The following is a 144,179-nucleotide window of genomic DNA, read 5'->3' as shown; positions in this document are numbered from 1 at the left end:
GTATGATCCTCCCCTGGGTCTTGCACACCGCATCCCCTGCACTGCACCACATCAGGTGTGGGACAAACGTCTGATCTGTGTCCAATTCTTCCACATGCGTAACATACGTCAAATTGTTTCCTGTATAGAAAGCACCTCACTAGGGTTGACCCATATTTGATGAAATTGGGCACCTTGAATCCGTCGAAGAGCACAATAACCGAGCCCGTAGCTTTGATACGCTGTGCTGCCAACGCCGTCGGGTTGTATTCATGCACGATCTTTTTCGTGATAACACTCTGACTGTCGTTGAGGTTCACTCTAATAACCGCCTTGCACGTAGAGTGGGGGGCCGTTTCATAAGCGCTGACTTCATATTCCGCCTTGATGAGAGTAATAGACTTGAGTCGCACATACTTTTCGGCATGATCGAAGTCCGGTGTACTAACCACCACGATGTTCTGTGTGAAGTTGGGGCAGACGATGTCTCCCTTCGCTTGGTCTTCTGTAAGTCCGGCCGCCTCGACGATCGCTTCTCCAATAGCTGCAGTGCTGACCTTGTTCAGGTTGAGGCCTCCTCGAGGCCTGACGATGATTTTCCTGTGCTCCTCTGGCAGTTGCGGCATCCTTGACGCCTTCACAATCCGGCGCTTGAGCTTGTCGGCCCCGTCAGCACCTTTGTTGGCAATCTCCTTTCCTTGCAACTCTTGGGTCAAATGGGCAGCTCCACCAGCTCCCCAGGTCTTTCCCGCAGATCGCGATCTTCGGTTGGTGACCACCTGCGAACCCATTCCTTCCTCGCCGTCTTCCGTCTCCGAGGAGACGTCGTCGTCCATACGTGTATCAGCCATGCCGACTTGGCGGGCTCGCTAGGCCTACGTGGCGTTAGGCCTAGCGGAGCTCCCACGTTCGATGCACACAGGAAGGCGATAAAAGTCCGAAAAAAGCTGGCCCACCTTGTCCAAAGGTGTCCACCGATTCGCGTTAACTTCACGAATCCAATGATGTGCTTGAAACCGTGGTACTGCCAAAATTGCCTGCAGAATCATTCAAAAACGAGACGGAGCCGATGCGGGGCACATCCGCTCTCGTCTTCTTCTTCGCCGTCTCTCTGACACGTGATGCTTGTATTTTTTTTAAATTTTCGACCTGTGCATTTGTTTGCACCTTATGCTTAAATGCAAATATGAGTTCACATTACCACGTGGTATGCTACGTGGACGCAGCAATCAATTTCTTTCTCTTGCGGCGTTTGGCCGGTGGTGATGGTGATAAAATAGATATGCATGTTTAACTCACTGACACCTCTAACGAAGGTGTGATCCATCATAAAGCCCTAGCACGTGTCTGTTGGGTCACGTAGGCCGATTGGCTGAATCCATTCGTCGAGAAGCATTTTGTCCTGCAACTTTTATTTAAGCTTTCCCTCTTCCTACTACTTTGCGGCAGCCGCTCGCCGAGTCTACTCGGCGAAACACCGACGTCAACCCTCGAGTAAATAAATAATCTAGGTCAGCATGCTCTACATGAGTGACGGTATTGCGATGGCGCTGTAAGGATTACATTGCCTGCATGGCTGGCTTGGTTACGAAACCTTAATCAAAACCTTGTGAGGACACATATCAAGCATTGGTGTAAGAATCTGTCCACCATGTATTATTATAGCTTCCGGAATCGGTCCCGGTTTTAATTGTGCCGTCGGCAGAGCCAACACAATTTAATATTAATCCTTCTCTGGTATCGGCCCAATTGTGATAAATCCATCTACGTGGTCGACCCAGCTTAATATTAACCTATTTTGGGAGCCGGTCCACTTTGCTCGACAAGAAGCCGATCGATGGACGGACAGTAAACGAGAGTGGTGGTGGGTGTGTAGTTAAAGTTCTGTTTTAAAAACTGCGGATTCTGTTTATTGCAGGCTTCGCCTTTGTTGCATCCGCTTGTATTGACACCCGGGAACAACTCGGCGAGGACACGGCATACTCTTACAGAATGATTCGCATCGCCGCTCATGAAGTGGCGCACACGTAAGTCTAATGTCAGCTTCTTTATCATATCTCTGCGAGGGATCTCGAGTGGAAGCAACACTAATCCATAAGGCACAGACAATTTTACCAGTGAAATAAGTCACAGTTTCACCCGAGATACGAAGCATTGATTGCGATTTCAAATGGTTAGACACGCGTAGGAAGTAACGTTAGTCGTTTCATCAGCTGTCCCATAAGTGTCCATATAATTGCTATCCCGATCAAATGCTCACAGACACTCGACACAAGGCACATATGCCCTCTGTACTCCTTCATTCCAAGCGCCTTTTCAAAAGTGAGCCAGTATCATCTCGACCAGTTTGTTACTATTATAAACTTCATGCTATCTAGCACCTCACTATGAACTGATCGGGCAAGTGAAAATTTAAGGCGTGTGACGAATTCACCTACGCATGACACACCATGCAATAAATGCCCCAAATCTACAAGTTTTACCCGCCATTTCACTAGTTCCACGATACCACCTTCCCTGCCCTACGTATAAGGGAACACGAACGTTCTTCCTAAAGTGTGTCATTTAAGTGCCGTTTTAAAAGGTTTGCTCTATTTCTGCCTAGAGCCGACTGATTTCTGTTAATGTTGAGACTACGACATTGCACAACCTTGGATTTATGATTCGCTCAAGAACTGAAAATTTAACATTAAAGAATTTTACCTGAGAGTGAGGGCGAGAGAAAATAAGAAGAAGAGCAGCGAGGTCAACCAGACGAACACTAGATTTGCTACTCTACACTAGGGGTAAGAGAGAGGACGAATAACAAGAGGAAATGGAGCGAGAGAGCACAGTGTGTGCAACCTGCACTGTGTCCAGCGAAGCGCCATGACAGCAAAGAAATACATACAGCTACTACAAGGCATGACGCGTAGATGTTGGGCTACCGTCATTGAAACAGCACATATGGTAGGCGGAAAAATAAACGAGAGTCCTGCTTACGGAGTTTCTCTTGGTGCTTCACCATAGCTGATGATGCGCGCTGAAGTCACCTGGGATGACCTCGTGGGCAAGTGGTCATTAGCGGTATGCCGCAGTATGTCATTAGTCTTTAATCGGGGCCTGTTTAACTTCAGTGTCAAAAGAAGGCTGAAGGCAAACCATGTGGTTTACGTTACCTTTGTAAGCACTTGATTAAGAGCATCCAGCACTTGCGCTGCATATTACGCTGACTGGTAATGTAGCTTACTCAAGATTATGCGAACAGTATTCATGAGATGCAGAAGCATCAGAACCACTTGCTGGTCTTCTGGCAGTTCGTCGGGAGCCGGTGCTACGAGCCCTACCGCAGCACTCTGCATCACCTTAAGTGGTTGGGGGTTCGGCTGTAGCTTTGGCAGACCCCGCTAAGCTTCAGCATTCATACTCACCGATACGACCTTCTTCTTCGAGCTAGACTCGACTTCATCATTCCTAGGGGGAGAGGAGATGGTGACGTTGGATGTGGCGTACGTGCCTGAGAGCTCGTGGCGTTATCTCATTTCCAACGGCTTCGAGAGCGTCACAATTTAACGGTGGCCACGGCTTTTCGATGAGGCGAATGATCTCTCGCCATGTGTTTCGGGGCAGCAGTTTTTTTATATCTTGTGGCAACCCTTCGATGAAACGTAGCGAGATCCGAGGCGATTGGGAGATTGGAGAGCTGTGACCGCATAGCTGTCTGTCGCATAGGGTTCGGCACAGCGTGGTGCTCACGTGCCCTAGCTTCATGTACTTGGGGCATTGAATTGGCCTTGGGACAGATAGTCTCGCGGGATCTCTAAGGTAGCCCACTTGGGAAGGAGCTTGAATATTATCTTCACACAATGGGACGTGCTGAAGCGAGTTGCATCGGTGCTGACTACATCAGTGGCTGGCTTCACTGTAGAGGCAAAGCCGGACTACGGGATGAATACGTCGACGTGATAGATGACCCCGGAAGTGAAGCTGCTGCCCAGCGGAACACACGACCGAAGTTTGAAACCATTAAGCTTTGTAACTGTTCACAAAGTGCACAGCGCAGTCTCATGTGCTACGTCCACGGTCAGGACATTTATTATGGGGCTGACCATGAAGTTCACGATTTGATTCGGTACCACTTTTTCAAGGGCATCGAGACAGACTGCCTGCTGAGTGGTTTCAAGGTGTTAGTAGAGAGCTCCGACACAAAAATGTTGGTTCCAGTGCTCCATACGGTGCAAGGTCAGCTGCAGTAGCACTGTCAGATACTCTCGATCGGAGCAGTGTCGGCGGACTGTCGCTTACACAGTCGAAATACCTGAGGACAGGGACACCTGGGTGTTTCTTCGCATGGCCTTGCGCCTCCACACAAGTTCAAATTCAGTTATCGGATAAATACTCACTGCTGATTGAGTAAGCAAACACAGTTGTCGTCTTTGTCGCTGACCCTCTGAAAGCCCTTCCGCGTCCTAGACGCAGGTGCCGCTGAAGTCGACAGCGCTGGCAGAAGCGCGGGACGACATCTTACATCCTTACCACAAACCACGGCGGCTCTCCAGAAATGAACACAAAAATTCTGTCTGGTTGCCTATTTGACCCACTTAGGTGTTTTCATCAGAGAGAAATGCGCCCTTATAACACCTATGTGTCGTCAAATGAGGTGTCTAATTATTTACTCAAGATAAAGTGAAATCTTGTGTGGATTCACAAAAGTGATTTATTTATGTTTGATGACAGCTGCCACTGAGTTCAAACAGGTTGATTTCAGGAAGAAGCTCCACCGCTCATCACAATAAACAGAACAAATTTTCTTCAGCGTGAAGTGGCATTTAGCTATTTATATTGCGCAGAACCAGTCTCTGAAAGCCGGTTACTCTTTCAATTATTCCTAGCGTGTGACAGACAGTGGCAAACATTGGCTGGGCTGCCGTTTGGCTTCATGGTTTAGGGTCTTTCCAGTGTAATACTGTAGCCGAAGAGAAAGAATAAAATAGATAAGAGCGCACATACAGCCTTAAGTTTGCATATTCAACTTAAGAACGCCTGAGAAGACCAAAGATAGAATTTATCACCGGAATGCTAACTGCGGTACTTTGTTTGGTTGTGCCTCCTTTCAGAAGTTTGACTGAGGAGTTTAAAGCAGCATTTTCGTTTCAGATGGCATCAAACAAAATAACGATCCGACTTCCGGGTCCAGCTGTGGAGCTGCCAAAACTTCCCAACACGTCAAATTCAGCCGTACCCAGCTGGCCGTGCTCGAATGCCGTACTTGCTATTGCCACTTTGTGTAGTGCCGTTTTCAGAATCCACCATCCATAGGGATGTGCCGACCTATTGTGTAAGACAGATAGTTATGTACGCGTCAGTGGCCAATAACGTAGCTTTTTCACCGCCCCGTGCTCCTCGCGGAGCAAATATCACCTTTTGAACAATTTATATCACGTGTGAGAGATCACGCGTATATCTCATATTGCCTGACAAAAAGAAAAAAAAGTATACCAAAACATTAGCATTCTTAACCTGAATCTGCCGTCGCGCAAATGCTTTCGTTGGTAAATTTCAAACTAACAGTGCGCACGTGCTTGTTGCGTACGAAAATAGATTAGTGAAATTTTACACCGGGGGCAGTGATATTTTTAAAAGCCACATTGATAACAAAATTTGTGAATGTCCATTAACAGTGAACAGGCTCACTGGAACTGTATGAATACATTAAGAATTTAGTTTCAGCGATCAGGTAGGCTGATCTAAGGAACTGAATATGATCAATGTTTCTTTAGCTATGAATATAAAATGGGTTTTATTTTCTATCAGTGTCAACTCGTTTTTTTTCTATCTTACAGGCTGGGATGCCCTCACGATGGCACAAGTATTGAGGGCCACATTAAAGTATTTCGGCCAGACGCTGGCAATTGCCCATGGGATCAAGGATACATAATGAGCTACCTCGAAGAAAATGGCAACAGCATGAAGTTCTCTAGTTGCTGCAACTACCAGATGTCCCTTTTGTCATGGTATGTTATCTCTATGCATTGTTTCTCTGAAACAATTTTGATACAATTGACTCTGATTATTTTGAGTTGCAATCTTTCTAGGCTTCTTGGTGGTATGCATATGTACTCTTGACGCAACGTCTATTAAGAAGACGTAAATTTTATTATAGTAAACGAACTGCTCATCTCCTATAATAAAAGCTTCTCAACCATTTCTGTACGACACTGAGCTTGGTACTGTTCATACGTGTAGGATTGTAAAGGTTCTCGAAATGTTCAAATAGAGATATTTGTGCGCAGCGGTTACTGGGGGGTACGCCTAAATGTCTACGAGGCTGCGGATATTTCTGCACAGTTTATTATACATACCCAGATCACTTGGTAATGCCGAGAAAGCAGTAAAAAATTTGAAAAGCGCAATCGCCTTAACACGCAATGATGTTTGCAAGGAACATATCGATGAAGATTCTTATTGCGCTGTTGAACATACATTTCAGTGCCATAAGAGAGTCAAGTGAAATATTTCTGGAGCTTCCGGAAGTAAATTTCTAAGGCTACTTGTCACTTCTCGTCTACAATGGAGTACATATCTCCTCCCGGCCCTGTTCTAATAATAAACTAATGTAGGGAGAAATATAACGCACTATCCACTGACCCAAAGAGGACCTTATATGCTCTACACCGCAGGCGACGTTCGCGAAGAAATCGCGGCAGAAAGCGTTCGCGCGAGGCAAGCCGGTTACTGGACACCTCATCGAGAAGCACGCACATTCTCAGGCAAAGCGAATGAGGACGTCGAGGACTGGTTGAGACACTACGAGAGGGTGAGCAGCCACAATGAATGGAGCACGGCTGCGCAGCTCTCTAACGTTGTCTTTTTCTTTGAGGGAACTGCCTTCACGTGGTTCGACAATAATGAGGGATCGCTCACGACTTGGGGCAGCTTTGTCGAAGAGATAAAGAAATGCTTTGGCGATTCACTTTCGAAGAAGAAAAAGGCTGAGCAGACACTTTCACGACGAGCGCAGTGACCGGGAGAGACATGTACCACCTTTATTAAACAAATCCTGAAGCTTTGCGGAATTGTGAACGCAAACATGTCGGACGAGGACAAGGTCGGACACCTACTCAACGGAATTGCCGAAGATGCGTACAATTTTTTGATCTCTAAGGAAGACCTCACTACCCCGTCCGACTTAAGGCGTCACTGTCGTACGTTCGAGGCTCTGAAAACACGCCGCATTCTTCCGAAGTTTGGTCGGCGTGACAACGTGACCAATATAGCAAGTGCGGACGTATCTGCCTCTAACGACCTGGCTGCTTTGGTACGGCAAGTTATAAGAGATGAACTGGCTCATTTTCAACGCCCAGATGCCAACCGCGTGTGCCACCAATGCTCGGTTGATGAGCGCAACTTGGAGGTGCCGGCGGCATGGCCGCGACCTGCCTGCGGTGACCGCCCCGTTTCCGACAACGCCCATGCCCAGAGCACCGTGATCTAGCCGCAAGCAACGAGTTTTGAACGTCGACTTGACAGAGAGCCTCGACGTGGGTCGTCTCCCGTCTACAATGTGCCTTGACTCAACGTCAACGAAAATCGCAGTCCACCTGTGTGCTACAGCTGCGGGGCTCAGGGACACATCGCGAGGTATTGCCGCCGTCGCCCACAGCGTGCTCCGCGAGAATGCGCATATCCGCCGCGCATGCAAGAAGCTACATCCTGGCAACCATTTGTCCCTTTCCGCCAGCCGCATCGAGACTACACGTACATGCCAAGGAGTGACTGCCCCGTGTCCGACCGCACCCTGACTCCACCGCCGACTCGAACACGTCGATCGCCATCTCCACGTCGCCGCTCGCCTACGCCGCCTCCGCTGGGAAACTAGCTGGTGCGACCGATGGAGGTGAGGTCGCGGGACGGTCACTTTTTGAAATGCCTCCGTCTGTCGTCATGGTAAAGGACAAAGTGTGTGTTTGTGTCGATGGTGTTAATGCTGTGGCGTTAGTAGATACTGGTGCTTCTGTGTCTGTGATGTGTCTTGCGTTCAAGAATCGCCTCGGACCGTGATGTTTGCGATGGAAGTGCCACGTTGCGCGGAGTTGGCGGTGAACTGTTACGTCCTGTGGGGGTATGTTCCGTCGTGATAACCGTTGCTGGAAAGGCATTTCGAACCGAATTTATTGTACTAGCACGCGCCACGCATGACATAATTGTTGGTATTGACTTTTTACGGGAGTGTGGAGCAACATTAGACTGCAGGGCTGGTGAAATTTCCCTGAGCAGCGACACCAGACCACCCGCACTAGATGGCATTCCATCCGATCGTCAAGAAGTATTTTGCGTGTCCACTGATGTACTTTTGCCTGCAGAGACGGCAATGTTGATTCCTGTGACCTCGTCGCGCGTCCGTACTGGTTCTTGCTGTGGATTAATTGAAGCTGAATACGTCAACACTCTATAGAAGAATGTACTTGTCCCTCGGTCACTGATTGAGTCATAGAAGGTTGTGCTCATGTTTGGACGGTGAATGTGTCCTCCGAGTCAGTTGTTTTGCCTACCGGACTGAAGGTATCACGCTTTGAAGAAGATAGTGTTGCGATCATACATGCGGTTGCTATTTCTATGGACGCAAGCCCGCCACTCAGTGAGCACTCTTCGAAATTTAGGAGCATGATTAATAAATTGCTCCCCTCTTCCCACCAACAAGCGCTCCAAGAGTTCCTTGCCTGCTATGCGTCAGTGTTTCACTTTGCTCAAGAGCGTCTGCAGTCACCACCACACTCCCGCGTGCACCACCGCATCAATACTGGAACAGCGGCGCCAATACGACAGAAACCGTACCGCGTCTCTCTTGCCGAGCGCAAAGTGATCGCCGAGCAAGTGACAGAAATGCTACAGAAAGGCGTCATCCAGGAATCCAATAGTCCCTGGGCGGCTCCAGTCATGTTGGTCAAGAAGAAAGACCATTCGTGGCGATTATGCGTCGACTACAGACGCCTAAACGCAGTAACGTAAAAGGATGTTCACCCTCTGCCACGTATAGATGACGCCATTTACTGTTTACATTCGGCCTCGTACTTCTCCTCTGTCGATCTGCGCTCAGGCTACTGGCAAATACCAATGCACCCGCCAGACGAGGAGAAAACTGCCTTCGTAACGCCGGACGGACTCTTCAAGTTTAACGTAATGCCTTTCGGTTTGCGTAATGCTCCGGCGACATTCGAGCGATTCATGGTCACCATCCTGTGGGGACTTCGATGGGAAATCTGTATGTGTTACCTGGACGACGTTGTCATTTACGGCAAGACATTTCACGAGCACAACCAACGACTCGAAGTTGTGCTTGACTGCATACGGCGGGATGGACTGATACTAAACTCCAAAAAGTGCCACTTTGGCGAACGTCAAACGCTTGTTTTCGGTTTCCTCGTCGACATAGAAGGCATCCGCCCAGACCCTCAGAAGCTTGCGGCCGTTCGTGGCTTCAACCAGCCGAAGACGGTGAAAGACCACCGCAGCTTCCTGGGACTATATTCACACTTTCGCCGTTTGTTAAGGACTCTGCACGCCTAGCTGATTCGCTCACGTCACTCCTTCACAAGGGCTCACCATTTAGATGGACTACTGATTGTGAGTCTGCATTCCGTCAACTGAAATTTCTGATCACCTCAGCCCTAACTTTATGCCACTTTGACCCAGAGTCCCCAACTGAGCTTCACACCGATGCTAGTGGTCTGAGTGTTGGAGCTGTACTCGTACAGATACATAGCGGACGCCAACAAGTCATCGCCTACGCAAGCCGCACTATTACCAAGGCTGAGCGGAATTACACCGTAACAGAAATGAAATGCCTCGCGGTAGTCTTCGCCACTTCACGATAGTGACAGATCACCATTCTCTTTGCTGGTTGGTTGGACTATGCGATCCATCTAGCCGATTAGCTCGGTGGTCAAAGGCTTCAAGACTACGACTTTTCCATCACTTACAAGAGTGGTCGCTGTCACACCGATGCTGACTGTTTATCTCGCCTTCCGTCAGCAAGCACGTGACATACGGACGATGACTTAGATGAATACCTCCTTGCCATCTCCGCCGAGTTCCCTGATACCACCGCCTTCAAGCGTGAGCAACAGCATGACCCTTCTATTCGAGCTATTCTTGACGCTGCTCGGTCACCTGCACGCGGCTCACCTTTCATTATTTTTGAAGATTTATTGTATAAGAAGAATTATTCTGCTGAAGGTGCTCCACTTCTGCTCGTGGTTCCCCAGACGTTGAGGCCTATGATACTTCACGCCATGCACGATGACATCACGTCAGGCCACCTTGGCTTTGCTCGGAAACTTCACCGATTGCGCCAGCGTTTCTATTGGCCCAAACTCTGGAAGACGGTAAAGCAGTACGTTTCCAGCTGGGCCATTTGCCAACGCCATAAGCAGCCAACGACGCCTCCTGCGGGTGCCTTGCAGCCAGTTAAACCGCCGACCGTGCCATTTGAAATAGTTGGTGTCGACTTGCTAGGTCCCTTCTCCAAGTCTACTTCTGGTTGTGGATGGATTATTGTGTGTGTGGACTATTTGACCCGGTACACTGAGATGGCGGCGGTCGCTTCGGCTACATCAGCAGATGTTTCATCGTTCCTGCTGTACTCCGTCATTCTTCGCCATGGTGCTCCACGCGTTGTGATTAGTGATCGTGGACAGCAGTTTACGGCAGACGTTGTTGAAGAACTGCTACGTCATTGTGGATCTGATTACCGACATTCGACCCCTTACCATCCGCAAAGCAGCCATTCCTGTACATTTAGAAAGGCTCTAGGAAGGCGATGAAGACGGTGATCGAAGAAGCGCTCTTGCAGTTGTTGTTTAGCTGTTTCGGCCGTAACCTCTCTGTGTATGTGGTCCATAAATGCATGTTTGCTTTAGTTTTGCCTGCTCTTATCCGTGATCACATTTGTAGTGGAGCTGCGGGGGCATCCACTCGTTACAACAGAGCTCCGCAGTGGCCGACGCCTGGTTCCTTCCACAATGGCAGAAGACATGGCTCCCACCGCAACAGTGGCAACGTCAATGGTTGTCATTGCCCATCCGAGAGCACCAGACACGTTTTCTGAGACTGATTATGTCCACGTTGAAGTTTGGTTGGCGATGTACGACCACGCAAGTAACAACAACCGATGCGGTAATATGATCATGTTGGCGAACATCTTGTTTTTTCCTCAAGGGACAGCAAGGATGGGGCTACAAAATTACTGAAGGTGAAATCCAAAGTTGTGATACCTGCAATGAAAAGATACGTGCTCTGTTCGGCAAGTCTGTCGGTCGAAAGTTTAGGGCTAAGAAGGAGCTAGCTTCACATGCCAAAACGTTGACGGAATCCTACCTGTATTATATACAGGTCGTGCGCTCCTTTGGGCGCGAAGCGCATGATGACATACCCGAGTCTGACAATGTGGGACGCAACCTAAAAGAAATAGCAGGAATGCGTTCAATATGCTAATCTGCAAAGACTGTAACACAGTCGATTCAATGATTCAGGAGTGCAAACGTTTTGAAAATACCATAAGCTGACGTATAATGCATCAGTCGCTCGACTTCCCAACACGGTATTAAGATTGTCATGCGAAGATGTACCTGGAGCACAGCTGCTGCTAACCGTGGAACACGTGACGATAATTATTTGGCGTGAACTTGAGGCTATGTCTCCTGCTCACCCGTGCATGTGAGTTTAGCTCTACCATGATGCCACTTGTTCAAGCTATCGTTCGTCTGGAGCTTTCCAATGTCTGCCAATACTATGTGTGCGCCGTCGGTTTCTCCTGCCCGACCGACCACTTTCCAGTTTCGTATGCCCTAGGTCAGTGGCTCCGGCTAGGTTCTTCCAACTTGACCGACGGGACCATCTGCTTTAATTGCCATCGTATGCTCCGGTATTTTTTTTACTTGCAGGACTTATGAGGCAGAATGTTTGAGAAGGAATAATTCTGTGACAACTATTGAAAAGCAGTGGCTTAGAAAATATAAACTACCTGGCGAGTTTCTCAGTAAAAACAGACAGTGCCATATGACATACCCAGACCTTGTGAAAACTCACTACATGCCGGTACGTTTGTTTAAACTTTTGTGTGTTCCCATTAAACTAGTCATTCTGAATGTCAGTTTTTCAACGCCTGCCACCACTTTATTCCTACAGAAACTGAAAATACACAACTGCATTGCGCAGTGTTTCGTTCCTGGATATCAGTATGGAGGAGCTGATGGGAATTGGCCTATGTTACTTATAGACGGCAGCACATGCAGAAAAAGCCCCCGAATGGTAAACGTACAAAGAAATTATTTTTCTTCACAGAGTTAGAGAATATTGTAAACATTTTTTGGCAATACTTGCGGGATAACAGACGTTTTTTTTACTAGGTTCGCCACTTAAGAGGCGGCTCTGGCTGGGGGCTGATTTATATTTCTCTCCAACAGCACGCTCTAAATTCTTTACACAACCACATATTTAAATGTTATTTGTCGCTTTTTAGAGCGAAAACTATCTCAAGAACCGAAGTAAGCAAACTATCAATTTACGGCCTCTTTAGGTCTCGCAAGAATCGCCGAAAAGCGCTAAGGTTAGAAAAAATGAATGCGCTCCTTTTACAACTGAATACATCTAGGCCAAAAACTAATAACGCAGTTCCCTAAACTATATCGGTTATTCTATCTCAAGCGTACAAATGTGATACATGTAATTACAGATGACATGAATGAATAAATTCTTGGGTTTTACGTGCCAAAACCACGATTTGGTTATGATGCACGCCGTAGTTGGGGACTCAAGATTAATTTTCAACACCAGGGGATCGTTAACGTGTCCCCAAAGCACGGGACACGGGAGTTTTTGCATTTCGCCCCATTGAAATACGGCTGCCGCAGGCTGCATTTGATTCCGTGACCACGCGTGTTTAGCAGCGCAACACGATAGCCGCTACATCAGTGCGGCGGGTAGAGCTTACATGAAATTGTAACTATGGCTGCGAGGGTACTGCTAGGTCATACGTAGAAATGATTGGCATATCTATGCCCAGTGCAAAAAAAAAGGCTTAACCTTGCACTCGGCCACGGAACGTTTGAAACAGCGAAGCTGGGCGATCGTAGCCCAGCATTTTCCGGAAGTGCGCGCGAACTTTTCATCTTATTACTCATGATGATGATAATAATTTGTTTTCGCGCGTCTCGGACTTACGGCCGTCACTGCGCGTTGCTTGGCGCAGCTTGCAACACCGACTCCGCGTTCCAATGCCGACAGCGCGTTCCAGGAGACTCGCTTCGTGAATGCGTCTCTCTCTCGCTCTCATAGTGCGCAAAACGTCTTCAATCGACCATATACTTTGTTTCTGCCCCGCCTTCTCCAAAGAAAGGGCTTACACGTCATTCCGACGCCTAGGACTCCCTACGGGCTCAGCATCGCAGCTGATCTTTCCCGGTCGGCACCATGACTCCGCCTTCAGGCACCTTCTCACATTCCTGGAGAACACGGGGCTGTCGTGCAACTTGTGAATGCACCGCCTGGCTACCCCTGACAGTCATGGGCTGCGTAATCAATCGACCTTCACTCTCTTTTCTGTTTCTTTTCCTTCTCTTTTCTTTCTTATTTACATCCCCCGCCCCTTCCCCAAGGCGCTGAGTCGTGCTTCCTAAAGGCTGCAGAAAATAGCGCCTATTCCTCTTCACAACCACAATGTCTCTCTCTCATCTCGCAGAGCACGAGCCGCCGCCGCCGCCGCCGCCGCCTATATTTATGTCCACTGCAGGACGAAGGCCTCTCCCTGTGATCTCCAATTACCCCTGTCTTACGATAGCTGATTCCAACTTGCCCCTGCAAACTTCTTCCCCCGCGCCTGCTTCCCTTCTCTTGGTATCCATTCTGCAACTCTAATGGTCCACCGGTTACCCATCCTACGCATTACATGGCCTGCCCAGCTCTTCTTTTTTTTTTCTTTCTTAGTGTCAACTAGAATATCGGCTATCCCCGTTTGCTTTCTGATCCACACCACTTTCTTCCTGTCTTTTAACGTTAGGCCTAACATTTTTCGTTCCATCGCTCTGTGTGCAGTCCTTAATTTGTTCTAAATTTTTTTGTTAACCTCCAAGTTTCTGCGCCATATGTTAGCACCGGCAGAATGCAGTGATTGTGCACTTTTCTTTTCAACGACAGTGGTAATCTCCCAGTCAGGATTTGGCAATGCCTTCTGTAGGCACGCCAACACAGTTTTATTCTGTGAATTTTCTTCTCATAATCAGGGTCCCGTCTGAGTAATTGACCTAAATAAACATAAATGACCTAAGTAGGCGGGCATATAACAAATAGCAAAAGTTGTTAGCGCAGTTTCAAACCAATAAACAGTTACGTCTTGAACAAATTCTGATGAGCACGTCACTAGAGCAACTGGATGAGGAAGGCAATCCAGTCTTTAGATGCTCAGCAGAAACACGAGGTTCAGAATGTATTTGTGTACGTGGTGGTGCTGCTGCAAGGGTTGAACGACGCGCTGTGCTCGGTGCGATAGAGGGACAATGTTTGGTGGCTGATTAGACATCGAATAGGGAGAAGGGAATAGGGAATAGGGAGAAGGTGGCGATGTGGCAATGACAGGGTAGAAGCTATAACGAAGGTTAATTTGTTCAGGTGTGATACGTTGACTTCGTAAAAGTATTAGGAATGAATATATGCGGCATCATGACATTGAAATGCTTAAAGGCTTTGGCGAAAAAAGCTTAATCCTGTTTGAGATGGAGGATGCGCATTCGAGTTTCATTTTTACTAGCATTTTACAAGCTAACCGTTCTAGCATATAAAAAGCGAAGATGTCGTTTTAGAAATGCCAATTTTTTTACCTGATGAGGTGATATTAGTGACATGCGCGTTCAGTTTTACAGCGATAGCTGTTGTGGGCTCACTCCCTTGGTAGTTTTAATGCTCGCTGTTGTCTCTAGAATCCCAACGTGACTTGCGGGGATTCCAACGTCAGTTCCATGCGCACTGTCTACAAAAAGAAATATGTGCACACATATGATATTTCGGCACAGCACACCTATAGTGCCTGTAAAGGGGAAATTCCTACGCATATATTTTTTATAATGCAACTTATCGGAATTTTATCTTGATATGGGACAGTTTTTGGAACGATGCACGGTTTACCATCCAACAGAGTTCCAACTGCAGTTGTTTTATTCTTCTTCTATAATGAGCCCGTGTATGTGATGCACCTAAACCTTTACTTGGGTGTCACCTTATGCATGTGAACATCTGTCACTGTCGATAAAGTTAACCTGATTTAATTGTTCTTAGGCGCAGCGTTTACTGACGTATTAGAAGGCTTATGATCTATTTCATCCCGCTGATTTAAATTGTTCTTATATAAAATTTTCTCAAACTACGGAGCTCACGCTGCTTGCCGCGGTTTGTGAGTATTACGAGTTTGCTACAAAAAAAAAAACACCATAAGACCTAGTGTAGTGTCTGTGATATGGCAAACCAATTGGGCCCGCATTCACAGAACAGGTCTAATGCTAAAATATTCGCAAAAGTACATACCCGGCGATTGTGATGTCAAACATACTATTAGCGAAAGCATCCGGCCCATTGCAAAAAGCACTGAGGAAAAGAAAAAGACCTTTGTGAATTACGCGCTTGGTGCGAGGCGGATGCGACTTAAAAAATCGAACTCGTAAAACGGAAGTTCCTGAGTATATTGCATAAAAACATTCTAATACTAAACTATTGAGGAAAGCTATTGGTTGTTTGGAAAGTTATAGTACCCTTCTTGCAACTTATTACAGACAAAGAACTTTATTGACAAGGTCCTGAGAAGCCCTGCCCTCGGCCAGAGCTGCGGGCCGCTCCCCCGTGGGGACGGGTAGGCCGAGCCTAACCGCCGCATCGTTGGCTCGCTGGACAGCCCAAGTTCGCGGTGAAAGTTCTGAGCTCTGGATTCCAGAGCTCCACTCTTCTTCCTGATGCTATTGGGTCCCTGTAATGAGGGGCATCGCCAGAGCATATCTTCTAGATTGCTAACAGCCCCACAGTCGGGGCAAATAGAGCTAAAAGCTTCTGGAGTGATCGAATTAAAAAGGGCCAGGTTGGGATAGGACTTAGTCTGAAGCATGCGTAAAGGTGAACGCCAGAGCTCGAGCCAGTTTTCTATGAGGGCGAGGATAAGTCACGAAGCACTATCCCACCCAGGTGATAGTGCTTTGTGATTTCATTGAAAGTAGTGAGTGTCCCGAAACTGGAGAAATTCTGACTCTGAGCTAGCCCTTCTTCCCGCGCGTGTGGGTTAGTGCGCGCACTTGGATGTGGGCGATGTCATTGAGATTGGGCAATGAGTCAAGCTGGAATTCGAGGTGCGCCGGAAATCACGTGATAGTGTGCGGAGAGATTATCTTGTTCTTGAGAATCTTGTGAGCCTCCTCGGCGATGGACCCTGAAGCGAAAGTCATGACTGCCGATCTCGAATCAGTGAAGACTTGTGTTTTGCTGTTATCTAGGAGTGCCATAGCAATTGCGAACTGCTCCGCTCTGGATGGAGTGGAGTACTTCAGGGAAGCCGCATTCACTATCTGTCCGTTGTGATCAACGAGAGCAGTGGCGAAGTAAGACGACTGTCCATATTGGGCTGCGTCGACAAAACATGCCGAGTGGGGATCGTCTTTGATACCCTTGAGGAGGGCTCTTGCCTTGCGTCTGCGTACATTGTGTTGAGGATGAACATCACGGAGAAACGGTGTGACTCGCACGTTGTTCCTTTGATCTGCTGAGATTTGATATTTCCGTTCTTCCATGAGGATAGGGTTGATCCCAAGAACCACCGGGATCTTCTTTCCAGCCGGGGTACAGGATAGACTGGCCAGTTGGGCCCACTCCTGGGCCTCGATTATCTCGTCCAATGTGTTGTTCACACCTAGTTGCATAAGGAGGTCCGTGCTCGCCCGTAACGAAATGCCTAGTATTCTTTTGATACTCTTTCTGACGAGCGTGTTCAATTTTTTTCTTCTCCGAGTTATACCAATTGTGCATGGCTGCCACATAAACTATGTGACTCATGAGGAAGACGTTGAATAACCCTAGGAGGTTGTCTTCCTGAAGGCCTCCACGCCTATTCTAGATTCTGTTGATGAGCCTGATCATTTTCTCGGTCTTGTCTGTGAGATTGTTGAGCGTCGTATTGTCACTGCCATTGGATTCGATGAACGTGCCCAGGACCCGAATGGTGTCTACTCTGGGGATGGTACAGCCGATTTTAGTGTAGAGGTTGATGTCTATTTCAGGCAACGGTTTCCCGCCTCTAGGTTTGGAACCTCTCCCTACTGGCCTGTAGAGGAGGAGCTCAGACTTGCACGGGGAGCATCCAAGCCCCGCACTTTCCAGGTACATCTGTTTGATCTACAACCTCCTGTAAGCCTAATTCAACAACTCCATCGCTTCCTCCAGTGCACAAGATTGCGATGTCATCGGCGTAGAGCGTGTGATTGATCCCTTCTATGTTGGAGAGCCTTTCCGATAGTTTCCTCATGGCAATGTTAAAAAGCAGTGGTGAGACTATCGTTCCTTGTGGCATGCCTCTGGGGCCCAAACTGAAATTTTCCGACTTGAGGTCACCAATTTTGAGCGTGGCCTTGCGATCCCTGAGAAACGAGCTTATGTATCGGTGGAAGGCTTCTCCCAAATTGAGTTCTGACATGGATTTCAGAATTTGCGCATGGGAGACATTGTCAAACACCTTCTCCAGGTCTAGGCCTAAGATGCCTCTTATATCTCTTTTGGTGCTGTCAATGAATTGTCACTTCATGAGCTTCGTCACGTTGACAGGGCCGGATGAAAGCCGATCATGTTGTACGGAAACAATCACCGTTTCTCGATGTGCTTGGAGATGCGGTTGTGTATGACATGTTCCGCCACCTTCCCCACGCAGGACGTGAGTGCAATGCGTCTGAGGTTTGCGATATTCGGGGGTCTTCGAGGCTTTGGGATTAGGATGACCGAGGTCATATTGCAGGACTCCGGGACAATGCCTCGTTCCTATATTCAATTGGTCTTTTCTGTGAACCATTCTATGGAGCCCTCGTCCAGGTTTCTGAGGGCCCGGTTGGGGGTGCCACCCGGACCAGGGGCCATCCGGCCATTTAGGTTATGGAGGGCTTCCCTTAATTCGCATGACTTGAAGGGGTCATCTAGCTCGGGACAAGAAGAGCATTTGTAGGGCGGAAGGCCTTCGTCAGTTGAGCCGCCCAGTGGGAGGTACTTGCGAGCGAGTCTTGTCTCTGATTGTGATGCCTTGTGGAGAACCTTCGCTAGCACTTGTCTTTGGTTCGACTTGTTATTGGTGTCATCGAGCAGATGCTTGAGTAGGTTCCACTTAGCTCCAACTCTCGTCTGGCCATTCACCGAATTGCAGAACTCATCCCACTGTTGTCTGCTCAGGGTTTGGTAGTGATCTTCTATAGTTTCGTAGAGCTCCGCGATCTTTTTACAGCGTAAGCTGTTATGGGCTTATTCTAATAGCCGTTTCGGTTCACGTTGTTGTCCGCCGCCGCGTCACCGCTATCGCCCGAAATGCGAAAAAAAGTACCCGGTCTCCGCGGGATCGAACCCAGGCCCGCTGCGTCGGAGTCTGATACTTTACCACTGAACCACGCAAGTGCTTGCCATCAGCGTCAGAAAAAGGCCCTCTAAACGCGCCCTAGGCAGGCGCGCATGCGCAGACGACCCGACCATCCACCAGTAGGGTGGCACCATCTTGTTAAGGCCCCTGCAAAAGCTTCGTGCACATGCGCAGACTACGAGATGCGATTCAGACGAGGCGCGCAATAAACGTGATCCCGATGTGAGATGTGCGCCACGTATTCTCGGTACCTGTTCGGTACACGTTATGGCGTCTCCTCGCAAGGTACGAACCGCTGCTGAAGAAGCGAATCGTTAAGCTACGTGCGCGGCTACAACCAAGCGCCATCGGGCTCAGCAGACTGCTGTGCAGAGAGCATTACAAACCGCAGCTCGCAGTCGACGCCGGGCGGACAGTTCAGATCGCCCCCGATCAAAACGAGGCGAAGACACTTCACCGCGAAGACACTCTTGTGCGTGGTGCCGAAATTGCAACTCTTAAGCCGCTCCACCAGCTTACGCTGCAACTGTGCTGCGTGTGCCGCGCAGGCCTGTGACTTTTTTCGGAGCCTTCGGTTGAGTTTCTGCCCTTTCCATCTGTTTCACAGTGACGTTTTAGCTTATAGAAGATGAGCGAGGCGGCTATCCATCCTGTCCACCTCCAGTTCAATCCGTACTTAAGGTACGTCCACACTAGCAACAAAAACGCGCGCGACACGCCGCGCGCGGCGAACGATGCGGTCGCGCGCGGCAAGATTCACGAAAAGCGGCAGCAACGCGCGGCAAACGCTCGAATGGGTGCGAGACCCATTTTTTGCGGCAGCCGCAAAACGAGCACCAATCAGAAGCGAGCTGCGCAGTTGTGGCGCCACCTGTCGCACAAGCAAAGAATCAATGCATGGGCTCTGAGATCGAACAGTGACGCGCACGCCATAAAATCTCAGAGGCCATGTTCAGTCAAGGGGGCTGTTTTTGTTAAGCCTTCCCACACCGCCACCGAGACGTCGACGAAGAATTCGCCTCGCAATCGAGGCGTTTTGGGAAACCGTTCGCGGATATGCGTGTCTCTATGACAAATCGAACGTCGATTTAAGGACAAGGAGCTGCGTGCCAACCACTGGCACGTGCGGGAAAGCAGTGTGCGCGCCTGGCTCTCAGTGTCCCTGTATCGCCATATAGGGCGCACCCAAAACTTTCTCGTCTGCTTTCTGGCACGTCGACGTTGCACAAGTAAACAAGTAAGTATTATAGTGTTCACAGTCACCAGTAGCTCCGCGTCCGTATCCGACATGGCTGAGCGTGGCCGGCAGTGGCGCAATGAAACACAGACACTTCCAATGGAACACGAAACCGGCAGAATGGAGAGCGCGTTGTCACAAGAAGTATCGAATGGAACGAGACAACGCGGCACTCCACGCGCCGTTGCCGCGTGCCGCAAAACGCGAGTGTGGACTTGCCCGCGCGAGTCTGCCGCGCGGGCACTTGCCGCGTGCGGCGTGTCGCGCGCGTTTTTGTCGCTAGTGTGGACGTACCTTTACTTTGTCGCCGCCCTGTTCAGCCCACTGCTCTAGGCTAAGTGCCGAGTCCTGTGTTGTGCTCGCTCCTCCCTAATCTTGCGAAAGGAGTCCCAGTTTGTAACAGTGAACTCGTTGAGGACCCCGCTTCTCATGTTGACGCAGGTGGCCAGGATATTGTGATCGCTGCCTAGGTTCGCGTGGAGGTTGAAGCAAGAGGCCGACTGCATTCCGTATGAAAGAGACGTCAGACGTGGTATCCCTAGAGCAGGAGTTGCCGATCCTGGTAGGAAAAGCCGGATCTGTTTTAAGTGTGAGGATATTATTGACTGGGTGGCTTGCCGTAGGTCAACGCCCTTGTGGTTAGCTTGTGGGCAGTGCCATGCTTGATGCGGAGCATTGAAGTATCCCGCCACCAGGAATGGGAATGTCTTGGCCTTGATAGCGACCCTGCTGATGAATGCCGGGAATCCTTGCTTGAGGTTTCTGGGTGTATTGTATACGTTAAGTAGAAATACACTGGTCTTGAACTGTCCCTTGGGGATGATTTCGATGAGCGAGTGTTCAACATTATTGGATTGAAGATTGAAATTGTGGGCTATGAACGTACATTTGTTGGTGACTAACGTGCTGATGCCTCTTTTCCCATCACCATACTGCGTATGCGATTTATAGCCTGGTAGGGTGACCGTATCTGTGAGCGTTTTCTCTAATAAGATGACAAGCGTACCTTAGACGGGGCATGATCCTGGCAGCCGCCATTTTTGCCGCCGGGGTGTCGGGATCGGCTCCTCTATCTGTGCCAACTGCTGAGGGCCGGCTTGAGAGGGGTTGGCGACCCAGTTGATTGGTTGGATTGGTCGCGGTTGCGCCGTTCTCTCCTTCATTGTCTAACGATGAACGGAATTTGAAACCTTTGCTTGCATGTTCTGTCAGCCGTGGGATGAGGGCCTCCCCACAGGGTGGACTTCGGTGTACATTCGTGTTTATCGTCCAGGTTGCTCGCACCACATCCGCGGCAGATTGCATTCGCAGGGGTTGGACAAACGTCGGCTCTGTGACCGAGGCTTCCACATGCATAGCAAACGTCAGTTTGTCTGCGAAACAGTGAGGATTTACGAAACTGGAACCGCAATTTACGTAGTCCGGGACTTTGAGTCCATCAAACAGGATGACTACCATGCTTGTGTTCTTGATTCCTCTCACCCAGAGGGCACTTGGATTCTTTGGTTGAATGATGTGGCGTTTGAGCTCCTCCGGCTCGATGGTTGGGTCAATGTCGCGAATAACTCCCTTGCATGAGTTTTCGGCGGCAGCGAAATAGGCACTAACTTCGTAACTTGCTTGTCCAATAAGTATCGCTTTCACATCGGCGTAGGCCATGGCGTTGCGCTTTGATGGTGTGCTTGCCACCAATATGTTTTGCACAATGTTCGGAAATAAGATATCCTCCGCCGTATCCGCCTTGGTAAGCCTAGCGGAGATAGTGAGAGCCTGGGCAAATCTGAGGTGGCCCATCTTCCTGATGTCCAGTCCTCCACGGGGACGGATTATGACTCGAAAGTGCTCTCTCGGTAGTCGAGGCAGTCTCGAAGCAGTGGTGAGCTGTTTCTTAACACTCCCCGGAGCCGGGCCTTTGTTCTCGCCACGTGGGGTGTCGGGGGCTCGGCCACCCTACTCGATCGGGTCTTGCTGATGGATTTTCGCTTGTATAGTGCCATGGTCCAGCCAGCACTGTCACTGACTTCGTCAGGAGAGATATCCTCCTCCTCAACGGTGATTTGCATGGCCGTAGACATCGTGGCTTGAGCGTGCGGCGCCGCGCACAGCTCGCCCGCCGAGCCTCTGCCGGGGCGTTAGTACGCTCGGCTTAGCGCAGCTGTGGTATGGTGACACAAAAAAGTGCTCCACAGATTGGGAAAATGTCCACCCACCGTTGAAAACATGGTATCGACGTAATCCTTGCGACTATAGGTGGCGATAGTTGCGAACATCTTCAAGATTGAAGCAAATTTTCGACCGTAATCGTGTATAGAAGCAGGAGAAGCAGATATTGACACGCGATCTCGTTTCTTCTTCTTCCTCCAACTTATTATATACTTTTAAAACTTAAATACCGTTGGGGAGGAAAGCCTGCTACTTTTGTTGTAGAAAGGGATAAACAGGCTTTAAAGTACGATACTTCGGAGCTTTGCGGAAGAAAGAAACAACGCCCCTATTCAGAAAAATATCCAACGCTACAATTGTTCGTAAGAGAACATGTTAGCCAATCCTGACGCTGGGCATCTGATAAGCCAAGGGAGCCGGCCAACGGCAAATAGAACGTACGAAAGAAAAGCTTTCTGAATCCGGCCCCTGATTGATTACACGCGTTCATATTAGCCTCATCATGCTAACTTTTCATAAGTGTTGTTCCGCGTGGCGTCATCTGAAGTAGTACTAGGCTTAGCACTTGTGGCCAAGAGTCTCGAGAAGTTAGGACGCTTGTGGTACAACAAAGTAATGCAATTGTACTTCTCAGCTTGAAGAAGCAAACCGTACCTTGGTTGTGGTTGCAGCTTGTTGCATAGCGTCTTTAATTGCATTGTCAACGCGAAGCTTCCTCTGCAGCGGTCTGTATTATAACATTGACATACAACGCGTTCGTCACCGCCAAATTTTCAACCAACTTTGCTTATTTATTGTGCCGTTCATCGTGAGTTAGCAGTACTTACGCATATTTTGGCCATGTGTAATTTCCTCTAAGACGTGCTCGTGACTGAAGTTATTTTCATACACGATTTCCTTCCTTTTCCTCAGATATGCATAAATGGAGATTGCATCCCAGACGGGAGGACACAACGGCCCAAAAAACTGAAGGGATAATAAACTCAGGTATTTATAAAAGCTGATTCTTCCAATTGATAGGTTAACCTGTTCATATCAAACATATTCAAGGTGAGTTTACCGCCAGTATAAAGGCATTGAGGAAAGTGGAAGAAAGATGCCAAAAGAAATAATGAGAATACTTCTCACACTCGCACACACAAAGGTGACGCCATTCGCACTCGTAACTAACCGATTACGTGTAACATCCAAAAACAACACAGATGATGCAATATAGGATGTAGTTGCAGGCTCCCCAATAATTTTACTATCTGCTGGTCCTTACAGTGTTTGCGCCGAACTTGGAGGGCTGTCTCGAAAAAAAAATTGCGACATAATCCTACTCACGAAGACTGTTGATCGTAATACGTTAGTACTGAATCAATATATCGACACAACGTATTGCCACCATCCAAACGAGATATGTATGAGGCACGTAATGCAGCGGGACTCCTCTTTCTCGTTTCCCTAAGAATACTCGGGACCATCTAGAGCCATTGCCACGAAGTCTACGCATGGACGTTGAAATTCATAGCGCACCGGTGCGTGGGAAGGCTGAGAAGCGCGTCTACTAACTTATTTATTTCAGTAGTACCCTCCGAGCAAGGGGCATTATAGAGCGGAGTGGTCACGCCACTTTATAACGCAGGCAATGTTCGCTAATTACAGTAATATGTACCCTAATAATGTAATAAAAGGTACCCTTATAATAGCACGTAATACTCCAGAAAAGAAGAGGAAGAAGAAGAATAGACAGATGTACCCTAATAGATGTACCCTTATAGATGTACCCAGTAATAGATGTTCCATTATAAGATGTAGGCCGGTGGTCGTCTTACGTCAACCGGGCCATTGTTAAAGCGTGGGCGTGAAAGGCGTTCGTCGAAAAGCGGCACATGCCAAGTGCATTTATGGCGCAGCTTGCAAATGCGTCCGGGTTGCGGTGCTCGAAGAACCCTTGTGACGTGGGTTCCATTCCGCTCAGCTTCGGAGAAATTCAAGGGATCATGTTCGTCATTGTCGAAAGGGACATTCCCAGTGGCACGTACGCGGTTACATAAGTTGGCGTGAAAAACATTCACTGAACAGCGGCATACACCTACCGGCACATACCCAGCGGCCCAACTTGGCATCAAAGAGGTCCACTGAAGGCCAGCACAGACCGAGTGGTAACATAGGCAGTACTCCAAGTCGGCGTGAAAGAGTTTCTTTGAACATTGGTACCTACCCAGTCTCGCATCTCACGCCTGTCGGCGCGAAAGGTTCGTTGATGAACGGCCCGTACGTTCACATTTCCACATACTCAGTCACCCAAGTTAGTCCGAAGGCTGGTTTCGAACTCCGTTCCACCACAGCAGCCCGATGAGCTATTCATTCGCCCAATGACTACCCAGTGACCCAGGTGGGCGGTTTAACAGTTTGGTACATACATATAGAGATACAAACGTACTAACTTACGAACATACATAGCCCCCAGAAATTGCGTGAAGTCCCCAAAGAATGGTAGTGCCTTAAAAACACATGGATGGGCACTCCGCAGATGAGCGCCTTAGCGACTTCACCACTGTGGTGGTTCTGAACAAGTGAGCAGAAGACAGCGGGCGAATTTAATGTACCTGTTGATGCGAGATCAAGGCTGTTAGTAATAAAACTAGGTAGTGGTGCTCAAGAATGCGCGGACTGCAACGCAAATATGCCGCAACGAAGAGGGCATTCTAGGAGATTCACGGTTCGTATACACAAAAAGCTCTTACCCTCACATTGGTGATCCGGAAAAATTTCAGCCAATCCTAATGCTGGAACTCTTACACGCCGACATGGGACACGGTAGACGCGAGACTGGGTAGGTACCACTGTTGAAAGAAACTCCTTGACGGCGGCCTGGCTGAACATGTAGGCTGAGCACAGTGTTCGTACTTATATTACGGTGGCTAGATGGGTAGGTGTGCCGACCGAGCGTAGTTCACCATTTCTCCGCATCATGACGCAGAAGTGGCGCTGCGGACAATAGAACGGCTGAGCTGCGCGCAACGTCGGCTGCGCTGTGTAGACGAGCAGCGTGTTTGATAGTATCGCTGCCTCTGCTCTAGCTTTGAAGTACGCGTTATACAATGGCGTTTCGAGCAGAGTAAGCAAAGCCAGAATGCGGAATTTGTTACTGTCGTCTTCTCAGAAGACACGATATGCTGAAGTAAATTTTCTAGCTTGGCGATTGGTCACATATATTTATTGATACAAACGCGGCGCTCCAGCTCATTGCATTAAATACGTAGATGCATTTTTTCCATGCATAAAACAAAACTGCAGTGGTTTTATACGGTATATGGAAACGTGTTTACGTGATATTTAGTGAGTTATAATGTTTCAATTTCGAGAAATCCAGCTATTGTTTTTATTGCTGCCTCAGTTGCGGTATTTAAATTGTTACTAGACGAATTGTGTTGATGAGTGCATATGGTTCACTGTTTGATTGCAATAAAATAAAGCAATACGTCTTGGGCTAGATTCATGAATATATTTAAAATAGAAGAAATGATCTCATAACTTGACGCACCAACATAAATAGCCTAGCGCAAGCAAGGTCGCAACGTTGGTCCACCACATCATAACATTATTCACAGCACACGCTTCAGCTTCATGTGCTTCCTCCTCTTCCCGTTGCTTTCGCGCGCCATGTTCTTGCCCTTGACGAGAAAGGCGTGTAATTTAATAGAACTTCACAACATCGTTTGTGAGCTCTTTCTTGTGTCACTCACAGCCGATCAAATTCGGAAGATTCAGCTGCAGAAAGAATGTAAAGTTGGCGATACTGTTCCTTCGTAACTCATTTAAACTGAAGCACAGCTTGAAGGCGTTTTCGAGCGATGCTACCAGATTTTTTATTTTTAGTGCTTCAAAAGGGAGCAACAGCCCTGACCTACTCATTCTGTTGAATTCAGTAATATCCCTGAGCAATCGGAACACTTGGTTCTTTGCAGGAACTTCCTTGCTACATAGCCTGCTATATAGAATATAAGCCTAGAGTCACTTTTCTTTTCCCTGTAGCAGCGCAGCGGTGCTAGATGTCGCAGGCGCTGAGCACTTCATGTGCGGCTTGCGAATTCCCAATGTCGAGGAGCTCATAGACGGACGCTTTTCAGTGTACGGCTTGCTCATTAACGTCGCCGATACTGAGCAAGCTACTGAGCAGCCCGGGGCGAACATTTCCGCTGTCAGACAGCGGAATATTTTCGCTGTCTTTCTCACAAATTTAGAGCCCGACTTGCAGTTCGGAGTGAAGCAGTAAGTCTCCTTGGTGGTCTTCTTTGGTGGAGCAATGCCGCCGCTAATCTCGCTGGTCTTATTTCCGACCTGGAACATTCCACATCGCTTAGGAACTTGCAAACAGTACGAGAGACGCGGAGCTCTTCAATTTGAAACTGACACGAACAGACGACATACAACTATTAAAATACGGGCTTTATTTTTTTGCTCGCCGCCAGCCCCCTGTAGCAGACGACGCGCGCTGCGGAACCGTTCTACTGACCGCAGCGCCAATTTTGCGTCATGACGCGGAGAAGCGGTGAACTACGGTCCAGAGGCGCCGGTCGGCACACCTACCAATCTAGCCACCGTACCTATATCGCCACGGACGAGTCCCACTTTTGCACGCCATAGTTTTTAATACTTTAATTGCCGTGAACGAAGTGCGCGCGTTGTTAATTTTATCCCCTATGGCAGAATTTGGGCTATCGTGCATGCATTGTTGTGGCTTGCATGTGTTTTGGCGCATCGCGTTCAGAAAATATAATTGAGTACTTTTAAGCAGTGTACGAAAATTTCTTTTTAAAATCAAGATTTTTTACTCAATGTCTTTATTGAGCACAAGAAAGTCAGCATATATTTTGCAATGATCATGCTACGTGCAAACCCTCAGGGAAGTAAAAGAAAAGGATTTTTTTCCGTTTTCAAGGAAATATTTTGGCAGTTAGAAGGGCGACACAGACAAAGTATTCTATTAGGCAATTATAACTCGCTATTGCTGCGAAATACATGCAAACCGAAGGCACAATGGAATAGCTGCCACATTGTGTTTCTTGGACAACATTTTTGGATAAAGGTAGCGTGTATTTAGTCGACAGTGACCACTTTTTTCTTGCAGTGCTACCGACGAAATTGCACGCCTATGGATCTCTGGTATTTAATAAAGGGACATATCCCATGGTGTACCATATACAATTGTGCTGTTGTCGTAGTGCTGGATATTTTAGATACAACTTCAAATAACAATAAAGAGGAAACATTTGCCACAAATATCACTTGTATTTTTATTTTGAAGATCGCTGAAAGACGCGACATTTTGCATGTATGTGCATGCGTCTTGTTTTGTGCGCAAATGTTATAGAGTGCATTCGTATGAGCAACCACCAAATGTCTCTTTCCCTGGGCTTGAAGTAGTAACTCAGTGTACTGTTGGTCGCAAATGATGGTGCAGAAGAGGCTGAGCCACTGCGCTAGCCGTAGAATCAGTTAAGGCTGGACTCCACGTACGTTTCCAGACGTAGCTTTGGCCCTGCTGAATGACACCGAGATTAGTCAGGATGGGCTATTGGCCAGAGGGCGCTGCGGAGCGGCGCCGGTCAGCGCCAGCTGTGGCAAGTGTGCTCTACACCGGGAAGGTCGCCTTTCATCGGTGCCCTTGCGCAACACGCCTTTTATTCTGAGTTTTGGAATGTTTGAAAAAGCTAGCTAAGCGACATTCGACATTTTCATGCATTTATCGATCGATTCTAGATTACATGTAATAATTTTGTCTGTATAGGCGTTCGACAGCGGCATTTCGTCAATAAAAGCGAGTATTGCAAAATTATGGGGTTTTACGTGCCAAAACCACGGTATGATTAGGAGGCGCGCCGTAGTGGGGGACTGTGGAAATTTGGACCACCTGGGGTTCTTTAACGTGCACCTAAATCTAAGTACACGGGTGCTTTCGAATTTCGCCCCCATCTAAATGTGACCGTCGTGGCCGGGATACGATCCCGCGACCTCGTGCTCAGCAACCCAACACCATAGCCACGGCGGGTAAAGCGAGTATTGCAGCCGTATTTCTAGGTAACATAAGGTAGCCATCTACAATAGAAAATAAATACAGGATCAAGTAAACAACGCGGACTTGGCGCAGTAAAGTCTGTAACAATTTATGGTACATAAACACGAAGGAAAAAAGCACATCTGATGGCGAGCGCCATGAGATCTATGATTTGCAAGAGGTAAACCACGCACCCTCTTTGGCAGAAGAGCGTCACAAAGCAAATGACGCAAAGAACGCGCTTTTGAAACTTCCACAGGAAAACGGCCAACATGTACATCGCAATTATCAACTCAGCATAAACACGAGCAGATCAAAAGAAGGCTCAGTAAGAAAGCGAATGTAAATTTTGGGAAGGGTGTGTGTACAAATTGCGTGCTTTGTTCGCTCAAGAGCAGCTTTGCATCTTGAACGAGCATCTGAACCATCGGAGAACCAACTTGGGGCCAACTGGCTCCGACATCGTCGTTCTGCTGCCCACCACGGAAGTCGAAGCAGAGTTTGTGTGGGTTGCGGATTAGTGATGTAGACAGCCCGACATCCTCTAAGCTTAAGTGCTATATATGCCAGCTTAATGAAACTGCCAATCGTGCGTGACGTCGACCTCAAACAATCCCGTTATATGAATGCTCGAAATGGCACAGTATTCACTTTCCTTGAATTAATTTAGCAATTTGCACGGCCGACAACAGATAGAGTTCACTTATAGCAACTCTTCAAGCAACTGTTCAACCACAACCTCACCATCGAAACGAAGTTCATCTCTCTGCCGCTCCATTTTGACCGACGACACTACATTGGCGGTTGCGTGACTTCACACTGTAAGCCAAAATGAATAAATAGGTTAGGGGGTTCATCATGTAGGGACTTCGACTCACAAGCAGTCGCGGCGATCGGTGCGCTGCCCCGTCTTTGCCGGCGTGCTGCCGCCGCGCGCTCACAGTCCACCAAAAATACAACCATCCGTTAAAAAATTTGCGAAACAAACATTGCGTATCGGAACAGTCGCGTCTTCCCAATCGAATTTCGATGCTGCCGTCATTTTTTCATATTTTTGTTCAGTATTCCTTTAGAATAGGCTTCGAGAACTCTGGTCAGTGAAGCACTTCAGCAAAATAATAAATGTTCAAGTGACTCTGTGTGTGTGTGCTACCGTTCTTTTCCTCCTTGGGCCTGAGGACAGCGTGCGGCGCTAGGCGGGGAAACGCAGGGAGATGATAGAGAAAACGCGTGACAAGATGTGACGAAGACCTTCCGTTGCTCACATGAGAAACAGTAAAGGGCGTTCCACGCCAATTCAAAGTAGACAATAAGCCTGCCACATCTACTTTGCATTTAAGCGATTTCGCGCAGTGGGGAGCGATGAAATAGAGCTGTTTGTCCATAACCTTGTTAAGAGTATTTCTCCCAGAAGGCACTAACATTTTATCTGGCATTTATAAATAAAGTTCTGATGAAGGTTCGAGAGCTGTACTGCGGCATTTTGGCATTGACGTCGATTTCCACTTGAAAGGCCACCTTGAGGGAGACAAACTTTCTTGCGGCCAAATATTTCTTACGCTGATCCGGAAAAGATGGAGGACAAGTCACATGCAAAAATAGACGAGGTCACTGCGAACAGTGAAAGTATGAGCTTACTGATGAGCGTATTTCAAATCGATGCCAAGCTGTAACGGCAACGTAGACTACAAAACGTCTGGTACAATAGTTGTCACAGAAAAAGCTGCGAGGACAACTACGCTGTTAGACGTGAGCATCAGTATTATAATTGTTTCTTATAAAACACACATATACACCACACTAAATGGGAACTAGGAAGGGAACAGGCAGCCAACTGCCACCAACAAGGGCACAACGCCTCCCTATATTTTAAGAAGCAGGGAACAGAAAGGGGAGCTGATGATTGGGACACGGGAATTAAAGAGTGAAGAACAAGAAATAAAGATCAAGATGACAGGCCCTAAAAGTTAGCAATTAGAAAGTGGCAATTTTACAATACTAATAAAAAAAACTTGGAGGACGCTTAAGCTTCGCCTTTAAGAGTAGAACGCGATAGCGTTATCGGGACCCTTTCGCATAGCATCGTTCGCATACGGCAAGTAGGCTTCATTCACTGCAACACTGAACGTGGGAAAGACAGCTTACAAAGACCAAGCTAACACCGATTCCGTTAAAGTCGGTTTCACTTTTAAACTGAAATGCATTGCTGGAAAGACGTTTTTCTGGGGGCAATATAAGTGGTCTTATATTAAAATGTCAAGGCCCTAGCTCCTTTTTTATTATTTTATTAATTGTTTGCTATTGCCCCGACGCGGGCAGGTTTGGTAGAAATGTTTGAGTTTCCTCGTAGCAGAATTAGGTTTTCTCGTACATTCAAATTACAATCCGACGCCGATTAGTAAACAACCCGACGGCGACTGCGAAGCCGCATGGTAAAGTCGTACTTTACCATTTTTCTGATGGATTTCACTGTGAGAATTTAAATTTTATTGCGATAGCAATTATATGGACACTTCTACCGAATTTCTGCCGTCGCCGTCGCCGTCGCCGTGAGGTTCCCTATAGATAAAATCTTCGCCGCGCGCCGTATGCCCGAGCGGAAGCGTGCGGGGACGCGCGCTATCACGGAGAGCGAACGCACTCAATCACCCACGCGCAAGCAAGGAAGCGGGAAGCCAGCGCCGGAGGGAGCGCGGGGGGGGGGGGGGGGCGCCCTTCTACGCTGCCAACAACCGCGCTCGTCGCTCGTCTGCACCGTCTCTTATCTCCACACGGCTCTGACCTTTATGCGCCGTGCATTCGCCGCTCAGTTTCCGTTGAAGCGATAGACCGCACGTACCTTCGCCCGCTGAGGCGTATGGGCTCGCTGCCAGCGTTTTGACAGTCGTTGTCTGCAGTCATTCAGTGTGATCTCTTCATGTTTGTTTGGGCGCGCTCACACCACGCTTGTTCATTCAGTTAGTAATAGTCGGGCCACATTTTCCAACGCACGCTACACATGCAATTCTGCCCGGATCGGCAGTGCAGCACTACAGGTGTGCCCTTCGCACGCGCTGCCCACGGGAAGCGCTTCTCATCAACACCACCGTTTCACACGCGCCTCCTCGTGGTCATCGAGTCTCTCTTCATGTCGGTCTACTTACGCCGCAGCACACCTGCTTACTTAATCAGCTCATGTTTACTGCAATTCATATTGCTACCAAAGTCGCTCACCTTACTTCGTATGACATTGCTCTGTTGCTATCGCATTCATTGCTTCGCCCTTAGGGCGAAACTGTGACATTTTTTCTTCAACGAAACCTTTCCCCACGTGGAGGGCCTGCGCGGTCGGTGTGGTTGGGTGATTTTTTTCGCCACCCGCGATCACACGCCGGTTGCCGGCGCCGGGTTTTCCGCGACACTTGGCCTAAACGTTATCGTGTGAATAAAGAATACCTTGCGCTAGTATGCGAACAGACCAGAAAAAAAGACGCAGTTGCACTAACCGCTAACTAATGTAAGAACAACAAAAGCAATAAGAGCAATAAAAAAGAAAACAACAATAACACTAACGATTTAGTCCATGCAAAAAAAAAAAACAAATTGCAGAGCTTGCACTGGAGGCGCAATGCTAAAGAGACAGCGGAGCTGATGGGCACCTAGCTAGTCCTGGCTTTTGGGCTAAGCTAAGCACTACCACGTCATCCTCAGCATTTTTCGGATTTATTGATTACTGACTGATAATCAATTAGCTATTGATTGGCTATCGATTGGGTATATATGACTGGCTAAGCTTAAGTAGTCCGAACCGTGCTTAGTTAGACTTACCCAGGCTCAGCTTCTCTAGTTCACAGGGGTATGTGCCATTGCGCTTGGACCCTTTCTGGGCTACCGCCAAGATAGGTCCACATTTTTTGTTTACGCATCACGGACTTACGGCCGGCTCAAACAGCTCCGGTGTTAAAAAATATTCTACAAATATTTTACAATATTCTACTATTTCATTTTCTTGTAGGAAAGTAAGCAAGGCGCAATGAGCTTCGTCACTCGTCGAGAAGCGCAATCACTCATAAGCAATCATGGAGGTTTGTAGACCGTCGCCTAATTGGAGTTAATCTGTTAGCGAAAAGCGCCTGTGCAAGGACAGAAAAACACTCCAATTTAATGTGTTCTGGTATTAGGAAACATGATTTAAGTAAGGCACGATTGCTGTTCTGCAGCAGCAAATCTAAGTACACGCGAAAGCACCCGCGTACTTAGATTTGGGTGCACGTTAAAGAATCCCAGGTGGTCCCAATTTCTGGAGACCCCCCCCTACGGCGTGCCTCATAATCAGATCGTGGTTTTGGCACGTAAAACCCCATAATAAGATTTTTTTGCTTAGTTATTAGTTACTTGGAAGGTGCAGAGGCGAGTTTCCGCGCAAGCGTTGGTTGGAGTAAGTAAATGAAGCCAGGGAGCGTCAGTTGAATGGCACTCGCTATGTCACTAATTAAGGCATATTTGTGTCATAGGAAATACACCAAAAAGGCTGACTTGCACTCGGTGCGATTGCGACAAGGCAGTTTTCAACAATGAAAGAAAAGCAACATTTGGTGGTAAAAGATAGCCTATGACGCCAAGAAAACTTCGATCACGAGGTGTACAAATGAAGTAAAAGGAACACGGGTAGTAGTTTCGATGTGCCTGCTCGCACGGATAAGAACAGTTCCATCCTGCACAATATGCGAAGCAGGCTTGACCGTCAGTTTCCGTACGAGCAGTCAAGGTGAGCTCTATTAATCAAGAATTCTGACTTCTAACGAATTCTAAGAATTCTTCTAAGAATTCTTCTAATTCTTCTAAGAATTCTAACGGGGCCAACAAAATGTCCCCGTTATGAATTCAACTTGGGCAGTAAGAAATGGTTTCGATGGAAGTCGTTTCACTGCCTATCGATGCCTCGAAATGTGGGGAAGTGGTCATAATGCGAATGCGAAGAAGCTGAAGGAAAGACTGTCACATGAGAGAAGTAGAAAGTTACCTGCTACTTTGCCAGAAGCGACCACCTTTGAGGACCATTGCAAACCTGACGCTCTTATGGAGACGTCTCTTCAGTGGCAGAGCTAGGGTTCCAGATGTGGCAGATTGAGTATGCAAACGGCGTGAATGAGAAGCTGTGGCCCCTAAGTAAAAATCCACATTCTAAGGAAACCACCTTTCAAGGAAGTAGTACAGGGTTTGTCCGAAAATTAATGTCAGTGATTATATTGTGAAGTGACTATACGTCACAGCTTGCTAGGACCGGTTGGGATTGGTGGAGGGGGAAGTTAGCTTACGCACGCGCGGTCGCTCTATCGTCTGCCACAATCTGGAGAGTAAGGGCAGGCTTTTCCGTGAATCTCACTTTTATTTCCCGTGCAAGGCGTAATGCAGCGCTCGTTGGAACAAAGGATTGCCTTCAAGATTTGTGTGAAACTCAGGAAGTCCGTAGTGGAAATATTTCCTATGATAAAGATGGCCTTACGTGATAATTGTTTATCAGAACGTCGTCTACCAGTGGCGCTTGAAAACTCCTATGAAAGGACACCATTTCGGGACAGTTTACAAAGTCAAAGAGGCTTGCACCAAGACTGTAAAGGACATTCAGGAGGAGGTCTTACGTGACGCCTTCGATGCCTGGAAGTCTCGCTGGAAGTGATGTATCGACGCAGTAGGAGCCTATTTTGAAACCGTTTAATGTGTTGTACTCATCTGATCAATAACTTTTTTATTCGACTCGCTGACAGTACTTTTCGGACATACCCTGTATGTGGATCGAGTCAGTATACGAATGCTCTGGCCGACAATGCCAGCAGCGACAACAAGCTGGCGGTGTATAGAGACAGTCGTGTTGTCGTCTTAGCGAGTAACAGAAAGAAGGATTGAGTTGAATGCAGCAATGACAGAAGTTCCAGTGGTGCTACGATAGCATGCCTGTAGGCTACAATAGCAGAGAAAAAACGGTGCGTGGCAAAACCCGCTTGCAAGGTTTATTTTATGTTACGCTAATGTCGATTAAGAAAATCAAAGCAACATCAAGGAGTCAGGGCTGCTGAAATCTGGCTTTCCGATGGCTCGTGTTGTACTTTCATTGTGTACGGAGCGCTGTGTTCGTACTATAAGCAAATGTGCAATGTACAGACTCGCCCAGCTCGCTATGGTTCTTTCTATGACACGCGTAGTATATCGCAAATGTACCGCATACCAAGCTACAAGTGCAGACTCTACATAACATGAACAATAATAGTTCTCCTTCGCAGTGTCAAGGGTAGAACACAACGCGCAAGGCACTGCAAGCCCGTGAAGGCGCGTTTGGACACAGCGGAGACGCCTGTGAGAGAACATGTCATGAGCCTCGCGAATGAAAGGTTACTCAAGCGCAAACTAAAAATGGAAGATTCTAAAGGTGCCAAGCAAGGCGTAGAGGTAATCAAAGACACTGGAAAGGTGTGTTGGCATCATCTAAATGACTGAGGTAAATCAGTGATTCTAATTTTCTGATAACTACCTTTAGGTATATGCCACAAATGAAGAGGGTAGAACCGGATTTTACCAATAAGGTGTCTTCTGCTGCGCGAGTTCACCACACGCTTTGAAAGCTTTTCACCGAAACAGCTGTGGAATAAGTGATCAGATGATCTGCTTAATTGTTCGGCAAGCTTCCTCTATTTCGTGCCAGTCATATCTGATGATATAGCAAAATACATATCAGAACTACAAACATAATTGTCATACAGGAGGAGCTGACAGTAGAGCGCAAGTAGTGAAAATTGTAATTGATGAAGAGGCCCGCATATTAATATAAAAATATATCTATGTCGGAAAATGGCATATTTCAGAAGCAGCTAATTACTACTAGTGTGTGTGTGTGTGTGATTCACAAATGCTGCATTCATGAGGAGCTTAATATTTACCGCTGAATTTCAGTCCTATCTGTCTTCTCAAAGATTGCAGAAATTGTTATTAATAATCGTTTGGTACCCTTACTTAACAAAACTTCCCTAATAAACGGAGGAATATGGTTGCCAGAGACGGAAATGCGCGGAAATGGAACAAATTAGAATAAAAAGAAATTAAGAATGATATTAAAAAAATGTCAGTTTCGCCCTAAGGGCGAAGCAATGAATGCTATAGCAACACAGCAATGTCATACGAAGTAAGGTGAGCGGCTTTGGTAGCAATATGAATTGTAGTAAACATGAGCTGATTAAGTAAGCAGGTGTGCTGCGGCGTAAGTAGACCGACATGAAGAGAGACTCGATGACCACGAGAAGGCGCGTGTGAAACGGTGGTGTTGATGAGAAGCGCTTCCCGTGGGCAGCGCATGCGAAGGGACACACCTGTAGCGCTGCACTGCCGATCCGGGCAGCATTGCATGTGTAGCGTGCGTTGGAAAATGTGGCCCGACTATTACTAACTGAATGAACAAGCGTGGTGTGAGTGCGCACAAACAAACATGAATAGATCACACTGAATGACTGCAGACAACGACCGTCAAAACTCTGGCAGCAAGCCCATACACCGCAGCGGCGAAGGTACGTGCGGTCTATCGCTTCAACGGAAACTGAGCGGCGAATGCACGGCGCATAAAGGTCAGAGCCGTGTGGAGATAAGAGACGGTGCGAGCGAGCGACGAGCGCGGTTGTTGGCAGAGTGGAAGTGCGCCCCCCCCCGCCCCCCACCGCTCCCTCCGGCGCTGGCTTCCCGCTTCCTTGCTTGCGCGTGGGAGATTAAGTGCGTTCGCTCTCCGTGATAGTGCTCGTCCCCACACGCTTCCGCTCGGGCATACGGCACGCGGCGAAGGTTTTATCTATAGGGAACCTCACGGCGACGGCGACGGCGACGACGACGGCGATGACGACGGCGACGACGACGGCAGAAATCCGGTTGAAGTGTCCATATAATTGCTATCGCAATAAAATAAGTATATTACACTACAATTATTCTTATATTTTAGAGAAGCGTTTGACTCGATTAAACAAGAAATACGTATATTACGTAAAAATCCGCTCTGTGGAATAAATTGCATTGCCCTGGAGCTTATTGACTGTCATTTATCGTCTAGAGTAAAGCATGCAGAAACATAAAGGTAAAGAGCGGACACTCCCGTAAGGCCCTGCGGCCTAGCGCTCGGGGCACGGCCGCCAGCGCCCCGAGCGGCTGGTCTGACCACCAATTTTATCTTCCGAGATTTTGCACGCAAAGTTTAGCTCTGTTTTGTTTTCGGTTTCGATAGCAATGCTTTCGATTCTGGTGTACCTTTGGCTGTTAAAATTCTCAACCACGTCGTCTATAGTGGAGGGCAAGAGCTTTAATATTTCATTTTTAAGCATGCCGTACATACAGATGTAATAATCGCGGGGATCGCAACCTTTTCACCTAAGCAAGGCTGAATCAGCTCATGCAGAGTAGAAAAATAATGCGATCAGAGCTGATTTGATGGCAATTTTTTGCCGTTCTTGAGCCGCTTTTCTCAGTAGCGCACAATAAGAAGCAGTGGTCTCATAAAAAAAAGTTTATTTTTCTAGTTTACATTGGGAATTGCACAGAAAAAATACTGGATCACATGGCTGATAAAGACAAAGACACAGACCACAAAAAGAATGTTTATCCGTGACAAGGAACACGTCAAGTCTAACTCGCTCTTGCGTACCGGCCCAGGAGCATGCATTATGGATAACCAGTGAGGTAAACAGCCCTTCACAAAACGCTCGAGCCGCACCAAATAAAACGTTTGTGTGATGATACGGGTGACCCACAGATATCAAATTGTGTGCTTTAAACCAAACGTGTTGCTAGTGACTTTTGGAAAATAACGCATTCGAAGTAGTGCACATGCTCTTCCGCAAAAGACGGGTGCAAAAACAAACGGGTGGCTGCATGGTAAACGGACGCCACGGCTCATATTTTATGCTACCCGTGCAAAAAAACGCTCACCCAGCATAACAAATGTCTTGCTAATAATGCCCTTAACGCAAGAAACAGCAAAATTATTTCGGCATACAAAGGAAACACCCTACCGCAAAAGCGAGGCGATTAGTTGAAAAGCGCGTTGGGTTGGGCGTAACCAGCGGCACATGACCGGCGCAGCATCAACGTCTCTATGGAAACAAGACGTGTGGATGTAACCCTGTGGATGTATGATAAGCTGTCTACTTTTGAGGTGAAGTGGAAGCGGACATCGCTACGCCGTCTGGCGGGTGGTCAGACCCTTACTTGCTCGGCCGCTAAAGGGCAGGATTGTGCGCTCTTTACGTAAGTATGTTGCTCTATGAGTAAAGTGCAGTGTTGTAAATGTCGTCTCTTCTACATTTGAGACAATCCGCCCAGGGCTTCCACAGGATTCCATTTTAGGACCATTACTTTTCCTAGTTTATATTAATGATAATATTATTGTATCTAGCCCAGCTGAAGCATTTCTTTACGCCGATGATACATATCCTTCCCCGTCACGACTTATTTTCTTGTGCACTGTTATAAATGGACAGAAATTATTGTCTGAACAATAATCATGGGCAAATGCGAACGAGCTCCAAATAAATGCGCACAAAATACCATGCCCTGTATTGAAACCTGAAAACAATATCCTAACCTTTGATCCCGTTGTCACTTACCGAAATGAAAATTTTTTTTTAAAATCACATCATCTTACCCAACAGGCAACCAAGGTGGGATACGACAGCATAGCGGGGGGTGCGCATCGAGTTTCCGTTTGGTTTCACTTGGCAACACAACCCAATGAAAGTTAGAGTGAGAGAAGGTATTGAGAAGACAGGAAACGTTTGTACGGGGTTGTTGCGTCTATATTTAGAGATCGTACGTGATTCCCAGCGTCGGTACGCGCGGTATCTTGAAGACGATGGCTTTGTGGTCGGTGAAGTGTAGCGTCAATCGGTCTTGCTGCAGAGGGTCGAGTTTGAAATTTGCGAAGACGAGGTCTATGCACGTTCCCCTGATGGTGGTGGGTTGCTTGTGATCTTGGGAAATGCATCGCAAAGAGTATAATTCCTTCATGTGCTGCACCAGCCAATCGGTTGCCAGTATGTCTAAGTTGTTCATGGCGTTTCGCACATCGTTGCGACGGGCCAGAGAAGCCGAACGTAAACGTCAACGTCGACAGGAAACTTCTACGGAAGCAACACGGGCTAGACACGCCAAAGTGGAACGTGAGCGTTATCAAGCCGACTCCGAACTCCGGGCTCGGAAAGTCGAAGCGCAACGGCAGCGTCGAGTGGCAGCTCCCGATCCCGAAGCGACGAGGCAACGCGAGTCTGCGGCCAGAGCAGCAACACGTTCGAGGCCATTACAACACCCGGGCTTCGACGGTGCTGACGCGCGGTTCAAGCGCGACTTCCTCGATCGGAGCTTCGGGCACAGCTGCAACGTGTGCCCGTGTTGCTTCCGTATAAGTTTCCTGCCGACGTTGACGTTCCGCATCCCTGGCCCGAAGTTCGGGGTCCGCTTGCCGACGCTGACGTTTACGTTCCGCTTCCCGAGCCTTCCTCTGCTCCGCGTTGGTGGCGCTGCTGCTGCAACTAGCGCCGACGTTGACGTTGTTCATGGCGTTTCGCACATCGTTGCACAGAGAGAGAACGACGGAAGCACAGCGAACGAGTGCTTTATACTGCGCCGCGACACTTGCGCCGCCTACCGGCGTACCCTTAGAGAGAGAGAGAGTTATATGCAATCATTTTCTGCGCCGCACCTGTGGCGGAGAGGGGAAGAAGTGAGCGCACACCTGCGTAGGAGAGGAGAATGAGGGAGAGTTGCAGTATGGGTGCGGACGATGCAGAACGGACACTGCCCCGAGCAGAAGATGCTCTCGCATCTAAAAAACTGTTAGCCTCTCCACTAGGGTGGAGACGGAAGATCAGCGAAGCTGTACTATGGTGGGAATTATGTATTTCCAATTATGACTATTAAGATGTGATAGTGTAATTTGTTATTTGAACTATTAAGGAATGAGAAATATATACGATCCGGTCGTTTTCATTCATTAAGTGACCACAGGGACCATGACCTTATGGTCACTACGGTACACTGCCATAGGGTGTACGACAAAGGTTGGCACGTCCTTCATAAAGACGTCACCAACGCCGCGCGCTTTCGGTGCGAACGCGAGCAAAACGCCGCCGCCGTCGACGTTGTGCGCGTTGTTTGTGTGACCGCACACGACAGCTGTCAAAACGCTGGCTACGTGACGGAGAGAGAGAGAGATTGTGGTTGTGAAGAGACACGAACGGCTAAACGCCGTTGTCGACACTGTTAGGGTAGAGGCGAGCGACACACCATGGCCTAGAGAACGGAAGCACAGCGGCGTCGGCGCTGTGCTTCGACTGTGGAAGCACAGTCGGCGTCTCGTCAGGCGGCAGAGGCCGGAAGGGCTGCGCGCATGCGCCGCAGTGGGAGAGCGGGCACGCACAGTCTAGGGTGCCTCGATGCCCTCCTCGTTCACCGCTCCCCCTTCCACTGGGAAGTCGCGTTCGCTCTCCGCCGTGCGTTCGCTCCGCGTGAAAGCGCGCGTCCCTCGCCCTCGCGCGCTTTCACTCGCACATACAGCATACGGCCAGTGAGAGTTTTTAACACGAAAGTGTTTAATGCCGGGGTCCACCAAGACTTCACTGACGTATTTCCGTCACGGAAATACGTCACACGAACATACACGAACATAATACAAAGAAAGAAACCAGAAGAAAAAGTTCCACAAACATGCAAAATTTGGAAATCGAACCCACGACCTCTCGGTCCGCGACGATAGATCGCCGAGCGTTTAACCCATTGCGCCACAAACGCATTTGCAGAGAGCTACACAGACGCGCCTTATATATCTAACACTCCTCCGTGTACCCGCGCTCTTGCTCGGGGCGGTGCCGCCGCCTACGAGCAGAAAAGAGAAGTACTGCATTATGACACTAACGCGCACCGACAGTGAACGCTTCGGTGGTCTCAGCACTACGACGCCTCGATGCCAGCATTCGAAGGGACGCTGGCATCAAGAAGCACTACCAACGCGTTCTCGCAGAAGCACTACTAGGTGGCGTTCACCGTACTCAGCACAGCGGAGCGTTGCCTCCGCAATTAGCTCTGAAAATGTTTCTGAAGTTGATCGCGGAGGCTGCAATTACGACGCGCTGTACGCGCTGATTTGACTCGGTGACGATTCAGTTACGTGCTTTGTCTTGCGCGTTGTATTAGTGTGTCAGTTACGTGCTTCGTCTTTCGCGTTGTGCTAGCGTGTGCAGCGTAGTGCAGCTTCCATATGCACGACGGTTGCTCATGGTCATCGACGTTGGTAGTCGTGATGGAGGAGACGTGCCACCAGGCGTCAGCGTGGGTGCATCAACGCCTAAGGGCGCTTTAGCCACAAAACACCAATAGACATTATATATCAATGTGCAATAAACCTTACACTACTTCTGTGAAGACACGTTTCACTTTCGTGTTCTATACCGATTCCTATATAAGAGGGATCAACCACATTTTATTGCGATAGCAATTATATGGACACTCAAAAGCAGATTTCTGCCGTCGGCGTCGCCGTCGCCGTTGCCGTCGCCGTTGCCGTCACCGTCGCCGTCGCCGTCGCCGTGAGGTTCCGTATGACGTAAATGGAGATGAATCGTCGCCGCGCGCCGCCGAACGCTGTATGTGCGAGTGAAAGGGCGCGAGGGACGCGCTCTTTCACGGGGAGTGAACGCACGGCGGAGAACAAACGCGCGTTCTGCGCCGTGCTTCCTTAAGGGCTGCAGAAGTAGGCGTCTCTTTCCTCCTTTACAATCACCATATATGTAGAGCAAACGCGCCTTCTTCTCACGCACGAAAGGTACGTCGCGGGGGGGGGGGGGGAAGGGAGGCGACGTTTAGCTGCGGCACCAAGTGCCGATTTATATCAGAGGCTCCGGCAACAGTCACCAACGCCGCAGGCATTTTGAGCGAACGCGGGCAAAACGCCGACGGCGTCGACAACAGTTCTGCGCGTTGCCGGTTCTGCTGCATGTCCAAGTTTATACAGCTGATAAAGCTAATATCATTACTCCGTATAGCTCTCTCCAAATTTGCTATCGCAATTGATGCTTCGCCTTTCAGGTGAAACTGCGACAACTTTTTTTTTTCTATTGCGGGACGCGACAATCGACGAGTGAGCCCTTTACAGATTTGCTGTAAAAATAGAACGTGTGAGCTCTTTGTAATTTCTCCGTCGGGTCTCCAGTGAACTCGCTTTCACAGCGAGTTGCCGCGGTCATTTAGTGAAATGTGTTCATGTTCTTGCTTGTGCGCGCGTGACGCCATGCTTGTTAATTTAGTTAGTATGCATATGTTTACAAGTTTATACGGCCGACAACACTACTATGCTTACTTCGTATAGTTCTCCACTATATTGCTATCGCAAGCGATGCTTCGCCTTTCCGGCGGAACTTCGAGTTTCTTTTTTTTTTTTTTCATCGTCAGCTAGCGGACGCGCGTGCTCACTTTCTACAAACACAGTAAAACACCTTTATAACGAAGTGCTCGGAACCTCCAATATCCTCCGTCATACCGGCAACTCGGTTTACAAAGTCGCGCACCGTACCGGGGACAAAAGAGCAAGCTACACGCGTTCACCTCCGTTAATGTTGTGGCGATGACGGTGAAGTTCACGGGGCATGTGTGGAAGTTTCAGACGAGAGGCAATTTTACTGTTCTTTAGGATGCTTCACGGCGATCCTCAATTAGCGGTTACGTAGCCTATATTATTCAATGTGTTTTTCAGTCCTATTCCATGTCATATGATGCATATACTTATGTATACACAACTGACATAACATTCTTCATATCAGATGTAAACATTCACTCAATATAAACCCACTTGTAGACTTACTTGCGTGCCATTTAAAGATGGTTAGAAATAATTGGACACTCCATAAATATTAAGAAGTGTTCAATTTTTGTTTTTCTTGAGATCAATGCGCTCAACACTCAACATGGGTTCATGCCCCACCTGAGGCCAGTTGTTTTATTGCGATAGCAATTATATGGACACTTGAACCGGATTTCTGCCGTCGGCGTCGTCGTCGCCGTCGCCGTCGCCGTGAGGTTCCCTATAGATAAAATCTTCGCCGCGCGCCGTATGCCCGAGAGGAAGCGTGCGGAGACGCGCGCTATCACGGAGAGCGAACGCACTCAATCTCCCACGCGCAAGCAAGGAAGCAGGAAGCCAGCGCCGGAGGGAGCAAGGGGGGGGGGGGGGGGGGGGCGGCGCACTTCTCTGCCAACAACCGCGCTCGTCGCTCGCTCGCACCGTCTCTTATCTCCACACGGCTCTGACCTTTAAGTGCATTCGCCGCTCAGTTTCCGTTGAAGCGATAGACCGCACGTACCTTCGCCCGCTGCGGCGTATGCTTGCTGTCAGCGTTTTGACAGTCGTTGTCTGCTGTCATTCAGTGTGATCTCTTCGTGTTTGTGCGCGCTCACACCACGCTTGTTCATTCAGTTCGTAATAGTCGGGCCACATTTTCCAACGCACGCTACACACGCAATGCTGCCCGGATCGGCAGTGCAGCGCTACAGGTGTGTCTCTTCGCACGCGCTGCCCACGGGAAGCGCTTCTCATCAACACCACCGTTTCACACGCGCCTTCTCGTGGTCATCGAGTCTCTCTTCATGTCGGTCTACTTACGCCGCAGCACACCTGCTTACTTAATCAGCTCATGTTTACTACAATTCATATTGCTACCAAAGCCGCTCACCTTACTTCCTATGACATTGCTGTGTTGCTATCGCATTCATTGCTTCGCCCTTAGGGCGAAACTGTGACATTTTTTTTTCGTCCACTTTCACTTCAATTTTTTATCATTTCTTTAATTCAGTACAAGTAATTTCCCTTATGCTGTCCTTGGTGTCTTTGTTTGTTGGCTTCTTGTGATATGACAGAGCTTTATAAGTGTGTTTCCTGAACAACGCAGGATTTGCGCTCCTGCTTTGCGGGAACTAGAAATGCCACCAAGATCACATCTACTGGAAATTCGTAGAACATTAAGGCCGGTGTTCTGGAGAAGTAAAGTGTGTGCGGATGAATTACTGCTTTTGTAAACATGTCTTAAGAAGTGTTGTCAAGCGTTATATGCGGGCTATTTTTCAAACAGACCTGTCAGAAGTGCAACATGCTACATAAAAGACTGGATTTCATTAGGGGCAACTGAAATTTTTTGTTGCAATTGCTCCCAAGTTCGCAGCGTCGCAGGAACCTGGGTTGTTATTCTGCAAACTCGCAAAAGTCTGCTGTGATCTTTATTTATTTATTTAATTTAGTAGTAACAACTAGCAACATCTAGTGTCCCGAGAATACCACAAACAGCCAGAAAAATTGCTGCGGCTTAGCTCGGCTAACCCTTGTGTCACAGACTCCGTGAACGAGGCGCAGACGCCGGATCAAATTCCAAAGCCGACTTATCAGCTTCCGAAAATAATCCCACGAAAGCAAGGACAATTAAGAGTGGGCCCTGTGGTGCGCCAGTGAACGCCGGTTGCTGTCCAAAGACCGAGTCAGAGCCCAGAGTTGTCAAAACACAACAAAATATATTCTTCACACAAGGCAGTTATACACTCACGTGCACGCGTAGGCTACACACAATACAATACAAATCATATGGATATTAAAAAACACAAAAAAGTAATTAACGACAAGCACTAAGAGTCCAACACGTAAAGCACAAAATAAAAAACGAACACTTAGGGTCCAATCGTATTCACAAGTGTTGGTCTTGAAGTCGGACGATCGCGGCGTAACTCGGGGCAAATCTCGAAGAAAGAACTTCTTCCAGAAATGCAGACGGTGGATGAACCCGTCGACTAGCTTGCCGGGGAATCCCCTTGCCGGGGAATCACTTCACATTACATCACTTCACCGGTGCGGACTGAACTCCTGAACTCCGCACTTTGATTCTCGCACGGCGGTTATATAGCTTCCACAGGCGTTCTCGAACCTTCCTATCGGTGTCGTGATCTCGTAGCATGGCCAAAGCTTGGGAAGCTTCTCGTCTTTTCTCGTACCTTCGACCGCTGCCGTCGGAGCTTCGTCGAGCGGGTGATCACTCATGCTGTTTGCGCACGCTCACGCTGTAGTTATCTCTCTTGACTCGTCGGGTGAGAAGGTGTCTCGGCGCGCGCGTGTGCTCTCTCTCTCTCGCCGGTTAACGTCGATTCGTCGAGGCTCTTCTAGACGTCTAGGCGCCGTTGTTCGCGTTGCTGTTTGAGGCGTATGCGTTCTCCCCCTCTGTTGAAGTTGCCGCGGGGCCGGCGTGTTCTTTCGCTGGCTTGTGGGACACGTGGCGCGCGCTTGGATTACGGGCTCTTTTGTGACACCTTGATATACAAAGCGAAAGCTTGGTTTAGCCTTGGTAAGTCTTGGTTTCACTTGGTTATCCTTTGAGTTAGTTGTAATTATTATACTTAGGTATAACCTCATCGTTAAGCCAGGTATAAATTATAAGCTGAAGTGTCCAAGAGTATTGCGAGCCGAACGGCTCGCTTTTACTCAGTCTCCGATGCTAGCTTCGTGCGCTTGGTATTCTGGACCCTCTCCAGTGAAGCAGCTCACAGGGCGATATCTGCGGGATGGTCACACGCCGCTTGCCGACGACGTCCCGCGCAACACTCAGAGAAGACGGCCCGGCCTCGCTCTCATCCATGGCCAAGCTCACAGTGACTAGGCGAGCGTGGCGCTCCTCTTAGCCAGGCGCGCTGCGAGTCACGTGTTCAGGCGGCAACGTAGTTGTGGAGAGCGCATGCGCCAAGCCGGCGGCGGTGGCAGCGGAGCTCGGCGTGGCGAGTCACGTGTTACGTTGCCAAGGCTATGGCGCAGCTGCGGTCAAATGAAGGTAAAATTGCTGGCGACGGCGAAACTCGGCTCGACTAGGTTAGAAAATCGTTCGCTTTAAAATACAAACTTCAATGCGGAGAAAAAGTCAACGAGAGTTATCGCTTCAAAATATGGACCGATTCCAAACGCAGTGCAGTCTAACAGCGCGTCTCCCGCGAAGTGGTAGCTTTCTCGAGTAAAGAAACATGCACGTGACACATGCGCCAGACGTTTCATAAAGCTGCTTAGGCACGATAGAAGCATGGCTACAATCGGGATCCAATAGCAAGGAGTCAAGATGCGTTACCCACATGCCCATATTGCAACTGTAATAGTAAGAGCATTGGGCTGTTGGGTAAGAGGACCAGATGTACTATACCACTATCGGTCAGTATCCCGCTATCGGCGTTTTTACAGCGTTATAGATGGACTTAATCCACTTTGGGGGTATCTAAGAGAACACTCGAAGTTTGTTGAGAGTACTGCAGTGCGTCACGGTGTGCTCAAAGTCTGAATTTCTTAAGCGATACTAGGTATAGACAGGTCACTTAATGTTCAGTCGGCCATGACGGTCGGCCAGTCCGCCATGACGGAGTTTCTTATCCGACAAGATGCCACTTAGCACTTTGGCTAATAACTAGACATGAAAAACTTAGTTTGAATCACATCCACGCGCCTTTCTTCCTCAGGGCACGCGCAGCTCTTACGCCTCGACACTGGATATCCAGTGCGATGTGGACTAAACAGGCAGCGCAATACATCCACCTGCGAGAGCACTCCGATGAGCTGTCCGAGAATTAGAAATGCAGAAGAACATGAACAACTACACCACAAGTGGTGTAGTTTGCAGATTTATTATTGCAGATTAATTTGCAGATTTATTATTGTGATAGCAATTATATGGACACTCAAAGAGGATTTCTGCCGTCGGCGACACCGTCGCCGTCACCGTGAGGTTACGTGGCGATGAAATCGTCGCCGCGCGCCGGACGCTGTAAGTGCGAGTGAAAGGGCGCGAGGGACGCGCGCTGTCACGGGGAGCGAACGCACGGCGGAGAACAAACGCGCGTTGTGCGCCATGCTCCCCAACCTTCAATCCCCTTCATGGAATAAACGTTTACTACTACTACTACTCCCTGACCGGCTGCAGAATTAAGCGTCTCTTTCCTCCTTTACAATCACCATATATATATATATATATATATATATATATATATATATATATATATATATATATATATATATATATATATATATAGAGCAAACGCGACTTCTTCCGTCGCGCGAAAGGTCGTGGGGGGACGGGAGGGGAGGCGACTTTTAGCTGCCGCACCAAATGCGTATTTGTATAAAAAGTTGTCGTAGTTTCACCCGAAAGGCGAAGCATCAATTGCGATAGCAAATTTGTAGAGAGCTATACGGAATAAAGATAGTAGTTTTATCAGCTGTACAAACTTGGACATGCAGCAGCACCGGCAACACACAGAACTGTTGTCGACGCCGTCGGCGTTTTGCCCGCGTTCGTACAAAACGCGCGCGGCGTTGGTGACTGTTGCAGGAGCCTCTGGGGGTGGCTCGGAGGTTTTCGACGAGATCAGCACGGGACACTCGTCGAGCAGCGTCGAAAGTCTTTGCCACATTCTCGCCTCACAACGTTTTTATATAAATAGGCATTTTGTGCTGCAGCTAAACGTCGCCTCCCTCCCCCCCCCCCCCCCCCCCCCCCGGCCTTTCGCGTGTCTGAAGAAGTCGCGTTTGCTCTACATATATGGTGATTGTAAAGGAGGACAGAGACGCTTAATTCTGCAGCCTTTCAGGAAGCACGGCGCAGAACGCGCGTTTGGTCTCCTGATGATGATAAGTGGTTCTTGAGGGAAAGGGAAAGGTTGGCGCTATCTTCTGCAGCCCTTGAGGGAGCACGGCTCAGCGCCAATTTGGCGCTGAGCCGTGCTCCCTCAAGGGCTGCAGAAGATAGCGCCAACCTTTCCCTTTCCCTCAAGAACCACTTACTACTACTACAGCGCCAACTCCTCCGTGCGTTCACTCCCCGTGAAAGTCACTCCCCGTGAAAGCGCGCGTCCCTCGCGCCCTTTCACTCGCACATATAGCGTTCGGCGGCGCGCGGCGACGATTTCATCTCCATTGACGTCATACGGAACCTCACGGCGATGGCGACGGCGACGACGACGGCAGAAATCTGCTTTGGAGTGTGCATATAATTGCTATCGCAATAAAACGTTGCGAGGCAAGAAGGTGGTAAACACTTCCCACGCTGCTTGACGAGTTTCCCGTTCTGATCTCGTCGAAAACCTCCGAGCCGCCCTCAGAGGCTCCGGCAACAATCACTAACGCCGCGCGCGTTCGGTGTGAACGCGGGCAAAACGGCGACGGCGTCGACAACAGTTCTGCGCGTTGCTGGTGCTGCTGCAGGTCCAAGTTGATACAGCTGATAAAACTACTATCCCTACGCGGAATAGCTCTCTACTAATTTGCTATCGCAATTGACGCTTCGCCTTTCAGGCGAAAATGCAACATTTTTTTTATTGTCCAACCTTTACAAACGCCACAAACCTGCCTTTGCTCTGGTTTTCCTATTTACCATTTCCTTCAATCGCCAGCGTTGAGGATAAACTCGAGAGGCGCGCGAGCTGTCGCACGCCCTTTAGCTTCTTTGCCGAGATAAGCAAACCACAACGTGTTTTCTGGACGCGCGTGAGACCGCGCAGCCACGAGTGAAACGGACCTGTCAAGTGAGCGCAGTCTCCCCGCAGGTCAGGCACAAGGGAAAGACAAGACGAGCAGTCAAATGCAGATGCGCTCCAGCTGTCCTCAGCCGCCGCAAACATACCGAGATATTGTCTCGACAACAGTGCCCAACACTTCGCGGCGCTGGCGTCAATACAAGCCGGTCCAGGACACGATGCGGAGCGTTCGTGTGGAGTGCGCTGACGGCGGTGTAATGCTCACGGAATTTAGGCCTAACCAATGCGCATAGTTACGTTTGCAACGTTTGCAGTGCGTGCAATATCGGCGTAATTTTTTGTACAGTTAGATCAGAGTCCGTGTCGCCTTTAGTGACCATATTCTTAGCGATATGACATATAAATCTGGAGTAATTGCACATATTACGTGTTCCACCGTAAATATTAACTGTCGCGTTTCATTCCGTGAGCAGTGTACGTCGGATCTGACGTCGATATACCTATATCAAATTTACACCTTTAAAATTCACGAGATTACTATCGCACACTTTAAAACATAGTGCTAAGTAATTTCTGCCAAAATTTTTACAGGGTAGCTGTTGAGGGCTAGGTTCCAGGAGGTCGCGTCCGTGTAAACGCGAAGTAGGCAACAATCTTGTGGGCAGAATCCTGGTGATAGCGTAGAAAGGGTCCAAGTGCAATGGCACGTACCCCTGTGGACTTCGGGTGATGGATATATATTGGTTTATGTATAAAGTGCCTTAGCACAGCTGTCAAAACAGATGATGGATGGCCCATTATTAAAACCCTCGCCACAGCGGATGCCTCTTTCACAAGTGTCGCGACACTCGGCGTCTGCGCGTCCCACCAATCGTTGTGCCCTTTTGTCTCGTGACGTAGAGATCGCGCTCGCGCTGTATCAGCAGTTGCCCTTAGGACTCTCTATGAGACGAACGCGTGTCGTTCGCTCATAAGATCGGGAATTGGAGATCGCGAATTGGAGGAGCGCCAACGCGCGCAGAAGCGCCAATGGGCGTGAAAACGACGTGAAGCCGCTAGCGCCAGTATCGCTGGGCTCCCCTCTTCACAGGATGGAAGGGCTCTGGAATTTTTTTCTTATTATTTCAGTGTTTAGCTGAAAAATCCTTGCCTCACATAATGCTTTCGAATATAAACGCCGCAGAACCGGCACAAATGCAGTCCAGTATTAGGTTCCAATATTTATTCAGTGTTGTACATTATTTCTCAGTATTCTGAAACTGAAAATTCTTAGAATTTTTGCTGGACAGAAAAAAATGTCGCAGTTTCACCCGAAAGGCGAAGCATCAATTGCGATAGCAAATTAGTAGAGAGCTATACGGAGTAAAGATAGTAGTTTTATCATCTGTATAAACTTGTACATGCAGCAGCACCAGCAACGCGCAGAACTGTTGTCGACGCCCTCGGCGTTTTGCGCGCGTTCGCACCGAGCGCGCGGTGACTGTTGCCGGTGCCTCTGGCGGCGGCTCGGAGATTTTCGACAAGATCAGAAAGGGACACTCGTCGAGCAGCGTCGGAAGTCTTTACCACCTTCTCGCCTCGTAACGTTTTTATTGCGATAGCAATTATATGGACACTCAAAAGCAGATTTCTGCCGTCGGCGTCGCCGTCGCCGTGAGGTTCCGTATGACGTCAATGGAGATTAAATCGTCGCCGATGATAAGTGGTTCTTGAGGGAAAGGGAAAGGTTGGCGCTATCTTCTGATATGATAAGTGGTTCTTGAAGGAAAGGGAAAGGTTGGCGCTATCTTCTGCAGCCCTTGAGGGAGCACGGCTCAGCGCCAACGGGGAGGGGTAAGTGGGAGCGAAAGAAGGCTTCTGCGCCGAACGCTGTATGTGCGAGTGAAAGGGCGCGAGGGGCGCGCGCTTTCACGGGGAGTGAACGCACGGCGGAGAACAAACGCGCGTTCTGCGCCGTGCTCCCTTAAGGGCTGCAGAAGTAGGCGTCTCTTTCCTCCTTTACAATCACCATATATTTAGAGCAAACGCGCCTTCTTCGGATGCGCGAGAGGCCGTGGGGGAGGGGGGGAGGGGGAGGGAAGGGAGGCGACGTTTAGCTGCGGCACCAAGTGCCTATTTATATCAGAGGCTCCGGCAACAGTCACCAACGCCGCACGCATTTTGAGCGAACGCGGGCAAAACGCCGACGGCGTCGACAACAGTTCTGCGTGTTGCCGGTGCTGCTGCATGTCCAAGTTTATACAGTTGATAAAACTACTATCCTTACTCCGTATAGCTCTCTACTAATTTGCTATCGCAATTGATGCTTCGCCTTTCAGGTCAAACTGCGACAACTTTTTTATATAAATACGCATTTGGTTCCGCAGCTAAACCTCGCCTCCCCTCCCTCCCTCCCGTCCCCCCACGGCCTTTCGCACGACGGAAGAAGCCGCGTTTGCTCTCCGCGGTGCTTTCGCTCCCCGTGAAAACGCGCGTCCCTCGCGCGCTTTCAGTAGCACATACAGCTTACTGCGCGCGGCAACGATTTCATCCTCGTTGACTTTTATATGGAACCTCACGGCGGTGACGACGGCGACGCCGACGGCAGAAATCCACTCGGAGTGTCCATATAATTCCTGACGCAATAAAATAAGCAGCATATCCGCGGCAAGAAAAGCTAAACGAGTCAATAACTTATTCAAATGCAGCTACCACAGCTTTTTCTATAACCTTCACTTTCTTCTTGATGGGAATTTTTCGGAGTTCTGAATTATTTTAGCCTTCCAATTTCTAGTATGCCAGTGGATAACAGTAATGCCTTCTTGATAAGTTGCTGTGTCCTTCTATATGGAAAACTGGAGCCACAAAGTTTGTACTGGCTGGCAGGCTGCTATGTTATAAAGTCGACAATTTTGGCCACTTGGTATATACCGAAAAAGGTAACTTGCCGCTGGCTGGCGTCTTCCCTAGTAGACAACATGGGTCACTTAGTAAATGCCACTGCTTATGCACTCGAACAGGTTTCGGCGCTCGACATGTCCAACTGAGTATGTACAACTAGGTACTCTCCCATTGATGTCTGATCCCCCCGAATTCATACACAAGGGGTATGAATTGTTATACGTACGAGGGTTGCTCAATAAAGATTTATCGTGACCCACTTTATTTTGTGCATTAAAGCAATTTCACACAGCGCTAGGCGTGCATCTCTATAGGCAGAGAAATATATTCAGCTCATTCCTAATACCTGTTCTTTCACCGATCTGAAGACAATGGAGTACAGGTCAGTTGTTAAATTTCAGAATGTCAAAGGCATCACACCCCAAAAAAACTTTCGAAAATATTACCACGATGCACGGAACAGATGCCCCATTCTATGACGTCGTTAAGTACTGACATCGGAAGTTCAAATGTAGACGGAACAAGGTCGAAATTGCACCGACTCCTGGTCGACCTCTTCAGCAATTGATAGAGTTTTGCAAAATTGGAGACAGTCATTTCAGAAGATCACCGCATAACGAGTCAAAAACTAGCTGAAAAGTTCAAGAACAGTGTGGGGTCGACAAAAATATTATTCAGGAACATGTGCACATGCGGAAGTTGTCGGCGCGCTGTGTTCCTCGCTTTTCTGCTTTTAGCCAGGAGGACCGAGTGATCTGCACTCGTGAACACGTGTTTAAGTGTCATAAAAGGGAAGACAACTTTTTATTACCATAGCAATTATATGGACACTCCAGGCGCATTTCGGCCGTCGCCGTGATGTCCCGTATAAAGTCCAAGGGCGATAACATCATCACCGCGCGCCGTATGATGTATGTGCCAGTGACAGCCCGCGAGGGGAGCCGACGATCGCGGCTCAATCTGGTGCGCATGAGGGAGGAAAGCGGAGAGCAAACGCGCCGTTTTTCGTCGCGCGAAAGGCCGTAGGGGGATGGGAGGGAGGGGGCGTCGTTGCGCTCCAGCACTAACTGCGTATTTCACGACCGGGCGTAAGGGCAATTGACTTTTGCCCGCGCTGTGTTTTCGCCGGTCAGTTTGCGTTAAGTGATAGGCAGCACGAAGGTCACTGCGCTCGCTGCTGCTTCGCGCTTGATCACGCCAGCGCTTTGACAGCGAGTGTCCGCGGTCATCGAGTGTGATTTGTCCACGTTTGCTTGTGCACGCTGACACCATGCTTGTTCATTGAATTAGTAAGTGGATGTTTGCAAGTTTATACGGCCGATAAAACTGCTATCCTTATTCGTATAACTGTCTACTAATTTATTATCGCAATCGATGCTTCGACTTTGGGCCAAACTGCAACTTTTTTGTAACATTGATTACACTGTACGAAACATCGGTTACTTGCTATGAACTAGAAGCACAGTTACAGTATAAACACTGTCAGCTCTTGAACTCACCACCACCATAAAAAGGCACGCGTGCAATCTCCAGTTATAAAAGTGATGCTTACCTTTTTTTTTGAGATCAGGAAGAAGTGGCGATGATAGGCTTCCTGCCAAAAGGTGCCACTGCAACGGGGACCTAATATGCTAAGCTGCTGACAAAACTAAGGAAAGTCATCAAAATCAGCAGTCAAAAGGCGTCCTGCTCTGGCAAGACAATCCTCCTGCTTTCAACTTGCATATGGCGCAAATCGAAGCATGCTCCTCTAAATATGAAATTATTTGCCATCCTTCGTACTTCCTAGACCTTGCGCTTTCACATTTACACCTTTTTCCATATGTGAAGTTATCTTTGAAAGGCAATACATTTCTTGATGATCACGCGCTCATTGCCGAAGTCGAGTCATGGCTCCAAGGCCAGCCTGAGAAGTTCTACAGTAATGGTATCCGCAGATGCGTAATACAGTGGCAAAACTGCCTGGATCTCAGTGGTAGATACGCAGAGAAAGGAAAGTAAATATGCGAACATCCGTGCTCAGCAGCCCAGAGGAAGTGGGTCACGGAAAATATTGATTGAACGCCCCTCGTATTTTGACATGCGGCATTCATTTCTCTGCGTACGACTGTCATGAACATTCTTCTCTCGACAAGCATCATACATCGCCTCGGACCTCGTGACACAAAGAGATAATATATATATATATATATATATATATATATATATATATATTGCAATCAACACTGATCTGCTCCGGACCACCGTAAGTTGCATTTCGGTTCTCGAAAAGACAAGACGTGTGTCGAGTGCGGTCCAGAACAATACTTTGCAATGTGGTGAAGGCGGTTTCAACCATGAATTCGGGACCTCAATGAGGTGCGTTGTAATGCTACCGCATTTTTCTCGCATTTACCGATATATCACCTCGGAATTTTCTCCTGCATTTTACAACGGCTTTCATTTAAGCAAGCTGAAAATCACTTGCAGGACACAAAATTTCAAGCAATTATGCGGTGCAGCGGTAGTTCTTAAGCGCTTTTATATAGAGTGAAGTCTAGTTCTCTATTATCATAATGGTTGTCGTATAACGTAACACGTCCGCAAAGATTTAGAAAAGCCCTAATGTAATTCTAAAATTTTGTTTTGTTTCTTGCTGACGTGAGCTGCAGCAAGCATTAAATTGTGAAGAATTTGTGACATCTTTCGCACAAGACGCCCTAGTAAAATACAAAACAGACTACAAAGTTCTGGGGTAAAATGCTTCCGAATTCGCATTTTTATGATATTTGCGTGTAACATAAAGAGACACGAAAAATTTAGAGGCCGCTCGTCGAACGTAGCATTCAAACAAACCCTTGGCGGAGACCAATATCGTCGTGCAGTAAATGTCGTGTCCGAGGCGTTAGAAGACACTATATAGGGAACTTTTGACAGAAAAATATTAAGATCGTAAGTGAGTTGCCCAGATAAAAGAGCGCTCCAAGTTAAAGCTATTTAAAGCCGTCTTTTAGCCTATGTAGCTCGTTGGTTTATGAAGGCTATTTGTAGTGTGGAGGCTGGGACACTCATTTCTAAGCATTAGAGCCGATTGTACTGCCTCCTCAGCAAATAATGAATTTTCTTGCTTTTTTGAGCGCGGTGTATTTCACATCCGTGAGCGGAAGCTGTCATGCGGCGAACTGTGAGTACGATTACTGTATAACTCCATAAATAATTTGGAGCACAAAAAATTGCTCCTTTTATTATAGAACAGACGTGCAGAACACACAGTGGAATTTGCTTGCATTGAAAGAACCCAAAAGACGACAACTTGTGCTTCGTATAGTTTAGAATATCGCCTGCACTTAGAGGTTAATGAAACTATTCTTTTGCATAATTGTACATGGCGTGGTAAAGAACACTTATGCAAATCTTGGAAAAAAATCGCACGTGAAAGCAACCAAGACGAAATGTATATTTTCTTTTCGTGAGAATCCTAGCCACCAAAATAATGTAATAATAACTATCTGCTCTGGAAGTTCAAATTTCCCATAAATTGTACGTTTATCGAAATAAAGGCAAATTCAAATTCATAGCAGGGATTTATGCGTATTATCAATATATTGCATGTACGCAGAGACACAACACACTTTAAATGGTTTATTTAAGGAATTGATGCCGTCGATACGAGGACACAGTTCGGCAACGGCAACAGAAACTAGTACGGATGTCGTCTTCGAATAAAAGAACGGCACTTTTGCGCATGGTTTATGAAATATTTTAGGCTGTGTGCGATACCTCAAGGGTCTGCGCTGTTAGCCACCTGGCGGTGGGTTTGCGAATCGCGCACGGGAGAAGAGGCTGGCTTCAGAATAGATTGTAATCCACAAGAAGCACGTATAGCGAGAGAGGCAACACGGAGACAAAAAAAAAAAAAAGTTGCAGTGGCTTAGCTCGGCTATGCCAGTATATATGTAGCGTTAGCAAAAGTTCAGCTGATTAGTCTTAGCTTTCCTGGTTGTCTAGATTGTCAAGGATTAGCTTGATTGTCATGCTCACTGCTGTTCCAATGACACACACGCGGTATACGTATTATGTGGCACATGTATTCATTCCTCCTACGCTCAACCGCTAATTGCCAGGCAACTACTTCGGGATCCGATGAGTCAAGCTTCTCCGTTCTTCTGCGCTGTTGAGCAGCATTTGCGCTCTCCTTCTCCATGGCTATACCACACTGGCAAACGCCAGTCAGAAGCGCAGCGGCTCCAGCGCAGTGTCAGACGGCGACTGCACAGCGAGCGCGCGGCGGCGCCAGTGCGTCTACCACGGCTACGATGTCACTCCTCTGGGATGCGCAGACCGGCGGCGGTGAGTCGCGCGCGGCGGCGGCGGAGTGCGCGAGAGGTGCCGGCTCCGGTGGCTCCGGTGCTCAAGCCGTGTGACATTACTGATCCTTGCGCATGCGCAGCACGGCTCTTGATGTGCCGCGCGAAACGGGCTTGGCTAGGCCAGTGTAGCTAACGCTACAAAACCAGACGTGAAAAGCGCTTGTACCGTCTCGTTGACAGCACCGTGTTGCCTCTTTCGCCGTACACGCTCATTAGGGACAAGGATCTCGGCGGACCCGCCTGTGAACCTAACACGGCAGAGGTACGGGGCTTCGATATTGCACTCGTGCGCTTGAAAGAAACTTGGCCAGACACTTCCCCCCGAGGAAATATCATATCGTGCGTAGCATTTTTTTTAATCATTACTTCTGAACCTTATACTCTGCCCTTGAAAATAAGATGGTCGTATTTTGAGAGGTAAGCAACTCCGAAGAACAATACTACGCACACTATGATGATCTTCCCAGTAAACTCGTTTTATTGCGATAGCATTTATATGGACACTCCAAAGCAGATTTCTGCCGTCGTCGCCGTCGCCGTGAGGTTCCGTATGACGTCAACGGCAATGAAATCGTCGCCGCACTGCGGACGCTGTATGTGCGAGTGAAAGGGAGCGAGGGACTCGCGCTTTCACGGGGAGCAAACGCACGTCAGAGAGCAAACGCGCGTTCTGCGCCGTGCTCCCTGAAGGGCTACAGAATTAAGGGTCTCTTTCCTACTTTCCATATATATACAGCAAACGCGACTTTTTCCGTCTCGCGAAAGGTAAACGCCACAAAACGCCACGCACGTTCGGCGCGAACGCGGGCAAAACGCCGACGGCGTCGACAACAGCTCTGCGCGTTGCGGGTGTTGCTGCATGTCCAAGTTTATACAGCTGATAAAACTACTATACTTACTCCGTATAGCTCTCTACTAATTTGCTATCGCAACTGATGCTTCTTCTGTCGGGTGAAACTACGACAACTTTTTTTTTACTACTAACCTCGTGTTCGGCGAATAAAAGCAAAAAAAAAAAAAAAACGCTTAACCTTGCACTTGGGAGCGCCACGCTTGAAAAAGCGAAACTGGGCGATCGTAGCCCAGCATTTTTCGGATGTGCGCGCGACCTTTCCATCTTGTTGCTCATGATGATGATAATAATTTCTTTTCGTGCGTATCGGACTTACGGCCGTCACTGCGCGTTGCATAGCGCAGCTTTCAACAGCGACACCGCGTTCCAATGCTTACACAGCGTTTCAGGAGACCCACTCCGTGAATGCGTCTCTCTCTCGCTCTGAAAGCGCGCAAAACCTCCTCACCTCGCAGAGAACGAGCGTACGGATGCGCCAGCTCTGCACGAAGGCGACGACGCTAGAACGCAATCACATGGTTCGCATAAATGCACGCTCTGCAGGCGTGATTGTAAATAGTTCCTGTAAATACAACATTTCATTCATTGTAATTGGCGTTGCCCCTCGTTACGAGGCACGGAACAAATAAATGAGGACAAGTGGCTCTCCGCTATCAAGAGCCCCGATGCCGGGGCGCAACTATGGGCTGTCCAGAGGGCCCACGATGCGGCGGTCGGGCATGACCTGACTGTCCCAACGTCGGAGCGGCCCGCTGCGCGCTGAGTCGCGTACCTCAGGACGTTCATTAAAGTTTTACATCCATCCATCCATCCATCCATCCATTCATTGTAATAAATACCATGTTCAAAAAAAAGTGGCTGTATATCCTAGTGGTTACGATGCTCGCCTTGGGACCGGTGGTACGCGGGTTCGAAGCCTGCCTCGGCAAGAATATTTACTTTTAGGGGCGAAGCTCCTTATAGCGGCACCCGTTCGTCCCCGTCGTCGTCGTCGTAGTAGTAGTGTGTAACCAGTCGGAGAAAAATGAGAAAAAAATTCCGAAGTTGTGTCCGTAGCGCGGAATCGAAGCAGGGACCCCTCGCTTCCGAGCGCGCGGCGTTAGCCCACTACGCCACGAAGCGCACATGGACACACGCACCACGATGGCAATTATTTGCCGATTTACAGTCATGTCGTCAAAACCGCACATCAGGGCTCAGTGGTTGCGAAACGCAGCGAAAAGCTCATTTATTCAGAGGTGGCAAACACAATCATTGCAAACACAAACTTCACTAATTGTTCATGTGGAAGCCTCTGAAGCAGTTTCGAGCCTTGGCAAGACACAGGTGCACGTTACATTTTTCGCACATGATACGGGTTTGTCCTGTGGATCCCTCAAGCTTACAACGCTGTTCCCTGCTGTCGGTACGAAGAGGCCAGTGTCCCACCTGATCAAACCTGACGTCTTGTGCGTCAGGATATTTTCAGCATATCTTGCTTTTTTCGAAGTCACCAGAGGTGAGAGTGACGTCCTTCCTCGCTTTTGCACCTTTGGCCGGCTGTCAGCTCGTGCAAGTGCCTCAGTAATATGGAGGGTGAAATCCAGTAAGTCCAGTTGCTTGCCAGGAATCAGTCCTCGTGCAGCTGCATCACTTCTATACTCCGGCCATGCGTTCACAACTGAGGCATTGATAACGTGAAATATCTGGCTGAGGCTGCTCAAGCTCATCACCGCTGTCTGAAGATCCGTCGATTTCTCCCTCCACATCAGACAAGTTTCCATTATCAAGTTCACGGAAAATTGCATCCGTGCATTCTTCCAGATGCCTAGAACGCAAGTTCGGGCGGGAATAGAATAAATCTGTTGGTATACACGGTGTAGCGCACACCGACGCCGCAACGCTGGGCGTTTTGGTCGGCGCTCTCAGCCGGTGCCTTGGCGCCCGCTGTCAAAGAAGTGAAAAATAAGGAAGCGCAGCGCGTGCTCGAGGCGCAAGCTCGGCACGCGCAGTGTCGTTCCAGAAGCTTGCCACGCTAGTCGTCGCAGCCGCCGCTCGGCTCGCCGCCTTCGCCCTTCTGAGTAGGAACGACGGCACGGCTTGTACAGCCGTCGTACTACCCTCTTCCAGTGGCTGACCGGACGGTGCGCGAATCGCTGCCTGCGTTCCCACCGCCAGCTGCCCGCATCTCGTCCTGTGCCCGTCAGCCACCATCAGACAAGCCTTCCACCCTCGACTTGCCCCGATACCGTCTCGTCGACCACCCGATGCGCTACCGCACCGTCCCCGGCCTCCGGCTCTCTAGGGGTCTCTTTCGGGCGAGTACGCGCACAATGTCCTCGACACGACCATGATACCGGCTACGTCATCGTCCTCATGTCCCTCTTACAACAGTATAGGCGTGCCTGAAAAAAAACAGAAAAAAAAAACACCCAATGAAATCGGACGCAATGGCAAGCCGATGGCACGCCATATGCAACCACAAAGCCCTGCTGTCGTCAAAACCGCACACGGAAAAAACATCTTCTTACAAGTAATATCACCATGCAATGACGCTTATTCAAGTACATGCGTTCTCTGCAATCTGTTTAGACACTATAAAAAAACCGCAACGTAAACTACGCAGGGGTTATTCAATTATAAAAGAAAAAAAGTGCATGTACCTGACGGCGCGTCTGCCATGTATGTTGTTGTCATTTCTTCTTCCTCGTTTGACACGGCTCCGTAGAGTCGGGTGACTAACCATGGCAATGGCACTAGAACTTTCAATAGTACGATGCGGGAAAAATACAAACAGCTTCGGTTCTTTTTTCATGCAAAAAATTCTGATTCTAAGTCATGTCGTCATTTGACGACGCCAGGGCTGAAAGGGTTAACGAAAGGCCGCGTTTCTAGCGCGTTTCTAACGCGTTTGTGCTAGCGCGTTACGGCCCGTGTAAGAAGCTGGTGTAAGACGCTGTGGCCTCTCCGCCTTACCTTCAACGCGTTTCGAACGCGCTGCCCAAAGCGGTGGCAAGTCAAGTTCAAGTCGAGGAGCGTTTATGAATACGGGGGTATACTCTCTCGGCAGTCATGTGATGGCGTCGGCAAACGCGGTGCACGTTCCGGCATGTGTAAATGGCTGCGTAAGACGCTGTGGCCGCTCCCCCTTACTAGAGAGTACTGCACGTTTCTAACGCGTTTGTGCTAGCGTCCCCTTAAGCAGGAGATCCGATGATTCCCTCCGGAGCTTCGCCCACTCATCATCATTCACCCCGTGGATATGCTGTAATTTTTTTTTATTTCTTCGTAGTGTCTTGCTACGCACCACGAAGTACGGCTGGCTTCAACAGCTTCGCTGTTACGAAATGTTGCAGTTTAACCCGAAAGCGAAGCATCAATTGCGATAGCAAATTAGTGTACAGCTGTACGGAGTAAGGATAGTAGTTTTATAAGCTATATAAAATTGGCCATGCAGCAGCACCACCAACGCGCCGAACTATTGACAACGCCGTCGACGTTTTGCCCGCGTTCGCACCGAACGCGCGCGGCGTTGGTGACTGTTGCCGGTGCCTCTGGAGGCGACTCGGAGGCTATCGACGAGATCAGAACGGGACACACATCGAGCAGCATCGGAAGTCTTTACCACCTTCTCGCCTCGCAACGTTGTCATATAATTACGCATTTGGTGCCGCAGCTAAACGTCGCCTCCCCGCCCTCCCATCACCCCACGGCCTGATGATGATGATAAGTGGTTCTTGAGGGAAAGGGAAAGGTTGGCGCTATCTTCTGCAGCCCTTGAGGGAGCACGGCTCAGCGCCAACCCCACGGCCTCTCGCGCGACGGAAGAAGTCGCGTTTGCTCTCTATGTATGGTGATTGTAAAGGAGGAAAGACACGCTCAATTCTGCAGTCCTTCAGGGAGCACGGCGCTGAACACGCGTTTGCTCTCCGCCGTGCGTTCGCTCCCCGCGAAAGTCCACGTCCCTCGCGTGCTTTCACTCGCACATACAGCATACGGCGCGCGGCGACGATTTAATCTACGTAAATGTCATACGGAACATCACGGCGACGCCAACGGCAGAAATCCGCCTTGAGTGTCCATATAATTGCTATCGCAATAAAAGGCAGCAGATCCCACGCACTGTGGGGAATGGATGCTAGGCCAAGCAGTGGGCGGAGTTAACGAAACGACCATGATAGCACCAAGACGTAGGCGGCTGTTTCATGACATACATGACACGCATGTCATGATATTCAAGACATGACCTATCATTTATTTTCGTCATACACTCTTGTCATACTATGCCAAGTTTGGTACATACTAAGATAACGAAACGACCATGAGAGCACCAAGACGTAGGCGGCTGCTTCACGACTTATGTGACACGCATGTCATGACATTGGTGGCATGACGTATCATTCATTTTCGGCATACAGTCTTGTCATACCATGCCAATTTTGGTACATACCAAGTTAACGAAATGGCTGTGAGAGCACGAAGACGTAGGCTGCTAGATAGATAGATAGATAGATAGATAGATAGATACATAGATACTGTCAAAGTCACAGATGTTCGCCAAGAAATGCTTCGCATTTAATATGGTTGTAGAACTTTGTTCTGTCATAAGTTACCAACCGGCGCACTCGGCTGCGTTTCAATGCGTCCTCATCAGAAGCTTTGTTCTGTTCTTGCAGACGCGATTTTCTTGTTGCTTATCACTAGAATCTTGACGACGTTAAAGAACTCCTTGGTAAATTCAGTCCAAGGGTGCCGTGTGTTCAAGAAGCACACTTAAAAGCAACTCAGACAAACTTTCTAAGCCAACATGCCACTTTCCGCAAGGACCGAGACGGCGCTCTTGCCTCGTCATGTGGTGTAGCCATAATTGTCGATAAATGTGCTGCCTGACATCTACAGTGTACTAGAATAGGGGCAGTGTGCTCACTGCCGTATCCCTGCGCCGCGTCGCCGCGGCGCACTCAGCGTCGACTGCTCCGGCGCCCGCCAGAGGCGCTGCCGCCAGTTTCTCCTGAAAACTTCCCTCGCTTTGTATGGAGTACGTTCTGTTGGATCACGACGGTTGACCGTTCTCCCTCAAGGGCTGCAGAAGATAGCGCCAACCTTTCCTTTCTGAAAACTAACCACTTAATATCGACGTTGTCGGCTCTCTACTGCAAGTCCCGTCGGCGTTTTCAGCAGTATCCTCTGTGCTTGCTCTGTGCTTGACGCTTTACTCAATGTGCACTCTGAGTGAGTGAGAATGGCTAGCCGCCGTCGAAAATACTGCATTGCACCCAAGTACAGAACTGGCTACAGTCGTGTGAAAGATGCACCAAAGGCGTCTTTGCTCAGCGTTCCACGTGATGAAGAACGGCGAAAGGAATGGGAGAGGAACCTCAACCGTGCAGATAAGACACTGGAGGAATCTTGCGGGTCTGTGAGTTACACTTCGAACCGCGATTGATAATTAGGGACTTGCGCCCCTTATAGAATGCAAAGAGGTGTGCATTCCTCGTGACAATTGCCACTGCTATCAGAAAACGCTGTTCCCACGATTCTTCCGAATTTACCACAGTACCTGACGAAGATGACACCGAAGCCCAGGAACAAAAGGAAAAGGTGTGAAAGGGCCGAAGCACCCGCGGACAAAATCCGAAGCGCACTAGACAGTAGCTATTCGGAGTTTTCACAGGCTGCTGCCGGCGCTTCCGGGATCATTCTTTATTTCGTTGTAAATAAACATTGTTATTGCATAAATGTTACTTGGTATTTTCATCCTTTCGATTTCATGTCGCATTAACGTTACGAAAGATGTAATACCTAAATAACCAGCTAACCAGCTTAAATTGTGCAGCAGTGAAGCCCGTTTCACATGGTGCGATTTTGTCTGCGAGTTTGCACGTGCGAATTCGCAGCTGCGGAAAATAGGCCGCCGGACCCTTCGTGCGTGCGTTTTTTCGATGTTCGGCGTGCTGAACTTCTCTGCGAAAAACGCAGATGCGTTCGTAGCCACGTATCGGTGGAAACAGACGACCAATAGGAGGCGGCTCGCTCATACGTTATCAGCAGTCAGAATGCTTAACGAGTATGCGAAAAACGCAGCTGCCGTAGATCCATGTGAAACGGCATTGCGAATTTCGCATCTGCGGAAATCGCAGCTGCGAAAAACGCACTGCAAATTCGCACCATGTGAAACGGGCTTGATACCTAAATATTTAATTTCGTGAATAGATGGAGCAACGTGAAAATGTCTGAGGCGCTGCACGCCTTACCTGCGGGGAAAAAAACAAAACAAACAAACAAAAAAAAAACGAAGTGGTGGTTAAATTCGGCGTGGTGGTGTTGGGAACGCGGATGCACGGTGGTTGTGGGGAAACCACACTGACCATTTTATCGATCAGCTGCAGAAAGCACTCGAGTGCCTCTTGCTACCGTGACTGCAGCGGCCGTATCAAGCCTTTAACAGAACAGCATGAATAGCAAGGCTAGTTCATCCGTGCCTCCGGCTCAAAACATCGCCAACCCTCTGTAGATCAGCCGCAACAATAGTAATTTATCTCACTGCACATTGCGAAGGTGCACCAAAAGAACTTTCGTGCGCTGCACGTCGTGCATTTTACTTTTATACGGTGAAAACAGCAACACGCCATAGCTGTTTTACCGCGACGCGTAGGAAAGTTTCAGGTGACGCTGCGAACCGCGCCGCCTGTCGGCGGCGACACGAAGTGCGTCAAGCTCTGCTGCGTTGTGAACGCGCTACAACTCTTCTAGTACACTGTACTGACATCTATTCAGCCTCCAAACTTCCCTTTAGGCAAGACAGTTGCTGTATGAGCAGTGCTGCTTGGTAAGCTAGTCAGAATTAGTTCTATCTACATCCCGCCTTGCTATCATCATTCCAGAACACAATTTCAGAGCTTCATCGACGAGCTCCCTCAGCCATACTTAGTTGTTGGAGTTGCAAATGCACATACTACTACGACAGAAACGGCAGCAGCAACAGCAGCAACATCAACGACACTGCCGGCCGACGGCGGCGGAGCCCGCCTTCTCTATGGCGGTCGTAGATACGAAGGGAAGGATCCGAGTCACGGCATCAGCTAGGCTGCCGTCGGCCGAAGCAGCGGAGGAGATGGCCATAGCCCTCGCGGTACTCCACGGAGGTACGGAGGATAGCTTGATCATAAGCGACTCCAAATCAGCGATCCGGAACTACACCAAAGGTTGGGTGTCCGCGGATGTGGCGCGCATGCTCAACGCCAGAGCCGGAGACTTCGTGTCCGGCAGGATTACGATCAAGTCCCTCAAATGGTTCCCCGCGCACGTCGGGGAGCTTGGTACTAAAGAAGACAACAGCCGCAACAACAACAATACTAACGGCCGAAAACACACCGGCATCCCGCCCAACCACAACGAGCGTGCCCATCTCGTCGCGAGGCAACTTACCCGCCGCGACGCGATCACCCAGAGGGCAGCCGCCGTTGTTGTGCGGGACCCCACCGGAGGAATTATCAACACAACCCAAATCGCGGCGGTCGGTGCTGGGGGCCACGGGGACGCCGACTGTGATATCGAGGAGTTTCCGGCCTCGTACCGAGAGGTTCTTGCACACTATAGGCAAGAACGTATGACATATCCACAACCCCACGGGCGGCTGGACAGGTCCCAGGCAGTCGACCTGAGGCGGTTGCAGACGGGCACTTTTACCAACCCCTATCACCTGCACCGCCTGTGGCCCGCGCTGCACCCATCGCCCGGCTGCCCGTGGTGCGAGCACGAACGGGCTGATATGGCCCATATACTTTGGGAATGTCAACGCCCTGAAGAAGAAGGAACAAGAGGAAGGGGGAAGATAACAGCAGGACCTTCTGAAGCGGGGCGCCTCGCTGAGAGATGGCAAGCCGCCCTCCTCAGCGAGGCACCCGAGGACCAGGAGTGGGCCGTCCAGCGGGCCAGGGCCATTGCCGAGGATCTCGAAAGATTTTTCTCCGGCGATGGACCCCTGGCAGCCTAGCCCCTGGCACCAACAGCCTTAACCGCTGGACAAATAAAGTTTATTCCTATCCTATCCAAATGCACATAGGACCCTGTGGGTACACTCTCGTTGTGATACGAAAGTCGCATAATTGAAAACTGCCTCTTTTCCTCATGTGCATTTATACTTAATGAGAAAAAGCCAATGTACTACAGCATTGCACATAGCATACGCTCCCATAGACTTAAGCATAGCGTTGAATACACAGTTGCCGTACCTGGAGTGGTTCGTTCTTAAGAACCCCTTTTTGAGCGACCACTTCCCGCTGACGTTAAAGTTAAGCAACATGAATGCTCGCCACATTTTCATCGATGGAACTTCGACTCAACCAACTTGGAATTGTTCCAAGAGCTCACATATTTAGCCGGAGATGACATTGATGCTTTTAATGTAGACGACGTGGTAGCATATCTAACAGGTTTTATTATTGACGCTGCTACGAAATGTAATAAACAAACTAACGGACTGGCTAATAATCGTTGCATGCCTTGGTGAACGACTAATACCAGGAAATGCGCATAAATCAAAACAAAGTTTGGAGATTGCTTCGCAATTCTCCAACTGCCGAAAAACTTATTTAATTCAAACAGGTTAAGTCGCAAGGTATAAGAACACGTGGATGTGCAAAGGGAGGGCGTTGAAAGAGGTACATCTTTCGTATACACAATTACATGGACGGGGCGAAGGTATACAATAGGGTGAATAAATTAAAAGACAAGGAGTCAAACCTGCTACTCTTTGTGAGTATCGAAGGTGATGGCCCGGATGAACAGGCAGATTTTTGGGTGAACGCTTGGAATATATATACATGCAGTGCATCGCATTACACGCACTTTCCTGCAATTCAAAAAGAAGAACGCGCAGACCGACAGCCCTTTAAACGTAAATCGGGCGGGAAATGAGGCAGATTTTCTCTAGCTAAACTCAAGGCATCTCTCAATTGTAGCAACAAGTGCGCACCAGGTGGCGACCACATTATGTATGAAGTGGTCAAGTACCTTCATCCAGAAGCCCTGAAAGTACTCTTCTCTCTCTTCACTGCCATGTGGGCGGCTGGGCACATTCCGTCTTCTTGGAAAGAAGCAATTGTAATTACAATAGTTAAACAAGGCAATGACCCGGCTTTAGCTAGCCGCTATAGAACAACAGGAAGATGTCTGTGCAAGCTCTATGAAAAAATGGTGAACTGGCACCTAAACCACCTTTGAGAAAACAACACAGTACTAGATCATCTCCAATATGGCTTCATAGAAGGTAGGTCGACGATAGACCACCCTGTCCATATTGATGCAGACATTAGGGATGTCTTCATACACAATCAGTTCTTTCTTAATGCATTTCTTGATTCAGAAAAAGCATATGACACCACATGGCGCTTCGGCGTTCTGAGAGATCTCTTCGCCATGGGTGTCCGTGACAGCATTCTAAATGAAATTGAAAGCTACCTATCGAACCGTACCTTCCGTGTTAGAGTTTGCCAGGCTTTGTTCAGGTCTTTCACCCAAGAAACTGGTATCCCGCAAGAGGGCGTCCTTAGCTGCACCCTCTTCAATGTGAAAATAAATTATCTGCACACGGCTCTCCCACGTATTACGTTCTACGCTGTGTACCACGGTGACGTGCAGATTGTTTTTTTAATCTTGCAATCTTGATTTTTGCGAACGACGTGTCCAGCTTGGCCTAAGTGACGTGGATAAATGGGCTAATGAAAATGGTTTTAGCTTGAACCCATAGAAAAAAACGTGCGTACTTTTCACACATAAAAGATGAATTATCCCCAACCCTAATACCCTAATATTGACCCTAATATTGAGCTTAATAAGACCCTAAATTGGGCTTTCTGAAAGTAGACTATCTGTGAGTAGATAACAGAAATTTCTTCAAATTACCTTAACACTCAAAACTCTCGCTCTTTCACATCTCGCGGGGGTGCGGGGGCAAACCTCACCATTTAACGACGCCTAGAATGTCATTTGAGCGGTGGGAGGTACAAATGACCGGCGATACCCTGGTGGGACAAGAATCTCTTGTCCAGCAAGTACGTCAAGCAGCCATGGCCAGTGGAATCCTGGAATGAGGACACCACCCACTCGTCCTCATGATCAACAACCTCGATGGTCTAAATAAATGTTCTCTCTCTCACTCCTATTAAATACTCGAAGTCTGAATGCCTGAAGACAATGAATGAACATTTTGAAGCGTCTCTCACATGCAACATGGGGTGGTGACGGGAAGTGCCTCACGAACCCGCACAAGAGCCTTATAAGATGACGATTGGACTACGGCGCCGTACTTTCTAACTCGGCTACACCCAGTGCACTGAATATTGTAGATCCGGTTCACGATTTAGATATACGACTAGCGACCGGTGCATTCAGAACAAGCCCGATACAGAGCATTTACGTAAAATAAAATGAGTGGTCACTTCATTTAAACAGGTGATATTCGAGCAATACATGCTTCCTGAAAGTCAGTTCTAACTGTGAGCACCCGTGCTATTGTACCATAAACAATCCGATATCTTGTACACTATTTCGCGATCGACCCTCAGTAAGAGAGTCCTTTTCACTTCATGTGAGGAGGGTGTTTCACTTCTGGAACATCGCCTAATGCATCAAGCGAACATGGTACAGCCGTGGCAGTTGCAGCTGGTTGAATGTTACACACCGTTTATCAAGGTAACAAAGTATGCCCCTGGAGCACACATTCGAGTGCACTTTCTAAAATGTCAGTCCAAGTACTAATGCCCGAGGAGTACACTTACGCATCGAGGTCACGTGCCGGTGTGTTATGCAGCACTGGGGCCATCTTTCTCTGAAACAGATGTTCTGCACACTTAAACGGATGATACATATTTACAGCTGAGGCATATGAAGTAATGTCGGCGGCAAACTATACAAAGAAAACAAGTTAGAAAAATATAAACCCCTCTCCTATCCGCAACAGGCGTGCATGCGAAGCTTGCCCAACCCTAGGGGAGGCGTTGGTTAGTTTTTTGAGCGTTTGAGACGTTCCCGGGCCAGCTGCCACTGCTGTTCCGTCAACGCTGCCTGCTCTCCGGCAGAACGAACCAAACTCGGCCTCCCCATCTGGCTGCCGGGCCTGAACTGGCTGGAAACGGCAGGCGCGAGGCGAGCGAGCACGCGATCACACCCTTTCCCTGCTCCGGAGGGAGGGGACGCCTGTAGTTGGCTGGGAGTATGGCGTGATCGCGCGCGCCAGTGGCGGGCGCCGCTTCTACTGCTTCATGGATATAAAACCCAGCTTTAAAGGGCGCGTATGATGAACCGACAGTGGCTTGTGAGCTCGTAAGCACTGTGACTTGCGATTCAATAATAAAATTAAAAAAAAAACAGACAGTGACTCATTCGTTTAGCGTGGTAGTCTCGCAACCCGTAGGTCGGTGGTTCGATTCCGCAGCATGACGAGCAATTTTATTTTCACGTGGCTTGAGTTTTTTTGTACGCCAACATCAACACCGACAGCAACAATTTCTCTCGGCAGAAATTCCGAATTATTGCTTTTCAAGGCGTGTTTCCACCTTTAGCGTGCACCACGGTGCCCCAGCTCACCGATTCAAGGCAAACGTGCGAGCCGCTTTCGGTATTTCCACGCAGAAGTTGCGCGGAACGCCGCTTGAGTGCGCCGCCCCGGCTGACGTGGTTTCGGACTGTCTCTGCGAGCGGTCGCGTACTCGTCGGCGCAATTCCCGACGTCGCCGCAGTGCGTGAATCGCACAAAACGCACCCGGGCACCGCAAATTGAAAAGTGGTACGATGTCGGCCGGGGCAGCAAAGCTCCTTAGACTTAAATACAAGCTTCGCTTGAAAAGGCATTCACTGACTCTTAAGCACGGTTAGATTTATGATGTCGCTCCGTAAATGTAAAACCCGACGTGATTGCTTAGTGGCTATGGTGTTGGGCTGCTATAAGCACGAAATCGCGGGATCAAATCCCGGCCACGGCGGCGGCATTTCGATAGGGCGAAAAGCGAACACGCCAGTGTACTTAAATTTATGTTCACGTTAAAGAAGCCCAGTTGGTCCAAATTATTCCGGAGTCCCCCACCACGGCGTGCCTCATAATCCGATCGTGGTATTGGCACGTATGACCCCATAATTTAAATAAGTTTTTAAATGTAAAATACTGCACTAAATTACTTTTGTGTACTCATTTGTACGACATACACATCCAACCAGCATGTAACAATATGCTGGGGGCCAGGGAACAGAGTGATTGAGGGCAATATACTAGCAGACGAAATCGCCGCTTCCAAAGCAACAGGAGCTTCCACTTCTATAGCTATACCTGCAATAGACTTAAAGACATTCATTCGTTGAAAAAATAATAGGCTATTGGAGAAGCTAGTGGGATGCTCAAACTTCAAGAAACTATAAAGTTCAATAAACTTCAGTAAGCAATGTTCTTGAGTCTAGTGCACACTGACGCAAGGTAAATTATGACTGTTAGTCTCATTGCTGTTTTTTTTTTCAGTGCCAAAATACAGAGCTGTTGTTTATCCTGAGGTCTTCGAAGGGCGGGATGAAAACACGAAAGTTCTTAGAATAAACGATGAGATAACTTTAAACCTGCAGCCGGGCTCCATCCTCCATGAAGACTTCTTCCTGAGAACGTACCGCGAGGGATTTCCAGAGCATCGATACGTAAGTAAATGTTGCACTGTCAATGTCGAGGAGAGCATAGACTACAGCATATCCCATGATCACAAAGGCAGCATGTTCTTGCCAGAAAACAGAAATTCGAGAGGTCGAGAGTAGTCAATGTATATGGCAATGTATAGAAGGAACAAATCGTAATACTAGACCAGAAATTCATATTATTGGCACTTACTTATACGCGAACACTTAAAACAGAGGCCCTCCAATCTAGCAGACTGTCTCAAACGCTTCGCCTTTGAAGCACAAAGTAGCCGTATGGTACAGAAGAGAACCTATACTAGATATCTAAACTTAGCACATAAATGCATGTTCCACTTCATCGCGAGCGCACTTATTGCTGTAGCGTTGGATACTGAATTTCTTGAGAAATATTTCGCGAAGACGGTAAGCCTTGGTATGAAATTAGGTAATTTTAGATGTCGGAGAGCGCTTGTGATCACTATTGGTGATATCGAATGAAGATGTAACATCTCGAATAACTTAGTAACTTGAAAGTGTAGTTAACGTAAACCATTTCTGAAAAAAAAAATCTATTCACGAGGAAGTCAGTATTTGGCAGCCTAAGGGAAATTCCATCGAGAGTCATGGAGAGTAAAAATAATGAGTTTGTTGCAGGCTAATTAAAAAATGCTAAAGATGACATCAGTTTTTTAATAACAAGCAGATTTCAATTTCATTTTGAAAGCGTGACCTTTATTTATTGCGATAGCAACTATATGCACACTCCTAATACACTTCTGCCGTCGCCGTCAGTGTCAGCGTCAATGTGAGGTTCCGTATAAAGTCGAAGGACGATAACATCGTTGGCGCGGGCACTATGCTGCATGTTCGAGTGAAAGTGTGCGAGGTTGAGCCCACAATCGCGGCTCGATCTTGGACACGCAAGAGAGGAAAGTGGGAGGAAGAGCGCCGTCTTCCGTCGCCGCGTGGCTCCGGGGGGAGGGTAGGGACGGGGGGAGTCTCTTTCTACTCCACACAACGTGGGAAAGCCAGCTTACAAAGACCAAGCTTACACCTATCCCCTTCAAGTCGGCTTCACTTTTAAACCCAAATGCATTGCTGGGACGACGCTTTTACAGGGGCTATATAAGCCGTCTTATATCAAAATGTGATGGCCCTAGGACATTTTTTATTTTTTATTAATTGTTTGCTGTTGCCCCGAGGCGCGCGCGTGTCCAAAACGCATTACGCAGGCTATGTCGCAGTTTGACCTGCCGGGCGAGCGCCATCTGGATGGTGTTTTTGCAAGTAATCTACGCGGGCGCGCCGCTGTTGTGCGGGAGAAATCCTGGAAAAGGGGTTTGTGTTTGCGTTTTCTCGTAACAGAATTATGTTTTCTCGTACATTCAAATTACAGTCCGACGCCATCATGTCTGTAGGTTGTGGTTAAGGTGTACTTTACTATTTTAACAGCGAAGCTGTTTAAGCCATCCGTAACTCGGTTAGTCTTCCGCGAAAGACTGTGCCGAGCTATGACGTCACCTCACGTTGCCTAGTAACCACCGGGGCAGCTGCGCGCTCGCTTCGCCCGACACAGACACGGCTGCGCCGAGCTCCCGCCAGCTGCGCGCTACTGCGAATGCGAAGTGACGTCATCCCGGCGCAGGTTCGTTCGCCGCCCGTACACTGTGCAGAGCTCTCTGCCCACTCCCCCTACAACTTTGCCACAAGCTGCGCACTAGTACGCATGCGCCGCGAGTCAGACGCGACGTCACGAGCAACTGTCCATGCGCTCCTTCGTTCCGTATCAAAGCCGGTGCCCGGCGGCGGCGCGCCAGACGTTGACATGCGGAGACCAAGGACGGTTCGCACTGCCGAGGGAGAAGCCGCTTACCAAGAATCGCGGCGCGCTGCTAAGCGAGACTGCCAGCGTTGACGCCGATTGGACCCAGCACGGTTAGCCGAATAAGCTGCTGCAAAACGACGACGGCGAGCCGGAGACCCCGAGTACGTCCAACGAGAGAATGCTAGAGAACGGTAGAGAAAGCGTCGGCTCCGAGAAGATCCCGACGTGAGAAAAGCCGAGAACGAAGGATACCGATCATCTCCACTGTGTCTTTAGCCTTGCGCCACTAGTGCAAACTACTCCGAACATTTTAGGGGTGAAGCACCTTAGGGCCGAGCCTTGTCCCCCCCCCCCCCCCCCCCTCGTCGTCGTCATCGTCCGTAGCTATGTTTTGCATGGAGTCCACTAGGGGCACTGCGGTGCACAAGGGCATTCGTTCCCGACGTGCGCTCTCTTTCTTTCTTCAGCCATGGATGATAACGGTGGCTTCTGATAACGGCGCGCCCGCTATGGATGCAAAGGCGAGAGTGGCGGCTCAATTGCAAGCGGATTCGAGGGCTCGGAAAGCTGGCGCAGCACGGCGAGGCAGACAACAAGTGGACCCGGAGTCTAGGGCACGGAAAGCTGCAGCAAAACGGCAACGCCGGCAAGCGGACCCGGAGTTGAGGGCTCTCGAAGCTCGCGCTTCAACCGAGCATCGGCGCCACCAACCTCAAGTAGAGAACGCTGCCGGCGTTTTGCCGCCGCATCCCGCGCTCTCGCCGCCTCTGGGTCCGCTTGCCGGCATCGCCGTGCTGCTGCACTGATAACAAGGCAGTCTTAATGAAGGGAAAACGAAGTCCGCACCTGAATACCCAATACGAGAAGTAAAACAACATTGTATATACTGTACACATATGTTGTCACTCATTTGCATGTTCGAGTGGGCAATGTACAGGGGATTCCCGGTTACCCGAATGATCCCCCGGTGCTTCGCCGACTCATCATCATTCACTTCGTGGATATGCGGTGTTTTTTTCTGATGGATTTTACTTTGAGAATTCAATTAACAACTCTGCTCTTCCTCTTCAATCTAGTGATGGCCAAACTGGTCTAAGCATTGTTGGACATTGAAGGGGTTGAACACACCATTTATGCCGATGATGTTACTCTATGGAGTGCTGGAGGCAGCGACGGAGAGTTGGAGGCTCGAATGCAGGAGGCTATTAGGACCACATAACTCTGCCTCTCTCCGGCGGGCCTCAAATGCTCGTCGAGGAAATCGGAATTGCTCTTTTACCGTCCTTTCAAGCCAGGACGGAAACCCAAGGGCTGGGAGCAAGATATTCGACATCATATCGAGCTCTTTGACATGAATGGTAACCGCATTCCTGAACTATGGCCGATCAGGGTCCTAGGACTGACTATCGAGGGTAACGGATACAATGGATTGATGATGCAAAAGAAAACTGGCAAAGTGGAGAATGCTCTACGAATGTTTCGACGCATTGTCAATAGAAATAAAGGTATGAGCGAGGAATGTGCCATTAGGCTAATACACGCTTTCGTCCTATGTCATATTACTTATGTTGCGGCTATGCTCGATTGAAAAAAAAAAGAAAACAGAAGAGAAACGACTCGATACCACAATCCATCGAATCTTCAAGGTAGCCCTGGGGCTACCGTTGAATGCATCCATGGAGCTTTTTTCGAAACTAGGAGTTCACAATACTCTAGCTGAAATTACTGAGGCTCAGCGCACAGCTCAGGTCGTCCGGTTGTCAGGCACTAGAGCTGACAGGAACATCCTGGTCACTATGGGCATGTTTACTGAACGTGAAAAGGAGAACGTCAGACATCTTAGCAAAGAAATCATGGACGCGATTGTGGCTCGTCCTTTTCCCAGGAACGTCCACCCGGTCTTTAACCAAGGGAGAAGGCTCGCCCGCGCGAAGGCTCTCCTTGCCGAGGCTGCTATGGATCCCACAGAAGCTGCCTTCGTAGACGCCGCCCAGGTGGCCAATCGCAAAGCTTTTTCGGTAGCCGTAATAGACGCCCACGAAAGAGTCTTCAACGCACTCTCTGTTTACACCAAGAATCCAGAGGTGGCCGAACAAATGGCCATTGCATTCGCTCTGCTGGATCCAGAGCGCTTGGTAATCTATAGCGATTCTAGGGCAGCTACTCGCGCCTTTGCTAGGGGAGTAGTGGATGCGAAGGTTTCAAAGTTACTGGAAGGTAGGTGCATTAGTCTCCACTGTATAGTCTGGTTCCCAGCCCATATGGGTGATTTCGTGGGAGGACAGCGGAACCTTAACAAATCCGCTCATAGGCCCGCGCGAGGACTAGCCAGCCGCGCTCCCCTCCTAAGACCTTCAAGGACCAACTTCAGATATATAGTGAGCTCATCAAGCACTTTTATTTAGGACGTAGAGAATTCTGCCTTCCAAACAAGGAACTTAACAGGGCGCAGTCAGTGACTCTCCGCTTGCTACACACGAACTCGTACCCCAATCCTTGGCGTATGAGCCGAATCGACGCCGACTACGACGGAACTCTGGGCTGTCCAGAAGGCCCGCGAAGCGGTGGAGAGCCTAGGGCTCCCCGTCTCGACGTGAGAGGTGCCCTCTACACCTTGACGAACAGTCTGGTGTCCTTTAGGACCCTTTTTGGAAATATAGTTTCACCACCACCACCACTAACCACTGTGCGCCACGGGGAGGGCTTGTGTAGTCGGGGTGGCTAGCGATTATATGGACACTCTAAAGCGGATTTCTGCGCTCGCCGTCAGGTTCCGTATGACGTCAACGGCGATGAAATCGTCGCCGCGCTCCGGACGCTGTATGTACGAGTGAAAGGGCGCGAGGGACACGCGCTTTTACGGGGAGCGAACGCACGTCGGAGAGCAAACGCCCGTTCTGCGCCGTGCCACCTGAAGGGCTGCAGAATTAAGCGTCACTTTCTTCCTTTACAATCACCATATATAGAGAGCAAACGCGACTTCTTCCGTCGCGCGAAAGGGCGTGCGGGTACGGGAGGGAGGGAGGGAGGGGAGGCGACGTTTAGCTGCGGCACCAAATGCGTATTTATATAAAAAGTTGTCGCAGATTCACCTGAAAGGCGAAGCATCAATTGCGATAGCAAATTTGTAGAGAGCTACACGGAGTAATGATATTAGCTTTATCAGCTGTATAAACTTGGACATGCAGCAGCACCGGCAGCACGCAGAACTGTTGTCGACGCCGTCGGCGTTTTGCTCGCGTTCGCACAAAATGCGTGCGGCGTTGGTGAGTGTTGCCGGAGCCTCTGATATAAATAGGCACTTGGTGCCACAGCTAAACGTCGCCTCCCTTCCCTCCCCCTCCCCCCCACGGCCTTTCGTGCGTCAGAAGAAGGCGCGTTTGCTCTACATATATGGCGATTGTAAAGGAGGAAAGAGAAGCCTACTTCTGCAGCCCTTAAGGGAGCACGGCACAGAACGCGCGTTTATTCTCCGCCGTGCGTTCACTCCCCGTGAAAGCGCGCGTCCCTCGCGCCCTTTCACTCGCACATACAGCGTTCGGCGGCGCGCGGCGGCGATTTCATCTCCATTGACGTCATACGGAACCTCACGGCGACAGCGACGGCGACGCCGACGGCAGAAATCTGCTTTGGAGTGTCCATATAATTGCTATCGCAATAAAACGTTGCGAGGCGAGAAGGTGGGTAAGACTTCCGACGCTGCTAGACGAGTTTGCCGCTCTGATCTCGTCGAAAACCTCCGAGCCGCCCCCAGAGGCACCGGCAACAGTAACCAACGCCGCGCGCGTTCGGTGCGAACGCGGGCAAAACGTCGACGGCGTCGACAACAGTTCTGCGCGTTGCCGGTGCTGCTGCATGTCCAAGTTTATACAGCTGATAATACTACTATCTTTACTCCGTATAGCTCTCTACTAATTTGTTATCGCAATTGATGCTTCGCCTTTCGGGGGAAACAGCGACATTTTTTTTTTGTCAGCCGCAGACGCCAGCGCCGACACCGCCGCCGATGCCGGGTTTTCCGCGACGCGGGGCCCTTAAGGCTGTCGCGTTAAAATGTGATGGGACCGCGGCCCGAAAACGCGTTCGCGTTCCACTCTTAAGGGGAAGTTTAAGCGTTCTTCAATTCTTGCTTCGTGGGTTTTGGCGTTGGCTTATCAGAGCTATTTCAGTAATTGCTGTGTTCACCGCCTTGTATTTTTTAAAATTTATTTATCACAATACCCACAGCGCCCGTAGGCATTACAGCAGGGGGGGGGGGGAGAAGGAACCAAAAAACCAATAAGTAAAGCAGGCAAAAAAAAACGTGTACCCGGAACACTTTCATACTCGCACATACACACAAAAACACTATCTTACTTCAGTGGGCGTATACAGTTTGAAAATACATCGTTTGAGAGAATCATTGCGACATCGGATGGTAACGTATTCCATTGGATTATGGTTCTGGGAAAAAATGACATTTTAAACGCTTCAGTTTTGCAGGCTATTTATTTAACCTCATTTTCATGGTCCAGCCCTTGAGAAACGTAATCAGGCTTGGCCAAATATTTCCCGGGGTCTATACCTGTTCGAGAGTGGAATATGTTGTGAAAGAGTTTCATTCTGAGACATTTCCTGCGTTGCTGCAGTGGTTCCCAACCGAGGATTTCTTTTGCTCTTGAAACACTAAAAATTCTGGGGTAATTTGAACAAACAAAACGAACAGCTATGCTTTGAATTCTTTCCGAACGGTTCACGTCACGTGCCGACCAAAATTGAATTTGTATCGTCTTCGTGGTAAGTCCTGCGTGAAATTTCATTGGTCTGTGTTTTTTATCAAGCTTCATCATAACAAGCAAGGCAGAAAACAATAACAAAATAGCTGCTGCTACGAATTAAAGCTCAGTGATGATATGTTCTGCTGGTATATATCCTGTCTAGAAGACATCTATATTGATCGTATGTTTTATAACTGTGGTAACCATAAACTTTTCTCTTTTTTCAGTTCGACGTTGAGATACTACAACAAGACTTGTATTATGACAGCAGTGAACTAGCGGCAGTCATACTTTCCGAAGAAGACGGGACGTTGAAAGTGGTATGATTGTGGGCCACATTGTGCAGCGCTGGCTGCAAATGTTTCAGCTGTATCATGTTAATATTGTTTGTTATTCGCAGACACTATCAACTAAATGTTCCTAGGGTGACTGCGGTCCGAGTCTATATGTAACAGGAGTAAAGGTAGCCCAGAAGAGAGGCCCTTTTACCAACTTGTGCGCAGAAATAGAGACTGTAACAGTCAGAACGCAATATAACGCATCTCAAAACGCTTCATGCTCATCAGCAGCACCAGGTTGGTGCAGTACTGCCCTGAATTTTGATTGGTCCATGGACCATGAAGCGGCGCGTGAAATCTGCAGCTAAGTGCAACGGTTTCGGATCGTTATATTCAGGCGTGTTAGGAGTCTATACCGTATTCTGATTTTGCCTGTGTACACGTGACGGTAGAGGCTGCGGAGGGGAATAGAAACAGGTTGCTTCGCGGCGAGAAATATGCCGTTGCATGTCATTCTGAGCTCGACAGTGAATGTTAAGCGTAGATCGTTGTGCATAATCGCTTAGCGTTGGAAATTATTACCATGGCCTCCGAGATCGCGTGCGCTGGCATGCTTCGCCCTTCCCGTCATCCCATTCGCCGCGCATCCCGGCAAGAAGTGTACTCCAACGCGCGCGCCTAGCTGTACTCAGGTGGCGGCTGCGCATGGCGCGGCGGAGAGTATGGCCGCGCGGGCCTTAACTAGAAGCGTTGAAGCGAGAGGCAGCACGAAGGCGAATTCGCTAGCTGCTGCTGCCGCTCTTCCAATGCCAGCGTTTTCACAGCGAATGTCCGCAGTCATCGAGTGATATGTGTCTATGTTTGCCTGTTCGAGCTTGCTGAATTGTTTAGCTTCTTAATTTAGTAAGGGAATGTTTACTTGTTTATGCGGCCGATAAAACTAGTAAGCTTACTTCACTTCGTATAGCTGTCTAATAATTTGCTATCTCAATCTAAGCTTCGCCTTTCAGGGGAAACTGTGGCATTTTATATCTAACCGCATCCAAACCGCAGCAGCAGTACCGGAACGCCGGAAAGCCTCCTCCTCGCATGAAAATCCCTCTGTTTCGAGCGCCGCGGTGCCGAAAAGGAGCAGGGCACGTCCAATTCTGAACTTGCGCTCTATCCGCGCGAATGGTTTGGCCGGAGCAAAACCAGCCTGCGCGCGCAATTTCGAAGGCTGGGATCAAATCCCCGGCGTGGTCACGCATTTCAATGGGGGCGAAAAGCAAAAAGGCCCGTGTGCCGTGCATCGGATGCACGTTAACGAACCCAGATGGCAAAAAGTGCCTCACTACTGCGTGCTTCAGAATTATATCGCGTGGTTTTGGTACGTAAAACCCCAGAATTAAAGAAGATATCGGAGGCCAGGATCCGTACATAGCCTCCGCCATCTCCGCCATTACTAGACAGCATTGAACTGCAATTTATATATATATATATATATATATATATATATATTATATTATATCATCATCATCATCATCATCATCATCAGCCTATATTTTATGTCCACTGCAGGACGAAGGCCTCTCCCTGCGATCTCCAATTACCCCTGTCTTGCGCTAGCGTATTCCAACTTGCGCCTGCAAATTTCCTAACTTCATCATCCCATCTGGTTTTCTGCCGACCTCGACTGCGCTTCCCTTCTCTTGGTATCCATTCTGTAACCCTAATGGTCCACCGGTTATCCATCCTACGCATTACATGGCCTGCCCAGCTCCATTTCTTCCGCTTAATGTCAACTAGAATATCGGCTATCCCCGTTTGTTCTCTGATCCACACCGCTCTCTTCCTGTCTCTTAACGTTAGTCCTAAGATTTTTCGTTCCATCGCTCTTTGTGCGGTCCTTAACTTGTTCTCGAGCTTCTTTGTTAACCTCCAAGTTTCTGCCCCATATGTTAGCACCGGTAGAATGCAATGATTGTACACTTTTCTTTTCAACGACAGTGGTAAGCTCCCAGTCAGGATTTGGTAATGCCTGCCGTATGCACTCCAACCCAATTTTATTCTTCTGTAAATTTCTTTCTCGTGATCAGGGTCCCCTGTGAGTAATTGACCTAGATAAACGTACTCCTTTACAGATTCTAGAGGCTGACTGGCTATCCTGAATTCTTTTTCTCTTGCCAGGCTATTGAACATTATCTTTGTCTTCTGCATATTCATCTTCAACCCAATTCTTACACTTTCTCGATTAAGGTCCTCAATCATTTGTTGTAATTCGTCTCCATTGTTGCTGAATAGGACAATGTCATCTGCAAACCGAAGGTTGCTGAGATATTCGCCGTTGATCCTCACTCCTAAGCCTTCCCAGTCTTAGGAGTGAGGATCAACGGCGAAGTGAGGATCAACTCCGACAATTATATTATATAAGGGCGTTTATTTACAAAACAGCTAGGGCTACGCAAACAGCCTTGGCTCAAGAGTGTCGGTCGCTGTCTCGCGCTCTCCGGGCTGCTGGACTTCGTCGTTCACTCTCAGTGGTTCCGGACTCTCTTCCCCACTACATTGGCCCCGGCGGTGAGGAGGAGCCATCCTGGCGACTCAAGGCTATGCAAGCACAAGAGAGTCGTAGTAGGGCTTTAAGCGGCACACGTGGACTGTTTCACGACCGCGGCCGCGTCTGTCGGTGGGAGGTGTCACAGGCTCGACGACGTAGTTCACTGGTGACGTGCATTGAACAATCCTTTAGGGACCGTGACATTTGTCTAAAAATTTGTGGGAGAGACCAGGTGCCGGGCATGGAATGGGAAGCCATACGAACGAGCCAACATGGATGGTGGGGGCAGATTTAGCCGGGTCAAGGCGCTCTTTTTGAAGACCTCGTGTCACGGATGTAAATGAGCGTGTGAGTTGGCGGCACTCTTCGGCACATTGAGCGAGTTATGAGGCTGAGTGGTACTCGGATGCATCCGGGCGGTTAGGAAGTATAGTATCCAGTGTGGAAGATGGCTCACGCCCGTATAGTAGAAAGAAAGGGGAAAATCTAGTGGTGGCTTGCGTGGCTGTGTTGTAGGTATGTGTTACGAAAGGAAGGACCAAGTCGCATTTAGAATGGTCGGAGGATATGTATATGGAGAGCATATCACCGAGTGTTCGGTTAAAGCACTCCGTCAAGCCATTAGTCTGCGGATGATAACTTGTTGTGGTGCGATGAATAGTATTGCACTCACTGAGAAGCTCTTGGACGATTTGCGAAAGAAACACAGGCCCTCGGTCGCTAAGCAGCTCGCGTGGCGCGCCGTGGTGAAGAACGAAGCTGCGCAAGATGAAGAAGGCAATATCACGAGCTTAAGCTGTTGGAAGAGCGGCGGTTTCGGCATATCGAGTGAGATGGTCGACAGCCACAATAATCCACCGATTTCCCGCACGGGGGGGAAGGAAGGGGCCCGTACAGGTCTATGCCGATTCTATCAAACGGGCGAGCGGGACACGGCAAAGGTTGTAATGGGCCAGACATGTGAGAAGTGGTTTTCCGGCGTTGACACTCAGTGCAGGAACGAATGTACTTGCGGACGTACGTGTACATTCCACGCCAGTAGAATCGCTGTTTAAGTCTGTCATGCGTTTTCAAAACGCCAGCGTGCGCGTTTTGTGGTTCGGCGTCGGTAGTGGGGGCACAGATCGGAGCGCAAATTGGCGAGGTATAACAAGCAGTCACTTTCGACTATCGGGCTGATAGTTGCAGCGGTACAACATGCGTCCCGTAGTGCACAATGCGGTAGTTAGCGACGAAGGGCACGAGAGAGTTGTAGGGCTGGAGTCGGCGAAGGCACAGAGAGAACGTCAATCAGCGAGGCTATCCAGGGATCCTTGCGCTATTCTGAAGGCATGCCATTGATATTCATGTTAGAGAAGGAAGTGTCGGAAGGGGAAACAGGCGCGACGTCAGAAGGCACGGGCGAGCGGGAAAGTGCGTCGGCGTGCTTGCGTCCTGAGTGGTAAATGACGTGAATATAGAATTCTTGTAAACGTAGCGCCCAGCGTCCAAGTCGACCCAAAGGATCCTTCAATGAAGCCAGCCAAGAGAGCGAATGGTGATCGGTGACGACATCAAACGAATGGCCGTAGAAGTAAGGGCGAAATTTCTGCAACGCCCAAAAAATTGCCCAACATTCCTTCTCGCTAACCGAGTACCTCCACTGTGCCTTGGCAAGGGCACGACTAGCATAGGCAACTACGTACTCAGAGAAGCCTGGCTTGCGTTGGGCAAGGACAGCGCCAAGGCCTATCCCACTAGCATCCGTGTGTACCTTGGTCGGAGCAGTAGGGTCGAAGTGACGTAGAATGGGCGGTGAAGTCAAGAGCCGACGTAACGTTACGAAAGCCTCATCACACGCCGGTGGCCAACCAGACAGGTAGCTATCGCCGGTGAGCAGCTTTGTCAGTGGTGTGAAGTTCTTCACAAAGCGGCGAAAGTATGAGCACAGACCAAGGAAGCTGCGAAGCGCTTTCAAAGTGGTAGGTAGGCTTCGGGAATTCAGCAACAGCACGGAGTTTCTGCGGATTGGGAAGGACGCCGTCCTTCGAGACTACGTGGTCCAGGATGGTGAGTTTGCGAGCTCCGAATCGGCACTTCTTGATGTTACGCTGAAGGCCTGCGCACGTCAAACAGCTCAGTACCTCGTAAAGACGACGGAGGTGACTGTCGAAGTCAGGGGAGAAAACGACGACGTCATCCAGGTAGTACAGGCAGGGTTCCATTTCAACCCACGCAAGACACTGTCCATCATCCTTTAGAATGTGGCTGGGGCATTACATAGGCTGAAGGGCATAACATTGAATTCGTACAGCCCATCGGGAGTTAGGAAGGTAGTTTTCGGACAATCGGATGGTGGCATAGGGACCTGCCAATAAGCGGTCCTTAAGTCTAGGGATGAAGATAATTCGGTTCCTTGCAAGCATTCCAGGGCATCGTCGATGCGTGGCAGGGGATACACATCATTGCGTGTAACTTTGTTCAATCGGAGGTAATCGACGCAGAAGCGGATTGAGCCGTCTTTTTTCTTGACAAGAACAACAGGCGACGATCAGGGACGGCATAACGGCTGAATGATGCCGTGCTGAAGCATGTCGTCGACTTGTTCGGCGATCAGCTGACGCTCAGCAGGGGATACGCGGTAAGGACGCTGTCACAGAGGCGCTTGTGAGTCGGTGTCAATCGGATGGAGAACAGTATCCGTGCGGTCTAATGACGTCTTCTGGCAATCTACCGAGCCACAAAACTGGTGGAGGAGTGCAAGAAGTTTCTCGCGGTGGGTCTCTGCAAATTCGTCGTCGATGGCGGAACCGAACATACTTAAAGGTGGGTGATCAGGCGTACCAGCAGGAAGTGTCAGGGCCCTAAGGTGGCAGTTGTCCACGTCGTCAAGGCAGAAGATGGAGGATACGCTGAATGCCTGAATTGTGCTGATACACTCACTCGCCACGGAGTAAGGTTGAGGGAACCGGCAACGGATTCACAACAAATAAGGATGTAGCGCCGTTGGGCATGGCGAGAGCGGCAAAGGGCAACACGTGATTCCTGCGGTGTTGAACGGTCTCGGAGGGTGTAAAGAGAACTGTGGACTCACGAACAACTGCATAGGACACGGGGACAAGGGCTGTATTACTGGGTGGTATGTTCGTATCATCGGCGACAAAAAACTTTTCCATTGTAGGTGCCGACGACGCGGAACACAACGAAGAGAACGCGACCGCGGCACGAGCACAGTCAATAACAGCATGAAGGCGAGAAAGAAAATCCCAACCGAGGATGACATGATGCGAAAAGGCTGGTAGCACAAGACACTCAATGGAATAAACAACAGCTTGAATTATGACGCGGGCTGTGCAGGCGGTTGACGGCTGAATATGGTGTGCGCTGGCGGTACGGAGGGATAATCCCGTATACGTCGTGGTAACCTTGCGAAGCAAGTGGAAAAGTTTCATATCAATCACTGAAGCGGCCGCACCAGTGTCCACAAGCGCAAGGTACGAAAGCCATCCACAATAACGTAGATGAGTTTTGCTGGAGAAATGGGACGGACTTCAATTTTTCGACGACGACGCAGTTCATGCCACGGGAACTGCGACGTTTAGTTTTCCGCGTCAGAAGGGCAGGGTCGACGGCGCATAGGTGGCAGAGAGCGACGTCGGGGGGATGGAGATCGGCGGGTAGCTGAGGGCATGCGCTCGGGCGAAGAGGATTGTGGTAGCCGCGCTGTGCCGACAAAGCTCACAGGATCGTACTCGGACGGTCGCATGACATCTATTGGAACAGGAGGGCGACAGCGACAGAAGTGTGCCACATGTCCTGCATAACCACAAGAATAACATATACGGCGGTTGTACGCAGTGCGCCATGGATTCTTGGCGACTGGTCGGCTGAACGGAACTGGTGGGGGCCGAACGGGTGCCGACGTGGAAGAATAGGTTGGTTGACGAGGCGACCTGGCCGCGACGACTTGCGCGTACGACAAGGGCGCAGGCTCCGGAGGTAGCGGACGAGCGAAAGGCAAAGTGTCAGTGACCTCTTCCTGTATAACTTGGCGTATGACTGGGGCCAGATGTTGTGCTTGGGCCGGCTCGGGCGTGCACGATAAAATGGAGAGCTGTCGCGCGACCTCTTCACGTACGAACTGCGTGATCTGAATCAACAGTGCTTTCTGGTCGCCCAGACTCAACGCCGCGATCCAGTCATTCTGTTCCACAGGGCTATTTCTTGGAGGATTCGCTTGGTCTTATCCTACTCGTTCATTGACGGGTTTATAGGCTTACACAAGTTGACGACGTCTTCAATATAACTGGTGAAGTTCTCACCGGGTTGTTGAGCACGTTCACGAAGTCGCTGTTCGGCGCTGAGTTTGTGAACCGCGAGGTGGCCGAAGATTTCGGAAAACGTTGCCTTGAACGACGCCCAGTTATTAAGCTCCGCTTCGTGATTTCGCAACCAGAGACTAGCGATGCCGGTCAAGTAAAATATTACATTGGTCAGCCTAGTTGTATCGTCCCATTTGTTGACTGAGCTCACCCTCTGGTAAATTGCCAACCAGTCCTCGACGTCCTGATCGTCAGTCCCGCTGAATAATGGGGGGCGACGCTGAGGCAGCACGACGGGACAGACGGTGGCTTGAGTCTGGGAGGGGCCTTGCGTGGTGGTTTCTTCAGGCATCGGTGACGCTGGAGGTAAGATACGGCTTCGTAGTAGATATGTGTCTGCGCGTGTGAGTCAGGCAAAGAGGCACAATCCCTGGAATGCTGTCACTGCCTACTTAGAAGAAGCAGTCAAGCTATTCGACGGCTTCTTCTAAGTATGCAGTAAAAAGCATTGGAGAGATAGTGCCTCTTTGCCTTTCAGGGCTATTAGACTCGCAAGGCTTAGGAGTTAGAATCAACGGCGAATATCTCAGCAACCTTCAGTTTGCAGATGATATTGTCCATTTCAGCAACAATGGGTATGAATTGCAACAAATTAGTGAGGACCGTAACCAAAAAATTGTAAGAGTAGGGTTGAAGATTTATATGCAGAATACGAAGGAACGTTCAACATCCTGGCAAAGGAACAAGAATTCAAGATTCAAGAAATTAAGAAAGGCATTACTAAATCCTGACTGGGCCTTTACCACTGTTGTTGAAAAGAAAAGTGTACCATCACTGTATTTTACTGGTGCTAACATATAAGGCAGAAACGTGGGCGTTAACAAAGAAGCTCGAGAAAAAGTTAAGCACTGCGCGAAGAGCGATGAAACGAAAAATATTAGACGTAACGTTAAGAGACAGGACGAGAGTGGTGTGGATCAGAGAGCTAAAAAAGATAGCCGATATTCTAGTCGACATTCAGACCAAGAAATGGAGCTGGCCAGGCTATGTAGTGCATGGGGTTGATAACCGGTGGACCATTAATGTTACAGAATTGGTGCCAAAGAAAGGGAAACGCACTGCAGGAGGACAAAAAATTAGACGCAAGTTGGAATGAGCTAGCGCAAGACAGGGGTAATTGTAGCTCGCAGGCAGAGCCCTTCATCCTGCAGTGGACATATTGACGCGAGATAGGTTAGCACCTGCAGCTGCCGGCCACTGCAACGAGAACGACGAAGTGCGCACTGGAACGCGCGCTCTCCGAGTGTTAGCCTAAATTAAAAAAAAACACCGTTTTGCCAAAACCTTGATTGCTAACTTCGTGTCATTTTCTGGTGGAGGTGCTGACTAAATGATACGATCGCCCGAGACGCAGCGTACTCCTGACTCGTCGCCAGTGTGTAAGCTCATCTCTGTACACATCCGTACCAGCCGTCGTCTTCAGGGGCTCCAGCCACACCACGGTCTGCTACCTGATCCTACCAGGACGATGCATCAACCGTCTACTGCTGGGCTTGCCACGCCAACGCAGATCCTTTTGCATCAGCCGCAAACACCCAATGTATTCCATGGAGATGCTTTTGAAGACGTCGAAGACTGGCTTGACCACTTTGAAAGGGTAGCCGAATTCAATGGTTGGTCCCAAGAGCGCAAGCTGCGTAATGTGTACTTCGCTCTCGGGGATTCCGCAAAGACGTGGTTCGAAAACCACGAGGCGACACTGACATCGTGGGATGAATTTCATCGGTAGTTAGTTGCCGCCCACACCAGCGCCGACAGAAAGGAGAAAGCGGAGTTGGCGATGCAGGCAAGAATTCAAGTTCCTAATGAGAGCGTCACGACGTATATTGAAGATATGGCTCGGCTCTTCAGACGTGCAGACGCTTCAATGCCCGAAGACAAAAAAGTTCGACACCTAATGCGAGGCGTACAGCAGGAAATGTTTGCTGGCCTTATCCGCAACCCACCAACTACGCTTTCGGCCTTTCTCGCTGAAGCCACTACATTGGAAAGGGCACTACAACAGCGCGCCAGGCAGTCTCTAGCCGGCCATATCTACAGGGCGTGTTCCTACGGACGCGTGGGTCTCCGTGGGTTCTCCCCGAATGCGCCGCGTCCACGTCCTGGTGAGCGTCCGGTGGAGATCGAGAGCTTCCTGGCGAATCGTCCCGATTTCTTCGAACCGCCAAGGCACGAGCCTCTCTCGTCGTCACCGGCTCCGTCACGATACCGGTCACCAAGTCCTGCCTTCCGTCGAGACACCCTAGGCGCCGTTCGCCCAGCCCTGCGAACCGGGAAAACTGAGTTCAGCGACCTCCGGAGGTGAGGCCACTGGCGCCGAGCGTACCGAATATCTTCCATTACGATGCAAGCGATGAAAGCGACAGCAGACCGACGTTCAAATGCACTCAGGTGATCCAAGGCACGTCGTAACATTGGATATACCAGTCAGCATAGATGGCGAAGTCACAGCTTTAGTCGACACTGGCGCGGACACCTCAGTTATGAGCCGAGAACTTGCCGCTAAACTGGAAAAAGTTTACACGCAGTGGACTGGGTCGCAGGTCCGTACTGCCGGAGGACACCTCTTCAATACCGCGGGCAGGTGCCAGCCTATCTCGCGTCATAGACTGATGATACATAACGACAAGAAAGGAAACCGAGGGGCCCGATTTTTATTATTCAATTCATTGTTTGCTGGCTTCTTATGATTTGACTACGTATATAAGCATTTGTTATACCTTTGTCGAGAATACAACGCTGCTTCTGGAACGCTAGGCAAGGACTGAATTACTCGCAGAGCACTAACCGTCCTCTCCTTCGTCCCAACGCGTGAGCTTGCAGGTAGGGGATGAGAACGTTTCTGGTGCTGTCGGGCCTATCAATGCTGTCGTAAGTGCCTGTGAAGAATATAACATTAGATCAGCTGCGTGAGCCCCAACAAAGGCTTGTTAAAATTAAAATAAATTAAATTATAGGGTTTTACGTGCCAAAACCACGATTTCATTATGAGGCATGCCGTAGTGTGGGACTCCGGTAAATTTGGACCACCTGGGGTTCTTTAACGTGCACCTAAATCTAAGTACACGGGTGTTTTCGCATTTAGCCTCCATCGAAATGCGGCCGCCACGGCCGGGATTTGAGCCCGCGGCCTCCTGCTTAGCAGCCGAACACCATAGCCACTAAGCAACCACGGCGGGTAACAAAGGCTTGTTTCAACCGCTCCACGGACTCGACGCTGTCACGACCATTGGTGCTAAATGTAAAGATATTATCTCTGCATGCCCAAAGGTGTGGACAGGAGTGCTGTACCTAGCGAGCGCGCCGGCAATAGTAGATTGGGAGGAATACATGCGCGCTGCCTTGTAAGTGGCGTTGGAAGAATGGCGATTTTGTGTTGTTAAAATCATATAGGAGGCAGACATAGACGCGAGAAACAATATGATAGCTGGTCGGCATAAGAGGAGCTGTGAATTGGCCCAGATTTGGTCGACTTGGGAGGGCCGACTTGAGAGGACAGACTAGCTCTGCTGCTATGGGAAAGGAGGTGCCATAGAAGCAATAGGAAGGCGTGAAACCGAGGTTTGCAGTGATGGTAGCGCGCAGCACCAGAAGTGAAGAACTAAATGAGAATCCGTTGGTCGTGGCCGGCATCACGAAGCGCAGTTTTGAGCAGGTGACGGAAATGCTCGACAACGCCGTTTGCTTGTGGGTTGTACGCCATAGCTCTGAAGTGGGATGTGTGGAACAGTCTAGTCAACTGCTGGAACAGGGCCGCCCTGAACTTCCAGCCTCGGTTGGTGACAGTCTCAGATGAGGTCCCAAAACGGGTAACCTCTGGGGTGACAAGGGTAGTGGCAACAGTCTTTGCTGCTATGTCTGGTACTGGCATGGCTTTTGACTATCACTTAAACAGTCGAGAATTGTTTTTAATATCGCAATATCTTCGAAGAAGGTATGGCTTCAACTATGTCAACGGGAATCACTTTGAAACCTGAGTCCAGGAGAGGACATTCATTCACAAACACATTCATGCCGTGCCACACGAAACGTTCCACCACGAGCTGCTGCGATGCGTGAATCACGGCTTTAGACAGAAGAGAAGATGAATCTGGTAAAAAAAAAAACGAGATGACGTAGTGGCAATGGAACATAAAGATGGTTGCGTCCGGAAACGCCATCAACCTCGCAGACAATATAGACACCATGGTAAGGAAAGTGGACGTCTTGGAGGCGTAGAGATGAATATGAAGTGTAGAAAGTTGGCCATGTCGGTTATCTAGGTACAGCGCGAAGTAGACAGGATGAACAGATGTAGACAAACACACCGCTGTGTTAGTTTACATAGCTTTCGTGGTACGTAGCTTTCGACGAGGTAAGGGAGTTTGTCAAGGGCTTGTGGTTTGTAAATACCATGAATGGCCATTTCTCCAAGAAGTAACGGAAATATTTGACCACAAGGTTCACCGCAAGTAGCTCGGGCAAAAGCACTGTACCGCTGCATCTTTGGCGTACGCTTCTTAAAGAAACGAAATGTAGAGGTTACCAGTGGCTATCAATCAACTGCAGAACCTAAAGCATTAACCCTGACTCTCGCAAGGATATCATGCTTGGGGCGGACCAAGAGGACAGCAGTGGAGAGACGTTCCTTAATGGCCATTAGGGTAGCATCGGCTTTGTCAATACAGACAAAAGAGGGTGCGTTGGTATGTGTGGAGCAGAGAAAGTTTTATGGAGGGCTGTACGGCATCGGCACAAGCTGGGCGGAAGCTGCGGTAATAGTTTACCAAATAGAGAAAAAAGGCGCATCTGACGTAACGATAGTGCGCGAGAAAAGTCAGCGATTGCTTCCCTTTTTCAGGGAAGAGGTCGAATTCCAGTGCTATCTACAAGGTGGTTTAATATCACCAGAGAAGTAATGCCAAATTCCCACTTCTGAGCGTTTAAAATGAACCCATGTTCGATGAAACGCTCGAATACGAGGCGTAAATGATGGAGGAGGTCAGTTTTAGACGGGCCACCAACAATGACGTGATCCACGTAAGCAGAAACAAAACGAAGCGCTGTAAGCTGTGAACAGCATTACGTAGTCGAAAAGGCATACAGGTAAACTGAAATAGTCGAAAGGACGTTAGAATAAATACGATTGTTTGGTTTTACATGCCAAAACCACTGTATGATTCTGAGGCATGCCGTAGGGGGGCGGGGGGGGGGCTCCGGATTAATTTTGGCCACGTGGGTTTCTTTAACGTGCACCCAATGCACGATACACGGTGTTTTTGCACCTTGCCCATTATTGAAAGGTTGTAATATTAGCGGTCTCTGGATGTCCTCCGGAGCGACGAGAATCTGGTGGCAGGGGTTTGTAGATTGTATTTTGAAAATACAGCCATAATTATGAAGAAGGCAATGGTATAAAATCACATGAATAACATTAAAAACATTCCAAAGGACAAAAAGAGACGCGATCTACAAAGAATGGTTTCGCAAGCTCAAACTCCAAGTATAAAGAATCACCCGGATGGCACGATTCTAAATACAGCACCTTGCAATAAACAACACAAGCATCAAGCAAAACTGACTGCGGTATCGAAAAGAAAAAAAAAACACGTTAAAGCGCCTTCTGTGTCGACGTAATAACAGGTTGCATAAACACATAAACACATACTTGAAGTATTGTCCACACATTTCTTTCCAATAAACAAATTAAAACATTCACCTCACGGAATTGCTTGAAACTGTCCTATTCGCCAGCTTGCAAATTCTCTTATACAGTTTATTCGTTCAACAAGAAATATAAATAGACCGAAATATTTTTGGAGGTGCGTATCGAAGCTGTTACTGCTGAACAACAGCTTTGTCGGAATGCGAAAGCGCAGCTTAAAGGTCGTACTTTGGAGTGGCAGATAGTTGAGATACTGCGGTCGAAGTTTAGCCTTTGTCGTGCAACATAGCTGTATCTTTATACATTTTGATCTGCTAACGTATAAAATCGATATAGTTCACGCTCTCATTATGCAATTTGATTTGACTATATTATTAAACAGTTGGTGTTCACATTGCCTGCGAAATCATCTGCGCATTATCCTTGTGCGCGATATTCTCGCTTCGCATATCAGTGCGCTGCAAATCAATTCCGATACGCGTAGCAATGCGTGAAGAGCCGTGCAGTTACTAAGCGGTGGGGATACCACTATGTCAATATAGTTGGGCGTGTAATGCCTACGACACGGTGCCGCATAACAATTGGCATTTCTTTTGTCGGCTCACTTTTGTATTGCCTGAAGTTATCCCACGTGGTAATCGTTGTTAATCACAAAATAAATATGCACATTGTCCTAAAGGGTGCCTCAACAGTCGGTGGAAATTTCCTTTACGCATAGGGGATATAAAACGTCGTCTGGGGAGAGTGGTATCATAAGGAATTAAGGAAAATGTTTTGTAATAGCTGAGACAGAAGGAAATGAAATCCCGCATGCTAGGACCTTTTCTTTGCCGATGGTTTTGTTCGCTTTGCGGTGACCTGCATTTTTAAGCCGAATTCCTCTCCTGTGAACCGAACGCCCACGTCACTCTGTCATTGACATGGCCTAAGTTACCTCAGCCTTCATCTCACCTTATTTATCTATATGCTTTTCTTACTGCGCAACGCATTTCTAGAGGCAGTTCTAGCGGAATCTGCGTATCGCAAGAATTTCCGTGTGCTTTGCGCGGCTGCTTACTAATTGTGCGCTGAAGGCCCATTGCGTGTGACGTGACACTACCATTGCGCATATCACTTGCATGCAGCCCCGGTGGCTTCTTGGAGGAGAAGAACGTGTGGGACGTTTCTTTGAATTTTAAGTTGTTTTCATAATGCACATCAATACGATACTTCTCAGAAACAACCGGCACCGCGTGAGCTACGAGCCGCAATTTCCGGTTTTCATAGCCCACAGATCTGGAGGGAAGCCATTAGGGGAAGCTTTGTGGACATGAGAACTTCTCAGAGCCTCAGTATGACGTCGACCAGAAAAACATTTACACTGTACAATACAGCCGTCACTTAAGCTGACTTGACGTGAAGGGAAGGATGGCTGATTTAGTCCACCGGGACGAGCATCACCTAGCTCAGTAACGCCGAATCACGCCGCAGACAAGATCACCACAGAGAAGCTGCTAGGAACCAACATAAGCAGTCCGTAGCCTAGTGTGATTGAAATTTAACCCTGCACCCACTTTCAAATATGCTAACTATTATTAACGCGACAGCTTTCAGGGCCCCATGTCGAAGAAAATGCGGTGTCGGCGTCGGCGTCCCGTGAGCGAAAACTGCCGTATATATTCTACGCGGCACTAAGGGATAAGAGGGACCGGGAGAATACTGCCTTTAGAACACCAGATTGACTGTTCGACTTCAAGGTCATGCCGTTTGGTCTTTGCTCGGCACCAGCGACTTTGCCACGCGTCATGGATACAGTACTGTCAGGCTTGAAGTGGCAGACTTGCCTCGTCTATTTGGACGACGTCGTTGTGTTTGCCTCAAGCTTCGAGGAACACCTGTGGCGCCTTGAAACAGTTTTTCAAGCATTCAAGACCTCCGGACTCACATTGAAGCCAGAAAAGTGCCACTTAGCATGCGAGGAGCTCTTGTTTTTGGGCCACGTCATCAACAAGTCTGCAATGTGCCCTGACCGACAGAAAACGGCAGCCATCACTGACTTTCCTCCGCCCACCGAAAAGAAGGCAGTGCGTAGATTTCTTGGACTGTGCGCCTATTACAGGCGCTTCGTCAAGAACTTTTCACGGATCGCCAAGCCATTGACGTACCTGACGAAGGCCGACGTCGAGTTCAAGTGGGAGACGCCGCAAGTAGAAGCATTTGAAGAACTGAAGCGACGCCTGCAGTCGCCGATAATACTTGCGCATTTCGACGAAAACGCCGATACCGAAGTCCACACCAACGCAAGCAGCGTAGGACTCGGTGCCGTGCTTGTGCAGAGGACTGACGGACTTCAAAGGGTTGTAAGTTACGCTAGCCGGTCGCTATCGAAGGCGGAAGCAAATTATTCCACAATAGAAAAGGAGTGCCTCGCCATCATCTGGGCTACATCAAAGTTTCACCCCTACCTCCCTGGCAGGCCCTTGAAAGTTGTGAGCGACTACCATGCCTTGTGTCGGCTAGCTAACTTGAAGGATCCTTCAGGTCGCCTCGCGCGATGGAGTCTGAGACTTCAAGCATTTGACATCACCATCATTTATAAGTCCGGGCGAAAGCACTCTGACGCCGACTGCTTGTCTCGCGCCCCCGTCGAACCGAACGAATTCACCGAACAAGAGCGAGCCGACACGAAACTAAGGAGTCTTGTAGACTACCTGGAAGGGAAGACTGTCCTTGTGCCGAAGGGGTTCAGGCGAGGATTGGCACCGTTTTTCTTGCAAAATGACATTCTCCTAAAGAAGAACTTATCGCCTCTCCGAGCCAACTACTTCCTCGTGGTACCCTCAGCTTTGCGTCCAGAAGTTCTGCAAACTCTCCATGACGACCCAATGGGTGGACACCTCGGTTTTTCCCGCACGCTCGTGAGGATACAAGAAAAATACTACTGGCGTCGCCTCTCTGCCGACGTCGCCCAATACGTAAGGACATGCCGAGACTGCCAGCGACGCAAAAAAACCGCCGACAAGGCCAGCCGGACTTCTACAGCCGATCGAGCCACCTCGCTGACCGTTCCAGCAGTACGGGATGGACTTACTGGGGCCTTTTCCGACGAAGATGTGTGGGAAGAAATGGATCGTCGTAGCTACGGACTACCTCACCCGCAACGCCGAAACAAAAGCCTTGCCCAAACGCAGTGCCGCCGAGGTAGCCCAATTCTTCGTTGAGAACATCCTCATGTGTCATGGTGCTCCCGATGTCCTCATGACCGACAGAGGTACGGCCTATACGGCAGAATTAACTCAAGACATCCTGCGATACAGCTAGACAAGCCATCTCCGGACCACCGCCTACCACCCGCAGCAGAATGGCTTCACCGAGCGCCTAAATAAGACCCTCGCCGACCTGCTGGAAATGTACGTCGACGTCAAACACAATATGTGGGATGCCATCCTTCTGCACGTGACCTTCGCATACAACACGGCCGTGCAAGAAACGACGCACATGGCGCCGTTCAACCTGGTCTATATACGGAAGGAACCAGGAAACGACGCTTGATGCCATGCTACCGGACGTCACCGACGAAGAAAATCTCGATGTTGCCACCTATTTGCAGCGTGCCGAAGAAGGTCGACAGCTCGCACGCCTGCACATCAAGAACCAGCAGAGGACCGACAGCCGACACTACAATCTTCGACGACGCTACGTCGAGTACAAGCTTGGCGGCCGTGTTTGGGTCTGGACTCCGATACGCAGACGAGGACTTACGAGAAACTGTTAAGTCGCTATTTAGGACCATATAAGATCATCCGAAGTATTGGCGCACTGCACTATGAGGCCCTACCAGACGGCATTTCGCAAGCACTGCGGCACCGGGCACGACCTGAAGTTATCAATGTTGTGCCTCTTAACCCTTTCTACGTCCGCTGACGAACTTAGGTAATTTGTTGCTTTGTATTTTTTTCTCTCTGTACGCGTGGTTTTATTTTCGCTTTCGTCTTTGTAGCATCGGGACGATGCTTTTTAAGGGGAGGGTATTGACACGTATACATGTTTATCTTTCACCGGTGATCGCTTTTCACTAGCTAACAAATGTTAAATGTTGTCGCTAGACACAGGACGCGCCTGTATGTATCGGAAGTTTCTCCAGCGTTATCGATGCTTCTATCCGCTGTCTCTTGTCACTGACGCTCCTGTAGTCTGATTGTATGAGTGATGCGAATTGTCTGGAACTTGCTGCAAGACATGCGGGTACCAGGGATTAATCTGGAACCTTCGACGACTCATGTATAAAAGCCGACCCGTTTCGCCGCTGATCAGATTTCGAGATCGTCGACTGTGTTGGCCGCTATCGTTGTGTTTCGAGTGCAACTTGCTTTTGTGGGCACAGGTTCGCCCAATAAAGTCCGTTTCGTCATTCACAGTGTTGCGACTGTTTTCTTCAGCATCACCACTACGTCACAATATTCTTCGCAAAATCAAGCCCAACAGATCCTTCGCTCGTGATAACTAGGTTTGCAAGAGTTAAACCTTTCTTTTATTTTTTCATTTGACAGCAGTGTCCGCGTTGTTGATTTGATATATTGATTCATTGAGCGAGATGGTTTAACGTCACGAAGTGACATTAGGACTATGAAGGCTGCTATTGGATAGAGCTTCCGGCTAATGTCGACCGCATGGGGTTTTTTATCGTGCCTCTCTTTCTAAGTACACGAGCATGTTTGCATGCCTCCCCTATCGCAATGCGGCCACTGTAGACGGAAGTCGAGTTCGCGACCTCGTGCTTAGAAGCCGAAAGGCATTCCCACTTAGTCATCGTGAAGCATTTCTATTTGCAGCTTTAGCAGAGTGTTTAGAAATGGCGAGCTCTTGCTCCGCGTCTGATATAAGGTTACTACTTGAAAGACAAATATAAATTTTACTGTTAGCCTGAGAGGTTAGCATGGCTGACGGCTTGGCATGCTAATTCAGGGGTTTCAGAGACAGTTTGTAATGAAGGATGACAGAGAGTGACATAGATCTGAAGCCTACATTGCATAGTTTTAAATATGTACAATGTGTGATTAGGGCATGTACCGTGCAGTAAAATTTTAGAAGCGCCAGTAAGACAATACAAATGCATCACAACGGGCCGTAGCATTTACGTCGCTTAAGCTGCATGTCGTGGGACATGTTTGTATGTTCCCACTGCGGCCCATGGTGTTTGTAGGCGTCTAGAAGTATACAGATAGCATGATCTATAATTCTGTAGCGAACCATTGTCAAATAGTGATTTTGGCCCCACCTGCGATTTTCTTATAAGACATATTGTCTTGATAGACAAGATCTCGCTTTCCTAGATTGCATGCTTTAAAATATGGCTTGAGCTTATCATCATCTATTGACAATTTGCTTCCCCAAGGACCTATTTTGCCTTATCGGAAGTGTGTGTAAGAATTTGATTCTCATAATGAGCTTATAGTGTGGCTTAGAGTGGATTTGAATAACGCAGAGAAACACTTGATGGTGTAAGCAGCACAAGGATAACGGTTCAGACAGCACAAAAAAGTAAATTTTGTATGTAGGAAGGCGTCGTTGGACCTAAATTGAAAATCAGGCCGATTGAAGGGAGCGAGCGCTCTGAGAATGGCCGCCAAGCCCACGTCGTTGACACCATCGAAGATGCTGATTCTGACAACGTTTACGGTGTGTATGTTCGACCGTATAAATTCTTTATTCACAGTGCTATTGTATTAGCAGAGACCATTTAGAAGAAGTTATTGCCTATGAGGAAATATGTTGCATTGCCGTAAAACCTATGAAAGCGTTTAAAAGCGGGACCTAAGGTGCCGAATACTGATTCGAAACCTCAGTACTCATCATCTCGGTTCATCCGCACTCTTCATGTTTGAACAAAATAAAACTGAAAATTGCCATATTTTTATTAATAGTAGGGTTTCAAGTTCTTTCCAAGTGGGAGTGACCTGCTCAAAAGCTTCGATTTACACGATAATTTGTTTAGTACTCCACTGTTATGCCTTAGTGTGGGTTTCATCTCAAGAAAGAATATAATATAGCCTCCTGAGGCCTGAAAATAGCTCAGGGACATAATGGTTTCAGGTCGGTTTTATTAAGGATTGCTATGTTGCGAACGAGAGTAAAGAAATTATAAAAAAAGCACAAGTAAATGCAGATGGGGGTACCACCGTGTACGTGGAGAAAATAACCATCTTATGTTTCTTATCCTAAAAACCGCTCTTCTTAGTTTAAACATATATGGGAAGGTCTATGATTATATGACAGGTTTCCATGTTAATAATACATATGTCAATTCATGTTATGTCAAACGCAGTTCCCTGGTGCTTTTCGCTGTCTCTGACGACGCAACGGTCTAGATCAAATTAGTTTCAAGTTTTGCGTAAGCCGGGCAGCAAGAATGTGCTTACATAAGTTCCACTCTGTCCTGAATGCACAAAACGTTTTACCTGGGATGAGTAGTTTACGTAATCGCTTTGGGGTAATATTAAAAATAATTGAAGGAACTGTGCATCGTAATGCACATTTGCATTGTGCATTGCAATGTACGCGAGAATATGGACGAACGTCATGACTGACAGTGCCACAACACTGTACTCACTCTGATTTACCTGATCTCTATGGCACAGTGCTATCATGTTCGGTTAGCGGACCGATCTCCAAAAGGGATGCTGGCCTCATCCGAACTGAAAAGTGACATTATGAACAATTGTTAAAGAAGCTGAAATAGGGATGCGGTATGAAGATGGCCGGTCTGGGAAACGTATAATTTAATTGCAGGGCAACTATCCGTAAAAATGTTCCTCGACAGCTCTTAGTTGGTAACAAGGTCATGAAAGATGCTAGTTAGTTGGCGGTAGTACTGAAATATGTGTGAGATCGAGTCTCACACGAAAGGATAAAACAAATTATAAGGGTAAAATGAATATGATAAAGCGCAACTATGAGCGTCTCATTCTAAGAGAAACGATTTCAGGTATTCTGAGAAAGGGAAAAAACACAAGGACTAAAATACAGGAAGGCGCACATCCTGGAATCTATGTGAAGCAAAGTTTTCGGGAAACGGTTAATCAAATGCTAGAGACATGTCCATTTCATTCCAGATTATTTTGCACAAAGAAAACTGACTCACGCGCATGTTCAATCGTGCAGCCGTGCCATGCAATGTGACAGACGCGGCAATCATGTCAAAGAGCTAGGCCGGTATTTTGTAGCGATGCCTTATGACTTATTCTATACTAGCCTTATCATCCACCGATCACGGCCGGCTGATCCCGTTGATGACGCGAGCGAACCGTCGCTCTGACCACTGACAAAGCGCGATAAGCGCTTTGTCAGTGGTCAGAGCAGGTATCGCTACAAAATACCGGCCCTAGTTCAAATACCGGCCCAAAATACCGGCCCTAGTTCAAAGGCATCGCGACAAAATACCGGCCCTAGTTGGCGTTGGCAGCCGCAGAAGAACACGCGCAGTTATGGCCTATCGGTTACAACATCGGACTAGTGTGCTGGGGCATCGAGGTTTATTTCCAGCATGGGGAACGCATTTAAATTTGCTCAAGTCTGGAACATTCGGCTAGACAGCAGCTGTAAGCAGTAGCCATGGTCAGGAAAGTCCGGGAGGGTTCCCATGGAAAGATTCACATTAAAACCCATCCAATAGCGCCAACGAGACAAGTGAAGTTAATATGTGTTAGGTAGAGGTATTCATGTCTAACGTTCATATCTGCGCACAGTAACTTAAACTGGTTGCATCTAGTAATAGCAGCAACGCGATGACGCAAAGACGTTACTTAGAAATGACCGATGCGCATACATCTAAAATTATGTCCTCTCTGAATTCATTTGTGCGGTTTTACGCGTCCAAACAACGATTTGACTATGAGGCACGCCCTAGTGGGGGAGTCCGGATGAATTTTGGCCAACAGGCGATCTTTAACGTGCCTTCAAGGCACAGGGCACGGCATTTCGCCCCCATCAAAATTCGGCCGACACAGCCGGATTTTGATCCCGCGACCTTGTGCTTAGCAGTACAACAGCATAGCCGCTAAGCCACCACGGCAGGTTGTTTCATTTCCGGATTTAAGCTTCACCATCTTAGTATTTTTTGAAGTAACTGCACCGAATACCATATTCTGCACCTCTGCGATATATTGTTTAGTGTGCGCGAGCACTTTATTTGACTGGCAAATTCTCGTCTTGACAATATGCACGCTGCGGGGTATATTTGCACTTGGCATGATGCTTTAGTGCAATCAATCGCAGAATGCCCTAACATGGCGGAAATTATGTTGAAGAGTAAGCACAAATGATGACATTGCAATTTAAGCACAAATATGCCGTACTTTGGCGTACAATTTAAAAAAAATTACTATGCATATGGCTTGAGATTACAGGGAAACTCAGAAAGGACATCCGTATCACTGAGCGTTCTTCGCAAGCGCGCACGGGCTTCGATCCAAGTAAGTTAGGAACTTAAAAGCGAAGAGTTCCTTCTACGACTTGGATAATGATGGTTTTCCAGCTGCCTACAACGTGGAAGTTGTTTACCCTGAATTATTCATGGTCTGCGATTCAAGGTTTGCCAGTGGGTTTACTGAAGTATCACACTTGATCAAGTATGTAATGGTCAGCCTCCAAGTTGTAAGTGCCGCTTTCTTATAAGTTATTCTTTCGAATGTTACAGCATCTTTTCATCACTCTCACTTTTTCTTTACAGGTTAACATACGCTACCGCACCGTTTCTCATCCAAAGGTTCACCTTCTCTTGCGTGGCATAGAAGTGAGCAATGTAAGTATATCTCGATCATGAACCACATTCTGGCGGCTTCGGGATTCTAAAGAAAGAGACAGACGGAAGTTATAAGGGAAAGACATGGATGTTGAGCAGGAAGAACCCGGAAAGCTACCATGCACGGGGGAACGTGTTCTAGTCCAAAATATTCTAAAGAAAGTAAATTTTAAATGCATTAGAAGATTCATAAAAAAATATGCGGATTGAGTGCTCACCTCGGAATTTATGTGAAGCGAAGCTTTCATGAACCGGTTAATGAAATGCTACAGAAATGCTGATTTCAGTGTTGTGCTTTTGGCGCCACGAAAACTGGCGCACGCGCATGTGCACTCGTGCTACACGACGTGACCCATGTGGTGATCATCTGATTCATTAATTTATTAATTTGTCACAATACATGGGATGGAATACGAAGGCAGAAGCCATTCAAGGATGGCTTGAGGGAGTCCTTCGCCCCCGTTCTGCCAAAGGCAGCAGCAGAGGTACAATCATTTTGTTAATATTGTCGTGCACTTTGACAATGCCATCTTATTAAACGCAACATTGACATACACTTTAACGAAACCATCAAATTAAACACATCACTAGTTACTCGAAGTTAGCTACTAGTAGTTACTACTAGTAAGTTTAGTATCTCGAAGAGCTACTTGGCGTTGGCACGATAGAAGTATAGTTGTCTAATTGTTAGAGCGTCAGCATTCTGCGCTTTGGGACAGATGTTCGATTCCACAATGGGGCACAAATTTTTTAAGGTATGAGCGATTCGGCAGAATAACAGAGCCCAGCAGCCACGGCCAAGAAATTCCGGGACGATTTGAATAGAAAAGTACCGCTGCACAAATGCGCAGCGCAGAGTTGATATAGGAGAGTGGTAGCCGCCTATTTGTTGTTGATATCCTATAGAACGAAGGAAAGTGTTTTCTTAACAAAATATGAATACTCTCTCAATTTACACAATTCTCGTAGCTATAAGATACTTTATTTTGGCTCTTCTGTCTAGACACATGGTAATGCGGACGGTAGACACAAGGCACATATGGTTACAAGGGAAATAGTTCCACATTCTCGATGCAGTGGAGACGATAAAGTGTAGTGTATCGATGTATAACATCCCAAGATATAGGGCACGAGGACTTACCATGTCCTCCACCTACCGCCAGCGCCCGAGAGACGTGCAAAGTTAGATTGGGTGCAGAGCATCGGTTTCGGAGCCGCGGGGCGCCATGTTTTTCCTCGCATGGACGCTCAATTATGGACGGTTGTAGAGTTTAATTTTACCTTAATTTGTAGAGCTTACCAAATTTGCCTGTGCATTGCCTGCACGACTACTCCGCGAAAATGAACAGACGACCTTGGATTTCCGCCAACTAAGCGGTTGTTAACCCCAGGTGGCTTGCTTTTATGGCAAGTATTTAATTGTGCGAAATCACAGGACTAGAGCCCAAAAAGAGACAAGTGATGCGGGAAAAGAGTGGCCAAACTGACACCTGCAGCAAGTTGCTCGCGCCTTATTGCAAGATATTACGTGAACCTGTTTAACTGACGTCAACACGAAAGATAATCTTTGCGACTATATTCAAGAGCTCATTGATATAGCTTTTCGCTGCTCACACGAGCGCTGCACTTCTTTTACCCCGTTGATCCACACAAATCTTCGTATTTTTTTGTCTACTGACACATACTCCTTAATGTCCCCATAACTCTGTTTTAAGTCTAAATGACTAAAGAGAGACGTTAAAGAACTGAAGAATTATAGACGCATTAGCTTGCTTTCAGTATTGTATAAAATATTCACCAAGATAATTTCCAATAGAATCAGGGCCAACACTTCAGCCAACTAAGAGAACAGGCTGGCTTCAGGAAGGGATATTCTACGATAGATCATATCCATGTCATAAATCAGGTAATCGAGAAATCAGCGGAGTACAATCAAACTCTCTACATGGCTTTCATAGATTATGAAAAGGCATTTGATTCAGTAGAGATACCAGCAGTCATAGAGGCATTGCGTAATCAAGGAGTACAGGAGGCATACATGAATGTCTTAGCAAATATCTACAAGGATTCCACAGCTACCTTGGTTCTCCACAAGAAAAGTAGAAAGTTACCTATCAAGAAAGGGGTCAGGCAAGGAGACACAATCTCTCCAATGCTGTTCACTGCATGCTTAGAAGAAGTATTCAAGCTCTTAGACTGGGAAGGCTTAGGAGTGAGGATAAACGGCGAATATCTCAGCAACCTTCGGTTTGCAGATGACATTGTCCTATTCAGCAACAATGGGGACGAATTACAACAAATGATTGAGGACCTTAATCGAGAAAGTGTAAGAATTGGGTTGAAGATGAATATGCAGAAGACAAAGTTAATGTTCAATAGCCTGGCAAGAGAACAACAATTCAGGATCGCCAGTCAGCCTCTAGAGTCTGTAAAGAAGTACGTTCATCTAGGTCAATTACGCACAGGGGGCCCTGATCATGAGAAAGAAATTTACAGAAGAATAAAATTGGGTTGGAGTGCATATGGCAGGCTTTACCAAATCCTGACTGGGAGCTTACCACTGTCGTTATAAAAGAAAAGCCTACAATCATTGCATTCTACCTGTGCTAACATATGGGGCAGAAACTTGGAGGTTAACAAAAAAATTTAGAACAAATTAAGGACTGCACACAGAGCGATGGAACGAAAAATGTTAGGCCTAACGTTAAGAGACAGGAAGAAAGTGGTGTGGATCAGAGAACAAACGGGGATAGCCGATATTCTAGTTGACATTAAGCGGAAGAAATGGAGCTGGGCAGGCCATGTAATGCGTAGGATGGATAACCGGTGGACCATTAGAGTTACAGAATGGATTCCAAGAGAAGGGAAGCGCAGTCGAGGTCGGCAGAAAACCAGATAGGATGATGAAGTTAGGAAATTTGCAGGCGCAAGCTGGAATACGCTAGCGCAAGGCAGGGGTAATTGGAGATCGCAGGGAGAGGCCTTAGTCCTGCAGTGGACACAAAATATAGGCTGATGATGATTGTGATGAATGAAAGAAAACGACGCCGAAGACGACGAAGTGTGCACGCGTTCTTTCGCGAGTGGACCACGCATTGGAGTGATCCCGCCAAATCAGCGATGGCCCAGTGGTATTTCGAAGATGCGTCGTACCACGATTGGGCCACGTATGGCGAGCGCGTGGCGAAATGCTTCGTGGCGAGAGACGCGCCTAGTCAACGGGAGACGCAAGACAGCAGGCCGACGCGTCGGACGCCGACGATCAAGGCTCCAGGGAACGCGGCCGTCCCTGGTGCTGCCGCTCGACCGTTGCCCTTGGCCAAGGCGTTCGCCAGCACGAGTAATGCAGCTCGGAGCGTGGCGTGGCCTGCTGTGCTACTACTTGCCACGAGCATTGCGGATCGCGGGCAAGGCGTCTCCTTGGCCAGCTGTTCGGCGGAGCATCGTTCGTGGCCTGGCTAATGGCCACATTTGCGCCGAGCACTGCGGCTCGAGCGCAAGCTGTCCGCTGGGCAGGCTGACCGTTCCTGCAGCGTGCATTGCGGCTCGGATGCAGGCTGGCTGCTGAGCGGTCGTCTCCAGTTCGTCAAGAGCCATCTTCTCCTCACCGTCCTACAGCGACGCGTGTCCGACGTCGTGACGTCATCGCCCCTCACTCCCGCAACCTGTCCACATACTGTGAGCTGTTACATCTTTCGAACTGTTTGGACTCCCACCAGCTTTAGTTCTTTTAGCGTGTTATGTGTGTCATGTGCGTAACGTTCGGTCTGGGTGTACTTTGCCTTTTCTGATAAATGTAGTTTGCATTTTCCAGCCCGAGTCAGACTGGCTTTTCCTGCGTCCTTTTTCCTCATCGCGCGGCACGACAGACGAGTGTGACGAACGTCCCTTTCGTAATTTTTCTTTTACAATGATGATGATGACTAACTGTTGGACAAGCTGGTCTTGCCGGTTGACTGAGAAACTAACTGCGAATAATTAGAAAACGACGCATGAAACAGACAAGGAAAATCAGTCCTAGCAACAGTTTATTCCTGTCAAAACGCTACGAATTGGTACGCTCACTCGAGCGCATGCGTCGCGCCGCTTCTTCAAGCGAAAGTGCGAAGCTGCATCCGCTACAGCTATCGCGCGTTTCAGATGCGATACCTTAGAAAATCAAGCTTGACATTGTGCAAAACAGCAAATACCTCGCATATGCAGATATTGGAATGCTTGGTAATGAAGCAGGCTTCCAAACCGTGTTACTTGCAGATCTGCCTAAAAATCTTCGCTCGCGAAACTGCGCCCCGCATCCACACCCCATGACATGGACTATCAAATTCCCAAACTTGTCTTTTTATGTTGCTTTTAGAGCATGCTTTCTAAGTCGGTAGTTTACACGCCAAGTTATCAAGCCAATGTAAACATTCTAACCCGTCATGGGAATAAAATATGAGCCCCATGCGCACATTTAACGATGGGGAATTCATGCCTGGTTTAGCAACCTCGTTTGCTGCCATTGCTAATGCGAGGACAAAGCTTGGACAACTTGTTATGATACCGCAGCAATATGACGCCTCTTCGCGACCTTCTTGAGGTGTGACATCTTCTTTATAAGCCGCAACCAAAGGTCTCACCATCCGTCACATTCTGCAGGAGAGATTCTGCCAGGGAAAATATAAACGGCCTAGGGAAGCTCACTGCCTAACGATCGCCAACCGCAATGTCAAAACTAAAGTGCACTTGATGCGCGCGCGATTTCCGTAGCGGGGATTTATCCTTAATTATTCTCAAAATCTTTGGTGAAGCCTGCATAGCGTGGAGGCACGTTAACCTGTGATATTTAGCGTCTCATTCATTTCTTACCAAAAGACAGCAGACGGCGGCGGCGGGATATCGTGCGTTGTGGACGTTTCTCAGCACTGAGTGACAGAGAATGACAGTCCTTGTACAGTACTGTTACTATGAAGTGAAAGTCAAGAAGGGAAATGAATTGTAGGAAAGTGTAACGGTTATTGCATATTGGTTGTAAGGTTTGCAGCATACCCGCTGAGCTTGGGCTCAACAGAAAAGGCGAGAATATGGAACGCGCCTCGAGAAGCCAACGTTCTGGGTTCGCCTGACTCGGGCGGCATGACCTATGGGTGGTGGTGCTGAATAGCATCTATTGGGCTATATATACAGAGGGGTGCTCGGGGAGAGGCCGCTAGTGGGTCTCAGCCCTTAATATACTGGGCGGAGTTCCTCCTTCAAGGACACCGTTGGTCTTGACCGCTGCGCCGGTGTTGGGCCGATAGTTCCTGGCAGCCGAGCAGGACCACCTCGTAGTCCTCTCGGGTGGGGGAAGGTGTAATAGGGTGGAGGGAATAATTTTGCCTGCGTGCCCAAACCATGTGGAAGGTGTCGGCCACCTCCCCACAGGATGAGCAATAGCCGTCAAAAGAAGGATCAAAGTGCTTGAGAACCACCGGGCACAGCAGGGTCTTTGTAAAGAGCCTAAGCAGAGTTCGCTCGACAGCTTTACTCAGTACCGGATAGCGCCGGTGTTCGGCTCGATAGTGCTCAATAATCTCTTTACAAGAAAGAATACGGCTGTGATCTGGGTCAAGATCTTCCCAAGTGATGCCTGGTGCCCGGTAAGTGAGTGCGCGGGCTGCCTCATGGGCGGCTTGGTTACCTGACATTCCTTGGTCGCTGGGGACCCATATGATTGCACGATGAGTTGGATCGCAGTCGCGGGTACTGCGACGAAGAATTTTATCGGCGAGTGGAGTGATCCATCTGAACTGAAAGTTACGACAGGCTTCGTGGGAGTTTGTGAGGGTTAATTTAGAGTCACGATGGGAGGCTGCATGGGCGATCGCCACCTACTCCGCATGCATTGAACTGGGTGCTCTGAACGAGAGGCCATCCACTTATCTTTTATCGTGTATGATTGCAGCCGTGTACCACCTCCCTATGGAGTGGTTAGAACCTGCAATATCGACGTAGAAGTGTTTCTTAGAGACATAGCGGCAGTGAAGGGCCTCCACCCGTGCCTGGCGCCGGCCATTATGGTCCTCCTTGTTCATCTTAGTTGGGAGGGGTAGAACGTAGAGGGCACCTCTCCAGAGTTCGGGCACTCGAACCCTTTCCATCGTGTGGTGGTCATGTTTCATATGTAACTGGTCCAAGAGGCGACGACCGGACACGGTCTGGGCGAGATGCGTGTATTGGTTAACGAGATGCGCCTCGTGAAGTTCCCGATAAGTGTTCACCACCCCCAATGCGAGAAGTCGCGCGTTGGAAGTGGAGATCGGGAGGTCGAGGGCTCTCTTGAGCATGTTGCGGCACCTCCAAGCAATCTTCGTCATGTTTCCATAAGCGGAGGTAGGGAGTCGAGTACAGTACTCTACAAGTTACGAAGGCATGTGTGAGCCGCACCGCCTCCTTACTTCGCTACCCTCCTCGCTTGTTGGAAACGCGGCGAACCATCCGGCCCACCTGTTCGATGGTGACTAATGAAGAGACCTAGTATTCGAATCTCCTCCACTTCTCGGATGGGGCCGCTGGCGAGGCAAAGCTGAACTGGGATATTGCATTTCGGGAAAGTCGAATATGCACAAATTGAGACTTGGACGGGGAGCATTGGAGGCCGCAGTACGTGGCATAGTGGTCTACTATACTTGCCGCTGCTTGCAGGCATTCCTCCATCTCTCCTATGTTTACCGTAGTGGCCCAGATGGTGGTGTCATCGACGTACAGCGCATGCTGAACACCATCGATATCTGCCAGCTGTGCCGGGAGGTGTGTCATTGAAATTTTAAAGAGAAGCGGGGACAACACAGCGCCTTGTGATGTATCAGTACGAACCGTACTCGGTCTCTTGTATGCGTATAAAGGCCAAGCGGTCCGTTAAGAAATGTTTGGTGTAGTCGAATGTAGGAGCGCCGCAGTTGGTCTCGCTAAGATGCTTTAGTATGACGTCGTGCTTAACATCATCAAAGGCACCTTTGAGATCGAGTGCCCGGACTATCTTGTCGTTGTGTGGGTGTTCTGTGGGTTCGAGAATCTCGCCATGAAGCTGCAAAAGGATGTCTTGTGCCGAATTATGTGTTCGGAAGCCGAACATGGTGTCTCCGAAGATGTTCTTGTTGTCGAGATATTCAGAGAGGTGGTCACGGACCATCGTTTCCAAGAGTTTCCCTACACTTGAAGTAAGGCAGATGGGCTGGATGGGTCTATGTTTACTGGTTCCCCCTCTTTCTGGATAAAGATTACCAATGATGTCTTCTAATCGGGTAGCAACAAAGTGTCCCCGGTCCAAATGGCGTTGATGTATTCGAGTGGAGTTTCGCACGCCCGATCTGTAAGGTTTGCCAATAATTTGACTGTTATCTTATAGCTCCCGGGCGGCGTCACGGGAGGTATAAGCGCGCAAAGGACGCCCGCTTTCAGGGAGAGCGAACGCACGGCGGAGAGCAAACGCTGCGTCATCCGTCTCGCGAAAGCCGGTGGTAGGATGGGAGGGAGAGAGAGGGGGGGGTATCTTGCGACAGGGTGCAAGGGGAACTGGCGGCCCAATGGCGCACGCGAAAGGAGGAAGGCGGGAAGGCAGCGCCGGAGGGAGGGGGTGCGGCTCCTACTCTGCCAGCAACTGCGTGCTTGTACTTTACGCGGCTGCAGGTGGCTGTGGGCTGTCGCGTGCACCGTATCTTGAAAGCGATCTTCACACGGCTCCTATCTTTGTATGCGCTGTGCTTTCGCCGCTCAGTTTCCATTGAACCGATGGACCGCACGAACCTTCGCAGCTGCTGCTACCGTGCTTGCTCACGACAGCGTTTTGACAGCGGTTGTCTGCGGTCATCGAGTGTGGTCTATTCTTGTTTGCTTGTGCGCGCAGACACTATGCTTGCTAATTCAGTTAGCAAGTGAATGTGTCCAAGTTTATACAGCCGATAAAACTACTATCCTTACTGCATATAGTGCTGTACTAATTTGTTATCGCAATTGATGCTTCACCTCTCGGGCGAAACTGCCACTTCCGTTTAAGTACTCTGCTGGTGTCGCTTCCTCTTTGGCGTTGGTACGGCTCCCGTAGTTCAAGGGTATACCTTTATGGTCGCTACCAAGGCTACCTTCCCGTCTTAATCCATCGTAATTTCGTCCTGTTGTTCGTAAACCGTTTCTGAAACTAAGTTGTGGTCGATAAATAACGGCCTATGGCCAGTACTGTGTTGTTTGCTATTGGAGGCAACGTGACCGAATGGTCCTCTCTCATAAGTGGAGGCGCCGCGTATGCTTACACCAATGCAATCATTTTTGGTAGTACTGGCAAGGGTCTGCGCTGCGCTGCTCCATCTCTCTCTGCGGACGGCACCGACACAACACTAAGCGACGAGCTCAAAAAAGTTATCGCTTTAAATCAGCGCAGCATGAAATCTATGAGCAGGAAACTTGGCGTAGTAAAAAAAAAACACCCTGCATGCAGTGAAAGATGAGCAGGACAATGTCATCAGCAATTTGAAAGATATAGTAAAGGCAGCAGATGACATCTGTAGTGAACTGTAGAGTAGCCAGAACAGCCACATACATTTGATTAGAAGTAGTGACGAACAAAATACAGGAGTTCCATGTGTAACTACTGGCGACGATATACTGGTGACGACGGCGTTGCAAGAGATGTCCCGGAGAAAAGCAATAAATGTGACTAAATAATAAATAAGCATACGTTGATTAGCTTACTTTCAGTATTGTACAAATATTCACCGTGGTAATTTCCGATAGAATCAGGGAAACACGACCTAATTCACCCAGAGAACATGCTGGATTGAGAAATGACTATTATTGAATGAATAATATCGATGTCATGGATCAGATAAGAAATATGTAGAGCACGACCAGACTCTCCATATGGCTTCCATGATGTATAGGGGGAAATTCCTGGTGCAATAAAATAAAATGTGCTTTGGGGGTAGTGTAGTCGAGACCGTACATTCGACGCAGTGCATGTAAAATTCAATTTACAATTCAAAGTCAATTCGGGAATTTGTCTCACTGAACGTGATCAGATCAGCAACAAACTTAGGAAGGCCTGATTCGATTAGTAGTGAAACTGTTTGCCTAATAATGGACGTAACGGGTGCTGGTGAAGCAGTGATTAACGCTACCTACTTTTTCTCCCACTGTTCGTCTGATGGGCAGAGTACACACACCGATTTTACCGATTTGCTTTGCACAATATCAGCTGTCTCCAGGACCGAATACAAGTCATGTTCATTGAAAATGACCAACCTGCACTCAGCTTACTGACCACTTCAGATGGTGTGGAGTATAGAACGAATTCTTTTCAGTCTTAAGTTAAGCAAGTCGACTTGTACTCATGTTATCTCAGTCGTTGACCCTCCATGAAAGCAAAGGTACATCAAGTGCCTTTTCCTACCACATAATGATTGCTAGCGTAATAATAATTTTCTAGCTAAATATTAATTAACCTAGGGTCGGAAGAAAAGCCGTCTTATCATTTCACCACCAGGATGCATGACTTCCAGAAAGGGCTTGCACAAGCGTTTGGATTTAAAGTGGATGGAAGCATCAGCCAGTCGGCAGTCGAGATAAGCGAGAGAGACAGAGTATTGGTGGGAAAAATCAGGAAAGAGGTTGATACGGCCGAATCCGTTACAGGCATAGGTAGCGGTACAAGGTAGATATAAAATCTGAGGAAGAGAAACACGATTAAGAAGATGTATACAAAAATGCTAGAATTAAATGCTTTTATAGCATACCTGACTACTTCACACCGATGAAAACTCCATGAAAGGTTCTCAGTGGGATATTTAACCTGGCGTAGCCAACCTACTACCCACATCAAGATACACTAGCTCTTGATCAGCTTTATTTGTGGCCACGGAGGGTAGGCTCTTAACGAAAACACTATAAATTGTTGTTGTAATGAAATAATTAGTATAAAATAAATAACTTCTTTTCTGAGCCATCCACAACTGAAATATTGCTTTAGCATACCTTGAATCAGCGCGGAAGACGACGAAAACACAAAAAAGCTCGCAGGACGAGGGGGGTCCTGTGTTAGGGATCATCCTGCGTCCTTGCATTCATGATGGAGTCATTTTCACGCTAATATAACGTATGCATCCATTCGAACTAACCTAACATTCTACATGAAAAACTCTACTGAAAAAGATACATATAGAATCACTTCATATTACAGATGGAAAATGTTTTTTTTTACAGCGAAGCTGCTTTTTATACATAACATCTTGTTTCCTATCGGATTATAGGATATATGAGTTATTGGGCACATTTTTTTATTTCTATAGCAATTTTATTGAACACTCCAGACACATTTTTGCCTGCTGTCTAACGTCGTCGTCGCCGTCGCCTTGAGGTTCTACGGTATAAAGTCTTATGATAAAATCGTTGCCGCGCGCCGTATGCTGTACGTGCGAATGAAGCTTGCGAGGGTGAACTGGCGATCGTGGCTCAATCTCGCGCACGCAAGGAAGGGAAGAGGGAAGGAAGCTTGCCGTCTTCCGTTGCGCGCAACGCTCCGCGGGGGAGGGTTGGGTGGGTGGGATGTACTACACTACCAGGGCCGCGCGCGCCCGTCTGGTCCACAAGGCTCTTGGGGGAGGGGAGGGAGGGGGGGGGGGCGTGCTTACCTGGTCCGCGGTATCTTGAAAGCCATGTGCGTCGGGGACAGTGTTAGCCGGGCTCTTCGCGGCTTAGTTCGCGTTGATGCGAAACGCAACACGAAGGCCAATTCACTCGCAGCCGCGTTTACTCACTCCAGCGTTTTGACAGTGGATTTCCGCGGTCATCGACTTAGATGTGTTCATGTTTGCTTGTGCGTGTGTGACACCGTGCGTGTTCATTTATTTAGTATACTTATGTTTAAAGTTTACTCGGCCGATGAAACTATTATCACTACTTCGTATAGCCATTCACTAATTTGCCATCGCTAGCGATGCTTCGCTTTCTGGCGAAACTGCAACTTTGTTGCTCAATCGGGTTACTGCAGTTCCCTCAGCATGCCAGAAACGGTACTATTGGTTCTGCGCTGACTGGATCACGCATAGGTCAGAATTTTGAGCTATAAAACTCATCGTATAAAATGATACACCGACTCCCAGTGGCAGTAAGTGTCTGTTTTTGGCCTGTCCCGAATGAATCAGTTGCGGAACTCTTGGCATTATGACGTTCACAGCAATTTTTTCCACAGTGAGGCCGTAAAGGAACAACCGTTAATAGCCCCAAGCGCAGTGGCATCCAGAGATTGCAAATGCCTCCGTGCTGTACCTGTGCCATCAACACTGGCTGCCAGGTTCGTCGTTATATCTGGTGAAGATAGCCTATTTACACTTCACCAGACTTCGGTATATCCAGGGGGATATTACTGGGTGAAGTCCCAGCGTAGATAAAATTCTCGAATGTTGCTATGAAGGCATGATTTGCGATCTTTTTTGCTGTTGGCTGCCACTGTGTGCCTTCGTTTGCAACAAACTATTTTATAGCAAGCTTTATTTACAATACAACCAGACTACATGAAATGAAGTGTGTATCACATAATTGTCTTTCAGTATACGCAGGAGCATTTGTACTATGAATACCTGCGTGAAGGTGGTATAGATGCCCTGAAATCTCTTTATAACATCGTTGAATACGTCAAGAAGCGAGCTGAAGCGTACGAATCATTCGATTTAATCTACTTTCAAACAGGGTAAGTGCAAAGGTTACCGTCGTAATATAATTATAATATTTTGACCGCGAAATAAAGGTCACACGACGTGTTCGGGAAAATAAAAGTTCCTCAAGCTTTTCCTAAAACATTACACAAAGCACCAAGAACAGTAGAATTCACCAATTTTGTTATAACGGGGAATAATATAGCTTCGTGGATTTAGGCATTGGATGTGATATCAACCTTCTAAGTAGCTATGGCTTAATGGAAGCCCTGAAATGGCATTTCAGAATTTTATAAAGCAGGGCCAAAATCGCCACCATGTAACGGAAAATTTGCGCATTGGGAGAAATAGTTAACATCACGCTTGGTGCAAACTTGAGCGGTTGCAAATGTCCCAGTGACTGGAATAACTCGAAGCGGGTATCTATTAGACTACTGTAAGGAAGTAGATATCTCTGGAATGTGCCCAAGCACGTCCAACGGTAATGGCACGCGTGATCGTTTAGCCGCAGTTTTGGCACCCGGCGGGGGTCCCTCGCATGTTCGTGATAGACATCAACGGAGCCGTGCTAGCTACGTGTACGTTGAACGGATATCAGAGCCTAATTCCCAATAGTTGCTCTATTAAATATTACGTTCGCAGGAGAGACTCTGCGACAGATTATACATCGTACATTGCTTAATACGGGCAGAACGCACGCGCTGCAAGTTCAATACATCGCGTGCACGCGTGCACGCGTGCGCGGGTTTAAGTTCAGTGCACTCCTTTCTTTTCGGGGTTGTCTGTTGGGAACTATTGAGATACTTGAACTGGCTGATATTTATTGCGATACCAATTTTAGGGACACTCAGGCGCATTGACGCAGTCCGCAGCTCCGCCGTCTCCACCGTCCTGATGTTCCGGTATTCACTGTGCAAGCACGACTCTCGCGTGGAGAGTCAATAGGTTTTTGGGGACGTGAGAGACGCGCAGGGCGTTTGCCTGCAAAAACAACGAAGAAAGACACACCTTCTTCTTTCTGGGGTCTTACGTGCCCAAACCGGTCCTGATTATGAGGCACACCGTAGTGGAGGGCTCTTGATTAATTTTGACCAAAGACACCCCTTCAGCCTCCGTTAAATTGGCTCTATACAGCCGGGCCAGAGCAGCATTCGGAGCTCCACTGCTGGCATGAGTGTTGTGGCCAAAAAGTCTCGCGTTCCTGCTGTGCGGCATATGCCACACTGAGTTTCGTGTAGTGGTCTGAGGGGAATAGACAATAAACAGCAAGCTACGAACTCTGACGTTTTCCCTTGCGTCTCATCGCGCACATCACTGAGGAGCGTCACGTGCAACGCTGGTGGTGGGGCTCGTATTCGCGCCAGCATCTTGATATGCCTAGTGCCGTTAAGAGCTGCCAGGACACTGTTTCTTCTGTGCCCCAGAAGTTCTCTCAAATGATGATGTGTCGCCACCAACTTGTCGCCTCTACGTAATCCCAGAACAACTTTTGAAGAGCTTCAGCGCGACGCTATGTACTGGGTGTTTTTTAGACGATACACATTTTTTTTACCTAAATCTTTAAGCGCCGCGAACATAGCGTTTAGGCAGACAAGTGCCTAGGCGAGGCGGGCATATATACTTTGCCGCTAATAACATGAGCGTCAGAAGACTAATAAACAAAAATTAAATAATGAAGTTTTGATTAGTGCTTTATTGTCACAACGTGACAATGTGCCGTAAATGACGGCTTTAGTGCCTTTTTTAGGCAAATAAAACAGCATTTATTCATGTATAAACACACGGTACGTAGTGATAAAGCAGGCTGAACAACTAAAGCGTCGTCTTGAAGCCAACGCTTAGGCCCTAACGAAGACAATTCCCTTGTCAAAACGCTGGCTATACGCTGATGCTTCTGTTTACCCATAGTCGTTGACTTCAGGTGTCCAGTAGTTATATGCTAACTCCATGTCTTTCCTGGATTTACACTTTTCTAGGTACGACATGGTTGCAGTACAGGGAACAAGAAGAGAGGAGAGTCTTTCAGGCAAGTACAGCGCTGCTTTAGAAGTTTAACCTTTCGCTCTGGTGCGCACTTCGTAATAATGCCTTTACAAGAATTGATGACATCCCCGAAGCAAATTTATGCTCCCTAAAGGTTATTAAACTTAGCTCTTGGTATCAGAATTATTATACTGACAAATTGCTTTATGATTTTGGGATTGCATGTTCCACGTGTTTCTAGAGTAGGAAGTCGGAATTTCCGCACGTGTAGTATAACATACTAATGGTGCTGTGCCTTTTAGTTATGTGAAGGTGTTACTTGCTGCATAGACATGGAAATAATGCAAATATTCAATTCGATCGGCTGGAAGTAGTTTACTCCTACGATGTTATATCAATATAATGAAAATTGACGTTTTGTTTTTACTGCTTTCGAAACTTGATCTATCAGCTCTGAATACGCACTTTGGTCGTGTCAACTTAAAATCATCGCCTTGCTCTCATTCCGTGAAAGTTTCTGACAGCTGTAAAACAATTCTGGTTTTCCAGCATCGGTTGTGATCGTCACCCTCTGCATTTGCGAGCCTGTCGTTACTCTTATCTCTTGCTATCTTACTGCTTGTATGCATCTCCAAAAGAGAATCCTGGAAGGGCTTGGTTGACTCGCGTATCTGCGAGTTACCTTTAAGAGCTCCAATTTCTGCCTTGACATCCCATAGGTAACATGGGAGATTGATCAATCATTTATAAGCTTGGGTCACCTAAGCAATACGGGGAATGGGATGAGCAGAACAGTACAAAATATTGCAGAAATGTTTATTCGTTCAAGCAGCAAATAAAGAGTACCGCCAAACAAGAAAAAACGGCAAAGATTGCACTAGGCCGCGCAAAGCTCGAGACAAAGCGAAGCTGGCTGATCGATTGCGTCATAACCTAAGAAATACCTGGCATAACCAAGCTCAACTCAGGCATAGCCAAGGCCGAACCTAGCTGCTACCAAGTTGAACCTGGATACAACGAAGTTCAACCTCGACATAGCCAAGTTCAACCTAGCAACTACCAGGAGACGCAATCAATCGACCAGCTTCGTTGTGACTCGAGCTTTGCGTGGCGTAGTGCAAGCTTTGCCTCCCCATTACGACGACAGAAGAGAAGTGAAATTGCGCACTGGAATGATTAACGGCCAGTGATTAGGAGTAAAATAGGAGTGAAATAGAAGTGTACTTTACGCATACTGCAAGATACATCATCTCGTGGTTTCTAGTTAAACTTAGATTTGTCCCCAACAAAGTAGAGCTGCCGCCGCCACCACTCAAGCCCACGTTCTTCTGCTGAGCAGCACAGCGCCATAGACGGTGAGCCACTGCAGTTAGTGGGCATTCGTCTGAAAAGCCATATATTATATAATATTTCAAAGGAGCACTGAGCTTACAAGAGGCGCGGAAGCCAGAGCTCTAGATATTTTCCACCGGCGGTCGTTCTTTATGGTGCACACGAAGCAGGAAAGTAACAACTATTTTCATGACGTAGGATCTGTTTTGGGATCACCGATCGTGAGGATCAGCGAGCGGCCCATCAGCTTCAATTTGGCCTGCCCAGTCATCTGTGGGTTATCTCTACTACGCCATGTCTCCAAAGGTCATTCATTGCGTCGAAATGACCTTGAGCCGCCGGAGCGCAAGCCTGGGCGATAGTTGGGCGACGAAAAAATTTAATTATGGTGTTTTACGTTCCAAAACCCCGATCTGATTATGAGGAACGCCGTAGTGGGGGACTGCGGAAATTTGGACCACCTGGGATTCTTTAAGGTGCACCTAAATCTAAGTGCACGGGTGTTTCCGCATTTCGCCCCCATCTAAATGCGGCCGCCGTGGCCGGGATTCGATCCGGCGACCTCGTGCTCAGCAGCCTAACACCATAGCCACTGAGCAACCACGGCGGGTGTAGTTGGGCGAAAGTGGCTGGGCGATAGTTGCAAAATCTCTCACGAAACGACGAAACTACGAGTAGAGGCCCCTAAAGCTGCGGACGTCATGGATGAAACGTGGTACGGGGAAATCGACCACTGCACGAACCTTGTCGGGGTCTGGCCTGATAGCTACAGCGTCAACAAGGCGCCAAAGGATTGTAATTTCACGGCGACCAAAATTGAATTTAGAGGAATTCAACTGCAGGCCAGCTCTCCGGAACACATCGAGAACCACTGACAGAGGCTGCAAGTGACTCGAAAAAGTAGATGAAAACACGACGACATCGTCGAGGTAGCATAGGCAAGTGGGCCATTCACGCCCCGAAGAAGGGAGTCCATCATGTGTTTTAATCTCACTGGGACATTGCACAGACCAAACGGCGTGACCTTGAATTGATAAAGACCGGCTGATGTTACGAACGCGGTCGTTTCCCGATCATTGTCATCCCCTGCAATTTGCCAATAGCCCGAATGGAGGTCGATCGAGGAAAAATACGTAGGTTCGTGGGGCAGCCATGCAGGTCAATTCGCGGCAATGTATAAACATCCTTTTTAGTGAGCTTGTTTAGGTGACGATAGTCGACATAGAAACGCCAACTGTTATCCTTCTTTTTTACGAGAACGACAGGGGAAGCCCAAGGGCTGCAAGAAGGCTCAATGATCTCCTTTTCGAGCATCTTGTCGACTTCTTTCTGAATGACGTGACGTTTAGTCGCCGACACTCGATAAGGACGCCGATGAATTGGGCGAGCATCACCAGTGTCGATACGGTGTGCTACTATAGAGGCTTTGCCCAACGGCCCGTCGTCAAAATCAAATATGTCCCGGTATGACGTTAGAAAGCAGTGCATATCAGGAAAGTTGGACGTAGAGATGGCAGGTGATATCGTTTTATCGATGCAGTCAGTTATCTTGGACTGTGTCATAGGGCAAGGAGACGGCAAGGCGGTATCAGGATCTATATCAAACTGGGCGTTTTCTTTAAGGGCAGATATACTCGCCAGTCTGATGCCTTGCGGTAAGATTTGCGGAATGGTGCCAAAGTTCAAAAGACGAATGTTCATACGTGCGGTTGTCAGCAATCGTCACAACTGCATGCGGGAGGGCTACATTGCGCGTATGAATCACGTCGAACGTCGGTGATAGCATGTAGTCGCCGTCAGATACCCGTGGGGTTGGTGACAAAGTAACGTACCTAGAGGCTTTCTGCATAAGCCGAACAAATCGGCGGTGCACAAGTGGGCGAGTGGTTTAACGGCGGCATCTTGGGGCAGAGGCAGTTCCAAGTGTAGGAGACCGGTGGCAAAATTGATGAGGCCTGAGTGAGACGACAGGAAATCAATGCCAAGGATTAGTTCGTAAGGGCACTGGTCGAGGACAGCGAACAAAACTGTGGCATTGTGTCCAGCGATGCTCACGCGGGCGGTGCACATTCCAACGACGGGAGGTTTACTGCCGTCGGCGACTCGTACGGCAATCGGAGTAGCAGGCGTGAGCACTTTGCGGAGACAATGACAATAGTGCGAACTCCTTACTGATATATGTGCGCCTGTGTCAATTAGCGCCGACACTTTAACACCGTCTACTTCAACGTCCAAGAGGTTTCCATTTGTGGGCACGGTCAAAAGACGATTTTCAGGTAGGGCAGGCGATGCCGCTTCACCTCCGGGCGCTGCATCTTTTACGTTTGCAAGAAGCAACCAGCGGAATTGGGCGATGGGGACCGACGAAGTAGTGTGGAGCGTGACCGACGATTACGTGGTGACAGGGCACGGGTAAGTGTGCGTCAATATGATGCACTTGAGAGCCCTCCCCAAATGTTGGGTATCTGGTATCCTGGTGGCTGTTGGTCAAGAAAGACCGATACGGTGGATACGTTCGATTGCGGCAGTGACGAGCAATGTGACCAATCCCTCTTCAGTTGAAGGAGGTCGGCCTGTCATGGTGTGTACCTCGCTCTGCTGGGTCGCGATATCGGCTATAAGGGGGCTCCCGGGGACGAATGGGCGACGGGTCCACGGCCGCACGACTGAATGCACAAACAGGCCTAACACCAGCGTCCTCCAACTCCTGCCGCACAACCGCTTGAATTAGCGCAATGCTTGGTCGAGATTCGTGGTTACGGCTATGAAAAGCAGGAGGTGAAGCAGCCTCTATCTCGCGTCAAATGATGTGCAATACGTCTTCTGTTGGATTAGCTTGGCGACGCAGCGGGAAGTTCTCACAAGAAGAAGCGGTGGCGGTGTTAGGCAACCGCATGAGCGTCGACTGGATGCGGTAGCTCTTCGCTTGCTCAAACCGCCGACGCTCTGCAGTAACGTCAGCCACTGAGGTGTAGTTCCCGAAGACGAGTAAATTAAAAGCATCGTCAGCGATTCCCTTCCAAATCTGGCCAACCTTGTCCGATTCCCACATCGTGTCATCGGCCTTCCGATAAAGGGCCAAAATATCCTGAATGTAGGCGATGTGGGACTCGGTAGTGGTCTGCACTCGAGAGGAGAGTTCTTGTTTCAGGGCACGCTGACGAACATCTGGCTGACCGAAAAGATACCAAAGCTTATGTTTGCAAAGGTCCCAGTTTGTGAGCTCCGCTTCGTGCGTGTCGTACCACACGCGAGCTATGCCTTGCAGGTCGAATACAAGGTTTGCCAGCATCAACGTCGGGTCCCAGTGGTTGGAGGCACTGAAGCGTTCGTACCAGTTCAACCAGTCGTCTACGTCGACATTGCCAGTTCCGGTAAACGTACCGGGGTCACGAACTTGCGCTAAGATGACCGATGGTGTTGCAGACGGCGAAGCAACTGCAGATGACTGACGTTGACTATCCAGTAGTCCAGTCTGGGTCGCCAATGCCTTCGGTCTCACGAGGAGCCCACTGCGGAGTTCCGTGTTGTCGGGGCGTTACCCCGCACTTTCACTAAAATGTAAGAAGGGTAAAATATGTATTTACAGGAGTCTATATACGACACGAGGAGCCCACTGCGGAGTTCCGTGTTGTCGGAGCGTTACCCCGCACTTTCACCAAAATGTAAGAAGGGTAAAATATGTATTTACAGGAGTCTATATACGACACGAGGAGCCCACTGCGGAGTTCCGTGTTGTCGGAGCGTTACCCCGCACTTTCACCAAAATGTAAGAAGGGTAAAATATGTATTTACAGGAGTCTATATACGACACGAGGAGCCCACTGCGGAGTTCCGTGTTGTCGGAGCGTTACCCCGCACTTTCACCAAAATGTAAGAAGGGTAAAATATGTATTTACAGGAGTCTATATACGACACGAGGAGCCCACTGCGGAGTTCCGTGTTGTCGGAGCGTTACCCTGCACTTTCACCAAAATGTAAGAAGGGTAAAATATGTATTTACAGGAGTCTATATACGACACGAGGAGCCCACTGCGGAGTTCCGTGTTGTCGGAGCGTTACCCCGCACTTTCACCAAAATGTAAGAAGGGTAAAATATGTATTTACAGGAGTCTATATACGACACGAGGAGCCCACTGCGGAGTTCCGTGCTGTCGGAGCGTTACCCCGCACTTTCACCAAAATGTAAGAAGGGTAAAATATGTATTTACAGGAGTCTATATACGACACGAGGAGCCCACTGCGGAGTTCCGTGTTGTCGGAGCGTTACCCCGCACTTTCACCAAAATGTAAGAAGGTTAAAATATGTATTTACAGGAGTCTATATACGATACGAGGAGCCCACTGCGGAGTTCCGTGTTGTCGGAGCGTTACCCCGCACTTTCACCAAAATGTAAGAAGGGTAAAATATGTATTTACAGGAGTCTATATACGACACGAGGAGCCCACTGCGGAGTTCCGTGTTGTCGGGGCGTTACCCCGCACTTTCACCAAAATGTAAGAAGGGTAAAATATGTATTTACAGGAGTCTATATACGACACGAGGAGCCCACTGCGGAGTTCCGTGTTGTCGGAGCGTTACCCCGCACTGTCACCAAAATGTAAGAAGGGTAAAATATGTATTTACAGGAGTCTATATACGACACGAGGAGCCCACTGCGGAGTTCCGTGTTGTCGGAGCGTTACCCCGCACTTTCACCAAAATGTAAGAAGGAAAGCGAGGGGTAGAATATGTACATACAGGAGTCTATATACGCGTACAACAGGCGTACAAATCGTACAACGCGTACAAATTGTTATTGTTGTTGCCTCAAAACATCCACATGCGATCCGAGTCGTGCATTCATTGTCATTCTTTCGCTGCGTCCTCGTGCACACGCTTCGGTAACGGTCCCGTGACGGCATTGCTGAATAAATATTAACGTTTCATACGGCAGTCAGTGTGAAATAACATGTCAACGTTGAATGAGATGTCGAAGAAGATTTCTAAGGCGTTAACAGTATTGGCGTGGATACTGAAAGAGGGAGGAGTGAGATGGGAAAGGCAGGTAGGTTAACCAGATGAGAGGCTTCTTGTTTGCTACCCTAGACTAGCGAAATGGTAGAGGAGAAAGAAAGGTGGAAATAATAGCGTAGCGATAAAGCAAACGTGGGATATAAACGATGGGGTGGGGAACGCTCGGGAGTATCAAAGTCTCTCTGGTAGGCTATAGCAGGTAAGAGACAAGCTTTACCCACCAAGCAAATAGTATTAATTATAAAATGAAAAAAACAAACATAAAACTTATGTACCCAGTACATGACGATAAGTTAGCCGATCTGTGATAATTGATGAATTAGAACAAAGTAAGTGGCATGCCAAACTCTAACATTTAAGAGGTTGAGCACGCGCTAAAAGGCTCGGTTGGCGAATTCAGCTAGGCAGACTTTGCATGGGGAGAATCGCATTCGCATTTGTGGATGCGAATACGTTCCACTGAATTCATAGTCACCGCCATCGTCATCATCAGGCTATTTTTTATGTCTTAGGACGAAGGCCTCTCCCTGAGATCTCCAATTACTCCTGTACTGAGCTAGCTGATTCCAATTTCCACCTGCAAATGTCTTAATTTCATCGCCCCACCTAGTTTTCTGTCGTCCTCAACTGAACTTCCCTTCTCTTGGCACCAATTCTGTAACTATAATGGTCCACCGGTTATCTGCCCAGGGCCTGCCCAGCTCCATTTCTTTCTCTTAATGTCAACTAGTATATCCGCTATGCCCGTTTACTCTCTGATCCACACCTCTCTCTTCCTGTCTCTTTACGTTACGCCTAACATTTTTCTTTCCGTCACTCATTGTGCGGTCTTTAACTTGTTCTCGAGCTTGTTTGTTGACCTCCAAGTTTCTGCCTCATATGTTAGCACCGGTAGAATGCAATGATTATGCAATTTACGCACTGTCAAGTTTCTATTTATGCCTTACCCACGGCGATGAGATCCCGATAAAGAAGCACTTATATTTGTAAATATTTGAAGAATGAACATAATGTTTTTGTTAGTATGTAATTTTGCTAAGAAGGATCTTTTTAGGCCGACCACTCTGTAGCTTTTTTTTTAGCTCCATGATGTCCTTGATCTACTCATCGTCAAAATTGGAGAAGTGCTGCAAATATCAAGTAATTCTGTGCGCGCAGCTAATTTGCTTTTTGTCATGCTTAGTATTCGTGAAGCTGAGTTTTGCGTGTAAATTTCAGAAAACAATGCCGTAAATCATTATTACACGACTTTGCATATACAATGCCTCTCTATAGCGTAGCGTGAAAATGAATGCAGGTGTACTTTAAGAAGAACGCTGGGCCTGTGTGTATGCTAGATCCTTTTGCTTGTTATCAAACCAAATATGACGTTCTTTTACCAATATTTCGGCAAAAGATACTTCTCGGTAAAAAACGTTTTACAGATCGTTGCAGGTATAGAGAGTAAATAATGATCACATTGGTATTTTATCTACCGGTTCCTTTCTTGCCGCCAGAAAAAATAAAATGCTGTGGTGTAGACATTGAATAAGTAGCGAACAATGTGTCAATAAATTTAGATAAATTAAGAACAGTTTAGTTGTTTTATGAAGATATTTAGGAATAGGTACCTTTTATGCATGATTTTATTACCAGTTGTAAAGTGGGAGAAAACTGACAACAAAAACGAAGGATGTAGTATACTGCACTGCCTGACGAGATAAGTATGAAATAAAAAAAAAATGGACAACCCTCACTCGCGAACTAGAGGGGGGCCCAATTTCATCCAAAGTCAGGAAAATCAAACAAAATGTAACCTAGCTAATAATACAACAGGAATGTAATGGGAGAAATGACTGTCATCACAAGAGAGGCGACCGTTATGTTGAATGTTTCAACCACCGAAGCAAGCACTGAATGTTACACTGTAGTTGTGCCTGCATCCTTCGTAAAATATTGCATGTTCATCTGTATGAATTTTTATTTTTGTACGGCTTGGGTCTGGAAAAGCAAAACAAAGCTCCAACATTTTGCCTGCCGAAATCACATGTCAGGCACTTTAATGAAAAAAAAAACACCCGAAACAACAAACAATGGTATCTAAGATGTTAATGTGGCCATCAGAAGGCTACACGGGCCTACATAAAGTGTAATTTGACCATTAAAAGCAAGGCTTTCTAGTTTTAAATAATTCCAAGCTATAGCATGCAATTAAAGACCTGAATCGTGTTTTCCTCCTGCGAAGGCCCGTCGTACATTGTGAATTACGCCGTCGTAACGTTGGAAATAGTAAAGCGTAATTTACAAAATTTTCACGACGCCGTAATAGTGCGAAAAGGTCATTGGGTACCATAAATGAATAAAATATGGCTGACAGATTTTTCTTGGTGAATAATGGGTTAAGCTGCATTCAGGTTATCCCTTTTGTCTCAAATATGTTATGACACCCTTGTTAACAATTTTTGTGCTCTTTTTATGTAATAAATTGCGACACGCTCACAATTTATAAAATACATACGAATATAAAGTGCATTGTGTGTATCGAGACAGAAGGAAGGGATAGCTGAAGGACCATTAAAGTGGTACTGAAAATTCAATTTGCAGTATGGTTCAAGTAGTTAGATTTACAAAAGCATACCGCACATTCGCTTTGTTTTCTTAGCACACTGGGCACTGTGCAACAAGTGTGCTGTATACTATAGCCCATTTATTCGTGCTGGCTCGTCCTGGTGTGTCCAGTGTTAAGCGCTTTCATTTGCTGACAGTGTATACAAGATGAGAGGAAATGATGTATGCACGATACACTAGCAATATACGCGTGGAAAAAAAGAGACACGTTTCGACTGACAAAGGCGCACAAGAAACAATAACACAGGAAACAGTGGTTTAATTTGCCCAATGCTGCAGAGATAACGAGGTTGGTAAACCACCTTTAACGGAAAGAGCTCGTTTGTCTTGCCGGTGTTGATTCCGTATTTGTTGAAGAAGGATGATGAAAATTGCTCCTATTTCTGTTACTTGTAGGATATGCTTTCGTTGGATCCGCCTGCACTGCCAGCCGCGAGCAACTTGGTGAAGACACTGCTTACACTTACCGAGGAATTCGAATTACAGCACACGAAATTGGGCACACGTAAGCTGCCAGCTTTTTGTTACACGTCATTGAGAATAATTGTGGTGACAGATTGACAGCCTAAACTTGCAAATCTTCGGTATTTATAGTCGGTGCTTTTTTATTACCAATATATTTTTATCAGCGGCTGACAATATTTGGAAATCAATTCCATTTAACACAGCGACGGTTTTGTCAGATAGAGCTTTCCTGTTAAAGCTGTTTCAATTGAATGATGGTATGTTGTACTTGTGTGATTCGTGTGCATGTGTCCCAATTGAGACGATTCCTCTTTAACGAAAGATGAAAAAAATAGTCATTTCTATATCTATGACGATGAGATAACGCCTAATTATACTTGTTCGGTGAATGGCGCACCTATTATTTAGTCGAGGCGAAGGAAGTCAAAGTGTTACGTATAAAGAGCTGTATGTACAGTCGGCGTCACTCTTGTCTAGAGCGCGGGAAGGGCTGTTGCCGGGGCGCTCTGGAGCCAGCCAGCGACGTCTAATGGTAATTGCTGGGCCCTAACGTGCCCAGTACCTGCAGTTAGACGACGGATCAAGCAGCGAGCGTTAGACGTCGCTGGTTGCCTCTGGAGCACCCCGGCGCCCCCCTTTCCTGCGCTCTACACAAGGGTGACGCCGACTGTACACGAACAACGTCGCAGATAACTTAAAGATCAAGGCCACTTGCAGTATATCACTCAAGATTTTCCTATACGAGACATAAAAGGGAAGAAACAAAATAATTGTTGGGCTAGTGTGTCTCGCATTGCTGACCGTAGCCCCTCTGACCGCCCACCTTCTTAGGGCGGCCTCATGGCACTTTGACCCTCACTCCATCCGCCTTGACTGGTCTTCTAGCCAGTCATGCCGCTGCCTGCGTATCTCCCTGCCGCGCCGTTACCACCTTCGGGGCACCTCAGCTCTCACGCAGTACCGCGCAATTCTACAGCATTATCGCACCTCGCGCCGCCTTTGCCCAGATCCTGCACGGGGTCTCTCTAAAGCGGATGAGAGACTTCTGAGACGCTTGCAGACTAACACCTTCTTGTGTCCTGCGGCCACCCAGCATTTCATGCCGGGTGTACGCGGCTACTGCGCACATTGTGGGGTCCTGGCGGACACCTATCACACCATGGCAGTATGCCCCTCCATACCCCTTCCTTTTTCATCCCCCTACCCACAAGTGAGGCTTGGGTGGAGTTCCTGCTTGGCTGCTCTACCCTGGACGCTTAACGCTCTTTGGTGGCCCTCGCCCGAGCGGCGATTATTTCCAGTGGACTTGCGGAATAGGGAGTCACTCAAATGCTTCTCTAGTGCAACTCTCAGTACTTTTCGGATTAAATGTTTTTCCACTCCCACCATCACGCTTCACATAGATCCTAATATGCGCGTTGGATCTGCATAATGTTTCTTTAGGAACGCAGGCTCTTAATGAATCCCTTGTAGAGGGCTCGTTGTCTGTGCCCCTAACGTCATTGTGAATCGAATGGATTTTGATTTGATTTGGTTGAAATGGGCGTACAAGGGACAGCGTTGATCGACACCGGGGTACATCTTACCGTTAAAAGGTAGTTAATTCAATTGTAGAACTATTTTGCTGGAATCTTTCATGACAGCGCGAAAAGACGGTACGGGATTGGACAGTACGAGCGCCAGCTAAGAACTCTCACTATATATATATATATATATATATATATATATATATATATATATTGTGAGCATTATATTATCCCTTCATCTTCTTCATCTGTATATACTCATCATCATGGCCAGCGCCATTCGCTTCAGCGCGCGGCCTGCATAATAAACCGTCGAGGTTGAACAGCTATCTCGCAAGTGGTGGAGAGTGCTCTCGATCCCTTGGTCCTCTACGACTTCGCGTTTCCCTGGAGCTTCGTTCCGGTCGCCGCTTGCCCCGCCTTTCCGCCACCATGCCCCAAGAAGATCCACCAGGAGCCCCCAGCGTCACCGTCTCTGCCCCACCAGCCGTTCCTTCATGGACCGTCAGCGCGCGGCAGCGCGATCCCACCATGTTCGCTGGCCTTCCTAGTGAGGACGTTGACGACTGGCTGGACAATTATGACCGAGTGAGTGAGTCTAACCGGTGGGATGATTCTCACAAGCTTCGGAGCGTCGCATTCTACCTCACTGACGTTGCCAGGACTTGGTTTCTTAACCATGAGCGCTCCTTCCCTGACTGGGCGGCTTTCAGACACCAGCTTCGGCAAATTTTCGGCGCCCCCAACGTCCGCTCTGAGGTAGCCAAGAAAAAGCTTGATGCACGCATGCAACTTCCCGGGGAAACATACACCTCTTATATCGAGGACGTCCTCGCCCTTTGTCGCCGGGTTGACGCAGCCATGACTGAATCAGATCGTGTTCGTCATATCCTCAAGGGCATTGCCCACGTCGCGTTCAACGCACTGGCCATCAAGAATCCAAATACCGTTAACGATGTTATCGCCACTTGCCAGCATCTGGACGCCCTGCAGGCCATCCGTTTACAACCTGTCGCCTGTGACACGCCTCCTTCCTCCGATACGGACCTGCGTGTCCTGATTCGGACTCTCATACGCGAGGAGCTCCAAGTGTACGGCCTGCGCAGTCCTCCCGCTCTTCAGCCGCAACCTTCGGTTCCTGGCCTGCGCGACATCGTCAAAGAGGAGCTGTCCTCCATGACCTGCACTGTGGGCTGTGTCCCTCCTTCGCCGGCGCCCTCGTATGCTCAGGTTGCGGCTATGCCACCAGCGTTCGTTCAGACAACGCCTCCTGCTCCTGCTACTCCCAACCATCTGGCGACTCTGGCACCTCGTGGGGAAGGCGAGCGGCACCGTCAAGGGCGCCGCCGCTCGCCTTCCCCTCTCCGACGCTCGACATCACCTCTGCTACCGGCCTCCCGCACTCCTGACTACCGATCGGAAAACTAGATGGTGCAGTTTTTGGAGGGAAAGCTGCATGGCCCGCACAGACTACAATTCCTCCAGTGTGCCCGGCCAATACTTTATTAGTGTGTGTAGAAGGTGTACCCGTTCCTGCATTGATTGATACGGGCGCAGCTATTTCTGTTATTCACGCTGACTTGTGCTCTCGTCTACGCAAGGTTACTACACCTTACAGTGGAGCTATTCTACATGGCGCAAATAATGTTGTGATTCGGCCATCGGCGCAATGCACAGTTCGAGTTTCGATTGACGGGATTCGCCACCATATTCAGTTCGCAGTGTTGACTTCCTGTGCTCACATGCTTATACTAGGGTGGGACTTTCTCTCTTCCGCGTCCGCTTTTATTTCGTGCCGTCAACGCCTCGTTAACTTGACCGAGACCGACAATTCCGACGACGTGCCCGACCCGCGCCTTCGCTTACGAACTGCTGACGATTGTATGGTGCCTCCTGGCCGCGAACAACTTCTTGTAGTTAACTCTGACATCGCCGATGGTGACGTTTTAGTTGTACCATCAGCTCGTTGCCTATCCAAAGGGATTGCTCTGGCACCTAGCCTTGTTCGCTTCACCAACGGTACGGCCACTTTGGCTGTACTCAACACAACCCCTGAGCCAGTACTTCTTCCTAAAGGCGCTGTTGTCATTTGCGTCTTGGACACTCAGCCTGTCTGTGTACTTACCTCGACTACTGCTGTTTCACGGGCACCTACCGCTATAGAGCCAGCCCCTGCTTCTGTTCTCGCTAGTGCAATCAGCACTGATCTAACGCCACAGCAGACGGAAGAGTTACTGGCGTTGTTATCCAAGCATAAAGACTCCTTCGACGTGCACTCTCCTCTTCTGGGACAGACTTCTGCAACGGCTCATCGCATACACACGGATGGAACTTCCATCGTGCGCCGGCGGCCATATCGTGTTTCTTCCGCCGAACGCCAGATCATCGATAACCAGGTTGCCGACATGCTGAAACGAAGCATCATCCGCCCTTCCTCAAGCCCTTGGTCGTCACCTGTCGTTTTGGTGCGTAAGAAAGACGGCTCTGTGCGATTTTGCGTAGACTACCGTGCCTTGAACAAAATCACCCGCAAATATGTATATCCACTTCCCCGAATCGATGATGCGTTAGATTCATTACAAGGCGCGGAGTATTTCACCAGCCTTGATCTACGCTCCGGATACTGGCAGATCCCCATGCACGAAGAAGGCAAGAAAAAAACTGCCTTTGCCACTCCCGATGGACTTTACGAATTTAACGTAATGCCTTTCGGCCTGTGTAATGCTCCCGCCACATTTGAGCGGATGATTGACACCATACTACGGGGCCTAAAGTGGAAGACTTGCTTATGCTACCTTGACGACATCGTCATATTTTCGTCGACCTTCCATCAGCACTTGCAGCGCCTCGACGAAGTCTTGACATGCCTCTCTGCTGCTGGCCTTCAGCTGAATACAAAAAAGTGCCACTTCGCCAGCAAAACCATTAAAGTACTCGGACAGCTTGTCAGCAAGGAGGGCATTCGACCTGACCCCGATAAGATTACCGCTGTCCTGCGCTTCCCCAGGCCTCAACGCGCCAAAGACTTGCGTAGCTTCCTTGGCCTAGCCTCGTATTTCCGGTGCTTCATACGTAACTTTGCCACCATTGCGGCGCCGCTCCATCAACTACTTCCTTCTGGAGCTCCCTATGTATGGTCGGACGAGTGCCAAACTGCTTTTGACGCCCTCAGGCGTGCCCTCACGTCCGAACCTGTGCTTTGTCATTTTGACAACACCGCACCCACTCTTCTACATACTGACGCCAGCGGCCATGGTATCGGCGCTGTTCTTCTGCAACGTCAGCAAACTTCCGAAGAACGTGTGGTCGCATACGCAAGTCGCACGCTAACACCTGCAGAGAAAAATTATACGATTACCGAGCAAGAGTGTCTTGCCGTTGTTTGGTCCGTCCAAAAATTCCGGCCTTATCTGCACGGCCGCCACTTTACGGTCGTTACTGATCACCACGCCTTGTGCTGGTTGGCGACGGTAAAAAATTTAACGGGCCGTCTCGGCCGTTGGATACTTCGTTTACAAGAATACGACTTCGACGTCACCTACAAGTCTGGAAAGAAACACCAGGATGCCGATGCTCTCTCTCGTTGTCCCCTACCACCGTCTTCAAACACTGCCTGCTTACCACCTTCCGTGAGCAACCCGCCGGACGTCTCTCCTGCATTTCCTTCACTCGCAGCTCTCGACCGGCTCCCACCTAGCCATTCTCATACGTTTGCAACTTGCCAACGTAGTGACCCCTACTGCCACTCCGTTATGGAACGTATTCGGGGATCCTCTCGCACACCTAACGCTCGACTCCGTCGGCAGTTGAAGAACCACAAGATTCAAAATTCGGTGCTATACCGGTACGTGTTTCATCCCGAAGGACACCGTTGGGTCCCTGTAGTTCCCCGATCACTTCGGACCCAGATACTGGAGACCTTTCATGACGATCCCACTGCCGGTCACTTTGGTTTTCATAAAACCTATGAGCGAATTCGCAGCCGCTTCTCTTGGCCTGGACTTGCAACAAGCGTAGCAAAATACGTGGCTTCCTGTTCGATCTGCCAACGCCGCAAACGACTGACCTCACCTTCGGCTGGACTGCTACAACCTGTCCCGTGTCCTGAAGCTCCTTTCGCAGTAGTTGGTATCGACTTGTATGGTCCACTACCCTTATCGGCTGGCGGTAAACGATGGATTGTCACAGCTGTAGACCACTAGACACGGTACGCTGAAACAGCCGCACTACCTTCCGGTTCCGCAGCGGAGGTTGCATCCTTTTTCTTGGAAACCATCTTTTTACGACACGGAGCCCCACGTATTCTTTTGAGTGACCGCGGCAGGACCTTTCTGTCTAAACTTCTCGACGATGTTCTCCGTGCGTCCAATACCATCCATAAAACGACTTCCAGCTACCACCCTCAAACTAATGGCCTCACAGAGCGCTTTCATCGTACGCTGTCCGACACGATTTCAATGTACATCAACCCTGATCACACCAATTGGGATGTTATTCTCCCATTCGTCACCTTCGCTTACAACACGGCCGTCCAACGCACAACGGGGTACTCGCCCTTTTTCCTTGTGTATGGTCGTCAACCAATCACTGTCCTCGACGTCTCTTTCTTTGACGTCCCCGTGCCATCGTACACATCAACGTGTGAGCAATTTGTTTCGCGAATTACCCAGTGTCGCCAACACGCCCGCCTCAACACCGACGCCAGTCAACAAGACCGCAAAACTCGCTATGATGCATCCCACCGTGTCGTTTCCTTCCAGCCTGGAGACGAAGTGTTGCTGTGGACTCCAGTTCGCGTTCCTGGTTTATGCGAGAAATTTCAGTCCCGTTTTGTCGGGCCTTACACAGTTCAGGAACAGACTTCGCCAGTTAACTATCGTGTCGCGCCCGTTGTTACGCCTTCGGACGGCCGCTGCCGTACCACAGAGATTGTGCATGTTTCACGTTTAAAGCCTTTCATGCGGCGTTCGCCGCCATAGCCAGCGGCCAGGTTGGCCGCTTCCATGCGCGGGGGTAATTGTGTGAGCATTATATTACCCCTTCATCTTCTTCATCTGTATATACTCATCATCATGGCCAGCGCCATTCGCTTCAGCGCGCGGCCTGCATAATAAACCGTCGAGGTTGAACAGCTATCTCGCAATATATATATATATATATATATATATATATATATATATATTGTAAAGATGAAGAGATGCACTTGGGCTCGGGCGCTCGCACACCGGGCGCTAGAGGGCGAACGAGCAAAAGACGAGGACGAAGCAGCATATCGAACAGCCGGCCCAGGAAAGGGTGCTGTGTCTGTGTCTGTTCCTTTACAATGGCGCAGTCGACGAAAGCCCAGTCTTAAGGCACTCCAGCTTTCAGCACCGTGCTGCGGACGCCTTGCGTTCTCCGGCATCTCGCCGTCAAGGGTCCTTCTGGCGAGGGAACACAGTCAACGCTTCCCTTGTCATGGATTCCGCACTACCTGGGACTACCTGGATCTCCGAGCCCCCAAGGCATGCCGCTCACGCTGCCTTGGACATGGATCCTCGCCGTCGTGGGTGCCTTCTGCGACCAGGGAACGCCGTCCACGCTTCCCCTGCTCTGGATCACTGCCCCATGACATCAGCGCAATCTCAGCCAGCAAGGGATGCCATCCACGCTTCCTCGGTTATGGAGCCGGCCACCCTACCACCGTCGAAAGCACCCACCGCACCATCCGAGGACGGCGTCCAACCCTCCTCGGTGGCTCTAGGACATGACTCTACCAGTGATCTCGTCCAAGCCATCGCCAAGCTGAATCATCAGCTCGCACTTTTGACGAACACCTTCGCATCCGTCGGTGGTTGCGCCGTTGCACATCACATTGAGACAGTGCTTCGGCCCCATCGTCTTGGACCTGTCCCGCCTGGGAACGCCGTACACACTTGCCTTGGCGAGAATATCATCATGAGAACTACTTCGACTTCTCAGCCACCAAGGTATGCCGTTGATGCGTCCTTGGTGGTAGAACCGGCTGCCACGACTACCACAGCGATCGCACTGTCCGCGGACACCGGCCCTGGTTCCTCGGGCAGCTGGACAAATCGCCTTGCGGAGATGATACGCTGCGACTTCCAGCAGCCGGATTTTGTACATATACCTCCGTTTTGCGGCTTTCAAGATGACGTCATCCTTTGGGTTCGCGCTATCAATGCCATGGGTGACCGTCATGCTTGGCCAGACCAAAAAAAGACGGCTGGTTGCGGCAAACCGACTTTGCGGTGCTGCCAAGGCTTGGTACAAGTACGACGGCATCAAGCAGGGGTCCTGGCTTGAATGGAGTGCAGCTCTTATATCTGCTTTCGGCCCACTTCCTTATGCCTGCGCGTCCCCTACATCCCCGAGCATCAGCTGCGGGTCGTCGTGGTCGAAGAGCGTGGCCCAGAACCAACGGTTAAGCAACAGCGACAGCGAGTCGATCCCTCAGCCGCCACCGCATCAGTCACAGGCCTCCGGTTCGAGCATCTCCACGTTGGCGTCCTCCGCTTTCCATAGCGTACCCGGCAGCAAGGCCTCCAAGACTACAAATGAAGCTGCATCCGCAGCGGCGACGGAAGCAGAGGCATGCAGCGACGACGCGGGCAATCTGCAGTACGGCGACCCTTGGGACACGGACTCAGCCGCCGTGGCTCTCAGTTGCTGAGGGCCGAGGATAACCGCAACAAAAGCCCCACTCTGGCACAGGCCACCCCTGCCGCAAAGGGGGCGCCATCCACCAACGAGATGGCCCGCCAGCCCATCTACGAGACGGCGTTAGACTTTCGTCTCAATCGGCGAGAACCCGACCAGGGCCTGGAACGATTGGCCTAGAGTCCTGCAATCATCCTGCCTGGGCGGCATCAGCAGCCGCGTGCAGGCCCGCTCTACCCGGTGCCGTCGTCATGCTAGTCTTCGGGAGTGTCAGTTACACCAGTTCACAAGGGGGGCATCACAAGACAGCCTTCACTACAGGATTCCTGTTGTCCGAATCCACCACCACACCAGGGGAGCAGTTGCAGCACTTCGGTATCTTCTAGTATTGAGCAGCAACCAGCCCCAACACCTTGTGGTTTCAGGAGCAGTGGCGGTGGCAATCCTTCAGTTCCGATTCCTGCTATCAGATATCCCGATTTGGCGTTCAGGCAAGCGTCAGCGGCTATTGACCAGAGCCATCCATTACCACGGTCGCCTATTTCCGAGAACGCCCTGCTGCACCTGTCGGCGCTGTCGTTGTTAAGCATAGCATCTATGCAGGTGTCGAGGTGCTCCCTTCAGGGTCAGTGCGGCGCCCAAGACACAGTGGCCACCGCAACAAAGCACCGCTTCAGAATGGCTCCTACTGTGCCCTCCAGTCATTCAGAGCATCACCATCCTTGGGCAGCCTCTCCAACGCTTCCTGTGATAGTCCTCGGAAACCTGAGGAGAGGCGCAGAAGACTTGCAGCAGTCGCACCACTCGCAGTGATCAACGAAGCACCCTTTGAGGGAATCTCCTCGACTTCAGCTGAGACGGACAGCGCTGAGCGGCGGGATGGTCGTCGGCGAGACCTGGGACCAGCGCGCAACAGTCAGTGCAGCCCGCCAGAGAAGCTGGTTGCGCGCTGGACGGCTCACAGATGAGAACTTCAATGCTTGGACGGGTTGCGTGATTCCAGGTGCGCCGGAACCTTGTAACCCGTCCAAGCATTGATGTCATCTGTGACGACTTCCTTTCAATATATATATTGAAATGAGGTTTATTGGAACAGGCATAGATCGGATATACTGACACGGAACGGGCGGCTAAAACAGTTACGTTGGGCAGCGCTCTGAACCGTGACTTCGGCGTTGTCTTTCGCGGAGCGATCACGATGCTGCAGCTGCTGTATGGTGTTCGTCTTCTTCATCACAATCACCCCCTGGAGAAAAAGCAGCCATCCTGGCGGCTCAAACAGTAGTGACCACGAGCGGCTCACGGTAGTGCTTAAGGCGATTGCCGTGAACAATGTGACGTCCACGACGACGGAGGTCAAAGGGGGTGTCAGTGGTTCGATGAGGTAATTCATCGTAGACGTGCGCTGGACAATACGATACGGTCCATCGAAGCGGGGAAGAAGTTTTGAAGAGAGGCGAGGAGCATTCTCAGGTACTGACAGCCAGACGAGGTCGCCGGGACAAATTGCACACAGTGAGAGTCATGGAGCCTTTTCTGGTGCTGTTGCTCAGGGGTGGTGAAGTGGCGTGCTAACTTGCGACACTCTTCGGCATGACGTGCTGCAGTCGAAAGGGGCACATACTCAGAAGCATCGGGCTAGTAGGGTAGCAGGGTGTCCAAGGTGTGGGATGGGTGACGGCCGTAGAGCAAGAAGTAGGGAGAAAAGCCAGTGGTAGTCGGGGTTGCAGTGTTGTAGGCGAATGTAACAAACGGTAGGATAAGGTAGCAATTGGTGTGGTCACATGCGACGTACATGGCCAGCATGTCACCCAGGGTCCGGTTGAAACGTTCAATAAGTCCATTGGTCTGGGGGTGGTAGGCGGTGGTTGTCCTATGAATAACATGGCACTGAGCCAGAAGAGCTTCGACAACCTCTGACAAAAAGACGCTCCCTCTGTCGCTGAGAAGTTCACCAGGTGGGCTGTGACGGAGGATTAAACGGCAGAGCAGGAACGAGGCGACGTCGCGTGCCGTGGCGGCAGGTAGTGGCGCAGTTTCAGCATATCGCGTAAGATGGTCGACGGCGACGATAATCCAGCGGGTACTGGCGGGTGTCATAGGAAGCGGACCACAGAGATCAATTCCCACTCGATCAAATGGTCGGGCAGGAGAGGGAAGGGGCTGCAAAGCTCCAGCTGAACGGCAAGGCGCAGATTTCCGACGTTGGCAGTCTGTACATGAGCGAACGAATTTGCGGACGTATGTAAACATTCCTCGCCAGTAGTAGCGCTCACGAAGTCGTTCTTATGTTTTGAAGACTCCAGCGTGGACGCACTGCGGGTCAAGGTGAAAGTACGCGCAGATAGTGGACCGCAGGTTGCGCGGTATGACGAGTAGCCATTTGCGGCCATTAGATGCGTACTTGCGTCGATGCTGAAGGCCGTCGCGAATGGTGAAATGAACAGTTTGGCGGCGGAGTGCGCTAGAGGCTGGCAGCGTGCGCATGTCGGAAAGTAGGTCGAGGAGGGCCGCTATCCAGTGCTCGTGGCGCTGTTCTGAAGCAATTCTGTCGATGGTGAGAGGCGAGTCGAAGGTCGGCAGGCAGAGGACACCGTGACGGAGCATCAGCATCCTAGTGCTTGCGGCCATTCGATATTGATGTCGAACTCTTGAAGTCGAAGAGCACATCGGGCAAGGCGGCCACATGGGTCTTTCAAATTTGATAGCCAACAAAGGGCGTGATGATCTGTGACGACGTCAGACGGGCGGCTGTACAAGTAAGGACGGAACTTGCTAAGGGCCCATACGATGTCTAAGCATTCTTTTTCAGTTACAGTATAGTTGGTCTCCGCTTTGGTGAGGGTACGGCTGGCATACGCAACAACGTATTCAGGATGCCCGGGTTTTCGTTGTGCTAGGACGGCGCCGAGACCTATTCCGCTGGCGTCTGTGTGTACCTCCGTCGGAGCTGCAGGATCGAAGTGACGCAGAATAGGAGGCGAAGCGAAAAGACGTCGTAAAGTAGTGAACGCCTCGTCGCAGGCTGGAGACTATGATGAAAGGTCGCTGGAGCTACCCAGAAGCTGTGTCAGAGGTCGTATTATAGACGCGAAGTTGTGGATAAAACGTCGGAAGTACGAACATAATCCGACGAAACTGCGAAGTTCTTTGATATTTGTCGGTCTGGGAAAGTCTGTAACGGCACGCAATTTCGCGGCATCAGTTTGGACGCTGTGCTTAGACACGACGTGTCCAAGAATGGTGAACTGTCGAGCGGCAAAGTTGCATTTCTTGAGAATAAGTAGGAGGCCAGTGTTGGCAAGGCATGTCAGAACGCACCTGAGGCGGTGAAGATGTGTCGTAAAATCGGGAGCGAAGACGATGATATCGTCGAGGTAACACAGGCACGTTTGCCATTTCAAGCCACGCAAAACAGTGTCCATCATTCGCTCGAACGTTACAGGGGCATTACAGAGGCCGAAAGGCATCACGTTGAACTCAAAGTCCAACAGGGGTAACAAATGCAGTTTTGGGCTTGTTAGCGGCGGCCATGGGACCTGCCAATACCCTGAGCGCAAGTCGAGTGAAGAGAATTCAGAGCCCTGTAAACAGTCAAGGGCATCATCTATTCTCGGTAGAGGGTACACGTCTTTGCGAGTGATCTTATTTAGGCGGCGAAAGTCAACACAGAAGCGGATAGAGTCATCCTTCTTCTTAACAAGAACGACCGGCGACGCCCACGGACTGTGAGAGGGCTGAACAATGTGGCGGCGAAGCATGTCGTCGACATTCTCACTAATCACACGGCGCTCTGTAGGAGACACATGGTATGGTCGTTGCCAAAGTGGTGAATGGGAGCCCGTGTTGATGTGCTGCGTAACAGTTGACGTGTGTCCAAGGGAAGGCTGAATAGTGTCGAAAGAAGAACGAAAATGGTACAGGACGGCGATAAGCTCTGAATGCTGCTCTGGTGTAAGGCCGTCCGCGTCGGATGGGCTAAAGATGTCGGTGCGAAACTTTTCGGTAGGAGAAAGAGTGCAGATGTCAGTAAGGTCATCACGAGAATGAGCAACTGGCACGTCAACGATGTGCAGGGACTGAATGGCTTGGACATGGCCGAGACACTGGCCAAGGAGCAATGTGAGCGGAGCGGGCAAAAGGTTGCTTACGAAAATATGGCTGAAACCAGCTGAGAAATCGAGGGTCGCGCAGGGAAGCAGTACAGTATTTTTTGCGATGAATGTCTCAGGAGGGGCGAGCAAAACAGTGGCGTCAGAGATGCTTCCACAGGACACAGGTAAAACAACAGCGGCGTGCGGAGAATTGTGGGTCTCCTCAGCGACGACTCATTTAGGGTGATGTTCGGGAGAATCGTCTGAATGGAGATCGCACAAAGGAGAAAGTTCGACTTCTGTCCGCTCGCAGTCGATGATGGCTTTGTGTCGTGAAAGGAAATCCCATCCAAGAATGACGTCGTGACAGCAGGATGGCAGCACAACAAACTCAATAATGGATATAATATCCTCAATTACAACTCGGGCCCTACAAGCTGCTAACGGCTGAACATGCTGTGCTGTTGCGGTACGGTGGGCTACGCCAACAACTGGCGTCGTCACTTTCGGATGGAGCGGCAGAGTCTTCCATTTAAAACACAAACGGCGGCACCAGTGTCCACAAGGACAAGAGTTGAGACTCCCTGGACAGAAACAGCAATTACGTTTGACGGAGAAATGGAAAGACTTGGACGCTGTGACGGCGACGCAGTTCTTGCCTCATGAACTGCGGCGTTTAGTTTTCCTCTTCTGAAGGCATGAGACGACGACGCATTGTGGAGAGAGAGCGCCGACGTGGTGACGGAGAGCTTTGGTCGAAGGAAGCATGACGATCAGGAGCGCTTGGATGTGATCCTGGAGTGTAGCGGAGCAGGGGCTAGTCGTCATAGCGAGTCGTTCGTTCATAGCCATATGAGACGGCCAACGGCATGTGGCGGCGACAGTAGCGAGCGATATGTCCGGGGCGACCACAGGCAAAGCAAATTGATTTGTCGTCAGGAGTACGCCAAGGGTTTGCGGCCATGGGGCCAGCGCAAGGGGCACGGGGTGGAGTCTGCGCGTGCAGTGGTTGACGCCGTGTGAAAGCAGGGTGCGTTCGAGGCCGTGGGACGATGTTGGCGTACGTGAGAGGAGCAGCTACACGATGCGGCTGATGCGAAACTACCACAGCGTCGACAATTTCTGCTTCGATCGCGTGCCGAATAGCGGATGATAGGTAAGGTGCTGGACGCAGCTGGGGCTGCTGCTGAGTAAACTGTACCAGTGAGAGCTGCCGAGCTACTTCCTCGTGTATGAACGCCTGGAGCTGCGGCAGCACTGTTGACTGGCCCGAGTTGACGGCCAGACCTGCGAGGCTGTCGTCGTTGGTAACCAGGCGACGAGTCAAGGCCCGCTGTATCCGGAGTTCGTTGTAGCTCTGACACAGTTTGATGAGTTCCGCTACGCTGGTCTGTTTTTTTTCAAGCTGCATCTCAAAGACGCCATCGTCAATGCCTTTCATGCTGTGCTTGATTCTTTCAGATTCGGGCATCGACGCATTGACGCGCTTCGAGAGGTCGAGAACGGCCTCAATATAGCTAGTGAACGACTCGCCCGGCTGCTGAGCGAGCTGGCGCAACTGCGCACGGCGGGGCGTCCGAACACATCTATGAAGGCGGCCTTGAATGCAGACCAGGTGGAAAAATCCGCCTCGCGGTTTTTAAACCACAGATGAGACACATTTGAAAGGTAGAAGACGACATTGTTCAATTTAGTGGTGTCATCCCATCGGTTGTGGACGCTTACCCTATCGTAAGTCGATAGCCAGTCCTCCATATCACTGTCGTCGGTGCCGCTGAAGGCCACCGGATCCCTCAGGTAAGGCACCCCGGAGCAGATGACGGGTGGAGGGGGCGTGGACGGTGGGGCCGTAGACGGCGGGGCCGTAGACGGCGGGGCCGTAAAGGGCGCGGCCGTAGATAGCAGGACCGTGGACGGTGGGGCGTGGTTGCGTTTTAGGGCATAACGGGACGAAGCGTACGGGTGCGGACGTTCCAGGGTGGAAGCTTGGCAGGTCCTACCCCGCACCTCCACCATTTGAAATGAGGTTTATTGGAACAGGCGTAGATATAGATCCTTCGGATACACTGGCGCGGAACGGGCGGCTAAAACAGTTACGTCGGGCAGCGCTCCGAACCGTAACTGCGGTGTCGTCTTTCGCGGAGCGATCACGATGTTGCTGCTGTATGGTGTACGTCTTCCTCAACATATATATATATATATATATATATTTCACATGTTCACTACATGTAAAAGCTGTCTAATTCGCTGAAGTGGAAGAGCAAACAGTCATGTAAAAAAGCTAGCTAGTTAGATGCAATCCTTCAATCCTAGTTAGAAGCAAATCCTTCTCGCGCCTGGTCAAACGACCGAAATATATAATACTTAGGCGATGGAACGCTAACGCACGCGAGGCGTCTCCTGTGAATTGCGTACTCGCAGAACCGTATGCAAAACTGTATGCATGAGTTTTCATTGTAGATTTATGATATTATCAGATGAAGGAGATTCTTTCCCTCGTATGACAATTCCTCGACTTTGCAGATTTCTGCAGAACTACTACGCCATCAGTAAATCGCATGTAAATTCAATTTTCCTGCTGTATCTGCCTCGACATAACAACATTATATCAGACAGTGGAGGAGATGAACCTGAAGATAGTGTGGTTTTACGTGCCAAAGCCACAATAAGATTATGGGGAACGCTTTAGTGGGGGACTCCCGATAAATTTTGATGACCTGGAGTTCTTTGATGTGGACCCAGTGCATGGTACACAGTGGTTTTTGCATTTCGCCCCCAGCAAAACGGGGCCGACTCGGCTGAGATTTGATCCCGCGCCGTCGGGCTTAGCCGCGCAACGCCAAAGACATATGCCACCACGGAAGGCGGCAATGCACCTCTTCACTATACAAAAGGCATGTGTTTTATGGTAATTATTTTAACAAGAATATTAGGAAGGTGTTCCAACTAGTTCTTTTTTACATTGTACGGAAGAGGCCGTAACGTTTTTTGCAGGTAGTGTTCTCGAGTTATCAATGGTAGTATTTCTTTGTATATTCTGTTTTTGTAATGTACAAAATTCACTATCAAGTTGTTTTCTGCGCCCGATAATCATGTCTTTTCGGTTTTCAGGTTGGGGTGTTCGCACGATGGTACGGCGATTGATGGTCACGTGAAGGGATTTAGAGCGGACTCTACGAATTGCCCATGGGATGACGGCTACCTGATGAGCTATGTCGAACAGGACATCAGGAGCATGCGATTCTCATCTTGTTGCAATTACGACATATCTCGACTGTCATGGTATGATCACTACATCCCAATCTTTAATGCATTCAATTCATGTCTATCTTAAAAAAATCGGAAATCTAACATTCACCTTGCAACTTCTGACCTCTACACCGTGCTTGATTTCTGTAGCCTCTGCTGTACACAATGTACATATCTCAATAGAGTACACAATAGATACGAATACCTCTATTGTAAATAATTTGAAACGTTCTTAGCCCAGTTAAGCAACCGTGCTTGCTATGATCAGGACATGCTGTACAGTCGAATACACGGGGAACAGAAAGTTGCATGTACTGCCCTTCTCGCAGTCTGGAATCATCCAGATTTAGTCTAGCCATCAGAGCCAAAAACAAATGTGGACCAAAAGATGGTTCTCGAAGCTTCGCGTCCCGAAAAGAAACGTAGATGTTGAATGTGAGACCATATCTAAAGAATAAATTGCTCGCGCAAGATACAGCATCTTTAGACCAGTGCAGCTTTGTCTCAGGCTGTATGAGAAGACATTGTCTAACACGTCAAATTTACCGTTTTCAGGATGTATGAAACAAGTTGCTTGCGAACGAACTCTTCAGTAATAATTTCTAAGAAGTGGAAAACTGTTTTTAAATTACCTGGAGAATATTTAAATAAAGATAAACAGTGCCAACTTACTTATCCGACTCTGCGACGAACGTATTTCATCAAGGTGTGTTCTCATTTATAATATTCTTTCCACCACTGTTAGCGTACATCAACCAGATCCTGAAGAGCCAAATGAATTACCCAGGGTCACTATTTTAAGAGTTATCTTAACTTGCATCTCAACTCGTACCATTTATTTCATTTATCTTCATTCTAAAAACAAATATTTTATGTTATATGCTATGTGCAGTGGATCAGTTGTGTATCTTTTATGTACCTTGCCATGCGAAAAAATAAGGGGGCAGGGACCTCTGTCAAGCCGTACTCTCGGATTTTATTCCCGCCTCCTCCTCTCTCAAAAGAAAATAAATCTTGATTTAATTTGATCAAATTTCAAGATTACAGTTAAAAAAACACTTTAGTTCCCATTTTGCGAGAAAACCAAAATTAGCAGAGACCTCTAAGCAACGTAATTAGGAAGCTCCGTGTCTAAACTGTTTTCGAAGAACAAAAAGACGCTGAGGATGGACGGAGAGTTTTAATTTTGTACCAGTATATCGTATAATTTGCATGATCGCGCTTTTTACGGTTCGCATTTTCACGGTAGCTTTGATGTAGGAGTGCTTCCCAAATGATGTTGAAGAAAGATGAAGTGAAGGCGATTCATCACCAGCATGCTAAGAAGGATGCAATTGACTAGGAAAATGTGTGCTGATGTCAGTTTTTCTAAACGAACGAAAAACAGTTTTAGAGCACAGCTCTTAGGCACCTGTTCCTACGGCGAGCGTCGTCGGAGTCAGCGGCGTAACCGAGAGAACAAGCACAGCGAAAGGTGAAAGAGCGAACGCAGAGCAAGAGATAAAAGACGCGATCCGTGAACGGCGGAGACCAATGAGAGCGGCCCCTTCAGTGACGTCCTCGCCGGAAACTGGCGTTATGCGAACCCGCCCGACCGCTCGATGCGTACTCGTATCTGGCCTCAGCCGCACTGCTCGTTTCGTGCTATCGTCTGCTCGCATCATCTCTCGCTCGCGCTTGTTTGGTTAGTTTGGTTTGGTCTCGTCGTGCTTGTTTCGATTGTCATGGTTTGCAGTTGTTTTTTGCAATGATGAGTCTAAACCGAGACGTCCTGACGGAACGTTTTTTTGAAGACAGTGCGCCATATCCGATTCTGTACGACAAGACGGACGCTGAAAACAAGGACGTGGTGGCGACACCCAGCACCTCATTCTCCTTGACTTTGGAACACGGCGGCGCCACAGCAGAAGAGAGCACACCAACATAATAATCACCAGTGTGAACGACGTCGTCATCTTTATAAGGCACATGACTCGCGCTAAGAAGGAAGGACGAAGAACGCAAACACAGCGGCGACCTTTCAGCAGAGGAAGGAAAAAGCACGCGACATCTCGTATCTACAAAAAGGAGGCGAGATTTTCATGCTGTCACGTGACTGCCGCAGCGGTTCGCCGCCGGGTGGTGGGGCCACTCTGCCGAAGCTGCGTTTTAACGCCGGCGGCGCGCCGAGCACGTTTTACCGCTAGGGTGTATAGATATTTCTGTGGTGAAGATCGGTCCGAGATAGTGCCAGACTTACGCGCGTCGTCCTTTCATGGATAACACCATCGGTAGGGTATGCGGCGAGCGCATCGAAATAAAGCTAAGCATGAGCGGAGGTCTGTCTACGGCGGCTGCTCTGAATCGCCCCCATGCGTCATACGCGCATTGCATCTCACAATCTCCCGATTAGCGAGTCGGTCGCGCCATGCCGCACGAGACAGATTGTCGGCGCCAGCCAATATATCGCGAACTTTATAGAGCGTATACAGATGCGCTCAAATTTCGCATTAGGGAGTATCGTGATCGCCGGTGAATTTTAGATGCGAAGCATCTTGTGGCGGGGGCTTTGGCCGTCCCTCCCGCGGCGTCCCACACCCCCACAGCGCATGCGCGGCTTCTCTCCCTCGCTCTCCTCTCCTACGCTCCCCCACTTTCTTTCCTCTAGGAATCCTCTACGGAGCGGCGCCCGCGTCTCACACCCCCACAGCGCATGCGCGTCCCCTCCCCCTCTCTCTCCTCTCCTACGCTCACCCTTTCTCTCCTCTAGGAATCCGGAGCGTCGCGCACGACAGGTGGTGCGACCGCTGCATACTGCGCTGGGGGCGCCACGGTAGTTCCGCGGTATGAAAATGACACCTCATTCACTATCCTGTGCAGCGCCGCGATGAGCGCTCGGGCCGCTGCCGCGAAACCATCTCCCGCTCAAGCTAACCATCTCCCCGCTGCTTCGCATCCACATATGCTTCCCCTTAGCGCCAGATAGAGTAATTTTTTGATCACAAATGCTTTTCCGAGTCATGAAATGTGCACCTGTTACCACGGGTTTCGCAAAGACTGTCTTACTGAAGACGCACTGTTAACAATATGAGAGCTAATGCCAAAAATATTGGCGATAGCAACCATGCATGCGGTACGAGGTGGTATTCAAGCATTTCGAGACTGACTCTGTCTTGAAATGCTCCACGATAAGAATTATGCTACCTGCCACAGGCGATTTTAAAGCTTCCGTAAAGCTTAATCTAATATATATATATATATATATATATATATATATATATATATATATATATATATATATAGGGTGTCCCAGCTATCACGCAGCACGATTTAAAAGAAGAGGAACGGCGGTACGCGACGCCAGCCTAGTGCGTATTGTTTCCAGTACAGTGGAGTAGCCACCAGTAACTTTTTCGTTAATTAATTGGAAATAATTCTCTAACTCGAGAAGTGCTGTCCTAATTATGAAAGTGTCAATGAGAAAGTTGTAGGGCAACATGCAAAACTCCCTGTACAGCTTTCTGTTGCTCAATAAGTGCTAAATAAGTGCGCTTTTCCGAGTGTGAACGAAGCCCTCGAATGCACGCGCAATTGCCGCACGACTGGCCGCTCGAGGCGCTTTGCCTGTATTCACGGGCTTCTTTCATGCTCGCAAAAACACTTTTATGTAACACGTATTGAGCAACGGAAAGCTCTACCGGGAGTTTTTCATGTTTCTCTACAACTTTCTCATTGACTTTTTGATAATTAGGACAGTACTTCTTGAGTTAGATAAAGATTTACATCTAATTAATGAAATCTTAGTAACGAAAAAAAAATACTGGCGGCTACTCCACTGTACTGGAAACAATACGCACTAGGTTCCCTTACAAAAAAAGTTGCAGTATTGCTGCAGAAATCTTACAGACTCTGAGTCACCCGGGATGCAGAATACGTGCAGACAGGTGACAGATTTTTGTCACTTCCTGTCACCTCCCAGTGGGCAATTGGTACACCCTTTCTGCAGAAAGTCTGCAGAGCCTGTTTAGCCGCAGGATGCAGAATGTCTGCAGAAAGTCTGTCGAGAGTGTGGTCACAGGATGCAGAAAATGAGCAGACATTTGTCAGAACCTCTGTAGCCCACCTATCGGGAACTGGCATGCATGCACGCATGCAATGAAATAACAGACGCAATAGTATTTTTTGCACTCTTTATTCGTCTCTAATTTCTTCATGGCTGCCAGGTTCGAACCAAAAATATATCATCCAAGGAATGAAGTAGTGAGTAAGGTAAGCAATGCTTAAAAAGGCTCTAGTTTAGCTTTATCGTTTGTTGTGCTGTGACACACAAAGTTAGTGGAGTTAAAACACACAAGTAAAGCACAAACTGTCAGCCTAGTTTAATGAATAAGGATTTATACTCATAGCCGCTAGTTTCAGTTGGATGTTACATGCACACTGGCAGAGAAAAGATATTAACAATGAATCAGAACCGACCAGGTGACCCACTCGAATTATATAGAGGTGATATGTTAGAAATTGTGTTAGGTGATGAGATAGACACACAGATGGCCCACTCACGCAGGCTGTAGCAGCAGCAGCAACCATGCAAAATGCTTCTCCTACCTTACTCATCACTTTGCGCGCTTGCTTCTGAGGAGGATTTTCATACTTTCAAAAAACGGTGTGTAACCGCACCTCGTGCAGTGCGCAGCTAAGTTGACTGGGGCATTTACTAGGCTGAAAGTATATCTGTGCTCCCCCGAGACACTGATTCAAGCACCAGCACATTTATCCTACGTAAGCATGGTTGCATGTGAGCGGTATCTTATAAACAACTGCCTCTTCACATATGAAAAATTGGGGACATGTTGCGTGCGAAGCGGGAGTCATTTACAAAGTACCGCTCAAATGCGACTGCGCTTACGTTGTGCACTGGTGCTAGAATCTGAAGCTCTGGGATCACAGATATGCTCACAGCCTAGTAAATGCACAGGCAACTTGGCTGTGCACTGCACGAGATGCGGTTGCACACCATCTTTTCACAGTGCGGAAATCCTCGTCAGGAGCAAGCGCAAAGTGACGAGAGATATGGGAATCATTTTGCACAGTTGTGGCTGGTGCTGAAGCCTGCGTGAGCGAGCCGTCTGTGGCTCTACCTCATCGTCACTCAATTTCCAACATATTATCGGCTCGATATGATTCAAGTGGGTCGCCTTGTAAGTTCTGATTCATTTTGATTATCTTATCTACGCCTTTTTAGCACATATAACCCGCAGCCAGCTGATATTGGCTTCGGGTATAGGTTCTTCCTTCTTGTTCACCAAACTCAGTTGACAGTTCGCGCTTCACTTGTCATGTGTTTTTGTCTCCACTACCTTTGTGTGTCACAGTGCATGCTCCAGCACAACGAACGATGAAGTAGTGAGTCAGAATATCTACTCGCCACTTGATTCCTTGGAAGAGGAGTCGCTCTTGGACCCCATTTTCTGCAGCATGAAGCCTATGCCCTCTTCAATTTGAGGTCTGCGCACTTGAACTTGCTGCATGTATACTCTGTAAAAGAAGGAGAGTGAATTTTAGAGACATAATTTAGGGACATATCTTGGGAAGTACAACCCTGAAACAATATCAGGAACAATGTCTTGCCGTATATTGGCAAAATACAATGTTTACGCAGCTTGAACAATTTCCTGAATTTTGGTAAGTCAACAATGATGACGCGGAATAGAGATGAATTGGAATCCAGAGTGCTGTATTACGGAATGTTGAATTCCGGGCTTCGAACACTTTTAAACCACCTTTTGTGGCTTTTTGTTCTGAGGTTCCTTTCTCTGTAGTATTATAGGAATGAATACCCACCGCACCACCAAAAAAAAAAAAAAAATGTGATACACAATTTTGACTACTTAGGGAAATATGATTAAGAACACAGAATCTGTGCAGGCACGGATGTTAGAATTCTACAAAAAATTGTAACAATAAAGGTAACTAAAGCCCTCCTGCTTTTGTCGGGCAATTCAGGAAAGTTGCCAGGTATGAATTATACCAACAAAACCTAGAGCTCGTGTAAGTGGCAGTGACCGTTTTGTACACACCTTGTCGCAGCATGCAGATCAGATGCTTTTCCGTGTTGTCAGGTTGCAGAAGTTGCAGGTTCGTATGGGGTGTAGAGATGCCTCTGGCTCACCAAAATCGTGACTTTCCTAAACAATAAAAAAAAATCAGTTTACTGTAATCTCTGTTTTAACTCCAAACTTGCGATTTAACAAGATCATGTTATATTATGAAAAGTCTCGTACAACCAGCTCCAGGAAGCTGCATCTGGCTATACAAATGTGCGATTATTAAATCACAGGCGGTTATTTAACATCGAAATGGCACTGCAGCAAACATGAATCTACTATCCAAAGCTTCACTCGAACGCAGATCTCTAGTAAGTGAAATGTGAATTGTACTATGAAGAAAATTCTTTAGCACATGAAAAGCGTTCGAAAACCTAATTTCTTCCTGCGGCGCAACAAAGCACTGTCCCAAAGGACGATGCGCGGAAAACCAAACGAACAGACCCCCCCCCCCCCCCCCTTTTCAGGAGAGTGAACAAAAAAAAAAAAGTTATTTCGTTTAAAAAGAAACATTGCTGTCGAAATCTCGGCATCTTAGTAAAATCAGAAACCTTTACAAATACACGAGAACACACAGGACATCCAACACAAGAAATGCAGGCTGTCTGACGACATTCTATAAATAGAACAATTAGTATATAAGCTAAAATTTGGCAATGCGTCAGACACAGCAATCGGGTGCCATCTCACGCAGTCGTTAGCCGTCAAGACAACACATCGACGTACTTCTAGAAATACGTATACGATATTTCTCGCTGAGAAATTACGGACCCAAACGGTAACTTTTCCTGCTTGAATTTTTGTGCCAATTCAGATCGAATAATCCGCGGCGCTAGGATACTTCATAGAAGAAATCAAATAATCGATAAAGCTTCAGCGAACATCAACACGTTTCAGGGCAATTTTCATGAAACTGTATGCAATATCTGCACTGCCACAAAACAACGAAGATTCGGAAAGAACATCTATCATCTCTGTCGCTTTACTAGTCATCTTGCGATCTATACAACAATGTACACTTCACAGACTACAAGAATTCGCGCAAGCGCCGGACTTACCTGTTAGGCGTACTCGGCAACCACTCCTTCGTGTCACAGGTTCCGTGGCATCGTACAGGTACCGCGGCAAGAACCGTCGGTGCACGGCCCATCCAGCGTAAGCACTGTAGAATTGTAGATGAACTAATAGCACGTGATAGCACGACTTTCAACAAGTTCTTCCGTGCGCTGTGATCCGATGCGAGCGCAGCGAGAGTACCTGAGGCTTTTTACGAGCCAGGAACAAAGAAAGTGCGAACGGGCCTAACTACGATAATCATCGGCGTAGCACACGAAAGATACTCCACGCTACATTACGCGGTCCCAGGCGTTTTGGATCATTAATACACAGAAAAAGCACCACACTTTCTGTCGGCACGGCGTACACACCAATAAATACACATCGGCCGGCGTGAATCCAGCGCGCACGCACATGTACCGACATGCCGACAGCTGAAGACGGGAAAATAGTAGCACCTGTATATTTTGCCGGCACTCCCGCGCTCACGGTGGCGCCATCTGTTGGCCGGCACCAGAAGCGACCATGTTTACGGTGATCGCATGGCGTTGTGTGGCACCCTGTATATATGTATGCGCACATCCATGCTGTGAATCGACCCATAGTACCACTGCTGTATTTAATGCAGGTTATGTAGCCATTACCTCATTTCAATTACTATTAATTGCCTTAGGTTACTGCCATTGTCAGACTGTGCTTATAGGAATCAATGGCAAAGTTTTCGTAATGTAAAAATGGCAAAAGTAACCGTTTTTTTTTAATGATGAAAGCTTTCATGGTTCAGAATATATATATTCGTATACGTATACACACACACGCGCGCACTGGGCGTGCACGTATATTACACAGACAAGTCCGCAGGCTGTCTACACGGAGTCTGCAGAAAATCTGCAGACTAGGTATACAGGAAGGACGAGTCCACAGGGAGGTGACTGGGGTGACTGGTTGGTGACTCGCGGGTGACTGAAAGGTCAAACCCATTTTTGTAAGGGTTTGCGTCGCGTACCACCTTTCCTCTTTTTTTAAATCGTGCTGCGTGATAGCTGGGACACCCTGTATATATATATATATATATATATATATATATATATATATATATATATATATGCGTGCGTGCGTGTGTGTGTGTGTGTGTGCATGTGTGTGTTTGTTTTTGTAAAACAAGGAACAAGTTTATATCATTCGCTTAAAATATGGCAATCAGCTTGCAATAAGCAAGCTGATTGTAGAGGTTAATATGCCGCTTTATTGAAGGCGCTCATACACGTGGCACAATAATGTGATAATGCGAGCCAGCCCCCCTTTTTTCTTGTCGCTCAACAACGTGCGACCGCCCGCCGCGAACATCCGCCGAGCATTGCTCTTGATGCTAGGGGCCGAGCGCCAAGCTAATAATAGAAACTTTATTGGAATGGAAAAGATATTAAGGATGGGTGTTCGGAGCCTCTCAGTCCAGGGCCCCACTGGCCTCTGCCGCCGGCCTGACCAGGCTAATTAAGGACTTTTGTCTTGCCAGGTCGGAGCGGGTGAGCTGTGCCTCCCACTGCTCCATTGTGTTACTGGTATTTGGTGTATGAGGGTGCTTAGCGCACTCCCAGGTTACATGTATTAGGGTAGGTATGCCAACGCACCAAGCACAGTTGGCCCTATAACGAGTGGGATACATGGCGTTTAGCAATTTTAAATGGGGGAATACCCCAGTCTGTCTTTTACGCCAATCGGCGGCCTCTTCCCCGCTAAGTTGTGGGTGAGGTGGCGGGTATTTTCTGCGGACTCCGCCCTGATGAGCAAGGATATCTTTGGCATTTAAATTGGTGGAATTTTGTGAGGGATAGTGCGAGTGGTTGGGGTTAGAAGAGGACGCCGTCGCTCGGTTAGTAAACCATCGAGCTAACGCGTTAGCCTTTTCGTTCCCCTGTACCCCCGCGTGGCCCGGACACCAGAGTAGGCGATGACGGTG

The 144,179-nt window shown here is 48.7% G+C and overlaps 1 protein-coding gene and 1 long non-coding RNA gene across 2 annotated transcripts in view; both read left to right on the top strand.

The window, feature by feature from the left end:
- Window positions 1-5,967, top strand: part of LOC125940293 (uncharacterized) — a 10,868-nt gene extending 4,901 nt beyond the window's left edge. The window contains exons 2-3 of the long non-coding RNA XR_007463513.1: window positions 1,898-2,006; window positions 5,802-5,967. This is a non-coding gene — a long non-coding RNA (uncharacterized LOC125940293). The remainder of the gene's footprint in view (window positions 1-1,897; window positions 2,007-5,801) is intronic.
- A 48,791-nt stretch (window positions 5,968-54,758) lies between these two features.
- Window positions 54,759-140,458, top strand: LOC119463644 (metalloproteinase). Its single transcript, XM_049655300.1, has 13 exons — window positions 54,759-54,792; window positions 68,156-68,325; window positions 75,111-75,203; window positions 93,243-93,363; window positions 96,090-96,155; window positions 96,218-96,336; window positions 96,413-96,484; window positions 108,043-108,182; window positions 110,124-110,173; window positions 119,483-119,591; window positions 134,943-135,113; window positions 135,636-135,786; window positions 140,432-140,458. The coding sequence occupies exons 1-13, from the start codon at window positions 54,759-54,761 to the stop codon at window positions 140,456-140,458; spliced, it is 1,323 nt and encodes a 440-aa protein (XP_049511257.1).
- Window positions 140,459-144,179: the final 3,721 nt, after the last annotated feature.

The sequence above is a fragment of the Dermacentor silvarum genome, chromosome 9 (genome assembly GCF_013339745.2).
Source record: "Dermacentor silvarum isolate Dsil-2018 chromosome 9, BIME_Dsil_1.4, whole genome shotgun sequence".
Taxonomy (NCBI): Eukaryota; Metazoa; Arthropoda; class Arachnida; order Ixodida; family Ixodidae; genus Dermacentor; species Dermacentor silvarum.
The sequence above is the reverse complement of the archived record's forward strand: the minus strand, read 5'-3'. Positions and strand labels throughout refer to the sequence as shown.

Bases quoted from the DNA above. Each gene is read 5' to 3' on its own strand.
- LOC119463644 (XM_049655300.1), top strand. From the start codon at position 54,759: ATGTCACTCCTCTGGGATGCGCAGACCGGCGGCG. The intron at 110,174-119,482 runs GCAAGTACAGCG...TGTTACTTGTAG, and splicing joins AAGAGAGGAGAGTCTTTCAG to GATATGCTTTCGTTGGATCC. The intron at 135,787-140,431 runs GTGTGTTCTCAT...TGTGTGTCACAG, and splicing joins GACGAACGTATTTCATCAAG to TGCATGCTCCAGCACAACGA.